At 42.4% G+C, this 127,466-nt stretch overlaps 2 protein-coding genes across 4 annotated transcripts; one reads left to right on the top strand and one right to left on the bottom strand.

Moving 5' to 3' along the window:
- Window positions 1-38,420: 38,420 nt before the first annotated feature.
- On the bottom strand, window positions 38,421-56,117 carry LOC139388574 (TBC1 domain family member 13-like). Of its 2 annotated transcripts, none has more exons than XM_071135317.1 (12): window positions 55,844-56,117; window positions 53,393-53,466; window positions 53,265-53,305; window positions 48,107-48,168; window positions 47,325-47,424; window positions 47,102-47,184; window positions 46,707-46,866; window positions 46,028-46,238; window positions 44,573-44,736; window positions 44,019-44,179; window positions 43,081-43,138; window positions 38,421-42,973 (listed from the first exon to the last, which is right to left on the bottom strand). In XM_071135317.1, exons 1-12 carry the CDS (start codon window positions 55,864-55,866, stop codon window positions 42,908-42,910), a joined length of 1,203 nt encoding a protein of 400 aa, XP_070991418.1. In that variant the 5' UTR covers window positions 55,867-56,117; the 3' UTR covers window positions 38,421-42,907. The 2 variants fall into 2 exon arrangements, with proteins under 2 accessions (XP_070991418.1, XP_070991419.1); XM_071135318.1 differs by having other exon boundaries at window positions 42,671-42,973; window positions 44,019-44,176; window positions 55,844-56,080.
- Window positions 56,118-62,321: 6,204 nt separating this feature from the next.
- Window positions 62,322-120,084, top strand: LOC139388571 (protein zer-1 homolog). 2 transcript variants are annotated; one of them, XM_071135313.1, is made up of 16 exons: window positions 62,322-62,439; window positions 63,562-63,906; window positions 64,225-64,375; window positions 90,714-91,159; window positions 91,530-91,697; window positions 94,301-94,415; window positions 96,813-96,959; window positions 97,280-97,453; window positions 103,276-103,491; window positions 103,620-103,661; window positions 103,963-104,082; window positions 104,282-104,397; window positions 104,719-104,907; window positions 117,636-117,733; window positions 117,957-118,059; window positions 118,298-120,084. In XM_071135313.1, exons 2-16 carry the CDS (start codon window positions 63,740-63,742, stop codon window positions 118,353-118,355), a joined length of 2,310 nt encoding a protein of 769 aa, XP_070991414.1. In that variant the 5' UTR covers window positions 62,322-62,439; window positions 63,562-63,739; the 3' UTR covers window positions 118,356-120,084. The 2 variants fall into 2 exon arrangements, with proteins under 2 accessions (XP_070991414.1, XP_070991416.1); XM_071135315.1 differs by having other exon boundaries at window positions 62,355-62,439; window positions 63,565-63,906; window positions 118,298-119,519.
- Window positions 120,085-127,466: the final 7,382 nt, after the last annotated feature.

The raw sequence follows: 127,466 nt of genomic DNA, 5'->3' as shown, positions 1-127,466 counted from the left end.
CACACACACATCCCATGACATGCGGAAGAGCATATGAAGTCGTTGCTAGAAAGTCATGTGATTTCTAGGATACTCAATGATGACTTAGTCATGTCATGATAGATCAGGTCACAGCACAGTGTGTGTGTGTGTGTGTGTGTGTGTGTGTGTGTGTGTGTGTGTGTGTGTGTGTGTGTGTGTGTGTGTGTGTGTGTGTGTGTGTGTGTGAAGGGGGTGGCAAACCATAATACGGTACGTTCTAGTACAGAAAGCCATACGGGGTCACACGCACACACACACAAAATAACAATGTTTTACCTACACATGAGGACAACTCGTACTTCTAATAAAAATGACAAAAATAAAAAATATAATAATGATAAATATATGAAAGTTTTCAGACCTCTTCACTTTTCCCACATTTTGTTACGTTATAGCATTATAATAAAATTGATGAAATAGTTTTCATATCCCATAATGACAAACAAGATTTTCTATTTTTGCAAATGTATAAAAAACAAACGGAAATATCACATTTACATAAGTATTCAGACCCTTTACTTAGTACTTTGTTGAAGCACCTTTGGCAGCGATTTCAGCCTCCAGTCTTCTTGGGTATAACGCTACAAGCTTGGCACACCTGTATTTGGGTAGTTTCTCCCATTTTTCTCTGCAGATCCTTTCAAGCTCTGTCATGTTGGATGGAGAGCATCGCTGCACAGCTATTTTCAGGTATCTCCAGAGATGTTCGATCGGGTTCAAGTCCGGACTCTGGCTGGGACACTCAAGGACATTCAGAGACTTGTCCCGCAGCCACTCCTGATTTGGCTTGGCTTCAACATTGTCCTGTTGGAAGGAGAACCTTCGTCCCAGTCTGAGGTCATGGGTAATCTGGAGTAGGTTTAAATCATGAATCTCTCTGTACTTTGCTCCGTTCATCTTTCCCTCGATCCTGACTAGTCTCCCAGTCTCTGCTGCTGAAAAACATCCCCACAGCATAATGCTGCCACCACCATGCTTCACCGTAGGGATGGTGCCAGGTTTCCTCCAGACATGACGCTTGGCATTCAGGCCAAAGAGTTCAATCTTGTTTTCATCAGACCAGAGAATTTTTGTTTCTCATGGTCTGAGAGTCCTTTAGAAGCCTTTTGGGAAACTCCAAGCGGGCTGTCATGTTCATTTTACTGAGGAATGGCTTCCGTCTGGCCCCTCTACCGTAAAGGCATGATTGGTGGAGTTCTGCAGAGATGGTTGTCCTTCTGAAAGTTTCTCTCTTCTCCACAGAGGAACTCTGGAGCTCTGTCAGAGTGACCATTAGGTTCTTGGTCACCTCCCCCGATTGCTCAGTTTGGCCGGGCGGCCAGATCTAGGAAGAGTCTTGGTGGTTCCAAACGTCTTCCATTTAAGAATGATAGAGGCCACTGTGTAATTGGGGACAGTCAATGCTGCAAACATATTTTGGTACCCTTCCCCAGATCTGTGCCTCGACACAATCCTGTCTCGGAACACTACAGATAATTCCTTCGACCTCATGGCTTGGTTTTTGCTCTGACATGCACTGTCAACTGTGGGACCTTATATAGACAGGTGTGTGCTTTATAAAATCATGTCCAATCATTTGAATTTACCGCAGGTCGACTCCAATCAAGTTGTAGAAACATCTCAAGGATGACCAATGGAAACCGGATGCATCAGAGATCAAATTTCGAGTCGCAGAGGAAAGGGTCTGAATACTTATGTAAATAAGTTATTTCTGTTTTTCTGTTTTAGAAAACCTGTTTTTGCTTCGTCTTGATCGGTTTCTGTGTGTAGATCGATGAATAAGGCTGTAACGTAACAAAATGTGGAAAAAGTCAAGGGGTCTGAATACTCTCCGAATGCACTGTACATGCCACACTATACCATATTCCCTATACACCAGCAGCCCCTCTTACCTGACTGTTGTGATACCAGTGCAAAAAAATGTAGAAGGCCTTGCACACGAGGCTGCTATTTCTAGGTTGTGTGTGTGTGCATGCTTGAAAGCCCTCACCAAATTGAACCCTCTCTCCAATTCATTTGAGTCCAATTTAATTTCCCATTACCCATCTCTTATGCAATGGTGGAGGAGGGAGGGAAAGCACCCCATCAGACTGTGTTATTTTCAGCAGTGCTGTCCTTCATCGTAACGGAGCTAAAATTGGGTTTTAGAAACCACTCTCATCAAATACAATTTAACAAATCAAAGGCAGCTGTATAAAAAAAAAGCACCCTCCTCCATCCAAATCCACTTCTTGTCCAAGGGTGATCAGATCTAAGGGGGAAACAAGATGTTACAGGGAACCAGCTGTCTCATGGAATCACTCTTGGTGTAATAAATAGAGAGGAAGCCAAGGAGCTTGAAACACCTGGAGTCTGGGCGAGACACTCCCAACTATAAGTCAGTCATTTACATAAGCCAGGTGTTTTTTAACTTCTCTGAAACCAAATATCTGCAGTGTGTTTGATACGATCTGGGTTTTGTCACACCCTGATCTGTTTCACCTGTATTTGGGATTGTCTCCACCCCCCTCCAGATGTCGCCCATCTTCCCCATTATCCACTGTGTATATATACTTGTGTTCTCTGTTTGTCTGTTGCCAGTTCGCTTTGTTTCATCAAGCCTACTAGCGTTTTACACTCTGTTCCTGTCTCTTTATTGTTGATTGATTATCTGGATTACCGGCCCCTGCCTGCATTGACCTGTCTTTAGCCTGCCCCTGTTGGATTAATAACCTGTTGTTAATTTGACGTTGTCTGCATCTGGGTCTTACCTCAAACGTGATAGTTTAATTGGTTTGCTTTCCTGTAGAAAGTCCTTCTAGGGCCACGGACATCTTTAAGATCAAGAAACACACGTGGACCAGCTGATGACGGCTGCCGCCGAAATGCGTCTGTTTGTTCTGACCTCTGCTGCTAAAAAAAATACATTAAAACTTAAAGAATATTTCAGTGAGTGCAGGTTTTTCCTTTCTTCCAGTTCCCAGAGGGTCAATAAATGGGCTGAACCATCTAAAGGTATCCCCCACACAGACCCCATGCCATTCTCAGATTATTGGGACAGTCCAGGTGGGGCTGGGTTAAATATGAACACAGGAGATCAGAGGACAACCAAGACCATTTTGTATTGCACCCCTATGAATTCAAAGGATGTTCTAAAATACACCAAAGATGATTTTGCTAAAGAGGTCACAGGGTACATCCATAGAGATTATAATGCGATAGGTCCACTTACACGGCATCACTTGAGTGGGTTGAGTCACTGATGTGATCTTCCTGTCCGGGTTGGTGCCCCCCTCGGGTTCGTGCCGTGGGGGAGATCTTGGTGGGCTATACTCGGCCTTGTCTCAGGGTAGTAGGTTGATGGTTGAAGATATCCCTCTAGTGGTGTGGGGGCTTTGCTTTGGCAAAGTGGGTGGGGTTATATCCTGCCTGTTTGGCCCTGTCCGGGCCACACCCGACCCCTCCTGTCTCAGCCTCCAGTATTTATTCTTAAATAGTTTATGTGTCGGGGGGCTAGGGTCAGTCTGTTATATCTGGAGTATTTCTCTTGTCTTTTCCGGTGTCTTGTGTGAATTTAAGTATGCTCTAATTCTCTCTCGAGCTTTTCTCTCTCTTTCTCTCACTCTTTCTCTCTGAGGACCTGAGCCATAGGACCATGCCTCAGGACTGCCTGGCCTGATGACTCCTTGATGTCCCTAGTCCACCTGGTCGTGCTGCTGCTCCAGTTTCAACTGTTCTGCCTGCGGCTATGGAACCCTGACCTGTTCACCGGATGTGCTACCTTGTCCCGGACCTGGTGTTTTAGACTCTCTCTCCACTACACCTGCTGTCTCTAACTCTGAATGCCCGGCTATGAAAGGCCAAACGACATTTACTCATGGGTGGACAGAAGAGAGATAGGGAAGGGGAGATGTACAGTACCAGTCATGGGTGGACAGAAGAGAGATAGGGAAGGGGAGATGTACAGTACCAGTCATGGGTGGACAGAAGAGAGATAGGGAAGGGGAGATGTACAGTACCAGTCATGGGTGGACAGAAGAGAGATAGGGAAGGGGAGATGTACAGTACCAGTCATGGGTGGACAGAAGAGAGATAGGGAAGAGGAGATGTACAGTACCAGTCATGGGTGGACAGAAGAGAGATAGGGAAGGGGAGATGCACAGTACCCGTCATGGGTGGACAGAAGAGAGATAGGGAAGGGGAGATGTACAGTACCAGTCATGGGTGGACAGAAGAGAGATAGGGAAGGGGAGATGTACAATACCAGTCAAAACTGTGAAAAGCTGTCCTCAAGGCAAAGGCTGGCTACTTTGAAGATTCTCAATATATTAAATATGTTTTTTGGATTACTACATGATTCCATTTCATAGTTTTGATATCTTCACTATTATTCTACAATGTACAAAAAAGTACAAGAATAACCCATATTAAGTTGCAGAAGCCAAACTCAGCCGATGCTGTGGAGCTGCTGTTGCTATGGAGACAACCAAGCACTCCTGCGCACTACCACTCCTGCCCGTATGAGTTTTGTCAGCTAGTCAAGACACCAAGGCACTCATCCAAGACAGACACGGTTAAAACGGTAAATGTCTAATTATGATTTAAAACATGTTGGTCAAAGTCCAAAACCTTTCAGGCAGGTAGCCTCCCCTCTTGTCTTGAACATTTTGAGCCTGACAAGGAGGGAACGCTCACTGGACCAAAAGCAAATGCTCCTGGAGAACAGTTTTTTAGCCTCTATAACCTGTAGCACAACTAACATTCTGGCATATAATGTAAGTCTACAGTAAAACATGAGTACCAAGGGCCAGAAAGACCAATGTGTTTGGGCTCCCATGTCATGCGACAGGAAGTGTGGAGGACCTCCTTTGTTTACATAGGGACAGTATGCCATGGCAACACAGTGACCAATTAGGTCTCCCCTCCGGATAAAAAAAGGAAGTGCCCTTTCACTTGGTCAAAAAAACTAGACGTGATGCTATACTGAACTCTTTACACTTTTGAATAGGCATATTTCTGGGCCCATACGACATGCATTCATGTTTTTTGTCTCAGGGAAGACAACTCAGCCATTCTCCCAGCCACCTAAGCACAAAATCTCACCCCCGTAGAGAGGCTTTCGACAATAACGAGCGGTACGTCAATAACGAGCGGCAGACTTGACTCTGACTCATCTTCAAAAGAGGCTTTTGATAATAACGAGCGGTACGTCAATAACGTGTGGCAAACAATGTATACGAAATGCTTCAGTCTGGTTTTAGACCCCACCATAGAACTGAGACTGCACTCGTGAAGGTGGTTAAGTACCTATTAATGGCGACAGACCAAGGCTCTGCATCTATCCTCGTGCTCCTAGACCTTAGTGCTGCTTTTGATACCATCGATCACCACATTCTTTTGGAGAGATTGGAAACCCAAATTGGTCTACATGGACAAGTTCTGGCCTGGTTTAGATCCTATCTGTCGGAAAGATATCAGTTTATCTCGGTGGATGGTTTGTCTTCTGACAAATCAACTGTACATTTCAGTGTTCCTCAAGGTTCCATTTTAGGACCACTACTGTTTTCACTATATATTTTACCTCTTGGTGATGTCATTTGGAAACATAATGTTAACTTTCACTGCTATGCGGATGACACACAGCTGTACATTTCGATGAAACATGGTGAAGCCCCAAAATTGCCCTCCCTGGAAGCCTGTGGTTCAGACATAAGGAAGTGGATGGTGCCAAATGTTTTACTTTTAAACTCAGACAAAACAGAGATGCTTGTTCTAGGTCCCAAGAAACAAAGAGATATTCTGTTGGATCTGACAATTGATCTTGACGGTTGTACAGTCATCTCAAATAAAACTGTGAAGGACCTCGGCGTTACTCTGAACCCTGATCTCTCTTTTGACAAACGTATCAAGAATATTTCAAGGACAGCTTTTGTCCATCTTCATAACATTGCAAAAATCAGAAACTTTTTGTCCAAAAATGATGCAGAAAAATTAATCCATGCTTTTTGTCACTAGATTAGACTACTGCAATGCTCTACTTTCCGGCTACCCGGATGAAGCCCTAAATCAACTTCAATTAGTGCTAAACACGGCTGCTAGAACCTTGACAAGAACCCAACAATTTGATCATTTTACTCCAGTGCTAGCCTCTCTACACTTGCTTCCTGTTAAGGCTAGGGCTGATTCAAGGTTTAACTGCTAACCTACAAAGCATTACATGGGCTTCCTCCTACCTATCTTTTCGATTTGGTCCTGCCGTACATACCTACACATACGCTACGGTCACAAGACGCAGACATCCTTACTGTCGCTACAATTTCTAAGCAAACAGCTGGAGGCAGGGCTTTCTCCTATAGAGCACCATTTTTATGGATTGGTCTGCCTATCCATGTGAGAGACGCAGACTCGGTCTTGACCTTTAAGTCTTTATTGAAGACTCATCTCTTCAGTAGGTCCTATGAGTGAGCGTAGTCTGGCCCAGTGGTGTGAAGATGAACGGAAAAGCACTGGAGCGACAAAACGCCCTCGCTGTCTCCGCCTGGCTGGTTCCCCTCTCTCCACTGGGATTCGTTGCCTCTAACCCTATTACGGGGGCTGAGTCACTGGCATACTGGTGCTCTTCCATGCCGTCCCTAGGAGGGGTGCATCACTTGAGTGGGTTGAGTCACTGATGTGATCTTCCTGTCCGGGTTGGTGCCCCCCTCGGGTTCGTGCCGTGGGGGAGATCTTGGGGGGCTATACTCGGCCTTGTCTCAGAGTAGGTGGTTGATGGTTGAAGATATCCCTCTAGTGGTGTGGGGTTATACCCTGCCTGTTTGGCCCTGTCCGGGCCACAGTGTCTCCTGACCCCTCCTGTCTCAGCCTCCAGTAATTATTCTGAAATAGTTTATGTGTCAGTATTAGTTAGTATTTCTCCTGTCTTTTCCGGTGTCTTGCGTGAATTTAAGTATGCTCTAATTCTCTCTCTCTTTCTCTCACTCTTTCTCTCTGAGGACCTGAGCCATAGGACCATGCCTCAGGACTACCTGGCCTGATGACTCCTTGATGTCCCTAGTCCACCTGGTCATGCTGCTGCTCCAGTTTCAACTGTTCTGCCTGCGGCTATGGAACCCTGACCTGTTCACCGGATGTGCTACCTTGTCCCGGACCTGGTGTTTTAGACTCTCTCTCCACTACACCTGCTGTCTCTAACTCTGAATGCCCGGCTATGAAAGGCCAAACGACATTTACTCCTGAGGTGCTGACCTGTTGCACCCTCTACAACCATCTGACCCTGCTGGTCACTTATGAACATCTTGGACATGTTCTGTTATAATCTCCACCCGGCACAGCCAGAAGAGGACTGGCCACCCCTCATAGCCTGGTTCCTCTCTAGGTTTCTTCCTAGGTTCTGGCCTTTCTAGGGGGGTTTTCCTAGCCATCGTGCTTTTACATCTGCAGTACTTGCTGTTTGGGGTTTTAGGCTGGGTTTCTGTACAGCACTTTGTGACATCGGCTGATGGAAAAAGGGCTTTATAAATACATTTGATTGATTCTTGACTCTGGTTCGTGCTCAAAGACTTGAGCCTTATTGCCAGGTCTGGCACAGTCTCACAGGTGCATTTTTTATGATATATCTATCAGGACGAATCTGCATGGCTGGACGTGTTTCAATGATCTTGATGTACATGTTCTTAGTCTCTGAAACATTATGTACTATAGTGAAACAGGGTGGCCTTTGGACAAGAACAGCAGATATCCTCCCTCTTTCACCTCAGCCTTCCCTTCCTTCTGCTAATCTTTTCTTAGCCAACCACTGACAGATCCATTGTCGGCTTTCACAGCAAACACAATGGGGGGGTCTTGGAGAGGTCTGGATAAATCCCAAATACCAATATTATATAATAGACCCAGTACAGTGATAGTGAATATCTTGGATAGTAATATTAAGTGGTAGTTGGTACATTATCTGCTCAGTAAACATGTTACCTTGACTGGCGTCTCTTTGCCTCTTCCATATATCTAATAATGTAACAGTTGGTGTCAGAAGTGGGCTCTACCACTGTAGGTATAGTTACCTCAAATGAAGTACTAACTACTAACTAAATAGGCCTTTGTTTAGGTAAGCTAAAGAACGACAAAGCCAGGTGAACCAAGGTTAGCGGCTTGAGAAAAGGATGTCAAATTAAACACTTAGTGGGATAAAGGTTTGGGTTATTGCCAGGAAGTAATAGTAAGAGATGTGAAGGGAAGAGGATTGAAATAAGTAAGCAAGAGAGAGAGAGCGAGAGAGAGAGAGAGAGAGAGAGAGAGAGAGAGAGAGAGAGAGAGAGAGAGAGAGAGCGTGTGTGCTTGATCTGTGATTGATATGAAGGTTAATCAGTGTGAGTGAGCGGTGGGTGCATAATAATGTCTGTTTGTGAGTGTATAGATATCAACAGTGACAGAACTATTCTGTACACCACGTTCAAGCCAAACAAAACCAATCAAACACACTCAGTGTATTTGTTTGCATTTGTTCATTAGCCCATTATGCCCATTATTGACTAGGCTAAAACTAGCCTTAATTCTATGGAGGGCTACAAAAGAAGAACCCATTTCAGCTTTAGGCCACTCTCGCTACTAGCCTATACGGTGATGACACAACACATTCTTCCCATCACACACCAGGCACAACACCCAGGCACAAACAAAGCCTAGTGTGCCCTCACATTATGACAGAGTGACCTTAGGCTGGTGACCAGAGGCCAGACCCAAACTGAGAGAGAGAAACTCCATTCAACCCCTCGTATTGTCCCCTTGCCAAAGGAAGTGGCATTTACCTGCCCTCGTGTTCTTTGTGAATACACTCCTTTGTCTGCCGATGAGTGTAATGGAGGTGGAAAAAATAACATGAGCAAAGGTCTCAACAAGTTGACCATGAGTGGCTACGAGAAACCACATTTACAGCCGAGTGTAACGGACGGAATGACAACATTGTGGGAGGCCATTGAACTGCAAGTGTTGCTCGTGGTTTGTGGTTGCTCATCAGCTACATTGGTGGTAATTAGATCATATTCACATTGTTGTTCATTATTATGAGAGAGAGATGAGGGGAATTATTGGAAGGTGGGTGACTGGCTCTTTGTGACATCATCCCCAATAATGGTTGGTTGGGGGAGTTGATGATCTGATTGTTGAGGGCAGTGTGTCATGTGATTTCCCATAAAGCACAGCTGATTGTCAGGCCCTATTCCTAGCGGAGCTGACGCTTTAGAATAACAATGAGTAAAGACTAGGATATTCCAATTCAAATCCATGTCATGTGATTTGTGGGCTGGTGGTTTGGCGGCCATATTGGCTGTTCACTTTGGACTGTTTGGTTAATTGATGCTTATCACAATTGGGTGCACATTGATAAATAAGCTGCTTTCTATGCGTTAGAATTGAAAATGTGGTGTGTTCTCTGTGACCATTGAGAGGGAATGCAGAAATGTACGCAATGTACAAATGATAATGAATCACAATAACATTGTTTTTACGAAATCACCATAATACAGGGAAAAGCACGGATGTTCATTAAACATATTCCTCATGATTAGCTTACAATTAGTCATGTATTTTCTGCTTTTATTTCACAAAGGTTTCATGTCCTGTGAACAGATGGCCGGCCTTGCACAAAAACAGGATTTCTTTTTTTTCAGCCTTTATGTACAGATGTGGGACCTTAATATGAGTCAGGTGCAGCAGGAAAATTATCCCGCAGCAAAAGGAAATGTGAAATATTACGTGGATTATAATTAATGGATATTTTTGTAGGGGTTGATACATTTTTCATAAATCATAATCAAGTCTGAAATTTCTAAATGGAAATGACAAACTTCAGAATTCCTTTTTAAACCTCAAATACACTACACGTTTTAAATGTCCTACATTGCACGAAAGTTCTCCTGCAACAGGGTGATCCAATTAAGATCATACATCTGTAACTTTCCTTTCCTGTTCGTTCAACAGAACTCCCTGAATACAAGGCCCAGCGCAGAGCAAAAACAGCTGGGCAGGCCAACGATTCACAGGAGTGACAGAGACACCTACTGGACACGTTCGGTAACACAGCTCTCTATCACAGCTGGTTCCAATGCATTGTCCAACTCACACCAAAACCTGAAGCATCTTCTTCCTCGTGTATACCAACACAATAGAAAATATGGGGATGGTTAACTTCTAGAAATTATGCTTAGGGCCTATCTATAACCTACAAAACTAAAAACGACATTTGTGAAACCCTAAGAATGCATAAGAATGCTATATAAAAGCATAATATGAAAAAATATAAACTCCACATGTAAAGTGTTGGTCCCATGTTTCATGAGCTGAAATAAAAGACCACAGAAATGTTCCATACGCACAAATGTGTTTACATCCCTTTTAGTGAGAATTTCTCCTTTGCCAAGATAATTCATCCACCTGACAGGTGTGGCATATCAAGAAGCTGATTAAACAGAATGATCATTACATAGGTGCAACTGGGGACAATAACAGGCCACTCTAAAATGTGCAGTTTTGTCATACAACACAATGCCACAGATGGCTCAAGTTGAGAGTGTGCAATTGGCATGCTGACTGCAGGAATGTCCACCAGAGCTGTTGCCAGATAATTTAATGTTAGTTTCTCTACCATAAGCCGCCTCCACCATTGTTTTAGAGAATTTGGCAGTACGCTCAACCCGGCCTCACAACCCCATACCACGTGTATGGTGTCGCGTGGGCGACCGGTTTGCTGATGTCAACGTTGTGAACAGAGTGCCCCATGGTGGTGGTGAGGTTATGGTATGGGCAGGCATAAGCTACGGACAACTAAAACAATTGTATTTTATCGATGGCATTTGAATGCACAGAGATAATGTGACGAGATCCTGAGGCCCATTGTCATGCCATTCATCCACTGCCATCACTTAATGTTTTAGCATGATAATACACAGCCCCATGTCACAAGGATCTGTACACAAATCCTGGAAGCTAAAAATATCCCAGTTCATCCATGGCCTGCATAGTCACCAGACATGCCACCCATTGAGCATGTTTTGGATCCACTGGATCATTGTGTACGACAGCGTGTTCCAGTTCCCGCCGATATCCAGCAACTCTGCACAGCCTTTGAGGCTACCTGCCACCCTACAGCAGTTGGGAACGGTTTTTGCTCTCAATTCAGGTCTTCTCCTATAAAGCACTAATATGGGCAGTGCAGCAGCAGGGAGTTGAGTTCTAGCTAAGGGAATTGGAGGACTACCCATTTTCCCACAGTGGTCCGAGCTGGGCTGTTTGCCAATGGAGGCTTAGGTCACAGGCTTGGCTGTCTCTAGCCTATTAGCATAGCAACGCTCTCACAAGGGGGCCAAAGAGGGCAGACGGATGAGTATGATCTGTTTCACTGTGGCTACTCTAAAGTTTATGGTCACACCATAGGGTATATAGGCTGCCATCCCGAATTTTTGCTGCACATTCTTTTAGTAACAGAACCACATATACATCATCAGAAAAGAAACTCCCAAATACAAACATACATACTGTATCTATTTGTGAGAACAATTCTCACGACCAAAAGTTTACAAAGGGTCACAAACATCAAGTTCATCTCCACTTCTTGTGTCAAATTACAAGAACATTATAAGTGGTGGTCCTACAGTGCTTCCCGTAACACACACACACACATTAACACGCACGCACACACATACACACACACACACACACACACACACACACAACAATACTTTGGCTGCACAGAGACTGATCTGTCCTCGGCAGATGGGCATGCTTGGTCGCACAATAAGACTGATCTCCAATCAGACAAGTCATATTAAAGGGGAGATAAACAGGAAGAGCTAAAGTCTGTAAGGTTTCCACTCATTTCAACTAATGAAATACACCCCTTGATTTGGAAAAATATGACTTCTAAATACCTTAATAATCTGATTAGTGTAGCTGTCTTATTGTATCAAATGTAAAAAACAAAAGACCTACAGTATTACTGCATTTATGTTTTTGTTGTCACAGGAGACTTGCAGAGTGTGGCTTTAAAGACCAAAAGAACAGTGAGAAACAGAGATTAGAAGTGTAGCTAATCGTGGACATAAAGTTTTAAAAAAATGTATAAAGTGTCTGTCTATCGGATCTTCCGGATACATTCCAAGCCTGCATCTGTCTCTCTACTCTCTTGTCTATTATTTATTGACCTGGCTCAAGCCCAGTAAAACTTTGCAAGTCCAACTCTCTCCAGCCCATTCACTCTGATTCAGACTGCCAGAGAAAGAGACCTAAAACTGAAATGGCTTCCCAGTTCCCACACTAGGTTAGCCTAGCATTAGCACCACAAGCTAAAGTTAAGGGTCTAGCTATGGAGACACATGCACTTGACCATACTGACTGAGGCCTCAGTATATACAATGTCACAGTGCTGCACCCGCTAATGTCTTGTGGCTATAAACTACAAGTCTTGCAGATTTAGGTGAACGGTAGCTCGGAGCAAAATGCCATTGAGGATCTCCAAAGTAATCGGATGAATGTTTAATGCATTAAGAATAGTAAATAAGACAAAGGAGGGATACACTGTAACTAGGCAAAACAGAGAGAGAGGGAGCGAGTGAGTGAGACCTGGGAGAGTTCAATTAGTCCAAAGTCTTCTACTGCCAGTAACAAACATTATTGAATGTGCTGACAATCTCACAGGAACAAAATGTCTTATGAATAGATGGATTTATGGATTTTACTTTATATTATGGACCAAAACCTTAGTAATTAAATAGGTTAGCAGTGCAACTACATTGCAGGTACATGTTGTTACAGTTGCATATCAGCAAACTGGTCAAACTGGTGCGGTAGTAGCGCTCCAGGACTGGAGTTGGAGAACTCTGCAGTAGAGGCAAGGCCCACGGGAACAGCACAACCAGCCACTCCTTCTGCCACCACCAGAGTCGAACAAACAAACCAACAAACAACGACTGTACCCCACGGCCCCCCAGTGCTCACCTCTCCGGTCCTCAAACACGTGCAACAAACGGAGGCTCCGAAGGCGAAATCTCAAAGGATTCTGGATGCCTTAGGGTAAACGGAACAGGACGGCTTTGTGGCCAAGAGGTCACATGACATGGATGGAGTAAGAGAGGATGAGGATGAGAATGGTCCCAATGCTCTTATGTGACTTCCTCTCCTCATCTCCTACATGAGTTGCCATTGGATTGATTCATTCTTGTAAATATATATATATATATATGTGTGTGTGTTAAAAAATACATATATACAGTTGAAGTTGGAAGTTTACACACACTTAGGTTGGAGTCATTAAAACTTGTTTTTCAACCATCCATCTAGTTTTGGCAAGTAAGTTAGGACATCTACTTTGTGCATGACACAAGTCATTTTTGCAACAATTGTTTACAGACAGATTATTTCACTTATAATTCACTGTATCACAATTCCAGTGGGTCAGAAGTTTACATACACTAAGTTGACTGTGCCTTTAAACAGCTTGGAAAATTCCAGAAAATTATGTCATGGCTTTAGAATCTGCTGATAGGCTAATTGACATCATTTGAGTCAATTGGAGGTGTACCTGTGGATGTATTTCAAGGCCTACCTTCAAACTCAGTGCCTCTTTGCTTGACATCATGGAAAATCAAAAGAAATCAGCCAAGACCTCAGGAAAAAAATTGTAGACCTCCAGAAGTCTGGTTCATCCTTGGGAGCAATTTCCAAATGCCTGAAGGAACCATGTTCATCTGTACAAACAATAGTACGCAAGTATAAACACCATGGGACCACGCAGCCGTCATACCGCTCAGGAAGGAGATGTGTTCTGTCTCTTAGAGATGAACGTACTTTGGTGTGAAAAGTGCAAATCAATCCCAGAACAACAGCAAAGTACCTTGTGAAGATGCTGGAGGAAACAGGTACAAAAGTATCTATATCCACAGTAAAACCAATCCTATATCTAAATAACCTGAAAGGCCGCTCAGAAAGGAAGAAGACACTGCTCCAAAACTGCCATAAAAAAAGCCAGACTACAGTTAGTAACTGCACATGGGGACAAAGATCGTACTTTTTGGAGAAATGTCCTCCGGTATGATGAAACAAAAATAGAACTGTTTGGTCATAATGACCATCGTTATGTTTGGAGGAAAAAGGGGGAGGCTTGCAAACCGAAGAACACCATCCCAACCGTGAAGCACGGGGGTGGTAGCATCATGTTGTGAGGGTGCTTTGCTGCAGGAGGGACTGGTGCACTTCACAAAATAGATGGCATCATGAGGGAGGACAATTATGTGGATATATTGAGCAACATCTCAAGACATCAGTCAGGAAGTTAAAGCTTGGTCGCAAATGGGTCTTCCAAATGGACAATGACCCCAAGCATACTTCAAAAGTTGTGGCAAAATGGCTTAAGGACAACAAAGGCAAGGTATTGGAGTGGCCATCACAAAACCCTGACCTCAATCCTATAGCAAATTTGTGGGCAGAACTGAAAAAGCTTGTGCGAGTAAGGAGGCCTACCAACCTGACTCAGTTACACCAGCTCTGTCAGGAGGAATGGGCCAAAATTCACCCAACTTATTGTGGGAAGCTTGTGGAAGGCTAACCGAAACGTTTGACTCAAGTTAAACAATTAAAAGGCAAGTCTACCAAATACTAATTGAGTGTATGTAAACTTCTGACCCACATGGAATGTGATGAAAGAAATAAAAGCTGAAATAAATCATTCTATTATTCTGACATTTCATATTCTTAAAATAAAGTGGTGGTCCTAACTGACCTAAGACAGATAATTTTTACTAGGATTAAATGTCAGGAATTGTGAAAAACTGAGTTTAAATGTATTTGGCTAAGGTGCATGTAAACTTCTGACTTCAACTATATATATATATATATATATATATATATATATATATATATATATATATATATATATATATATATATATATATATACACAAAGATTCTTTAAAGTGAACGGGGCTGCACAATAAAGTCGGGGGCTTTTTCCATTGTGGTCTATTTAAAGGAAGAGAAGCTTAGGCCTAACCCCAGAGAGACAGAGATATGCCAATGTCAGACGGCTATAAAGATGTAAACGTTCCTACATTTTCGATCCTGCATTGCAGAGGCGGTTCCTCCTGCAGGCAGAGGAGGGTCGTTAGTGATTGGAGCCACCTGGGCTCATGGTATTTAAACTGCTTCACTAACCACTCTTGTCTCTCTCTCTCTGCTCCTCCAGGTATGATCCTGTTTTGTTTGTTCCTTTGTAGTTTTATATAGTTTTCACTCAGTCATATTCACACACACAGATTCACGCATCCCTGCACTTTACATACACCTCACATTATGATACTTTCACACCTCATTCCTTTTTCTTTGTTTAAAGTTAATAGTTTGGTTTATAATAAAGAACCTTTTTGATTGGCCCATACCTGTTGTTTGTGTCCCCTCATAGTTTGGTTTATAATAAAGAACCTTTTTGATTGGCCGATACCTGTTGTTTGTGTCCCCTCATAGTTTGGTTTATAATAAAGAACCTTTTTGATTGGCCCATACCTGTTGTTTGTGTCCCCTCATAGTTTGGTTTATAATAAAGAACCTTTTTGATTGGCCGATACCTGTTGTTTGTGTCCCCTCATAGTTTGGTTTATAATAAAGAACCTTTTTGATTGGCCGATACCTGTTGTTTGTGTCCCCTCATAGTTTTGGTTTATAATAAAGAACCTTTTTGATTGGCCCATACCTGTTGTTTGTGTCCCCTCATAGTTTGGTTTATAATAAAGAACCTTTTTGATTGGCCCATACCTGTTGTTTGTGTCCCCTCATAGTTTGGTTTATAATAAAGAACCTTTTTGATTGGCCGATACCTGTTGTTTGTGTCCCCTCATAGTCTGGTTTATAATAAAGAACCTTTTTGATTGGCCCATACCTGTTGTTTGTGTCCCCTCATAGTTTGGTTTATAATAAAGAACCTTTTTGATTGGCCGATACCTGTTCGTGTACCCTCATTTTTGCCACAGGCTATGAGCCGGCCTGTGACAATATGTATAATGATACGCATTATATTGTTTGACTATAGGAGTAACTCTGGTAGGCCTGAAACAGTCTTCCTCACGTTAAGTTCAACTGTCAGAGTCCGTTGGAGCACACGGGTGCACTGCCTTCATATCATAGGCCTGCAGTACTTAAAGCTTAATAATAGCCACACCATACCAAACCTTCACAAACGTTTCATAACTTTATTGGGGTAATATAAAAAGTAAGTCAAGCCATTGTTTATAGGGAAAATATGATCAGAAGAGTGATATAAACCAGGGAAAAAAATGCAATTCCCTCCCCTGTGCCCTCCCCCCAAAAAACACACAACCCTCCCCACAGCACAAAGAAACGTTTGACAACTTTCCCCTATTTTGGACCACCCCTCCCCCCAGTAAATTTCAATCTGTCTTAGCTAGAGATGGAATGGATTCACTTTTCCAATGCTAGTTAAGGCTACTATAGGCATAGCAATCAGTTTCACATTGGATTTATTAACTACAAAAAGGTAAGAAGTGTTTTTAATTCTGGTGCCGGTCTGTACACACAAGCTTGTTAGCTAGCTAGCTCAAAGGACATTCAAAGTTCCTCCATAGTAGCCACTCCTCTTAGGTATAATTCTGTGGACCTAATTCAGATAATGCATGTCATTACAAGATGCCCAGCGATTCAAGCCTTCTCAAACCTCTCTTGCATCTCTCCCCACCTGCAAAATTTCAGTCGTATCTTGCGCCATAGGCTACACTCTTCTGTCAATCAGGCATGTAAACAACTAGCTTGCCTGCTCTATCCTCATCGGTGAAGTATTTTAATGAGCTAAATGTAAAAAAGAGTTGATTCCACAGGTTAAAAAAGGAACAGAAAGGAAAAATATACAGTGCATTCGGAAATTATTCAGAACCCTTGACTTTTCCACATTTTGTAACTTTACAGACTTATTCTAAAATAGATTAAATTGTTTACCCCCCCCCCCCCATCAATCTACACACAATACTCCATAATGACAAAGCAAAAACAGGTTTCTATACATTTTTGCAAAACGGAAATATCACATTTACATAATTATTCAGACCCTTTACTCAGTACTTTGTTGAAGCACCTTTGGCAGCGATTACAGCCTTGAGTCTTCTTGGGTATGATGCTACAAGCTTGGCACACCTGTATTTGGGGAGTTCTCTGCAGATCCTCTCAAGCTCTGTCAGGTTGAATGGGGAGCCACTCAAGGACATTCAAAGACATTCAGAGACTTGTCCCGAAGCCACTCCTGCGTTGTCTTGGCTGTGTGCTTCGGGTCGTTGTCTTTCTGGAAGGTTCTCCCATCTCCACAGACGAGCTCTGGAGCTCTGTCAGAATGACTATTGGGTTCTTGGTTATCTCCCTTACCAAGGCCTTTCTCCCCCGATTGCTCATTTTGGCCGGGCGACCAGCTCTAGGAAAATACTTGGTGGTTCCAAACATCTTCCATTTAAGAATGATGGATGCCACTGTGTTCTTGGGGACCGTCAATGCTTTTTTTGGTACCCTTCCCCAGATCTGTGCCTCAACGCAATCCTCAGACAATTCCTTTTGACCTCATGGCTTGGTTTTTGCTCTCCCATGCAGTGTCAACTGTGTGACCTTATATAGACAGGTGTGTGCCTTTCCAAATCATGTCCATTACTGTTATAATCTCCACCCGGCACAGCCAGAAGAGAACTGGCCACCCCGCATAGCCTAGTTCCTCTCTAGGTTTCTTCCTAGGTTCTGGCCTTTCTAGGGAGTTTTTCCTAGCCACCGTGCTTCTACACCTGCATTGCTTGCTGTTTGGGGTTTTGTACAGCAATTTGAGATGCCAGCTGATGTAAGAAGGGGTTTATAAATATATTGATTTGATTAATAAGACTGAACTAGATAAAGGGATTTAAATAATACATTTTGAGTTGCACCTTTAATCAATAGCCTAAGAAATGAACAACTCTTGGACAAATATAAGACTTTTGATTGTCTTTATTCAATTTCAGCCAGACCGACCAGCCAGCCCGAGCCGCCCAACACAATTTCCTTCCCAGTTCACACCTTTCATTTTTTTATTCCCAAGGGAAAGGTTTGGAAACAACAACAAGAAAGACATGCACCTCAAATATACATTAACACACAGAAACAGCAAATCCTCCATATAATTAATCTCATAGGCCTAATAGTACTGTGGAGCTCTTTTTCCTTGCACACAATATAGCTGGGTCGCCCTGTCCTGTCCCTAGGAGTCCACCACCCTGCAGAGCCCCAATCCAATACACCACACTCAGCTTTAGGATCTTAATGAATCATTCATTGGTTTTGAGTGTGTTAGGCCAAGGCCAGAGGGACAACCCACAGGACGTCAGATCCACCAGGGCCAGGACTGAGCAGCCCAGCAGCTAGAGACAGCCTAAATCTGTATCTCCACTGACATGGACATGTTTTCAATACAGACTCCTTTAGTCGTACTGTATTCCTTGTAAGGCATCCAGACTTTATGAAAGTCGACCAGTATACACTTAATCTTGTAATAAATCTAATCTAGTGATACATAACTTGACATTCTTGAAGGATAACCAATCTTCCAATTAATGGCAATGCATTTCTTAGCCGCTATACATGCTTGGTTACACAGTTTCTTCAGATAACATTTCCAAGCAAACAAAAACAGGGCGAAGGGAGAATCTGTAGACATACTCTTTACCAGAATTCAGCCAGTGTTCACAAGACAATAACATATTCAAATATGTCTCCTTTTGTGTTTTATGCCTCCTAATCCTCCTAAAATGAGGCATGACAAAGAATTACCTTGGTGTACATTAATACAGTGGGGCAAAAAAGTATTTAGTCAGCCACCAATTGTGCAAGTTCTCCCACTTAAAAAGATGAGAGAGGCCTGTAATTTTCATCATAGGTACACTTCAACTATGACAGACAAAATGAGAAAAAGAAGTCCAGAAATTACATTGTAGGATTTTTAATGAATTTATTTGCAAATTATGGTGGAAAATAAGTATTTGGTCACCTACAAACAAGCAAGATTTCTGGCTCTCACAGACCAGTAACTTCTTCTTTAAGAGGCTCCTCTGTCCTCCACTCATTACCTGTATTAATGGCACCTGTTTGAGCTTGTTATCAGTATAAAATACACCTGTCCACAACCTCAAACAGTCACACTCCAAACTCCACTATGGCCAAGACCAAAGAGCTGTCAAAGGACACCAGAAACAAAATTGTAGACCTGCACAAGGCTGGGAAGACTGAATCTGCAATAGGTAAGCAGCTTGGTTTGAAGAAATCAACTGTGGGAGCATTTATTAGGAAATGGAAGACATACAAGACCACTGATAATCTCCCTTGATCTGGGGCTCCACGCAAGATCTCACCCAGTAGGGTCAAAATGATCACAAGAACGGTGAATGTGAGTGACCTGCAGAAAGCTGGGACCAAAGTAACAAAGCCTACCATCAGTAACACACTACGCCGCCAGGGACTCAAATCCTGCAGTGCCAGACGTGTCCCCCTGCTTAAGCCAGTACATGTCCAGGCCCGTCTGAAGTTTGCTAGAGAGCATTTGGATGATTCAGAAGAAGATTTGGAGAATGTCATATGGTCAGATGAAACCAAAATAGAACTTCTTGGTAAAAACTCAGCACGTCGTGTTTGGAGGACAAAGAATACCGAGTTGCATCCAAAGAACACCATACCTACTGTGAAGCATGGGGGTGGAAACATCATGCTTTGGGGCTGTTTTTCTGCAAAGGGACCAGGACGACTGATCCGTGTAAAGGAAAGAATGAATGGGGCCATGTGGCGTGAGATTTTGAGTGAAAACCGCCTTCCATCAGCAAGGGCATTGAAGATGAAACGTGGCTGGGTCTTTCAGCATGACAATGATCCCAAACACACCGCTCGGGCAACGAAGGAGTGGCTTCGTAAGAAGCATTTCAAGGTCCTGGAGTGGCCTAGCCAGTCTCCAGATCTCAACCCCATAGAACATCTTTGGAGGGAGTTGAAAGTCCATGTTGCCCATCAACAGCCCCAAAACATCACTGCTCTAGAGGAGATCTGCATGGAGGAATGGGCCAAAATACCAGCAACAGTGTGTGAAAACCTTGTGAAGACTTACAGAAAACGTTTGACCTCTGTCATTGCCAACAAAGGGTATATAACAAAGTATTGAGATAAACTTTTGTTATTGACCAAATACTTTTTTTCCACCATAATTTGCAAATAAATTCATTAAAAATCCTACAATGTGATTTTCTGGATTTTTTTTCTCATTTTGTCTGTCATAGTTGAAGTGTACCTATGATGAAAATTACAAGCCTCTCTCATCTTTTTAAGTGGGAGAACTTGCACAATTGGTGGCTGACCAAATACTTTTATATATTATATTATCCAAAAATATAATCCGTGGTTGAATAATTGAAATTACCATTATTCCCAGATCCCAGACTGTAGCTTTAAGCTGCTGTCCTGTAGCTACTGTAGCTCTATCTATCTTCTGAAGATGGAACTTTGTATCATTCACTGGTAGTGTTAATATTCTGCAAAATTCCCCTGAGCTCAGTAGACTGGTCTTCCCTGGCTGTCTGACCCTGCTGGAACCCCTGTCACCATCTTATCTTGCTAACACATGATGAGCGTAGTGTTGTGTACTGACTGCACTAGAGGGCTGCATTCCTGCGGGTCCCGACAGAGATCATTGCGGATCATTTTTCATGCTGCGGATGGTCAGACAGACAACTTTGGGATTCTAATATTTTTGTTGTCCCACAGATTATTTGGAAACAGTCCTCTTTCTGCTTTGTATGCGTAAACCTACCTATTGTATTAAAAGCACATATTTTTTGCATTATTCACACACTCAGAATTTGCTGCATCAACTTCAGTAGCCTACCTCTCCTAGATGGGCATGAGAGTTCAGGCTTGCCTAGTATGTGTGGTCTCATTGAAATAGAGTAGGCTGCATACGTGGGTGGAGAATCAAGTGGCAGTTAACTTATAATACTTATATTAACTTACTAATACCAACATGTTTCAAGCAGACCACCATAGTCCCTGTGCCCAAGAACACTAAGGTAAATGACTACTGACCCATAGCACTCACGTCTGTAGCCATAAAGTGCTTTGAAAGACTGGTCATGGCTCACATCAACACCATTATCACAGAAACCCTAGACCCACTCCAATCTGCATACAGCCCCAACAGATCCACAGGTGATGCAATCTCTGTTGCACTCAACACTGCCCTTTCCCACCTGGACAAAAGGAACACCTACGTGAAAATGCTGTTTGTTGACGACAGCTCAGCGTTCAACACCATTGTCCCCTCAAAGCTAATTACTATGCTAAGGACCCTGGGACTAAACACCTCCTTCTGTACCTGGATCCTGGACCTCCTGACGGGCCGCCCCCAGATGGTAAGGGTAGGTAACAACACATCAGCCACACTGATCCTGTCACGCCCTGGTCTTAGTATTTTGTGTTTTCTTTATTTATTTATTTGGTCAGGCCAGGGTGTGACATGGGTTTTTTATGTGGTGTGTTTTGTCTTGGGGTTTGTCGTAGGTATTGGGATTGTGGCTTAGTGGGGTTTTCTAGCATAGTCTATGGCTGTCTGGAGTGGTTCTCAATCAGAGGCAGGTGTTTATCGTTGTCTCTGATTGGGAACCATATTTAGGCAGCCATATTCTTTGAGTGTTTCGGGGGTGATTGTTCCTGTCTCTGTGTTTGTTTTGCACCAGTATAGGCTGTTAGGGTTTCGTGTTTCGTTTATTGTTTTGTTAGTTTGTTCATGTGTAGAGTCTTTATTAGAGTACCATGAATAGAAACCACGCTGCATTTTGGTCCGCCTCTCCTTCACCGGAAAAAAACCCTAACAGATCCTCAAAACTGGGGCCCCTCAGGGGTGCGTGCTCAGTCTCCTCCTGTACTCCCTGTTCACTCATGACTCCGACACCATCAAGTTTGCTGATGACACAACAATGGTAGGCCTGATCACCGACAACGATGAGACAGCATATAGGGAGGAGGTCAGGGACCTGGCCGTGTGGTGCCAGGACAACAACCTCTCCCTCAACGTGATCAAGACAAAGGAGTTGATTGTGGACTACAGGAAAAGGAGAACTGAGCACGCCCCCATTTTTATCAACAGGGCTGTAGTGGCGCAGGTTGAGAGCTTCAAGTTCCTTGGTGTCCACATCACCAACAAACTAACATGGTCCAAACACACCAAGACAGTCGTGAAGAGGGCACGACAAAACCTATTCCCCCTCAGGAGACTGAAAAGATTTGGCATGGGTCCTCAGATCGTCAAAAGGTTCTACAGCTGCACCATCGAGAGCCTGGTTACATCAATGCCTGGTATGGCAACTGACCGGAAGGCGCTACAGAGGGTAGTGCGTACGGCCCAGTACATCACTGGGGCCAAGCTTCCTGCCATCCTGGACCTCTATACCAGGCGGTGTCAGAGGAAGGCCCTGAAAATTGTCAAAGACTCCAGCCACCCTAGTCATAGACTGTTCTCTCTGCTACCGCACGGTAAGCGGTACCGGAGCGCCAAGTCTAGGTCCAAAATACTTCATAACAGCTTCTACCCCCAAGCCATAAGACTCGTGAACAGCTAATCAAAGGCCTACCCAGACGCCTCTTTTAAGCTGCTGCTACTCTCTGTTTATTATCTATGCATAATCACTTTAACTCTACCTACATATACATATTACTTCAATTACCGCACATTGACTCTGTCATGACGTTGGCCTGTGGGTAAGGTTTATGACCCCCCCATAAATACCTTTCCCCCCCTCTCTCTCTTGACTCTACACAGTGACTCTTGAATAGCCCTTGTTAAACATAGAGAGTGGGAACATCAAACAAGTGGAGAGAAATGAAGCAACCAGTTGAAAATATGCTTTGGTACTTAATGAATATGATGTCAGTTCGGTTGTCATCTGAGACATTAGGACTGATGACAGGATGACATAAACTGTATCTGGGAGTCTACACATTATAGTCTACACATTATAGTTATCAGATTCACATGGAATTGTTGTGCAATTCAAATGTTTAAATATACATTATTTGTGAAAATATTTAATTTAATTTTAGCTTCCAAATGAGAGATTTGGGTTTTCATAAGGTTAGGGCTCTGCTCAATCAGTGGCCTGCCCCTGTGAAGAGACATGGGTTATAAACTATGAAACACACCCTTTTCTCCCTCCACTATATAAGCCCTTGACGAAAATGTAACCTCCTGTTCCGAGGACGATAGAACGACAGTCCATACATTTAAAAGGACTAACATGTCAACTACAGATCTAAGCCAACCTCAGCGTGAGCTTTAGTTGCGAATGGTATGAACTTTGAACTCTTATTCACAACAGAAGTGATACCTCCTAGCCGTTGAGTTAGCAGAGGCCCCTGTAAACGTGGGCTAGGAAAGGACGGCCCGAGTATCCCATCTACCACACAACGACGACACTACAATGTTTCCCGTTCACCACCAGAGACACTCTTCAAAGGACAAAGGACTCTGTTGGGCAACACAGCATTCCATCTACCACCAACCTATTGAAACGCAGCTCAGAGTAAATATTTATTGCATTTTCCTTTTCCAAATGGGTGGTATTTTATAATGCATAAGATTCTGTATTTTACGATAGAGTAGCTGCCTACGGCCCGATAGAGACATCGCTTCTCCCTTTGTTCTTCAGTCTTCCCGCTCTTTCACTCACACCCAGCCCCCTTTTCTTTGTGTAACCAGCTGTCATATCTGTTCCGTCCGCTAGGGACGTTTTCCTTTATGACATAATTTGTAATCAAGGTATGATTCATTCTGTGTATATGTAATTCTGTGTGATTAATTAGGTATGTAGTAAATAAATAATTAAACCCAATTTTGTATTGCTTATTCAACTTGTTAGCCAGGGTTCGTGAAGATAACCAAGAATTTACAACTTTCAGATGAGACTGAAATAAGGTGCCGATTAATATTGACTGCTATTGATGTAAAATATTACTAGGTCTTTAAGAGTTTATTCGGAAGATAACTGCTCTATAAATATTATTTTGTGGTGCCCCGACTTTCTAGTTAATTACATTTACATGATTAGCTCAATCAGATAATATTAGTTACAGAGAAAGGATTTTATAGAATAGCATGTCATATCACTTAATCCCCCTGTATATAGCCTCGCTATTGTTATTTTACTGCTGCTGTTGAATTATTTGTTACATTTATTTTTCACTTAACACTTCTTAAACCATTGTTGGTTAAGAGCTTGTAAGTAAGCATTTCACTGTAAGGTCTACACCCACTCTTTGTATCACATTGCAATGATAACATTTGTGAGGCGGGGGGCATGCGCCATGCGCCCCCGTCTCCAGTGAAAGTTGCTTTCCAGTGAAAATTATTATTTGGTTCCAACCCCTGGTCTTGTTGCACTACATGCAATGAGGACATGAACAAGTTGTCCATATTGTATAGCTGACCCTGATGAAGTTGACCAAATCTCTGGACACGTCTTTTAGGAATCATAGTTTTGTGACATCCACCACGCTGGCCATGACTAGCCATAATCTGCCTTGTCACAGGCCCTAATCTCTTTTGTAAAGTCCATACAAAGAGCATCCCCCTGCCTGGGGCGGTTATTTGAATAGTGAATTATTATGATAAATCTATTCCAAAACATTTTAGCAACTACATCCAGGTTGTTTATATTCGTTTGTACTCTGAATGCTGTTTTTGCATTCATCGTGATAAAGCAAATAAATAGTGATTAAATAGCAAATCAGACCATACATTGATGTGTTTTGGTGACAAATGATATTTTCTCTTTAATGTCTGTCCAGATAGCCTAGATCTACAGATGAAAACACAATCACCTTTGTCATCAATAACTTCATGCAAACTATAATGTTTTTGTTACCTGTGTATCCAGCATCATCATCACCTTCTCGGATTCATCTCCCTTTCTTGTTCTTCTTCTGTCGCGAGGCACTCCTACAATACAACTCTCCACATTTTGAGCGAAACAGACAAAAACTAGAACTTGCACTTGAATTGTGTCGAATTTCCAGTGGTAGTGCGCCTGGCTTGTACCGTGCAATATCCTCGGAGTACAACAACGGTGTCAAGATATGTGTCATCAATTCCACCTCTGTTAATGTCACAAAAAATCTGACTATAAGCATCAAAAAAGCTTATCGCACTTGACAGTAAGACTATTGTCTGCGTTTGAAAAACATGTTCAGCAATGGGAGAAAAAAAAACACTTGTTTCAAATCAAGTGGGCCACCTATGGTTTCCATTCGGGGTAATATATTTTGGATCCAGAAATTAGTGGAGGGTGTACAAATAACATTGGGAATAAAGACCATCATTCACTTGAGCATTGGGAGGCCATCTGTTCATATGACAGCTATAGACCTACTTATTTTCTGTGTGCCATGGGATGTTTCCTTGGATTGTAACATTAGTCTCAATTATATCGAGGTTGCTCCCTTTAATGTCAAATTCCAATGTCGATATTCATTTCATTTGACACTTGGAATGGATACGCCCCCAACAGACAATAATTCAACGTTTGCCTTGAAATAAATATGCAAAAGGAAGTTGTTACATTATGAAAGAGGCCTAGTCTATGATAAAATCCCATAGGCCTACAAATCGGCAATATTTATGTACAATTTAGTTGTTATTCTCCCGCAGCCACTCCACATTATAATATGAAGCTGAAGGCACTGGTGGATGACAGGGTCATCACGATTTCTGGGTCATCTTTTCCTATTGTATTTTTCCCAACAAGATGGAATCAAATGTAATGATGTTTTATTGGATATGATCCAGCCATTATCATATAGCCCTAGTCATTGTAATCATACAATTAATAGGCCCAACATGTATTTTCACAGCTGGGTGCTCCCATGTCGATTAATGTATATTCAGAGGCTCCTGTTTCTATAATTATGCCTATCCCAGTGTCCCCTTCCTCAAAATCTTCTCCAGACACAAAATGGATGGTCTCTCCAATGTCTTGCTTTTTCATATTCTTCTCTGAGCAGCCCCCTCCTTCGATGTGTGGAATCCGTGTCACATCTCTTTCATATGCCTCTGAGCTGTTGGTCTTTACGTGGAGAAGAAAATACAAATCGCATAAATAGCATGACGCGAAGCATGACGCGAATCCTGTCTCAGCCGAGACATTTAACTGCGCAACGAGAAGGGGGGAAATGTCAAAATAAACGACAAAAAAATAACTGATATCCTCAATGCACTATGGTAGAAAATGAAATTAGAATGGTTCGGTACCCACGAGCTGTTATTGACGAAGCTGGGATGCCAATTGTTTAAGCTTTAGCCTACATTAATTTCGCAGCCTACCCTGAACCCACAGCGCGCACCTCCGCGAGTGGATGGTCATTTCTGACCCCGAGGCCGGCATATAATCCATTCATTCTCAAAGATGTGTTGTTCCTTGGTGTATTCCCGGTCGGGGCAGAAATCATAGTCAGTCGTTCTCACCAGCGGGTTACGGAGGAGATGAAGAACAGAGGGAAACTGCCAGACCACACGACGCGCTCTAGTTGAATTCTGCGTGCGCAGCCAGCCAGGGCAGAGTTAAACTCAATCAGAAATTGCTACATTACAGACAGGAATATAATCTATATTGGGTGCCTGGTTTAGTCTACTGTAGCTGTCACCAAAAGCTCAAAGGCGGTATTAAAAACAAATGGGATCACATAGCCTAGTGATTATAAAGCCTTGATAGGCTAGACTGGTAATTGTATTGTCATTAAATGTAGTCTATTTAGTAAAATACCACACTGAGCCACACATTGAACCATAGTGAAAATAACTAATTCATTTGAGGGAAATTATACATTTTGGTATTCCTCTCTTTAGAGCTGTTAGCTCGTGAGACGGGTAGGCTCTAGAATGGGCACGCTGGGCAGTGTGGCAAAACTCGAAAGACTAGCCTAATTTCACTTTCAACTCACACGGCATTACTACCATTGACATCCTCAGAGGTACATCATTAGACGAGATCAGTGGCACCCGTCATTCAGGGCACCTGTTTTGAGCCCCGTAATTTTGGCCTTGCCTGTTTTGCATGTTATTTAGGCACTAATACCTGGCGCATATCAGTTTGCAAACAATGTACAAATATATATAATTGAGTTAATAAAGTTGCATACAAACATGGCCATATTGTGCACATTGGCCATTGTACATAAACATTACACAACAAGTTGAAAATCGTAAATTCAACAATGAGTGGTTTAGAAGGAATCAGTGACAGTGGCTGTGTTGTCCCAAATCTGGGATTAAGGGGCTATTTTCCAAATTGAAAATGATGAGCATTCAACATTGGCCATGCTGTTAATGGAGCATGATTTGTGCCTCGCACAAAACAACTGTTAACTCTGAATGGAGAAAACTTGACTTCAGTGAGTTCAAGACAACTGGGAAGTCGGGAATAAACGAGCACCTACTGGGAAAAGATGTTTTGAATGGTCATCCAACTCGGAATTGTAAATCCGGCGTCTTTATAGAGTTACAACCTGAAGATCAATGACGTCATCATGATTCAACCTTTTTTTTTTAAAGTTACCAGTTGTTTTGAAAGCACCATAAATCCAGAGAATGACAGACTTTGATGACAAAATTTGCCAACAAAGGACTGTTGCGCCAACTTCCTGTTCAAGTGAGCACAGCACAACAAGGTGAGTCCAAAAATGTATTGTATGCTGCTGCATAAATAATGTAATATGCCAGGCAGATATGTATACTGTAGCTAAGAAAGTAACACTATGTTGTGTAGTAAGCTGTTAGTAGCCCATGTGCCTCACCCTAATAATTTGGTCTATTTACCCCTCTTAATTTGACCTACTGTTCTGACTTGGTGGTGCACATGTAGCCTATTACCTTTTTTAGATACATATAATTAATTATCAAATATTGTAAGAGCTTTCATTGTTTGATTATATGCCCCCTTTATTTATCCTACGGTTCTGACTTGGTGTACAGGGACAACACTTTAAGACGGCACATGTTCTGAATTCTGTCGCTGTACATTTCAAAAGTGCGAAACAAAAAGTTATATTGACTACGTTCGTCGTAGCTCGCTCATTAATGTCTTAAAACAATTATGGATTGCCTCTTATCCACTTGTCAAATCAAATAAAATCAAATTTATTTATATACCCCTTCTTACATCAGCTGATATATCAAAGTGCTGTACAGAAACCCAGCCTAAAACCCCAAACAGCAAGCAATGCAGGTGTAGAAGCACGGTGGCTAGGAAAAACTCACTAGAAAGGCCAAAACCAAGGAAGAAACCTAGAGAGGAACCAGGCTATGAGGGGTGGCCAGTCCTCTTCTGGCTGTGCCGGGTGGAGATTATAACAGAATATGGCCAAGATGTTCAAATGTTCATAAATGACCAGCATGGTCAAATAATAGTAATCACAGTGAACAGGTCAGGGTTCCATAGCCGCAGGCAGAACAGTTGAAACTGGAGCAGCAGCACGGCCAGATGGACTGAGGACAACAAGGAGTCATCATGCCAGGTAGTCCTGACGCATGGTCCTATGGCTCAGGTCCCTCAATAGAGAGAGAGAAAGAAAGAAAGAGAGAATTAGAGAGAGCATAGTTAATAAATTCACACAGGACACAGGAGAAATACTCTAGATATAACAGACTGACCCTATCCCCCCGACACATAAACTACTGCAGCATAAATACTGGAGGTTGAGACAGGAGGGGTCAGGAGACACTGTGGCCCCGTCCGATGACACCCCCGGGGGTGTCATCGGACGGGGCCAGACAGGGCCAAACAGGCAGGATATAACCCCACCCACTTTGCCAAAGCACAGCCCCCACACCACTAGAGGGATATCTTCAACCACCAACTTACCATCCTGAGACAAGGCCGAGTATAGCCCACAAAGATCTCCGCCACGGCACAACCCAAGGGGGGGCGCCAACCCAGACAGGAAGACCACGTCAGTGACTCAACCCACTCAAGTGACGCTCCCCTCCTAGGGACGGCATGGAAGAAAACCAGTAAGCCAATGATTCAGCCCATGTAATAGGGTTAGAGGCAGAGAATCCCAGTGGAGAGAGGGGAACCTGCCAGGCAGAGACAGCAAGGGCGGTTCGTTGTGCCAGTGTCTTTCCGTGTGAACTCCTGGGCAAGACTACACTCAATCATAGGACCTACAGAAGAGATGAGTCTTCAATAAAGACTTAAAGGTTGAGACCGAATCTGCGTCTCTCACATGTGTAGGCAGACCATTCCATAAAAATGGAGCTCTATAGGAGAAAGCCCTGCCTCCAGCTGTTTACTTAGAAATTCTAGGGACAATTAGGAGGCCTGCGTCTTGTGACCGTAGCGTAAGTGTAGGTATGTACGGCAGGACCAAATTGGAAAAATAGGTAGGAGCAAGCCCATGTAATGCTTGGTAGGTTAGCAGTAAAACCTTGAAATCAGCCCTTGCCTTGACAGGAAGCCAGTGTAGGGAGGCTAGCACTGGAGTAATATGATCATATTTTTTGGTTCTAGTCAGGATTCTAGCAGCCGTATTTAGCACTAACTGAAGTTTATTTATTGCTTTATCCGGGTAGCCGGAAAGTAGAGCATTGCAATAGTCTAACCTAGAAGTGACAAAAGCATGGATTAATTTTTCTGCATCATTTTGGACAGAAAGTTTCTGATTTTTGCAATGTGACGTAGATGGAAAAAAGCTGTCCTTGAAACAGTCTCGATATGTTCTTCAAAAGAGAGATCAGGTTCCAGAGTAACGCCGAGGTCCTTCACAGTTTTATTTTAGACGAATGTACAACCATCAAGATTAATTGTCAGATTCAACAGAAGATCTCTTTGTTTCTTGGGACCTAGAACAAGCATCTCTGTTTTGTCTGAGTTTAAAAGTAGAAAGTTTGCAGCCATCCACTTCCTTATGTCTGAAACACAGGCTTCCAGCGAGGGCAATTTTGGGGCTTCACCATGTTTCCATCATGTCGTCCCCTTATGCCATAGTTGGTACATTTCAATTGTCACCGTTATAGTGCAATGAATGTATTGTTTAGTGTAGTGGCTTTGCTGGCATATATCCCACTTTGTTTTTTTTCCCTACCAAGATTTACATGCTAAAATCGCCATTGGGCTTGATGTAGGTTTGTAGGTCTGGCAGGATAGTTGGTACGCTTTATACCTATACACATGGCTGGAATTCAAGAGTCCCCTGCGCTTTGGGAAAGGTGACAGATGTGTCCATTGCGCACACAGCTCCCGTGACACCTGCTCTGGCAGATGCTTGGGCAGATGCCACGCGATTTCTCGTAACACTCTACAACTACTGCTTGCCCAAGTCAAAACATAAGATTGCCAATTTTACAAAAATATCAAAGTCAACATGGGCCTACTCCTGAGGTGCGCTCAGTTCACTTGAACGTTTGCTACATTGTGAAACAGTTTGTAGCCTACTGAACAACAGCTTTCCCCAAAACGTTCTTGAACACGCTTTTAGGTACGTTGGTTCCCATTTGGTGGGTATGGCGAGGTGTGGCTTGAAGCAACAAGTTACATATTTAATGGGCAGAGGCCATGCTTACATTGTTCCACAACCCAGCCCCTCCCTGTTTTTCAACTGGTCATTCAGAACAGCGTCGTTTCCGTTCAAATGAACGTACCAGGGCGTAAAAATGTACTGAACGCAGCCCTGGAGCAGCACTTATGGTGCTTTCACGATAATTGGGAACTCTGAAAAAAACTGTTCAAATCATGATGTCAGTGATTTGAGGAAAGTCTAATCTCTAGAAAGATACCAGAGTTTCAAACTTGGAATTATGAGTTGGATGACGGTTCTAAATGATTTGTCCCAGTCTGAACTCATTTTCTTCCGAGCTGCCAGTTGTCTCGAACACACTAAAGTCAGATATCAGAGATTTCTGAGTTCCCAGTTGTTTTGAACGCAGCATTAGGCACTACAAGGATGATGTGAAGGACAGTGGTGGAAAAAGTAACCCATTTTCACACTTGAATAAAGGTAAAGATACCTTAAAAGAAAATGCCTCAAGTAAAAGTAAATGTCACCTAGTCACCTATTACTTGAGTAAAAGTCTAAAAGTATTTGGTTTTAAATGTACTTACGTATCAAAAGTAAAAATATAAATAATTAAGCTCAATTTTCTTGTTTTTAAAATTTAAGGATAGCCAGGGACACAGTTCAACACGCAGACATAATTTACAAACAAAGCATTTGTGTTTAGTGAGTCTACCAGATCAGAGGCAGTAGGGATGACCAGGGATGTACTCTTGATAAGTGTGTGAATTAGCCAATTTTTCCTGTCCTGCTAAGCATTCAAAATGTAACGAGTACTTTTATGGGTGTCAGGAAAATGTAAGAAGTAAAAAGTATATTATTTTCTTTAGGAATGTAGTGGGGTAAAAGTAAAAGTTGTCAAAAATATAAATAGTAAAGTAAAGATACCCCAGAAAATGACTTAATAGTACTTTAAAGTATTTTTACACCACTGGTTAAAGATAATGACAACCATGACGATAATCTATCATCGACTACAGAGGAACAACAATCATGGGCACATCAAGACATCCTATTGCGCTTTCAAAACAACTGGGAGCTCGGAATTCACAATTTGTACATCTCCGACTTCTGACTTCAGTGCGTTCAAGAACAACTGGGAAATCGGATTGAGGCCTCTTTCTAGAGCTCAGACTTTCCGACCTGAAGATAATTGACATTTCCCAGTTGTTTTAAACACGGCATAAAGTAACAGATGATCCATTATATTGACCATATACTAGTGGCTTCAAAAATGGAAGTCACTGGCAGTCGGGACGAGGCAAGATCAGGTGGGACCATTCTAGCCATTGAGAGGGCTAGTTATCACAGCCACAAAGTCAACATTGGCTATACAGTAAAACAATTCGCGAAAACAAAAACGTTATGTTTTTGAAGGTTAGGGTTAATGTTGGGTTTTAAATCAAATTGTAATAAGATAAACTGTATAAATAGGCAGGGTTTGTGACTTTGTGGCTTGCTAGTGAAGACCAGGCACAACTCCGATATAAAGTATTTTTTCTCAAAGTTGCAGGGATGTCACATCATACCTATATTAGTACACTTGTAACAATCTAATAATTGCGAAACGTATATTTGATTAAATAAGCCACACGTAGAAAATAAGCCATTACATGATAACCAAATTCGACACTAATTGACCTCAATACAAAAACTCCTCACTTGATGAGCGAAAAAAACACCTGCTGGAGAAGACAGATTTTGGGCCCTTTTATCCTCTCGCTTCGTCTCTTCCTCTCTGCTATGGTGCAAGTGAGGGAGGGGTTCAGTCCCGGCGGCAGAACGAATCAATTGGACAGGCGGTTGATTTCCATAGAGAGGCACGTTTTTTTCACGGGACCTCCTGTGTGCATGTGCTAGCCCAGTTTGCAATATTTTTAATGTCTGTAATAATAGCCTAAAGACCATAGGCAGCTCATGAATTTAAGGAAGCTTACAATTTATCCTACCATTTCTACCATCTGCGTGCCAGTTATTGTTTTTATATGCGCATTTTCGTGGAAAAGTTTAATTTCAATAATAACGTTTTGTTTCTCAAAATCATTGTCACGTGGTTAATCATAAAATCTGAAGTAAAATTATAAAAATCTAAAAGTTCAGGGTTAAGGGTTTCGGTGACTTCATTGGCTGTGGTTGCTGATGCATATATGGTTGAATCATCAGCATACATGGATACACATTCTTTGTTTAATGCCGTGTTAGCAAGTTATTGATTTCATGAACCTTATTTCTAAGGCTACATATATTATAATGGGCTATTTTCAGCCCTTTCCTGGGTAGCTGATCAGGGATAGACATCATATTGAAAAGAGCAGACAAAGCAAGAGAAAAAAATATATACATTCAGCAGCAGTCCATTAATCAATTGGTGTGTGTGTGTGCTGCCGGGGGCTACGAACCCATAGGCTTGGCTCTCTCATCCCTTCCAGGCTTCTGGGAGGGAGGGTGGACAATGAGCCTGTCGTAGCGGATGTAAGCAATGTCCCCACGCGCTCTGGCAGCTTTAATGGCTAGATAGCTCTGAATCCACGATATGGCAGAGGTTGAAAAGACAAAGCACTTATGTTTTTTCAACAACAGGTTATGGTCAATAATATCAAAGGCTGCACTGAAATCTAACAGATGAAGTACATGATGAATGCCCTTCTCTATAAGCATGCTGAAAGTCTGTTATTCATTTGTTTACAGAGAAATAACATTGTATTTGGTCGAACACCATTTTTTCTAAGAGCTAAGAGCTGGCAGCAAGCGTATAGGTCTGCTGTTAGAACCAGTAAAGGCCACTTTACCACTCTTGGGTAATGGAATTACTTTGGCTTCCCTCCAGGCCTGAGGACAAAGACTTTCCTCTAGGCCCAAATTAAAAATATGACAGATAGGAGTGGCTATAGGGTCAGTTACCATTCTCAGTAGCTTTCCATCGAAGTTGTTAATGCCAGGAGGTTTGTTAAAATTGATCGTTAACAATAATTTTTCCACCTCTCCCACACTAACTTTACAAAATTCTAACTTTTCTCTCATTATTTGTTTTTTATACATTAATATGCTCACTGTTTGTCCTGTGCATTTCCTGCCTAAGTCTGCCCACTTTGCCAATGAAATAATCAATAAAATAATTGGCAACATCAAATGGTTTTGTGATGAATAAGCCATCTGATTCGATGAAAGATGGAGTTGAATGTCTTTCTACCAAGAATTTAATTTAAAAAACTACAACGTTTTTTTCCCATCATTCTTTATATCATTGATCTTGGCTTGATAATAATTTCTCAATTTGTAGTAAGTAAGCCAGTCAGATGTACAGACAGACTTATTAGCCACTCCTTTTGCCCAATCTCTTTCAACCATACAGTTTTTCAATTCCTCATCAATCCATGGAGCCTCAACAGTTCTAACAGTCAGTTTCTTAACAGGTGCATGTTTATCAATAATTGGAAGAAGCAATTTCATAAATTCATCAGATGCTCCTCATTAATCACATCAGACCAAAACTATTTGTAACATCATCCACATAAGAGTCACAGCAAAATCTTTTGTATGATCTGTTATACACTATTTTAGGCCCAGCTGTAGGAACTTTGGTCTTCCTGGATATAGCCACTATATTGTGATCTCTGCATCCAATGGGTACGGATACAGCTTCAGAACAAAGTTCTACAGTATTAGTAAAAATGTGATCAATACATGTGGATGATCTTGTTCCTGTAGTGTTTGTAAACACCCTGGTAGGTTGATTAATAACCTAACCAGATTACAGGCACTGGTTAAAGTAAGACAGCTTGATGAAAATCAGTCAATATTCAGGTCCCCAAGAAAGTAGACCTCTCGGTTTACATCACATACAGTATCAAGCATTTCACACATATTATTTAGATACTGACTGTTAGCACTTGGTGGCTTATAGAAACACCCAAAAAGAAAATACTTTAGATGTGCCAAGTGAACCTGCATCCACAACACTTAAATAACACTTGACATAAGATCTTCTCTAAGCATTACAGGGATTTGGCTCTGAATATATACAGCAACTCCTCCCCCATAAGCATTTCTGTCTCTATAAATGTTATATCCTTGTTTTGCTACTGATGTATCATCAAATGAATTATCTAAGGGAGTCTCAGAAATGGCTAATATATTAATGTTATCTGATGTTAGCAAGTTATTGATTTCATGAACCTTATTTCTAAGGCTACATATATTATAATGGGCTATTTTCAGCCCTTTCCTGGGTAGCTGATCAGGGATAGATATCATATTGAAAAGAGCAGACAAAGCAAGAGAAAAAAATATATACATTCAGCAGTCCATTAATCAATTGGTGTGTGTATGTGCTGCCGGGGGCTACGAACCCATAGGCTTGGCTCTCTCATCCCTTCCAGGCTTCTGGGAGGGAGGGTGGACAATGAGCCTGTCGTAGCGGATGTAAGCAATGTCCCCAGGCGCTCTGGCAGCTTTCATGGCTGGGAACAGTTCTTTCCTCTTCTGGCGCACAGCTTCAGAATAGTCCTCGTTGAGGAAGATATACGTTCCTCTCAAGTTCTTCAGTCTTTCCAGAACAGCTACCTTGCCCTTGAACCTCAGGAACTTTAGCACTATCGGCCTGGGCCGGCGGTGGGTTTTCCAGTCCTGTGGGCGCACTCCACTCCAATCTTCCTGTGGTCCATCTTAAATTTTTCGGAGATCATTTCCCTCACTTTGTCCTCAGACTCCATCCAGGTCTCATGTGGAGATTCTGCAATTCCGTCCACAACCATGTTGTTTCGACTTGATTGTCCCTCGAGATAGCAATGACAGATAAATCAGACTATCATGGATTCACACACAGAACTGATGTCCTCTCTCAGTGACTTACAGATTTCTGTCATCTTGTCGTTCTCCTGTTTCAACTCGTCGAGCGGACCCTGGGAGAACTGCAAACTGTTCTTCAGGTCCTGGACCTCTCTGGTCAGGTCGTCCATTCTTTTATTAGTAGAATCCACAAGCATTTGGACAAAACACTTGGAACTATTTTCTTGTTGTTGTAACAACTGCTTATCTCTTTTTGTTTGTTTAAAATATCCTTCACGTGTGACAGACACCACTGGCACTGTCCTCAATGATACTCCCGTCGGCTTTGGTCTTTGTCATGGTAGCTAGCAACGTATGTTAGGCTGTTACTCCTCGCAGTTCCAGACAGGGCAGGTCACGGGGGAAATTGAAAACAACAAACAGCAGGGATCTAGAAAGCCACAAACCCGGAACAATCCGCGGTCCCAGCCACAACAGCTAACCCCGTTGCGGACTGCGTTCAAGAACACCTCACTAGCTTGATGTCCAACTAGCTAGCAGCTAGGCTAACTGCGATGCTAAATAGCTCCTCAGGATCACTGGAAAGATACAAGCAGTCCCAGCAACTGATGCCAACTGCGTCGCGGGATCCAACATAAGAAGCTAGGTCATTGTATGGGCAGGCATAAGCTACGGACAACGAACACAATTTAATTTTAGCGATGGCAATTTGAAATGCACAGAGAAACCGTGATGAGATCCTGAGGCCCATTGTGAGGTCCATTCTTTTTTGAGGTATCTGTGACCAACAGATGCATATCTGTATTCCCAGTCATGTGAAATCCATAGATTAGGGCCTAGTGAATTTATTTCAATTGACTGATTTCCTTATATGAACTGTAACTCAGTCAAATCTTTGAAATTGTTGCATGTTGTGTTTATATTTTTATTCAGTGTGTGTGTGTGTGTGTGTGTATGTGTGTATATACAGTTGAAGTCAGAAGTTTACATACACTTAGGTTGGAGTCATTAAAAATAGTTTTCAACCACCTCACACATTTCTTGTTAACAAACTATAGTTTTGGCAAGTAGGTTAGGACATCTACTTCGTGCATGACACAAGTAATTTTTCAATTGGAGGTACACCTCCAATTGACTCAAATTATGTCAATTAGCCTACCAGAAGCTTCTAAAGCCATGACATCATTTTCTGGAATTTTCCAAACGGTTTAAAGGCACAGTCAATTTAGTGTATGGTAACTTCTGACGCACTGGAATTGTGATACAGTGAATTATAAGTGAAATAATCTGCCTGTAAACAATTGTTGGGAAAAATACTTGTGTCATGCACAAAGTAGATGTCCTAACCGACTTGTCAAAACTATAGTTTGTTAACAAGATTTAATGACTCCAACTTAAGTGTATGTAAACCTTCGACTTCAACTTTATGCATGCATTTATGCATGTATGTGTCACAGTGAAAATGTCAGGTACACCTCACAAATATTTTATTTAAACCGTAAATTAAACATTTATTGTGCATTTGCAAAAACAGTAAAAACATAGAATTTCCACACCCATACAAAAATGTATAATCATGCAATATTTTTTGGGAGCACACACACACACACACACACACACACACACGCACACGCGCACGCGCACACGCACACACGCACGCACGCACGCACGCACGCACGCACGCACGCACGCACGCACGCACGCACGCACGCACGCACGCACGCACGCACGCACGCACGCACGCACGCACGCACGCACACACACACACGAAAAAGAACGCTTCTGATCCCTGCTTGAAAAAGCTACTTCAGTTTACGACATCCCTTCATCCAATGATGTCCAAGGCTCATATTTAATAACATGTCAGCAATAAAAAAATAATTATTGGAAAGAGACAGAGTAAAGCTTGGCTTTAAGTAACCAGAGACGCTGGTGTTTTCCACCACACAAATACAAACCAGGTTAGACAATCAAGAAGAACATGTATTTATGTGCTAGAACATTCCTTCCGACTCACTTTCTCACTCATCCCACCCGCCTCCCTAAAGAAAAATAAGAAAAGACGAAAATCATTCTCTGGCACTTTTTGTCCAGGCACATGTGAGATGAGCACCCCAAAAAAAAAGCTACAAAAAAAGTACTGCTACAAGTTCACAAGAGCCTGCATGCGTTTTTGAATTGAGTGAATTGAAATTCATGGTTTTGTCCTTTCAGCTCTGTGAACACAGACGAGGTAGGAGATAAGGACAAGGAAAATGAATAATGCTGAACCAAACATAATGGGTGTTGACTTGCTTTGCCCTTCAATAAATTCCTCTACAACAATTTGAGGGTCTTAAACCACTTCCTTTGTTCAGTTGCTTCCTTTAATCTCATTTCCTTCATGTACACTGATCTGAGGACTTCTTAGAAGAAACAATATTGTGGAAACCTATCCGGTCTGTTCACCGATCAGCATAAGGAAAGAAGACATTACATGGCAAGGAAGGGATTCAACTCAGCCAATCCCTCCAGTTCGCCAGGGAAGATGTAGCTGGGATTAAGTCTCCCTTAGCTAAGAGCACTTCAAGCACAAATTATCAATCTAAACATGACTTCCCTCTCTTCTCCAGTCTCTCCAATTTCACGAGCTATTAAACGGAAGGGGTGGGAGGAAGGAGTTTGTTTCAGAAACACTGGTTGTGCCAGGCAAGTACACATGCCACAATGCCATGCTGCTATCCACCATGGACACCAAATCTTGTTGTTGGGTGAGAGAAGTGGCCATTTTGTCTGCATCACCCAGTTAGTCAACCAATCAGAATGATCATGACTGTAAACAAAAATAAAAGGTTGCTACGGTTTTTCACTGGACACCCTTTCGACTGGTAGCGCTTCTCTTAAGTAAAGGATTTTAAAGTTAGCAGGAGAGCAGCTGAACTTTCTGATTGGTCAGTTGTCTGAAAATGGGCCATAATGTCATGATGCCCATCACCAAGAACCAGATGGACAAAGTTCACATGGCTTTTTAAAAGTCATTTTTATTGTGAAAGCAAATTACTCCCAAAAACCAAAACCAACTTTGAAAATGGTTGAACTACTAGTGTTCTACTTTTCCTAACCCACTTGTCTGCTATTCTTATACTTTGTATCGACTATGCATACTCTCCCTCTCTAGCCCTGTTATTCCACAATTATAGGAGCTTTTTGCCACATATAGGCTATACTGGCTCGCATCAAATGGTTGGCAGAGATGAGAGACCAGAGGCCGCGAGCTGCCTTCTGAAACAGTCTCCATATTGCTGTAAAACAGATTTTGTTTGAAGTCCAGAAAGGCGAGAGCCATGGGAATGATGAAAGAAGGGGGGAAACAGAAAAAAATAAATCACAATGGAGCAAGATAAGAATGAGAAAAAGATGGAGAACAATAAATCATTAAATCGTTGACAACAGACGTTTGTGAATTACAGGAAGATGAGACTATCCTTCTTTGTCATTCGTGAATCTCCAAGGGGGAATGTGTCACTGTTTATATACACAACGCCTTCAGAAAGTGTGCACAGCCCTTTACTTTTTCAACCTCGTCTTGCTTGACAGCCTGATTTGAAAACAGATTCAATGTAGATTTTGTGTCACTGATCAACACACAACACCCCATCATTTCCAAGTGGATTTGTGTTAATAGAACACTCAATGAAAAGCTGAAATGTCTTGAGTCAATAAGTATTCAACCCCTTTGTTACAGCAAGCCTAAATAAGTCAGGAGTAAATGTGTGCTTAACAAATCACATAATAAGTGGCATGGACTCACTTTGTGCAATAATAGTGGTTAACATCATTTTTGAGTGACTACCTCATTTCTGTACCCCACACATACAATTAATTGTAAGGCCCCTCAAATCGAGTAGTTAATTTCAAGCACACACTCATCCACAAAGACCGGGGAGGTTTTTCAATGCCTCGCAAAAATGGTCTCCAATTGATAAAAAAAATAATCTAAATAAATAACCAGATGCTGAATTTCCCTTTAAGCATGGTGAAGTTATTAAGCTTTGGATGGTGTATCAATACACCCAGTCAATACAAAGATATAGGCGTCCTTCCTAGCTCAGTTGCCGGAGAGGAAGGAAACGGCTCAGGGATTTCACCATGAGGCCAATGGGGATTTTAAAACAGTTACAGAATGTAATAGCTGTGATAGGAGTAAACGGAGGATGGATCAACAACATTGTAGTTACTCCACAATACTAACCAAAATGACAGAGTGAAAAGAAAGAAGCCTGTACAGAATAAAAATATCCCAAAACATGCATCTTGTTTGCAACAAGGCACTTAAGTAATGCGGCAATAAATATGGTAAAGAAATTAACTTTATGTTCTGAATACAAAGAGTAATGTTTGGGAAAAATCCAACACAACACTGAAAGCCACTCTCAGCAAAGGGGAAGCCAACTCCATATTAATACCCATGATTTTGGAATGAGATGACCAGGAGTCCACATACTTTTGGTCATGTAGTGTTGTATCCCTTAACAACTCACTTTAGTACAATAATGCTACATTGAATTATAGTTAGTCACAGACTGTTCATTTGTACCAATTCCCGCCTAGGGGATTTGTCAGTTGGAGGATACCATCTTGCCAATGAAATAGTGTTAGAATGTATAGTGCCTTCGGAAAGTATTCAGATCCCTTGACTTTTTCCACATCTTGTTACGTTACAGCCTTATTCTAAAAATGGATTAAATAAAAAGAAATCCTCAGCAATCTACACACAATACCCTATAATGACAAAGTCGAAAACAGTTTTTTAGATTTTTTTGCAAATGTATTAAAAATAAAAAAACAAATACATTATTTACTTAAATATTCTGCCACTTTGCTATGAGACTTGAAGTCCTGTTTCTATTGATCATCCTTGAGATGTTTCTACAACTTGATTGGAGTCCACCCGTTGGAAATTCAATTGATTGGATATGATTTGAAAACACACACACCTGTCTATATAAGGTCCCACAGTTGACAATGCACGTCAGAGCGAAGACCAAGCCATGAGGTCGAAGGAATTGTCCACAGAGCTCTGAGACAGGATTGATCTAGGGAAGGGTACCAAAAAAAATGTATGCAGCATTGAAGGTCCCCAAGAACACAGTGTGGCCTCCATCATTCTGAAAACAGAAGAAATTTGACCACAGAGACTCTTCTTAAAGCCGTCCGCGCGGCCAAACTGAGCAATCGGGGGAGAAGGGATTTGGACAGGCAGATAACCAAGATACCGATGGTCACTCTGACAGAGCTCTAGAGTTCTCTCTGGAGATGGGAGAACCTTCCAAAAGGACAACCATCTCTGCAGCACTCCACCAATCAGGCCTTTATAGTAGAGAAACAAGACTCTTTGGTCTGATGAAACCAAGATTGAACTCTTTGGCCTAAATGCCAAGCGTAACGTCTGGAGGAAACCTGGTACCATCCCTACGGTGAAGCATGATGGTGGCAGCATCATGCTGTGGGGATGTTTTTCAGCAGCAGGGACTGACTAGTCAGGATCGAGGCAAAGATGAACAGAGCAAAGTACAGAGAGATCCTTGATGAAAACATGCTCCAGAGTGCTCAGGACCACAGACTGGGCCGAACGTTCACCTTCCAACAGGACAACGACCCTAATCACACAGCCAAGACAACGCAGGACTGGCTTTGGGACAAGTCTCTGAATGTCCTTGAGTGGCCCAGCCAGAGTCCGGACTTGACCAAGATCGAACATCTCTGGAGAGACCTGAAAATAGCTGTGAAGCAACGCTCCCCATCCAACCTGACAGAGCTTGAGAGGATCTGCAGAGAAGAATGGGAGAAACTCCCCAAATACAAGTGTGCCAAGCTTGTAGCGTCATACCCAAGAAGACTCAAGGCTGTAATCGCTGCCAAAGGTGCTTCAACAAAGTACTGAGAAAAGGGTCTGAATAGTAATGTAAATATGATTAAACAAATGTATTTGCAAACATTTCTAAAAACCTGTTTTTGCTTTGTCATTATGGGGTATTGTGTGTAGATTGAGGGGGAAAAACCTTTTAATACATTTTAGAATAAGGCTGGAACGTAACAAAATGTGGAAAAGGTTAAGGGGTCTGAATACTTTCCAAATGTGCTGTAGACCGAAATGGATGGCGATACTAGGGAGTGCCAAGAAATCTGAAACGCAAACAGTAAAAAGGTAACTGTTTGGTGAGCTGTAAATTATCATTACAAAGCAAGACATTCTCTGTGTACTTAACAAAGTATCACATTATTATGTAGGTCCTACAGTTTGAAAAGGTACATTTCAATGGTGTATTAACTTTGTGGTAACTGGTAACTGAGACCAAAAAAACAATAACACATTAAATGTTAGTGATTTTCAGTTGTCAGCTCTGTTATCTGTCAATTCCATTATCTGAGTACAGAAATGTTATCATAGCATTTTAATGTCATTAATTATACATATTTAGTTATTATCATCAATAATTTGTTCTCTCTAATTATCCAACAGTATGCAGAGCAAAATGTGTTATTCTTCACTTAACATGCCATTAATGTTCATTTTATTATGCTTTACATGTGAACCACTTTTTTAATGCGACCAGAAATTACTCACAATATATTAAGAAATTACTCAAAATATATTAAAAACTTGAATGCCCAATTTAATCTGACTGTTTTGTTTGCAAAGTAATGCCCTTACAATAAAATAGACCATCATCATCATCACTGTATCAATTTCCCCCTAAGACTAGATTTAAGACAATCAAGGGTTAATTTGTTTTTTTCATTAGCTTTTGGGCTAACGTATAAGCATGCACTTTGGGTTAGTGAGTAAGGTACAGGTTTCACACCCCATTCATTTGATACCAACATTTTGCAAACATACATTAATATTGGAGATTCAAGTGGCTGGCTTTAAACTGGCCAGACTGAGTTTAACCGAAAACAAACAGAGGACCTTCACGTTTCAATTGCCCATTACCAAAGGCATATGATCCTAGTTACAATCTATACTCATTTTTTTGTTGTGGTTAGACTTTACACGATAGTATTACATTTTGTCTCCACAATAAAAAATAACCATGTTCACATGTAAAAAATAAACAAACTGAAAGAAAAAAAACATACTATTAAAATAACCTAGGAGTGTTATAATAGCACTGACAAACGTTATAATGACGCTGTTGTATGGGTAACTGGTTTCTCTGCTCCATATATGTAGATTATCATTTTTTTCAAGTGTTCAGTGCAAAAATAAATAGCTTGAGCCCACACACCCTCTCTGAGAGAGTGGAAATACTGGTCGGGCCGTGAGAGTGAGACAAGAAGACTAAGTATTAAGTTTGGTTGCTTTGAGGAAACCGTGCACCACCCCGGCACCAGGTGGCTTCCTCTCCCTCCCAGGGTGCAATGGGGCCTTGTTGTCACCTAGGGTTACCAGTTTCAATGGTGCATCCCCCAAATCCAGGAAAGGGAGATAGGGGGAGGGGTGGCTATGAGCCACCCTGAAGCTCCTTGGCCTTGGCCAGGATGGTGTGGACATCTGAGATGGGGTAGTCCTGAAAAAAAGGACAATCAGTCAAATGTCAAATAAAACCTCCTTAGTTGCCCAAGCATGACCTATATTGGCCCCACTACTTGGATAGAGCCTTTTAGATGGTCTTACCTGCAGCAGTCTCATGTTGACCGTGAAGTCTCCTGCCAGCAACTGATCTCGAATCAGTCTGAAACCACACAGGACAAGCATGCCAATCAGGACAGAAATAACAAACATAACACATTATATGGTAAGATCAAATTCCTATCCAAATCCATCCAAATTCAAGTCAATTCAGGAAATGTATTGCATTCCTAAATAAAATCAACAGACTTAGGGGATTGGGTATGGGGTCCATCTGGAGTTATGGACACGGGTTTGTCCAGGGGGTAGTGGTTCATTGCTGGGCAGGACAGAAGGGGGAACTGTTAGGAAATTTACGAATAATGACTAAACAATGTGTACATTTAAATAGAACTATAACTAATTCAACCCTGTTTTACAATATCTGATTAATAATGTTAGTTCCTAAGAAAGAGGTTATGTAGCATGAACAAGGGGTAATTGGAAATGATAACCATTGTGGAAGAAGGAATGTATGTGTGTGTGTCTAAAGTAAGCAAAGAGGAACATTAACCTATGTTTGAACCGACTCAGCTATAACTCTGTGGCGATAAAATAAGACAGCGAGAGCCCCTCCAGGTTTTCCGTATCTGGAACTGTCTGCTAAGGGGTAATAAACTATGGTGAGACTTCAGGAGTTAATCTAGGTATAGTGTGTCAGGTATGTGCGCTAGTGAGTTGGAATAAACTTTTGAACCTGCTTTGTCCTGGTCGAGAGGAGGAGAGACATTTTATAACCTATGACGTCATATGTGGTATATAAGCTGTTGTACATGGTTCTATGAGCAGCGCTCCGAGAATAAATATTGGCTAATTTTGATAGACTCTGTCCATTTTATGCAAATAAGGATCTTACAAATTCTTAGAAACAGACAGAGTGATTTCAATTGAATTGGTTAATGAACACATTTGGGAATTGTTAAATTCCTTTAACAGGAACTCACACGAGCATGGCGCAGCAGACCAGGATGAGGAAGTCGAAGCGGTCCTGGTCGGAGAAGAGTGTGTCCCAGATGCGGATGACGTCGGGCAGGAGGAACTCCTGGGACAGCAGCAGGGTCAACCAGCGGAAGGTGAAGTACTGTGGCTTGATGTTCTGCTCCTGCTGTTAGAGAGAAGGGAGGAAGGGGAGAGAGAGAGAGAGGTTGAAAAATTTAACTAGCCTCCATCATTATTACAAACAAAACATTATCCCACTAAATGAAGTCATTTAACTAAATCAGCGGAAGGTGAAGTACTGTGGCTTGATGTTCTGCTCCTGCTGTTAGAGAGAAGGGAGGAAGGGAGAGAGAGAGAGAGGTTGAAAAATTTAACTAGCCTCCATCATTATTACAAACAAAACATTATCCCACTAACTGAAGTAATTTAACTAAATCCAACACACTTTTTGTAATTACATGAGAAAAATAAATAAATGTGCACCTTATACAAAATCTACCCCCCTAGGGAAAGGGCCTAGGGATGGTTTTGGGACTGGGCCCAAGAGGCCTTTGCTCACCAGTTTCATATAGAGGTCCATGTCCTTCTCTTTGAGCATGGAGTAGACGCTCTCCATCTTGTAGGTGATGCCGCACTGCGAGTCGTCCAGGCTCTTGATGAACATGTCCCGGTTCTCCGACATCAGGTTGGTGAAACAAAAGAAGGTGTCTGCCTCGGCGTGCTCTGATTGGTTGGACAGGCAAATCAGTCAGTCGATCAATCATGACCTACCTAGTGTCAATTGTGTCTGTCTGTTCAACGCAGTCATTCAAATATACTATAGACAGTAACCATGTTTCCATCAACAGTTTTTTTGCAAGTAAAGTAATACCATATAAAAACAAATCAAGACAGCTGTGATGGAAATAGGAAGTGTCGGTACAATTTAAAAAATGTCAGTGGAGGACGCATGGCTCTCGACCTTCACCTCTCCCGAGTCCGTATGGGAGTTGTAACGATGGGACAATTGGATACCACGAAATTGGGGAGAAAAAGGAGTAAAAAAGGACAGAAAATTTGTTCGTTTGACATTTGTGGGATCGTTTTGTGTCTGTAAAATTAATTATGCGACAAATTGGGGTGAAAACAATTTCTTGTGCAATTGTTGATAGAATAGTTGAGGTAGATTTGCAGTCACGTGATGCTATGTTGTGTAGTGGTCCGACTACGACTTGAAAAAGCATACCGTTTATTAGGCTACAGATGAAATAAGTTATGATGTACTTCATAGGATGGTGAATGTACACAGTGATGAGCTTGATGCTCAATTCCAATAAATATCCCGGGTCTTAATTTGTATGTTAGTGACATGATGGTCGGTGATTAGCATCCAATTAACAAATAAGAATGATCTTGATCTTATCCATCTCATCATACACCCTAACCTGTCCACTTTATCAGTGAACTGTTGTCTAGAGAGAAGACTCGGCAAGTTTGCCGTTTAATTGCCAACAATTTGTAATAAAACCATAGATAGAGTGGAAAATGCCATGGAAACATACTGAACTTGTTTTTTATTCGTTGAGAACTTTAGAGCAAGTGGTTTTTATGTGCATTACGTCGTCACACATAGCCTTTTTAATAATATTTGCATGAAAATCTGATTGGACTGAAATCTAGCTAGTAATCTAGCTAGTGTTTCACCTCAAAAAAAAAAACTTCTTTAGAGGTGGCACAATAAATATCTGTAGATGAGATGGGAAGCATATGAAATGTTGGCCATCCCTCATTTGTCCTGTAGGTGGCAGTGCTGACTCAGCTTGATCCATTGCATCACAGAACATTAGAATTCTGTTGCAGAAACCAGGGGAATGGGACTAAAATAGGGAAGTAGATGCAGGCAGTAGCAGATTGGGCTGATGTTTGTGTTTAATATAATAGGAATTTATTTGTTCATCTGCACTAGAGATGAAAATGTGCCTTCTGCTATGCTCCCAAAATACACACGCACGAACACATCCCCTCCCGCACCCACCTTTCCACTCGTTGTTGGGGTCGGTGGCAAAGGTGTAGTAGATAGGGCCCACCACCTCGTTCATGCCCTGCACGTAGGCGATGCCCGGGTTGAGCTTGGCGTAGATGAACAGGATTCGCTCCACCACCTCCCAGTGTGCCTCGCAGCCGCTGGGCAGCACCTCGTACTCGTTGGACGGGTACAGGTTAAGGGCCTTGCCCGGGGAGCTCACCTGGAGATGGGGAGCGGAAAACAGAGGAAAGAATTAGGACCGGATGAGAGACCAGTCCTAGTTCTGAAAGCAGTTGAAGCACTACAGCTCTCGGCCATAGAAGACCATTGGAGGGGCATCCAGTCAATTGTTATGGGATGGAAGTGGACACAAACTTAAAACACCCATAAGTAAAATAAAAGGTTATCGACCCATCATCGTCAAGCCAATACACTCACCTGGACCTTGCAGTACACACGCGCCACTGCATGCACATCATGACTGCATTGCTTAAAGCAGGAGAGGGGCATTGAACATAACACAGGGTGGTAGAGTCAGCCCATCTGAATAGTGTTTCCCCCTGGCATTACCGAAACAAGGTCACCCTGCTGCCTCCTGGAAGTGGAGGCATTAACATTGACAGACCAATATGTCTGTTCATACACATAAAAACCAAAAACGCACACGACTCTCCCGCCTCTCACTCACATTGGTGACCCCGCTGCGGTTGCGGTCCACAGTTTGGGCCTTGAGGGTAGTCTGTTCCACACGGCGCCTGAGTGTCTCGTAGTCGTTCTGGGGGTCCAGGATCAGCTGGCAGGGGTAGTCTGTTGGCCGCTGGAAGAACGCCATGTCGGGGTACAAGCGCCTGCCGTCATGAAATACACTGGTTAGTGTATTCCTATGTTGAACATAAGGCTTCCACGAGAGAGCCACTGCTTCCAATCTTCTGCCTTTTTGGAGATGGTATTACATGACTGGGTACTGGAATACATGAATAGACTATAATCATCAGTTAAGATGCTCTAAAGGATGAGTGACTTAAAATACATGGAGATGCACCAAAGAAGTACCTAGCTGGTTGCCCAGGCAGTCAGACCTACCGAACATCTTTATCAATCTGTAGCAGCACCTCGTTGTCTCTGAAGTAGTTGTTCCACTTGCTGTCTGGGTTGGGGTTGAGAGGCTGAGAGAGCGGGACAGATAGAAAGAGGGCATGTTTAATGAATGTATGGGAGACTGATCTGTGAAAAATCATATATCCATTGGCTCAGACAGTCCAGTAGTGTGTATCAGGGTAGGAAATGTTAATATGTTGAAACTCACGTGGTCCTCCATAGTCACGTCCTCTCTGGAGAGGCCCAGGTTGGCCTTAGCGATGCCTGGTTGGATGATCATCTCCTTTAGGAACTGGGAGTACACCTCCCTGTGGGTCACAAATACATACAATCATCTCTATGCCTGTGGGTAACCGCAAGAGACTGAAACGCCTAGTAGTTTCCTTTAAGGAGTTCAATTTGACTTGATTTTGACTTTGGGGTGAAAAGTCCTCAAAGATACAGCCATGATATCATGGAGACACCAACATATTTCTTATACTGACCCAATTCGCTCTGGTTTACATGAATTGACTAGGGGCTAGGCATTGTTTCTTGACAGGGCCAGTAAAGGCACTTCAGGCAGGATCAACCAAACACTTGAAGTATTTTAAGTATTTGAATAATGTCAGGGATGAGCCAATAGAAGCAGCAGACAAGCATGACTCATCATCACCATCACTGTTTCCCGGGCCGAGCAGACCTGATATAGCTGACCGGTGCTGGGTGTTGTGTTTTAGAGTGAGATTTTAAATCGGTCAGGTTCCATTATGACTCAGCTGTTTGTCTAGAAATACTCAAATCTGAGGGATTCAAAAGTAAACTCCAGTGGGACAGGAGGGATATACTTGACTAAGAACTGGTTAGCTACCAAGGTATAATTCAGGCAAAGATGTAAGTCTTGAGCAGTAGATGTTTTCATGCACTTTATACACAGAGTACAAAACATGTCCATTAATCTCCTCCTGTTGATAAAGAGGAGTCCACCAGCACTGTTGGAGACATTTGTACCTCTGCTTTTTGAGGAAGGACTCCCATATCATCTGGTCCAAAGGCAGGTAATTGAGCAGGACCTGGAAACATTGAAGCAAGTCATTAGAAATGTGAATCCCAACCCTTCACAGAAACGGTTAGAACAACAGGCTTAAACTAATACTAAATCTAAGGCTAATGCTACATACTGTAGATCAGGTGTCAAACAAAAGGTCTGCGGGCTGAATCCTGCCCGTGACACATTTCCATCCAGCCCGCGCAATTACTTGGGTTGTCAATTCATTTTGGCCCGCCTCCATACCACCCCGATGCACTGCATTGCAAACGTGCTGCACGCCAAAAGGCGTTGGCCACAGACACACTCCTCCTCCCAGATCCACACACAAGCCAGTGCGCTGCATCATATCGTCACTAATGGCACTGACCAAAAAAAGTGATAAAATAAAGCATTCACACGTGGGTACACCTTACTACTAAAGGACAATGAGTCAACAGTTGAGTCAACTACTTCAGGAAATTACAGCCTGATGCACTCGCATCCGTGAATTCAATGTTAATAGAGCTACTTTTGTGTGTCCCGTTTACAGCGGGCAGCGGAGGGAAAGTGTACATAAACTGTACAGACACATGCCATGGTCCTAGGCTACTAAAATGTTGCAGTCTGGCTTCGGTTTTTAAAGCTTGACAATGAATTCCAGAAAACTAAACTTGCAACACAACACCATGCAATGAGAAACATTACAGCAACATTTGAACAGTAGCCTAGACTCAATTACAAGAAGTCAATGTGCGGGGGTAAAGGTTAGTCAAGGTAATTTGTACATGTAGGTAGGGGTGAAGTGACTATGCATAGATAATAAACAGTGAGTAGCAGCAAGGTAAAAACAAATGGAGGGGGAGGGTGTCAATGTAAATAGTCTGGGTGGCCATCTGATTAATTGTTCAGCAGCCGTATGGCTTGGGGGTTGAAGCTGTTAAGGAGCCTTTTGGTCCTAGACTTGGCGCGCTGGTATTGCTTGCCGTGCGGTAGCAGAGAGAACAGTCTATGACTTGGTTGACTGGAGCCTTTGACAATTTTTTGGGCCTTTCTCAGACACCACCTAGTATAGTCCCTGGATGGCAGGAAGCTCGGCCCCAGTGATGTACTGGGCTGTAGACACAACCCTCTGTAACGCCTTCCGGTCAGGATGCTTTCGATGGAGCAGCTGTGGGACTTTGAGGATCTGGGGACCATTGCCAAATCTTTTCAGTCTCCTGAGGGGGAAAAGGTGTTGTTGTGCCCTCTTCACAACTGTCTTGGTGTGTTTGGACCAGGATAGTTTGTTGGTGATGTGGAATCCAAAGAACTTGAAACTCTCGACCCGTTCCACTTGAGTCCTGTCGATGTTAATGGCGGCATGTAGGGCCCTACTTTTCTTATAGTCCACAATCAGTCGGTGATCTGGCCTATGACTGTTGTGTCGTCAGCAAACTTAATGATTCGAATTTGGCCACGCAGTCGTGGGTGAACAGGGAGCACAGGTGGGGACTAAGCACGCACCCGAGGGGCCCCAGTGTTGAGGATCAGCGTGGCAGATGTGTTGTTGCCTACCCTTACCACCTGGGGGCGACCCGTCAGCAAGTCCAGGAACCAGTTGCAGAGGGAGGTGTTTAGTCCCAGGGTCCTTAGCATAGTGATGAGCCTTTTGGGCACTATGGTGTTGAACGCTGAGCTGTAGTCAACAAACAGCTTTCTCACATAGGTGTTCCTTTTGTCCAGGTGGGAAAGGGCTGTGTGGAGTGGAATTGAGACATCTGTGGATCTGTTGGGGCGGTATGCGAATTGGAGTGGGTCTAGGGTTTCTGGCATGATGGTGTTGATATGGGCCATGACAAGCCTTTCAAACCACTTCATGGCTACCGAAGTGAGTGCTACGGGGCGGTAATCATTTAGGCAGGTTACAGTCGCAATTTTGGGCACCTGGGACTATGGTGGTCTGTTTGAAAAGTAGGTATTGCAGACTCGGTCAGGGAGAGGTTGAAAATGTCAATGAAGACACTTGCCAGTTGGTCTGCGCATGCTTTGAGTACACATGGCTTGTTACGAACTGTGTGAAGACCATTTCTTCCTAACAAAGACCGTAATTAATTTGCCAGAATTTTACAAAATTATGACATAACATTGAAGGTTGTGCAATGTAACAGCAATATTTAGATTTAGGCTTGCCGCCCGGAACGGTTCCGTATTTCACTGAAAGAATACCATTTGACCATATTAATGACCTAAGGCTCGTATTTCTGTGTTTATTCTAATTAAGTCTATGATTTGATAAAGCAGTCTGACTGAGCGGAGGTAGGCAGCAGCAGGCTCGTAAGTATTCATTCAAACAGCACTTCAATGCTTGAAGCACAGCACTGTTTATGACTTCAAGCCTATCAACTCCAGAGATTAGGCTGTCAATACTATAATGCCTATAAGAACATCTAATAGTCAAAGGTATATGAAATACAAATGGTATTGAGATAAATAGTCCTATAATTCCTATAATAACTACAACCCAAAACTTCTTACCTGGGAAAATTGAAGACTCATGTTAAAAGGAACCACCAGCTTTCATATGTTCTCATGTTCTGAGCAACAAACTTAAATGTTTGCTTTTTTACATGGCACATATTGCACTTTTACTTTCTTCTCCAACACTTTGTTTTTGCATTATTTAAACCATATTGAACATGTTTCATTATTTATTTGAGACTAAATAGATTTTGATGTATTATATTAAGTGTTCATTCAGTATTGTTGTAATTGTCATTATTACATATATAAAATCGGTATCGGCTTTTTTTGGTCCTCCAATAATCGGTATCGGCGTTGAAAAATCATAATCGGTCGACCTCTAATCTGCGTCATCTGACCACTTCTGTATTGAGCGAGTCACTGGTACTTCCTTCTTTAGTTTTTGCTTGCAAGCAGGAATCAGGAGGTTAGAATTCAGGTCAGATTTGCCAAATGGAGGGCGAGGGAGAGCTTTGTATGCGTCTCTTGTGTGTGGAGTAAAGGTGGTCTAGAGTTGTATTTCTCCTCTGGTTACACATGACATGCTGGTAGAAATGAGGTCAAACGGATTTAAGTTTGACTGCATTAAAGTCCACGTACACTAGGAGCGTCGCTTCTGAAATTATATTTTTCTTGTTCGCTTATGGCCTTATACAGCTCGTTGAGTGGGGTCTTAGTGCCAGCATCGGTTTGTTGAGTGCCAGCATCGGTTTGTGGTGATAAATAGATGGCTACGAATAATATAGATATGAACTCTCTTGGTAGATAGTGTGGTCTAGAGCTTATCATGAGGTATTCTACCTCAGGCGAGCAATACCTCGAGACTTCTTTAATATTAGACATGGGGCACCACCAGCAGTTACTGACAAATAGACACACACCCCCACCCCTCGTCTTACCAGACATAGCTGCTCTGTCCTGCCGAGAAAAGGAGAAGCCAGCCAGCTCTGTATTGTCCATGTTATCATTCAGCCAAGTCTCGGTGAAACATAAGATACAGTTTATAATGTCCCGTTGGTAGGATAGTTTTAATCGTAGAGCGTCCAGTTTGTTTTCCAATGATTGCACGTTGGCCAATAATACGGAGGGTAGTGGTGGTTTACTCACTCGCCAATTAATTCTCACAAGGAACCCAGACCTCCGCACCCTGTATTTCCATATTTTCTTCACATGAATGATGGGGATTTGGGCCTTGTCTTGACAAAGCAGTATATCCTTCGAGTCAGACTCATTAAAGAAAAATTATTCGTCCAGTGTGAGGTGAGTAATCGCTGTTCTGATGTCCAGAAGCTCTTCTCGGTCACAAGAGACGGTAGCAGCAACATTATGTACAAAATAAGTTACAAAAAACTGGAAAAACAAACAAAATAGTAGTTTGTTAGGAGCCTGTAAAACAGCAGCCATCCCCTCCAGCGCCATTATCATCTACAAATTGAGCTCAGGTGCATCCTGTTTCCATTGATCATCCTTAAAATGTTTCTACAACTTGGAGTCCTGTGGTAAATCCAATTGTTTGGACATGACCTGGAAAGGCACACACCTGTCTATTTAAAGCTTCACAGTTTACAGTGCATGTCAGAGTAAAAACCAAGCCATGAGGTCGAAGGAATTGTTCGTAGAGCTCCGAGACAGGATTGTGTCGAGGCACAGATCTGGGGAAGGGTACCAACATTTTTCTGCAGCATTGAAGGTCCCCAAAAGACAGTAGCCTCCATCATTCTTAAATGGAAGAAGTTTGGAATCACCAAGACTCTTCCTAGAGCTGGCCACCCGGGCAAACTGAGGGGAGAAGGGCCTTGGTCAGGGAGGTGACCAAGAACCCAATTGTCACTAACAGAGCTCCAAAGTTCCTCTGTGGAGATGGGAGAACCTTCCAAAAGGACAACCATCTCTGCCGTACTCTATTCAGGCCTTTATGGTAGAGTGGCCAGACGGAAGCCACTCCTCAGTGAAAGGCACATGACAGCCCGCTTGGAGTTGGCCAAAAGGCACCTAAAGGACTCTCAGACCATGAGAAACAAGATTATTTGGTCTGATAAAACCAAGATTGAACGTTTTGGGCTGAATGCCAAGCGCCACATCGAAGAAACCTGGCACCATCCCTATGGTGAAGCATGGTGGTGGCAGCATCCTGCTGTGGGGATGTTTTTCAGCGGCAGGGACTGCAAAGTACAGAGAGAGAGAGATTCTTGATGAAAACTTGCTCCAGAACGCTCAGGATCTCAGATTGGGGCGAAGGTTCACCTTCCAACAGGACAACGACCGTAAGCACACAGCCAAGACAACAAACAAGTGGCTTCGGGACAAGTCTCTGAATGTCCTTGAGTGACCCAGCCAGAGCCAGGAGAAACTCCCCAAATTCAGGTGTGTCAAGCTTGTAGCATCTTACCCAAGTAGACTCAAGGCTGTAATCATTTCCAAAGGTGCTTCAATAAAATACAGAATAAAGGGTCTGAACACTTATGCAAATTTGATATCAGTTTTTTTGCTTTGTCATTATGGGGTATTGTGTGTAGATTGATGAAAAATTATTTCATCAATTTTAAAATAAGGCTGTAGAGTAACAAAATGTGAAAAAAGTCAAGGGGTCTGAATACTTTCCGAATGCACTCTGTCTATTAAAGAGCTGGAGTAACTCACTTTCCAGCAAAGTGCACGGATGCCTCCTTCAAACGGGATACCTGGAGAGAGATAGGAAACATGAAAATGTGTTAATAAAATATGGAAAATTACATTGTTTTTATGGTGAAAGCAACGTTCTTGCTTACCGCTGAAGCAAAGTTCCCGAAGCACCTTTAAGTCAAGCTTATCTTCACTCAAGGCCACCTTGAACTCCTGGATTCTTCATTTGCACAAGAAAGGGAAAAATAACATCTCAAAGTAGGTTGTGTTGAAAGAGGCATATTGTTTGTTGCATTCATGGTAGATCATAAAATAATGCCTCCCATCGAGAATGAGGAAGGTAACATTCCTATAATGCCTCGTTCAGATTATTACACATGCAGCAGACAGACATAAACAATATAGGACTGGGTGTTCTGATTGGGTAGACTAATATGTTTACTGTGACAACCACAAATAAAGGAGGAGGAAAGGTTTCAAAAGATTGCAAAACACATTATTTATCTACAAAGGGCTGCACGGTTCCATTTGTTTACCTTGTGCATTGACTGTGTGTGTGTGTGTGTGTGTGTGTGTGTGTGGGGGGGGGGTCAAATCATGTGCCCAGAAAAGGAGGGGGGGGGTGATCAAAATACCCTCCCCCTAACTTGGTACCTATATCCATAGACACCCATAGCAACATCGTTAAGTAGTTCAACTTCCACCCTAGACAACTGCTAAGTATACGGCCTTTGACTTTCTGATTTACCAACACAACCTGCTCCAACTGTTCTTATGGTACAACATAACATACTCAATGGAGGGACTTGGTCAAAGTACCCCCTTATTGTTTTGTAACAGTGCTGAATTACTCATTCAAACTGCAGTACTGCCACTAGCCTATTCACTGAAATATCCATCTTACAGCTGGACTGCATGGAGACAGTGACACCTATGTGCTCCCATGATCAATGTGGGCTGTCCTGCTGTTATGATCAGCTGACTATCCAGCCAAATAACAGGACCCATTGATGTGGTGGTTAGGCTACATTACCACTACCAGGAAAAGTATTGATTCTCCCAGAGGAACTCAAAATAGATCGGGCGGACTGATTGTGAATGATTTAGCCTTAAAAAACTCAAAGGCCTAGACTATACAGCAGACAGTAGGTTATAGGCTACAGCAGGTCTTATAGAAAGAAGTGTGTGTAGAACTTAAAGGATTGGCTATTCAGCGATTCAACATCAGAGAGTTGTGCCCATTCTTAAATACACCATATCTGTGATATTCAGATTTTGTTCTAAACTACAGAACCAAATAAAAAGTTACTTGATTTCAATCTAGTATGCCTTTCTCCTGTAATAGCAATTTCTCTTTCCTTGACTTCACCGGCAGCTACATCCTGTTTGTCATGGCTCTCTGGAAAACTGCAGATGATCAGCAAAGTTACTCAGCTTGGAGCTATTCAAAGGGAAAACAGTTCATCTGTTTTTTATCAAACACCAGTGCTCGCTCACGAGACACCAACCCTGACCTCAGATCATTAACGAACACCAGGCAAAAGTGCTTTGCTGTCACAGTTAAACCATAACTTTGATTGCCCTTCATAACATTGGATCCAGTCTTTTCCTGGAACAAGAAAGTCCAGAAGCATGAGTGAATAGTAGCCTAAACGCCAGGGAAGCTTTATAATGAGTAACCTTCAGCTTCTTGCAACTAAGCCTTGCAGCAAAATGTCAGCCATCAAAGAAAACAGGTTACTGTAGTAGGCATTTGAACCGTTTTATTTACAAAGATTCTGCATTTTCTTGGCTACTGTTTGATACTGCCAAATAGCGGAAGTGTAAATATATTTAATACAAGTGAATTAGTGCGTCCTGCTTTGAACTGCCCTTGTCTCTCAAGAATTTCAAAGGATGTCCTGTTAGTATGTCCATTGCATAGGCCAAATGTTATGCAATAGGCTATCTAGCAACACTGCATCTTGAGTAGACTAGTTTGTACTTCTCCCTGTATTTGGGGCTTATAATTAACATGAAGTACAATACAACGCACAGGTTTGACTGTCTCCAGTTTGTTTTGATCATTTGATCAGTGGAGAATGTGTGCATGATGTTAGCAACATTGCTTAGTTGCATAATTGTATATGATGAATTAGGTAGCTAGCAGCAGTTCTGCATTATCTCTTAGTCCTTCATAATGTTTGCCACTACATCGTTCATTAACACCTCGAATTAAATGCTCCTTTAGGGAGTGGACTGCTTGAGCCTATGAATGAGCCAGCTAGCTTGAGCAGATAGCTAGGAAACATGTTTTCCATTCAAGCGGATTGGAATTTAAAAACATTGTCTGCAGTGTAGTACAGGTCAATGAAGCTGACATTTTCCTCGATGTTGCTAGCAGATGATTTCCCATTTCCTCGAAACAACGCAATGGGCAGAGGTGGCTAGTTAACGTCAGCCCACAGGGCTTTCAGAGTCCACCACCTCATAATCCACGACCAATTACAGTGAACGCATCGCATGACATTTACGGTAGACAAACATAGCTAGATCACATTTAATCGAATGTGTTATTATGGCCTACTTTCCACGTATAAATCAAATCTACAGCTCACCTGATTCTGTAAGAACTAGACATGTTGGATGAATCCAAAAGCAAGACCCGTGTGCCACAAGAAAAATACTCCGGTGGTGAAACATCCGCAACGAGACTTGGGAAAGATTACTTTGCTGTTTGCTTTCAGATCTCACCTGCCAATTTCATTTGAAAAAAAGCAGGTGTATTTCTCTTGCAATCAAACTTATAAAAGTTTGACTGAAAATATGAACATTAATATTTGAAAACCACTATTTCCGACGGTTCTCTCACTGTAAACTACATCAGCATTTGGCAGCGAGGGATGATCTTAGCGTTTAAGGACGCAAGGGGGCTGGCTCCATGTGAACTACAATCCCGACGCTCTGTTTTAACGTTTAAAAACGTTAATAATCCTCCTCCTTGCGATACGGTTTTGGAACCCTTTGGAACTTAACTTTCATACCAGCGAGAGAAAAAAGATTTAAAATACAAAAGATCCACTTACTGTACGCAGTTTAGCAAAGTTGCACCCAGGATGTATTTCAATTGGACCATTCCACATTTTCGGTCGGAAGTGTGAGTTACTCAAAACACAACCTGTTGCAACTTCGCTAAACTGCATATAGCGTGCAGAAAAGGGCTAGAGGGGCCCACATATATAAAAGATACATATATGTCTCTTATGCAGAGGCTGCAAGGCAGAATGGTGAACTATTAGGCAGAATGGTGGAGATAATAGGGTTACTCCTGGAATAAGTGGAATAATAGGGTTATTCCTGGAATAAGTGAAATAATAGGATTACTCCTGGAATAAGTGGAATAATAGGGTTACTCCTGGAATAAGTGGAACAATAGGGTTACTCCTGTAATACGTTGAATAATAGGGTTACTCCTGGAATAAGTGGAATAATAGGGTTACTCCTGTAATATGTGGAATAATAGGGTTACTCCTGGAATAAGTGGAATATTAGGGTTACTCCTGGAATAAATGGAATAATAGGATTACTCCTGGAATAAGTGGAATGATAGGGTTACTCCTGGAATAAGTGGAACAATAGGGTTACTCCTGGAATAAGTGGAATAAAGAGTTACTCCTGGAATAAGTGGAATAAAAGAGTTACTCCTGGAATAAGTGGAATAATAGGGTTACTCCTGTAATAAGTGGAATAATTGGGTTACTCCTGGAATAGGTGGAATAATAGGGTTACTCCTGGAATAAGTGGAATAATAGGGTTACTCCTGGAATAAGTGGAATAATAGGGTTACTCCTGGAATAAGTGGAATAATAGGGTTACTCTTGGAATAAGTGGAATAATAGGGTTACTCCTGGAATAAGTGGAATAATAGGGTTACTCATGGAATAAGTGGAATAATAGGGTTACTCCTGGAATAAGTGGAATAATAGGATTATTCCTGGAATAAGTGGAATAATAGGGTTACTCCTGGAATAAGTGGAATAATAGGGTTACTCCTGGAATAAGTGGAATAATAGGGTTACTCCTGGAATAAGTGGAATAATAGGGTTACTCCTGGAATAAGTGGAATATTAGGGTTACTCCTGGAATAAGTGGAATAATAGGGTTACTCCTGGAATAAGTGGAATAATAGGGTTACTCCTGGAATAAGTGGAATAATAGGGTTACTCCTGGAATACGTAGGAAATGTTGCTTATGTTGGTCCAGACACAGATACGCAGGTGTGAGATTTTAAATGCTCACGTGTAATGTGTATAAGAAAAGGGACACTGTTGACTCTTCTTTAGATGCTGTCTTTACCATACATGCGATGGGTTTAGCCTTAAAAGGCTGTGGATATACAGCCCCAGGTCATGATCGGTCGTGTAATGTTTAAGCATCTACCTGATGAGGTCATACATGTTCTCCTGGGATTATTTAATACGATTTGGAGTGAGGGGTTATACCTTCTGGTTGGAAACGTGTAGTAATATTACCTTTTGTAAAGCCTGGTAAGGACCTTTCATGTGTTGATAGTTATAGACCAATAGCACTGACCTCTAACTTGTGTAAAATTATAGAAAAGATGATAGTCAATAGATTGTAATATTTCCTGGAACATAGAGGTTTATTGATTCAATGTCAAAGGGTATTCCGTAAAGGTAGATCTACTTTGGATACATTAGTAAAGGTGAGTAATGATGTTGAAAAACTCTGATCATAAAATAAGTAATGGCTACTGTCTTTTTTGACATTGAAAATACTTCTGACAATATGTGGAGAGAAGGCCTACTGATTAAGATGGAAAGACGTGGTATTGGTGGGAGATTATTTAACTGGGTTTTGGCCTTATTTAATCACTCTTTTCGAGTTAAAATAGGATCCATTTTATCTGATGCCTATGGAGATGACAGTGGTATTCCTCAAGGCAGTGCTATCACTCCTATTTTGTTCAACATTATGATTAACGATGTGTATGTGCTGATGATGGAGCTATTTGGAAGAGGGGAAGGAATGTCTCTCATGATCAAATCTATTCAACAAGCTATAGTGCATGTTGAAAGATGGTTGATTGACTGGGGTTTTAAATTGTTAGTGGCAAATTCTTGTTGAATGTTCTTCTCCATTTGATGTTTGCGATAAAAGTTGCCCTCCAGTGGGTGGAGGACATACAATCTGTTAGAATTATAGTATGCTCAGATTCTCTGTCTGTATTAAATGTTTATAATATAGTAAATCTAATAGGAGTGACCTACTATTGGAGGTATTAATGTTATGGGTGTAGTAGTGAGATTCTGCAGGGTCTCAGCACATTCGGGTGTGGAAGGGAATGAAATTGTAGACCAGTTAACCAAAAGAGCTTTGAAATGAGATATAATTGGTAGTAATGTTTCACTGGGTAGAGGTGAGGCTAAATGTAAGATCAGAGCCATTTTGATAGATGTGTGACAGAAGAGATGGGACTCTGAGCCCAAGGGCTGTCATTTATATGCCCTCCAAATAAAGGTTGGTGGACCAAGATTCAAAAGTCAAATTATGGAGGAAGAGGTGGTGTTTGTTCGATTGCGCTTAGGACATTGTACATTGAACCTGTTATTACATCTGGTTGGCAAGTATGTGAATGGTTTGTGTCTGGATAATATGGTCGATGAAACGGTGGAGCATGTGTTGTTATATTGTTGTAAGTATGTTGAAGAGAGGTAAAGATTGAAGTGTAGGGTCATTGAAGTGGGACGGGGTTGGGGGCATTTGGAAGGGATTTGGGGGATGGGGAGGGCCTATTAGAAGTTAGTTGGGCTCTTTTTGTTGAGTTGGGTAGGAGGATTTAGAAATGTTGTAAACTGTGATTTACCACACACTCCACCACAGTAGGTGGCAGCATGCACCTTTAACGTTGGTTTGCGGACCGCCATTATATCATATAAAAAGAAGAAAATGCATAAAGTTAGTAAGTGTATATTTTTTTGTATTTTAAAAATGTATCCTTCAAATGAAAGTTATGATCCAAACCATTACAAAACTGTATACCGTGCAAGGCATATTTGCATTTAGACAGAGCATTTGGGCATTGTTGAAGTGTCGGGGCAAACCTATATCCATCCTACCCTGCCTTTCTAAAGTCTTCGAAAGCCAAGTGAACAAACAGATCACCGACCATCTCGAATCCCACCGTACCTTCTCCTCTATGCAATCCGGTTTCCGAGCTGGTCACGGGTGCACCTCAGCCACGCTCTTGGTCCTAAACGATATCATAACCATCATCGATAAAAAACAGTACTGTGCAGCTGTATTCATCGACCTGGCCAAGGCTTTTGACTCTGTCAATCACCGTATTCTTATCGGCATACTCAACAGCCTTGGTTTCTCTAATGACTGCCTCGCCTGGTTCACTAACTACTTCTCAGACAGAGTTCAGTGTTTCAAATCGGACAGCCTGTTGTCCACACCTCTGGCAGTCTCTATGGGGGTGCCACAGGGTTCAATTCTCGGGCTGACTCTTTTCTCTGTATATATCAATGATGTCGCTCTTGCAGCAGGTGATTCTTTGATCCACCTCTACGCAGACGACACCATTTTGTATACTTCTGGCACTTCTTTGGACACTGTGATAACAAACCTCCAAACGAGCATCAATGCCGGACAACACTCCTTCCGTGGCCTCTAACTGCTCTTAAACGCTAGTAAAACTAAATGCATGCTTTTCAACCAATTGCTGCCCGCACCCGCCCGCCCGCCTAGCATCACTACTCTGGACGGTTCTGACTTAGAATATGTGGATATCTATAAATACCTAGGTGTCTGGTTAGACTGTAAATTCTCCTTTCAGACTCAGATTATGAATCTCCAATCCAAAATTAAATCTAGAATCGGCTTCCTATTTCGCAACAAAGCCTCCTTCACTCATGCTGCCAAACATATCCTCGTAAAACTGACTATCCTGACGATCCTCGACTTCGGCGATGTCATTTACAAAATAGCCTTCAACACTCTACTCAGCAAATTGGATGCAGTCTATCACAGTGCCATCCGTTTTGTCACCAAAGCCCCATATACTACCTACCATTGTGACCTGTATGCTCTCGTTGGCTGGTCCTCGCTACATATTCGTCGCCAAACCCACTGGCTCCAGGTCATCTATAAGTCTTTGCTAGGTAAAGCTCCGCCTTATCTCAGCTCACTGGTCACCATAGCAACACCCACCCGTAGCACGCTTCAGCAGGCATATTTCACTGGTCATCCCCAAAGCCAACACCTGCTTTGACCGCCTTTCCTTCCAGTTCTCTGCTGCCAATGACTACAACGAATTGCAAAAATCACTGAAGTTGGAGACTTATATCTCCCTCACTAACTTCAAGCATCGGCTGTCAGAGCAGCTTACCGATCGCTGCAGCTGTACACAGCCCATCTATAAATAGCCCATCCAACCAACTTCCTACCTCATCCCCATATTTTTTTTTTTTTTTTTCTGCTCTTTTGCACAACGGTATTTCTACTTGCACATCTTCATCTGCACATCTATCACTCCAGTGTTAATTGCTAAATTGTAATTACTGTTGTAATCACTATGGCCTTACCTCCTTACTTAATTTGCACAAACTGTATACAGATTTTCTATTGTGTTATTGACTGTACGTTTGTTTATCCCATGTGTAACTCTATGTTGTTGTTTTTGTCGCACTGCTTTGCTATATCTTGGCCAGGTCACAGTTGTAAATGAGAACTTTTAACAACTAGCCTACCTGGTTAAATAAAGGTGAAATAAATAAAAAATATATTTTTAAAGTGTACCAATGGCCTAATGGAATTTGACTTATGAATTAGGGCTAGGGTTACCACTGCTATTTTTTTTTGTTATGCCATCTCACCATAATCAATCGTTATTCTTCTACTTTGCATTATTTAATGTAAATAATAATTAGAATAGCTTATTGCAGTAACTATGCACATATTTTGTGTAGTGTATGCTATGCCAGACCTGGCTACAAGTTCATTAAAACTCATCAGTTTGAGATAGCTAATAAAAAAACATTAAACAAATTGTATTACCACAAAATGCTTACTTAGGAGCCCTTAACCAACAATGCAGAGTTTTACAAAAAAGTAAGACAAATTTTCTAAATAAACTAAAGGCAAACTAGTAACACAATAAAAATACATTCACGTAGATATTCCCTCAATTAGCCCGACTACCAGTGCCCTCCGCACATTGGCTACCCGGACTATTTGCATTCTGTCCCCCCACCCGCCAACTCCCTCTTTTACGCTGCTGCTACTCTCTGTTTATCATCTATGCATAGTCATTTTAACTATATCTACATGTACATATTACCTCAATTAGTCCGACTAACCGGTGCCCCCGCACATTGACTCTGTACCGGTACCACCATGCTACTGTTATTTTCACTGTCATTTTACAGTTTTTATTTATTTATTTTATTTTATTTTGTATTTCTTTACTCATCTATTGTTTACCTAATACCTATTTTTTTACTTAAAAATTGCACTGTTGGTTAGAGCTTGTAAATAACAAATAAACTTTGATTTTAAGTAACAATAACGAGTCTATATAGAAGTGGTACCTGTACCAAGTCAATGTGCAGGAGTACAGGGTAGTCGAGGTAATTGTACATGTAGTTAGGGGTACATTGACTATGCATAGATAATAAACAGAGAGTGCGTGTGTCTGTGTTTCCGTGGAGGCTGCTGAGGGGAGGAATGGTATCAAACACATCAAAGATGTGGTTTCCATGTGGTTGATACCACTCCATTGACTCCATTCCAGCCATTACTATGAGCCGTCCTCCTCTCAGCAGCCTCCACTGGACAGTGTGTGTGCTTAGAGTCAAGTGACTGTACATGGAGTCAGTGTAAAAAAATAAGAATAGATAAGAATAAAATAAGTGTGTCAATGCAAATAGTCCGCTACCTTCTTTATCCAAAATGTGGAGAGAATTTAACTAACAGTGATTATGCAACAATATGCTTTCTTAAAATTAAATGGGAAATAATTAACATAATCTTCTCCTGAAGCAGGAAGCAAATCATAACAACACAGATGAACCGGAAGAGGATGTTGTTTTGTTGACATCAGACGAACACGAAAAACAGAGGAGAATATAAATGATTAAACAATAAATGAATTGAATCAACCAAAGAACTACCCGTGTGCAAAGCTAAGGTATGACAGTGTCCGATAAACTGGAAATGAGCAATGTTGACAAATTCTGTCTAAAGCTAGCTAGATCGCCAAACATTTATTCACTAGCTAGCTAATGAATCTAATTAATGCGAGTTACAGTAGCTGACCTAGCCAGCAATGGATTTGATGTAGCTAACTAACGTTATTTAACAAAATAGCTATATGTCATGGTTGAAATTCATACTTCTAATAAAATATGTTATCGAATACAAGCGCCGACTTTTTTCTAATTGGTTGAGACATAACGGCTTGAAAGTTACTATGTAAGCTGAGATTCAACAACACAAATGAGGATAAAGTCGGCGATTGTAGTATTCCATACATTTTTATTAAAAATCTGAATTTCAGGCCGCAGTTGTACAGGTAAGCGTTTACAAAATTGACGTTTTTACAAGTATCAACCGATGGCGACCCAATAATATCGCTAGTAAATCGCGCGGTCAGTTATCAACAAGGTTACTCAGCTCCGCCTCGACAGACGGGAATTGAGTTGAGCGTTCCTCAGTTAGCAAACATGTTTCACACCTTCCATGGCGTGGCTAGCCACTAGCTACTTGACATACTCATTTGTACTTGATCGATTTGTCGAGGTGTTTGTAGTTCGGTAACTTCGTTAACTACTGCCATCAAATGTAGCTAGCTAACGTTAATGATTCAGAAGTAGCTAAGCAGTTAGCTATCTAGCTAAATATTTAAGCTAGTTTCCGCAAACATTCTTGATTGAAAGAACCACATTAATGTTATGGAAGCGAAGCCTGTCATTACATGTTTTGCCATTTGGATTATCCTAAATCCATTTAGTTTGGCCATGTAGCAGACAAACTGGTACGAATTTCACCTGCCAAGTCCCACTTGTTTAGATGTTGCTCAAATGGAAACGCTTGCTTTATTTAGCCAATTAGCTAGCCAAATACTTTGTTTACAGTCTTAATCATACTTTTTTTCATGACGCGATTTACAGTGTTAACAATGAGTTTTGATAATAACTTGCATCATTAGACTGTAATTGTCGTTTCCTTAAACATGAAGTATATAGATGTGGATATTTCTATCAAAGCAATGTCAAGTATCCTAATGACAACAACTTGTCTTTGTCTCCAGCAGCTTCTTGTAGACCTAACCCCGGAGTTAGGGAGGTCTTGAGCACACTGCCTCTTCTGTGACCACCTCATCTATCCCGATGCCTACCCTTTGAGAGCTTCCCGGCACCTACCTCCTGAGGCCACCTGCTTTGCCCTGTTGTTGTCAAACAGAGTGGAAGTGAGAATCAGCAGCCGGCATGGAAGCCAAGGCAGGGGACAACCCCGACAGCCTCATGGCACTGACCACAGCCTTCTGCCTGAGGAACCTGAGGAGGACCATGTGCTACCTGGGAGAGAGGAACAAGCTCTGCCTGCGCTCAGACGTCTTCCTGCCCAGCGAGATCTGTGACAAGCTGGTCAACACGTACGTATAATTGGGATTTGTAATGGGTGCTAATCCTAATGTTCAATTAAGCACTGTCCGACATGTTTTTGCTTGTTGGTTTGTCTAATTTTTCACATTATATTGCAATGGTCTTATGAGGTGTCAAGGATGCTTTCATGATCAATCACTTTATTAGCAGCAGCTCATGAGCATTGATTTATGATTTGCTTCAAATCTCAATGTATAATGTATGTAAATGAATTGTCAAATGCCAACCATAGTTTGATACTGTATATCAATTTGATTTTATGTCTGGAATAATTATTTGTCTGCTGTTTTATGTATCCATCTTCACAGATACACGGAACTGGTCCATATGGACAGTAACTTTGAGCCGCAGGACGGCTTCTTCCAGCTGTTCTCGGACCCGCACAGCACCAGGCTCACCCGGGTACAGCTGAGGGAGGACTTTGTGCGTGACAGGGACCTGGAGGCCATTGGGAAACAGGTGGGACATTGTGGAGGCAGATTAGTCTGGTCCCAGTTCTGTTTGTGTTGTATAGCCCCTGTGGACCATAGGAGTTGGCTAGACAGTACAAACAGATCTGAGAGCAGGCTATAGGTAGACTCGAGTGCCCTAAAATGTCATACTTCTTCTGTATTTCCGGTAAAGGCAAGCAGGGGCACTCATGGGATTTCGAGTGATGGTGAACATAAAAAATACATTGAAATCCCACAAGTGCCCCTGCTGCGTTTTCATGCATGAAACGGGTAGGGTGGCAGTGTTTCCTTCTGGAGGGCGTCAAGGCCCACAAACAATGTGGAGGGCATTGGAATGGTTTCTCCAAGTACCTCTAAACAGATAAGCCATGACAATACCTTCTTTCTAATCAGGACCAAAACAACAGCAAGACGCACTAATGCAATAAAAGTATAATAATGTCCAATGGCAAAATTTTGCTAATTGAAAAATAGCACATACAATGAGTGAACAAAGCATTAGGAACACCTGCTCTTTCTATGACATAGACTCACCAGGTGAATCCAGGTGAAAGCTATGATCCCTTATTGATGTCGCCTGTTAAATCCACTTTCATCTGTGTAGATGAAGAGGAGGAGACAGGTTAAAGACATGGTTTGTGTATTCATCCATTCAGAGGGTGAATGGGCAAGACAAAATATTTAAGTGCCTTTTGAATGGGGTATGGTACAGTGGTTCCTCCTTTAAAAGCTGCGTCATACTGCGGCACACCTTGCGTGCTGCCGCAGAATTCTGTAGCACGTCATTAAATTGTCAGCCATTTTTTGTTACTGCAAGTTATTTCTAGTTTGACCACCAGAGGGCAGCTTTGAGAAGCATTTGATAGTATTCCGTATTGGCATTACCAAAGAATTTAAAACTTTTTTTTAATAACATAGTATATGGGATTGATTTGAAGACATGTTGCTCAATTAATATTATGATGTTTCTATTCAGAGAAAAAATGAAACCCTCAGTGTTTCCGTTAGGATGGAATGGAAAATATCCCGCTGTACAACGTGACGGTAGGGAGTAGGCTACAGGATTAGAGGATTCTAAATTGTTTACCTTCAAGAGACAACTTTTTTCCAATATTTCTGTAAATCAGTTATATTTATTCCCATAGTAATTCGTTATGCATCCATAACTAAATCAACCTCTGCGATTTGAAAGAGTATTATTTTACAAAATGTGTTTATTTGTTTATTAGGCTACTGTGTAGTCTACAATACATATTGTAGTAAACATGGGAAAGTGCCTAATTCCTTACATAAGGGAAAGCAGGTCTGTACTACAGAATGCAGGGCACGCGGGGACCGGTGTTATTTCGTAGTTGTGATGTCTTCACTATTATTTTACAATGTAGAAAATAGTAAAAATAACAATACTGGAATGAGTAGGCTTGTCCAAACTTCTGACTGGTACTTGCTTAATTAATTTGATTAATATTACGGTGATTCTATTCTATGAAAAATTAAAAACCCTCTGGGTTTCCGTTAGGATGGAACAGAAAATATGGCGCTGTACAACGCCCATAAATTCTGAGCATTGTCAGTTTGTAAATTCAGACTGTTGAGCTCTCGGTGCGTACACTGGACGTTCAGGCCGATGAGTAGTGTTGATTTGAGCATTCTGGCCTTACAACGGCAGTCAAGCACTCAAGGTAACGTTGGCTAGCTACTTCCAGACACAATTTTACTTGCTCAAGCAGAGCTAGTCAGGCAGTTTTCGTGTTACCCGGAGCATTGGTGACTGTGCTGCTGGAAACAATTGAATTACGCATTTTTGCCGACTTTACTGACACTGGCCATATTCAACCGGTGTTGAGTAAGTTCATTATTCTGTGCTCTGGTACACTCAGACGAGAGTGCTCTGAAATCGGTGTAGATGGCCAGAGCGAATTAATGAAAGCACCCGAATGTCCATTGAGAACGCACAATGACTATACCATTTAGCTAAGCTAAGAATGATGGGAATAATCAAGTCAATAAACGTTGGGTAGTCAAATAGCCTATAGTTAATATTCTGGCAAGTTTGATGTATAACTACTAACATTAGGTAGATAGCTAACATACCAGTACGTACTGCTGTAATGATGTGCTATGTGGTTCGTAAGGACAGCGTAGCTAACAAATTGTCAGCAAACATAACGTGTAAGGTAACTTATTTGAAAAGTCATTACTTTATTACATTGAGTAGCAAGCTATCCCTTGGTCATTAGGGCAAATCTGTTTTGTTTTTTCACACCTACCTCGGAAATTAGACTATTCTTTAGTAAAGGTTGCATAGTCTATTGTTCAGCTATTAGCCCCCCTCCCCAACTTGCAACAAATTGTTGTTGTTCCCATCTCGTTCCTTTCCCTCTTCCATGCGTCATCATTCTGCGCCTGAGTGGCTCACTTGTGGGGGTGCTGGCAGGATATGGCAGCATCTTCGGTCGAGTCAAGAATTCTGCATGTTTGTATGAAGGTGTGGTTATTCACAGGCAAATTGTTATATGCTATGGGGGTACATTTGTGTCTTTTTGTCGAGAGCAAAACATTATTTTAAATAAAAAAATCATTGTTCTGAAAGCAACTTTTTTCCGACACAAAGGAAGTCATAGCGGACACCTACGAAGAAAGACTATGTGATGATGGAATCTCAGGTAAGCAGCACTGGGCGTTCTTCCATCCAACTTTTACATAGCTAGTAGTTAGCTCCTACGATTCAGTGTATGTTCATAACATTCTACTATATTACATACATGCATACCGTAGAATGATAAATCATGCAATTATTATTCTCAAGCTAATCAAAAGCATTTAACTACGAATGTTGAATTAATCTAACTTTCTTTCATGGCAACTCATAAGCAGGCCATGTCATATTTGTTTCATAGTTGATATATAATCATATTTCATGACAGTGTAACGGTTAACTTTTTTTTTACAGGAGGATGAAAGAACACAATATGTCTGTCACGAAGAGTTTTTGCAGCGTGTAGATGGTGCAGGTATCATTGCATATTTCCCATCACCTAATGAACAACCACAACACCAGTCTGGTGTAAAGCATATTTCCCATCACCTAATGAACAACCACAACACCAGTCTGGTGTAAAGCATATGTCCCATCACCTAATGAACAACCACAACACCAGTCTGGTGTAAAGCATATTTCCCATCACCTAATGAACAACCACAACACCAGTCTGGTGTAAAGCATATTTCCCATCACCTAATGAACAACCACAACACCAGTCTGGTGTAAAGCATATTTCCCATCACCTAATGAACAACCACAACACCAGTCTGGTGTAAAGCATATTTCCCATCACCTAATGAACAACCACAACACCAGTCTGGTGTAAAGCATATTTCCCATCACCTAATGAACAACCACAACACCAGTCTGGTGTAAAGCATATTTCCCATCACCTAATGAACAACCACAACACCAGTCTGGTGTAAAGCATATTTCCCATCACCTAATGAACAACCACAACACCAGTCTGATGTAAAGCATATTTCCCATCACCTAATGAACAACCACAACACCAGTCTGGTGTAAAGCATATTTCCCATCACCTAATGAACAACCACAACACCAGTCTGGTGTAAAGCATATTTCCCATCACCTAATGAACAACCACAACACCAGTCTGGTGTAAAGCATATTTCCCATCACCTAATGAACAACCACAACACCAGTCTGGTGTAAAGCGTATTTCCCATCACCTAATGAACAACCACAATACCAGTCTGGTGTTAAGCATATGTCCCATCACCTAATGAACAACCACAACACCAGTCTGGTGTAAAGAATATGTCCCATCACCTAATGAACAACCACAACACCAGTCTGGTGTAAAGCATATTTCCCATCACCTAATGAACAACCACAACACCAGTCTGGTGTAAAGAATATGTCCCATCACCTAATGAACAACCACAACACCAGTCTGGTGTAAAGCATATTTCCCATCACCTAATGAACAACCACAACACCAGTCTGGTGTTAAGCATATTTCCCATCACCTAATGAACAACCACAACACCAGTCTGGTGTAAAGCATATTTCCCATCACCTAATGAACAACCACAACACCAGTCTGGTGTAAAGCATATTTCCCATCACCTAATGAACAACCACAACACCAGTCTGGTGTTAAGCATATGTCCCATCACCTAATGAACAACCACAACACCAGTCTGGTGTTAAGCATATGTCCCATCACCTAATGAACAACCACAACACCAGTCTGGTGTTAAGCATATGTCCCATCACCTAATGAACAACCACAACACCAGTCTGGTGTTAATCATATGTCCCATCACCTAATGAACAACCACAACACCAGTCTGGTGTTAAGCATATGTCCCATCACCTAATGAACAACCACAACACCAGTCTGGTGTTAAGCATATGTCCCATCACCTAATGAACAACCACAACACCAGTCTGGTGTTAAGCATATGTCCCATCACCTAATGAACAACCACAACACCAGTCTGGTGTTAAGCATATGTCCCATCACCTAATGAACAACCACAACACCAGTCTGGTGTTAAGCATATGTCCCATCACCTAATGAACAACCACAACACCAGTCTGGTGTTAATCATATGTCCCATCACCTAATGAACAACCACAACACCAGTCTGGTGTTAAGCATATGTCCCATCACCTAATGAACAACCACAACACCAGTCTGGTGTTAATCATATGTCCCATCACCTAATGAACAACCACAACACCAGTCTGGTGTTAAGCATATGTCCCATCACCTAATGAACAACCACAACACCAGTCTGGTGTTAAGCATATGTCCCATCACCTAATGAACAACCACAACACCAGTCTGGTGTTAAGCATATTTCCCATCACCTAATGAACAACCACAACACCAGTCTGGTGTTCAGCTTTCTGGGCTGTATTGACTTGTCCTGAAAATGACACCTGCTGCTTTATATCTCAGTTATTGTTTTCATATCTACAAAAAATAAGACATTTTCTTTACTTTCAGAGAGCGAGCTGATCAAGGGGTCGAAAATGTAGATATTTCCAGATGTTCACGGTTCGAGGAACAGGCCGTGGAAGCTTTACTGTGGCAAAAGTGTCCATAACCAGAGGTAATTGAAATGTTCTGTGTTCTTTTTCTCCATCTCTGCCTGTCTTGTTGTACATGGAACCTGTCTCACATGCATTTATTAAAAACCCTTAAGATGTCAACTGCTAATTTTCAGATTTACACCACATGAACACTGCCATTTTCACTGGACTATCTGTTGCTGCCAGGTCATGATTTCCCTAGGGGTTAACCTTGCAATAACCAAGTGGTGAGACACATAGCCCTCTATATTTAAATGTTTCAGGTACACTCCGATAGGTGTCTGCGTCACATACAGTATCTTCTATTGACATCATCTTCTATTGTTGTGTCTGTTTTTCAGCATAAAGTACTCTGTAGTCACTTAGTGTGGACACCAGGTGAGACAACACACGCACAATAAGTCTCTCTAATTTACTTCATCCCTCTCCCCCTTCTCCCTAAATCCTCTAGGTAATATCAGCTGTCTTGATGAACCCCTGCCGCATCTGAACTGGCTGACACAGAGGGCACAGCATGATCATAGGTGAGAGGTCACTTGGTCGGGTCAACAGGAAGTATTATTAAAAAGAGATGCTTTACATTGAAATACAGACAGAGATGTAGTAGTCCCAGAGTTAATGATCCCAGGTCAGTTTATATTATACAGGAAGTATTATTAAGGAGATGCTTTACATTGAAATACAGACAGAGATGTAGTAGTCCCAGAGTTAATGATCCCAGGTCAGTTTTGCATTTCACCTCCTGATGATTATGATGACTGGCCGTGTTAGAATAAAAACACAAGGCTTAATCATGCTCTCTCTCTATCCACCTGTCTCTCGTCTGCAGGGGTGATTTGATGTGAGAGAGGAAGCCAGTCCCGTCAATCGCCACCTCACCCGCTCTTAAGATAACCTTCGGGCTGACTGGGAGCCCAAGGCTGGTTATGAACTGAGAGAATATTAGGGTAGCACAGTAATTCATTAAACATATGCTGTCTGCCGTTGTTCTTATCTATTTCCCTTTCTGTCTTCTATACCTCTCTCTTCCTCGTTTTATAATGCATATGTGCATTGAAGTACAGATTGAATTTGTATTTATAATACAATATTACAATGATCATAATTATAATGCATTTGTAACACCTGGATAATGGACTTCTTTCAATAAAGCATTTCACATTCTCCACTGGTTGAAATTAAGTGTCTCATTGAAGTACTATCCTGTGTCCTCAGATCAATGAGGATGAAGGGAGTTAGATATGCATCGTTTTTTTTTCTGTATATATGAATTACAAATCAATCATGTTTCTAGTCTATTGCATAGTTACAATGTGTAATCATTGTTGTCCCAGGAGCAGGAGTGGTAAACACTGTTGAAGTGTATATCTGGTAATACATACATGCAGACACAGCATCATTCAAATGATGGAGTTTGATTTGACTGAAAAAGAATGTCTCAGAGATTCATACCTGAACCGCACCTTTATTTGACAAGGAAACGTACATGATCAGTGAATATATTCAATGTACAGGCTACAATGTGGGAATGTCATGCATGGTAATAACTGCAGTACATGTGTATATAGGACTTGCATCCTTGGCACAATAAAGTTATTATATTCTACTCTATCCATAGGCTTCATTAATGCCATTCAGACTTGAAGTTGATACAACGATATGATAGCTGAGGTTCATAGATAGGTTCTGAACTAATATTCATAGCAAAAGTTTGAGGGTCCATACACATACACTACTTACTTTAGCTATCTACACATCCATAGGCATACAGTTATTTGTATCCTCCACTACATAATAAGCAAGTAAATAGTTAGCTACATATGTTACTTCAGCTGCATTGCAAGGCGAGAAGCATTGGAGTCAACATGGGCCAGCATCCCTGTGGAACACAGAGGACAAAAGGGTGCAATTATTAGGAAGGCGTTCCTGATGTTTTGTACATTGTGCATAGTGAGCAAAATACTAATGCTAATAATTCAACTGTCATGTTAATAAGGATAATTCATTAGCAAAAATGCATTTCATAAAATGTAGTGCAAACGACTCACTGTATAATAACGCAAACCAACTGTCCAGTGTTGACACAGTTTATATAGTAATAAACCTTGACATGAAGACCTATACATTGTATATAATGGTTGGGGGAGACCTTGGTAAAGGACACCTGTCACCTTGTGTAGGATATCTGCTGCCACTGTGTCATCCACCCTCCCAATTGGAGGACAGGGACCAAGTGGTGTCCTGTTTTCACTAATCACCCTGTATTCAGAGTTTAGTTTGTCATGGTGTACAACATTGGCAGCTAAAAACTGAATTGCGGTGTACAGTCCATGCCCAAATAAATAAACAAATGATTAAATAAACAAATCAAATGCTAAATGTTCTTGGGAGAGAGCATCACGATCATAGCCAGGGGTAAGCCTCGGGAGCCTCAATCAGGGTCAGTCTGGTCTTGGAGCAATGATGACTGTGGTCCAGAGCCGTTAAACAGAGCAGTCTGGTCTCTGCTAGAAAGCTACTCCTTGACCACCACTGATCACGCAGCACCCACCTGGGTGATGCCCCAGCAGCCGTGGGGCCGCCGGAAGGCTCACCGCACCTCAGTGGTATTCTAAAGCAGCCTGTAGGCTTCCTGAGCATTAGTCCACATCTCTGCTGTCCTCTTGCTTAGGGCTCCTCCGCTAAAAAATCATATGCTAGCCAGTTAGCTAGCTTGCCAAACCAACCATCCTTCTGATCTTACTTGACAGTTTTATAATGAAATACACTGTTAATAATACTAATTTTAAAAAATGTTGAACAATCATCACGTCTTTGTCAAGTTTTCACTCTCAATTTCTTAAGTTGCTCTCTCAAGTCTGGGTATCTTTGGGTCTTTTTTCTCGATTGGATTTCAGGCTGGTGGGGGAGGGGCTTAGGGCTTAGAATGGTCACTTACGCTGGAGTGATGGACGAACTAACAAATGCTTGCCCTTGACCTGTCCAGTGGGTCATTTATAGTTACCACAGCCACAAATTCAGAAGGCCCGCCTACTCGACCAATCAGATGAGGGAGTGTCATGACACATTATCTGACCGGCTTGCAGGGGCAGACTAAAGACATGCATTTATTGTATCTATTACTCCATCAACGATTCGGTTATATATTAGATATGGTAAAACCAACTGTTATAAATACAATGTTTTAATCGGCCCTTAATCATGGTAACTTGTCTTAACCCATAATAGGTTTACTCCAATATCTGCATAGTTTTTAAAATGGCAGCATGTAGACAAATACATAGCTTCATTTTTTTATTTTCAAAATACACAAATAAAACGTACACAGTTTCACAGAAATGTTCACAGAAATGTACATTTTAGAAATTGGCAGATTTTTTTGGGGGGGGGGGCTGATTAAGATACACTGCATGGCAAAAAGTAAGTGGACACCTCCTTGTCAAATATCTCATTCCAAAATCATTGATATGGAGTTGGTCCCCCCCTTTGCTGCTATAACAGCCTCTGGGAAGGCTTTCCACAAGATGATGGAACATTGCTGCTGGGACTTGCTTCCATTCAGCCACAAGAGTATTGGTGAGGTCGGGCACTGATGTTGGGCGATTAGGCCTGGCTCACAGTCGGTATTCCAATTCTCCCCAAAGGTGTTCGATGGGGTTGAGGTCAGGGCTCTGTGCAGGCCAGTCAAGTTCATCCACACCGATCTCAACAAACCATTTCCGTATGGACTTCGCTTTTGTGCTTTTTGTGGACTTCGCTTTTTTTAGGAGGAGGCACAAAAAAAGGCAAGGAATCGAGGAAAGATAAAATGGCACAGAGCTGTTGCATGTTTGCCTCAATATGGAATGGCAGACGCCACTGTGTGTTAAGGCAGGTTGCTTATTTAAGAATGCACTGGGTGACGTAGGAGCTGATACAGGTTGCAGGAGAGAACAAGGATAGGGAGAGAGACTTTAGGTTCCCGTTTAGAGAGATTTAGCTCCCATTTATTTGATATTGGACACACAGATAAAGGGGGAAATGCTGGAGAGTTCTTCCAGGGCATGGCTTGTTTGACACGGAACTAAAAGACAAAGACCTTTGGTATTTATTAAGGGAATTGGCTGCAGGTGCGTTTAGAGCATGGAGATGTATAGAGGTCTCTAGTGCCCAAAAGCATATCTTAACATGGGCAGCGTTGATACCATGCGATCCCCACACATCTCTATGGCTCAGAGGTGCCTGCATTTTAAGGTAAAGTTAACCAAAAAGTCTAATTAAAGTGACAGTTCCCTAAAAAGTATAAGAAAAATTAGAGCCTTTTCTACAGCCACTTCCAAAAAAAACGGTCTTTGCTGGTTTTGCCCTCAAAGACTCAAAGCGGCCTGGTTTAATGCGCGTCATCCTTGACCTCAGGCAAGGGAATCAGACAGGCCTCTGGTCTGAGGTGAGTATGAAGTTTAAAAGGAAAACATTTGGCACCATCCAGTTCCTTATGTCTGAAACACAGGCTTCCAGGGAGGGCAATTTTGGGGCATCACCATGTTTCATTGAAATGTACAGCTGTGTGTCGTCCGTCATAGCAGTGAAAGTTGGCTTTGTGTTTCCGAATGACATCACCAAGAGGTAGAATATATAGTGAAAACAATAGAGGTCCTAAAACGGAACCTTGATGAATGCCGACATTTACAATTGATTTGTCAGAGGACAAACCATCCACAGAGACAAACTGATATCTTTCAGACAGATAAGATCTAAACCAGGCGAGAATTTGTCCATGTAGACCAATTAGGTTTTCCAACATCTCCAAAAGTATGTGGTGATTGATGGTTTCAAAAGCAGCACTAAGGTCTAGGAGCATGAGGACAGTTGCAGAGCCTTGGTCTGACTCCATTCAAATGTGATTTACCACCTTCGCGAGTGCAGTCTCAGTGCTATGATGGGTACTAAAACCAGACAAGCGTTTCATATACATTGTCTTCAGGAAGGCAGTGAGATGCTACGCAACAGCTTTTTAAAAAATGTTTTGAGAGGAATGGGAGATTCTAGTTGGAATAGGGTCCAGTATGCAGCTTGACGGTTTAGAGGCCATGACTATTTTGATGAATGTTTCAAGAGATACAGGATTTAAAAAAAAACTTGATTGTCTCCATTAATCCTTTGTCCTGGCAGTTCTCTTTTACTCGGGAAACCTGAGCTTTGGAGAAATATGCAGATTCAAAGTGGAGACTGTAATTTGCTTTCTAATGATCATGATCTTTTCATCAAAGAAGTTCATGAATTTAGCACTGCTGAATTGAAAGCCATCCTCTCTTTGTCACGACTTCTACCGGGGGTAACTCCTTTCCCTGTTCGGGCGGCGCTCGGCGCTCGGCGTCGCCGGTCTACTAGCCACTACCGATCCCTTTTTCTTTTTCTGGTTGTTTTGTCTGTGTTCCTTTTCACACCTGGTTTTCAATTGCTTTGATTTCTGTGGGTATATAGGGCAGCTGTTACCTGCCGTAATTCGTGCAGGATTAGACTTGTGTGTATTGCGTTCGATGGTATTTGATGTTTGTTGTTTTTTCGCATTTACGCACGTGTATATAAAGTGTCGGAACTGTGTTAGTTCCTCCGTGTGTTTGCACGATTATTCGAGAGCGTAGTTTTGGGATTTTTGTTCTGTGCTATTGGCATTGCTGGACTATTATTAAACACGCTCCTCAGACATCCCTGCTCTCCTGCGCCTGACTCCTACACCTCTCACCAAGACGCATGTTATCACAGAATCCTGCACCAATATAATTATGGAGTCAGCAGGAGCGGACGCACTTCCAGGGTCCGTGGAGGAGCGAGTTCAACACCACACGGCAGTGTTACACCGACTGGGGACCGCCATGGATCAGGTGATGGCGACGATGGAGAGATGGGAGAGAGGTGGCCTTCCCACACCGTTATCAGCTACACCCCAACCAGTACCACTACCATCTCCTTCATTGCCTGAGCACAGTGGAATTCGACTCGCCCTCCCGAGGGAGTATGATGGGACGGCGGCCGGGTGCCAGGGCTTCTTACTCCAGATGGACCTATACCTGGCGACCGTTCGTCCGGCTCCTTCGGGGGGTGAGAGCGTGAACGCCCTCGTCTCCTGCCTCGCAGGTAAAGCCCTGGAGTGGGCCAACGCGGTGTGGAACGATCCTGACTCGGCGAGGGACCACTACCCAGAGTTCACCCGCCGCTTTCGGGCCGTGTTTGATCACCCACCTGAGGGTCGAGCGGCAGGTGAACGGCTGTTCCATCTGAGGCAGGAGAGGAGGAGTGCTCAGGACTTTGCTCTAGAGTTCCGGACCTTGGCCGCTGGCGCGGGATGGAACGACAGGGCCTTGATCGATCACTATAGGTGTAGTTTGCGTGAGGACGTCCGTAGGGAGCTGGCCTGTAGAGACACCACCCTGTCCTTGGACCAATTGATCGACATGTCCATTCGGTTGGACAACTTGCTGGCGACCCGCGGACGTCCAGATCGGGCTCTGTCAGTTCCATCTCCCAGCTCCACCACTCCAACACCCATGGAGCTAGGAGGTGCTTCAGCGAGGGCGACCGGAGGAGGGGGCCTTTCCTGTGCCAGCTGTGGTCGCAGAGGGCACACTGCTGACCGGTGCTGGGGGGGCCCCCCCGGGAGTCGAGACGCCAGGCCGAGCACTGCCCGGACACCTCAGGTGAGTCGGCACCAGGCTCACCCAGAGCCCCCTGTTGGTCACGTGTATGTATGGATTGTTTTTCCTAAATTTTCCCCTCTTTCCCGGCATAAGGCGCTAGTAGATTCAGGCGCGGCGGGGAATTTTATTGACCGCGGTTTAGCGAACAGGTTAGGGATTCCCCTTGTTCAGCTGGATAAACCCTTCCCAGTGCACGCCTTAGATAGCCGACCATTAGGGTCAGGGTTAGTCAGGGAGTCCACGGCTCCACTGGATATGGTTACGCAGGAGGGTCATGAGGAGAGAATTAGTCTCTTCCTCATTGATTCTCCTGCGTTTCCGGTGGTGTTGGGGATCCCCTGGTTGGCCCGTCACAACCCCAGGATTTCGTGGCAACAGAGGGCTCTACAGGGGTGGTCGGAGGAGTGCTCAGGCAGGTGTGTAGGAGTTTCCATCGGTGCTACAACGGTGGAGAGTCCAGACCAAGTCTCCACCGTGCACATTCCCTCAGAATATGCCGATTTGGCTATCGCCTTCTGTAAAAAGAAGGCGACCCAATTACCACCTCATCGACGAGGGGATTGTGCGATAAATCTCCTGGTAGGCGCTGCACTTCCCAGGAGTCACGTGTATCCCCTGTCACAGGAGGAGACGGTGGCTATGGAGACATACATATCGGAATCTCTGGAGCAGGGGTTCATTCAGCCCTCCATCTCACCTGCCTCCTCGAGTTTCTTTTTTGTGAAGAAGAAGGAGGGTGGTCTGCGTCCGTGCATTGACTATAGAGGTCTAAATTCCATCACGGTGGGGTATAGTTACCCGCTACCTCTCATTGCCACGGCGATTGAGTCATTTCACGGAGCACGGTTTTTCACAAAACTGGATCTCAGGAGTGCATATAACTTGGTGCGTATCCGGAAGGGAGATGAGTGGAAGACGGCGTTTAGTACCACATCCGGCCATTATGAGTACCTCGTCATGCCGTACGGGTTGAAGAATGCTCCAGCAGTCTTCCAATCTTTTGTGGATGAGATTCTCAGGGATCTGCACGGTCAGGGTGTGGTGGTTTACATCGATGATATTCTGGTCTATTCCGCTACACGGGCCGCGCATGTGTCTCTGGTGCGCAGGGTACTTGGGAGACTGTTGGAGCATGACCTGTACGTCAAGGCTGAGAAATGCTCGTTCTTCCAACAGGCCGTCTCCTTCCTTGGATATCGCATTTCCACATCGGGGTTGGTGATGGAGGATGACCGCATTGCAGCCGTGAGTAATTGGCCGACTCCAACCACGGTAAAGGAGGTGCAGCGGTTCTTAGGGTTTGCCAACTACTACCGGAGGTTTATCCGGGGTTTTGGGCAGGTGGCTGCGCCCATTACGTCACTGCTGAAGGGGGGGCCGACGCGTCTGTGGTGGTCGGCTGAGGCGGACAGGGCTTTTGGTCGCCTGAAGGCTCTTTTTACCTCGGCTCCCGTGCTGGCGCATCCGGACCCCTCTTTGGCATTTATAGTGGAGGTGGACGCATCCGAGGCTGGGGTTGGAGCTGTGCTCTCCCAGCTCTCGGGTGCGCCACCGAAGCTCCGCCCCTGTGCTTTCTTTTCTCAGAAGCTCAGCCCGGCGGAGCGAAACTATGACGTGGGGGATCGGGAGCTGCTAGCTGTTGTCAGAGCCCTGAAGGTGTGGAGACATTGGCTTGAGGGGGCCCAGCACCCTTTCCTCATCTGGACTGACCACCGTAATCTAGAGTACATTCGGGCAGCGAGGAGACTGAACCCTCGTCAGGCAAGGTGGGCCATGTTTTTCACCCGATTTAGGTTTACCATCTCCTATAGACCAGGCTCCCAGAACACTAAGGCAGACGCACTGTCCCGACTATATGATACGGAGGAGCGGGCCATTGATCCTGCGCCCATCCTCCCGGCTTCTTGTCTAGTGGCACCTGTAAGGTGGGAGGTGGACGCAGACATTGAGCGAGCATCGCGTGTTGAGCCCACTCCACCACAATGTCCAGCGGGACGGGTGTATGTTCCGCTGGAGGTTAGAGACAGGTTAATTTGGTGGGCTCACACATCCCCCTCCTCTGGTCATCCGGGGATTGGGAGGACGGTGCGATGTCTTAGTGGGAAGTACTGGTGGACCACTTTAGCCAAGGACGTGAGGGTTTATGTGTCCTCCTGCTCAGTGTGCGCTCAGTGCAAGGCTCCTAGGCACCTGCCCAGAGGGAAGTTACAACCCCTTCCCGTTCCACAGCGGCCTTGGTCACACCTGTCGGTTGACTTCTTGACCGATCTGCCACCGTCACAGGGCAACACCACAATCCTGGTCGTTGTGGATCGGTTTTCTAAGTCCTGTCGTCTCCTCCCTTTGCCCGGTCTCCCTACGGCCCTACAGACGGCGGAGGCCCTGTTTACTCACGTCTTCCGGCACCACGGGGTGCCTGAGTATATTGTTTCTGATCGGGGTCCCCAGTTCACGTCCAGGGTGTGGAAGGCTTTCATGGAACGTTTGGGGGTCTCGGTCAGCCTGACCTCTGGGTTTCACCCCGAGAGTAATGGGCAGGTGGAAAGAGTGAACCAGGATGTGGGTAGGTTTCTGCGGTCGTATTGCCAGGACCGGCCAGGGGAGTGGGCGAAGTACATCCCCTGGGCGGAGATGGCCCAGAACTCACTCCCCCACTCCTCTACGAACCTGTCGCCCTTCCAATGTGTGTTGGGCTATCAGCCGGTCCTGGTACCATGGCATCAGAGCCAGACCGAGGCTCCTGCGGTGGACGATTGGGTGAAACGCTCAAGGGAAACCTGGGAGGCCGCCCATGGGTACCTTAAACGGGCCGAAGCACGGCAGAAGGCCAGTGCCGACCGCCATCGCAGCGAGGCCCCGGTGTACACACCGGGGGACCGGGTCTGGCTCTCGACCCGAAACCTGCCCCTCCACCTGCCCTGCCGGAAGCTGGGTCTGCGGTTTGTGGGGCCATTCAAAGTCCTGAGGAGAATAAACGAGGTGTGTTATAGGTTACAGCTCCCCCCGTATTACCGTATTAACCCCTCGTTTCATGTGTCTCTCCTCAGGCCGGTGGTGGCTGGTCCGCTTCAAGAAGATGAGGTGCGGGAGGTCCCTCCGCCTCCCCTGGACATCGGGGGGGGGCGCCGGCGTATGCAGTTCGGTCCATACTGGACTCGAGGCGTCGGGTGGGGGGTCTTCAGTACCTCGTGGACTGGGAGGGGTACGGTCCGGAGGAGAGATGCTGGGTGCCGGTGGAGGACGTACTGGATCCTCCTATGCTAAGGGAGTTTCACCGCCTCCATCCGGATCGCCTTGCGCCTCGTCCTCCGGGTCGTCCTCGAGGCCGGCGTCGTCGCGCTGCGGGAGCTGCGCGTCAGGGGGGGGGGGGGGTACTGTCACGACTTCTACCGGGGGTAACTCCTCTCCCTGTTCGGGCGGCGCTCGGCGTCGCCGGTCTACTAGCCACTACCGATCCCTTTTTCTTTTTCTGGTTGTTTTGTCTGTGTTCCTTTTCACACCTGGTTTTCAATTGCTTTGATTTCTGTGGGTATATAGGGCAGCTGTTACCTGCCGTAATTCGTGCAGGATTAGACTTGTGTGTATTGCGTTCGATGGTATTTGATGTTTGTTGTTTTTTCGCATTTACGCACGTGTATGTAAAGTGTCGGAACTGTGTTAGTTCCTCCGTGTGTTTGCACGATTATTCGAGAGCGTAGTTTTGGGATTTTTGTTCTGTGCCATTGGCATTGCTGGACTATTATTAAACACGCTCCTCAGACATCCCTGCTCTCCTGCGCCTGACTCCTACACCTCTCACCAAGACGCATGTTATCACACTCTTGTTGAATGCTGCTTTTAGTTAGCTTTGTGACAGTATCAAAAATAATTTTAGGATTGTTCTTATTCTCCTCAATTAGGTTGGAAAAATAGGATGATCGAGCAGCAGTGAGGGCTCTTTGATATTGTGTGGTACTGTCTTTCCAAGCTAGTCGGAAAACTTCCAGTTTGGTGTGGCGCCATTTCCGTTCCAATTTTCTGGAGGCTTGCTTCAGGGGTCTGGTATTTTCTGTATACCAAGGAACAAATTTCTTGTGACAAATGTTTTTTGTTTTTAGGGGTACGTCTGCATCTACTCTATTACGCAAGGTTACATTTAGATCCTCAGTTTGTGGTTAAACGATTTTCAGTGGGTGGAGGGAGTCTGGAAGGGCATCTAGAATTCTTTGGGTGGTCTGATAGCACGACTTTTAATGATCCTTGGTTGGGGTCTGAGCAGATTATTTGTTGCGATTGCAGATGTAGTAAAATGGTGGACCGATAGTCCAGGATTATGAGGAAAAACATTTAGATCCACAATATTTATTCCACGGGACAAAACTAGATGCAAGGTATGACTGTGGCAATGAGTAGGTCCAGAGACATGTTGGACAAAACCCACTAAGTCGATGATGGCTCCGAAAGCCTTTTGGAGTGGGTCTGTGGACTTTTCCATGTTAATATTAAAGTCACCAAAAATGTGAATATCGTTTGCCATGACTACAAGGTCCGATAGGAATTCAGGGAACTCAGTGAGGAACGCTGTATACGACCCAGGATGCCTGTAAACAGTAGCTATAAAAAGTGATTGAGTAGGCTGCATAGATTTCTTGACTAGAAGCTCGAAAGATGAAAACAGTCATTTCTTTTTTTTGGTGTACATTTTTATTTGCTGTCATAAATGTTAGCAATACCTCCACCTTTGCGGGATGCACGGGGATATGGTCACTAGTGTAACCAGGAGGAGAGGCCTCATTTAACACAGTAAATTCATCAGGCTTAAGCCATGTTTCAGTCAGGCCAATCACATCAAGATTATGATCAGTGATTAGTTAATTGACCATGACTGCCTTAGAAGTGAGGGATGTATCATTAAATAGCCCTATTTTGAGATATCACAATCTCTTCCAATAATGACAGGAATGGAGGAGGTCTTTATTCCAGTGAGATTTCTAAGGCGAACAACACCATGTTTTGTTTTGCTCAACCTAGATCGAGGCACAGTCACGGGTTCAACAGGGATAGCTGAGCTGACTACACTGACTGTGTTAGTGGCAGACTCCACTACGCTAACGCCCTGCTGTCTGCACCTTATCTCATTGTGGAGCTAGAGGAGTTAGAGTCCTGTCTATGTTCGTAGATAAGATGAGAGCATCCCTCCAGCTAGGATGGAATCTGTCACTCCTCAGCATGCAAGACTTGGTCCTGTTTGTAGGTGAGTCCCAGAAAGAGGACCAATTATATACAAATTCTATATTTTGGGAGGGGCAGAAAACAGTTTTCAACCAACGATTAAGTTGTGAAACTCTGCTGTAGAGCTCATCACTCCCCCTAACTGGGAGGGGGCTAGAGACAATTACTCGATGCCGACACCTTTCTAGCTGATTTACACGCTGAAGCTATGTTGCGCTTGGTGACCTCTGTCTTTTTCATCCTAACATCGTTGGTGCTAAAGTGGATAACAATATCCCTCTACTCTCGCCAGTTTTAGCCTTAGCCAGGACCATCTTCAGATTAGCCTTAACGTCAGTAGCCCTGCCCCCTGGTAAACAGTGTATGATCGCTGTATGATTCTTTTTAAGCAGCTCAGACCCCGTAACGGGTGGAGGAGAGACCTGAGAAAGCTAGGCCTCTGACTCCAATTCGTTGCTTAATGGGGAGAACCGGTTGAAAGTTTCTGTCGGCTGAATGAGCGACACCAGTTGAGCATGCTAAGCTTTCTTTCCAGAAGAGGCTGCGGGGACTGTGTGGGGGGATTTATACTACTATCTGTACTTACTGAGATGCAGTGCCTTATTTTATTTATGTTTTTATTTAACCTTTCAGATAAGAACAAATTCTTATTTACAATGACGGCCTACCCCGGCCAAACCCTAACCCGGATGACGCTGGGCCAATTGTGTGCCGCCCTATGGGACTCCCAATCATGGCCGGTTGTGATACAGCCTGGAATCGAAACAGGGTCTGTAGTGACGCCTCTAGCACTGAGATGCAGTGCCTTAGACCACTGCACCACTTGGGATAAAGTGTCCGGGGTGAGAAAGTTGAATGAAAAAAGTTTAGCGATGAAATAACGGAGATGTAGATGAATGTTTTAAAAGTAACAAACAAAAAGTTTGGCAGATAGCCAAGTAACAACAGACAGAACGAAGACAAGTCTGGAACTAGTGATTTAAATCAAATCCCAAATAAAATTTTATTGGTCACATACACATGGTTAGCAGATGTTATTGCGAGTGTAGCGAAATGCTTGTACTTCTAGTTCCGACAGTGCAGCAATATTTAACATGTAATCTAACAATACCACAACAACTACCTAATACACACAAATCTAAGTAAAGGAATGGAATAAGAATATATAAATATAAATATATGGATGAGCAATGACAGAGCAGCATAGGTAAGATGCAATAGATGGTATAAAATACGATATGTACATATGAGATGAGCAAATGCAAGATATGTAAACATTATTAAAGTGGCATTAAAGTGACTAGTGATCCATTTATTAAAGTGGCCATTGATTTCAAGTCTGTTTGTAGGCAGCAGCCTCTCTATGTTAGTGATGGCTGTTTAACAGTCTGATGGCCTTGAGATAGAAGCTTTTTTTCAGTCTCTCGGTCCCAGCTTTGATGCACCTGTACTGACCTCGCATTCTGGATGGTAGCGGGGTGAACAGGCAGTGGCTCGAGTGGTTGTTGTCCTTGATTATCTTTTTGGCCTTCCTGTGACATCGGGTGCTGTAGGTGTCCTGGAGGGCAGGTAGTTTGCCCCCGGTGATGCGTTGTGCAGACCTCACTACCCTCTGGAGAGCCTTGCGGTTGAGGGCGGTGCAGTTGCCGTACCAGGCAGTGATACAGCCCGACAGGATGCTCTCGATTGTGCATCTGTAAAAGGTTGTAAGTGTTTTATGTAGCAAGCCAAATTTCTTCAGCCTCCTGAGGTTGAAGAGGCACTGTGATAATCAGCTAGCTAGCTAGTTAGTTAGCTATGTTGGCGCGCTAGTCTCTTCCTCCCAATGAGTCTCTCGCGCCAGACGACTTACTTCTGCACGTGAGACTAGATCTGCTTTATCAGGTACAGATGGCCCTAAAACAAAAATATAATTGTAAGTAACTTGTAAATAAATAATCATAACAGTCATGAGAGCTTGGGACCTGATAAACGGATCAACTACATCCAACAAGAGTCCAAGGACAGAGGGATACACTAGCTAGAACCTTCTCATCGTGGATCTGGTAGAACAAAAAGTTGTCAATTAGCTCCTATCTAATATCTTAGCACCATGTTTATCTAGCCAGCTAGCTAGCTAACACAACAGATTAAAGGGTTAGTTATTGTAATCTTTACTAACAGGTCACATAGCTATCTGCTAAGCTAGCTTGCTTATTGTATGCATGTCCCGGGACGTCGACACGAGCCTTATTATTAGTGAAAAACTAAACTAATATTTTCAACAGGAGTTTGATTTAGGCCACTGTCAATTCATCCATTTCGCAATACTGCTCCTTTCTGTTGGAGAATGAGCTAGCTTGCCTCTGCTGATGAAGATCTTGTGCAGTGCTTGTGGCTCAGGGGTTGAGTGGCGGCTGTCATAGCAGCTTCTTCGCTATGTAGAGTGACTATCGGCTAAGCCGATAGAGAAGGGCCGATAGACTAGAAAAGGCCAATTTCGGGCCTGATATATTGGCTTGGCCAATTTATCGGTCGTTCTCTATTCCAAATGTCTCTAACGGTCCCCCCAGAGTGAGGATTCTAATGCGTGTGATGATAGAAGTAATTTACTGTATGCAGACATCTCCAGTCAGAACAGATCCTGCCTAAACGTTTTCCCCCTGGTGCCCGCTTTGCCTCATTGTTGTTTTCCTTACTAATAATTCCTGTGTGCCAAAGTGTCAAAGTAAGTGCATTATTACCTTGTCATCCAATTTCTGTATATCGTGTTATGTCATTTCTACTGTAGCACACCATATTTATGTGTGTTCCTTTATAACTGCGGCCACACAAGGTACTGATTTCATAACTTCTATGGTGTTATACTCATTTGCGCTTATATAGTTACGTTTTTCTATTAGTTCTGTAAAACAATGTTAATGCTAATGGCATCAAATAAGTATTAGCTTGTGTTGTATCCTGAAGCTGCCCAGGCTGACCTTATCATGACCATAGCATTGGCCTGTATTTGGCCTACATAGCTCTGCCCTGCCCCCTTGTGGAGCTCTTCAATTATTATGTTACTTATAATATTGTTTTATTGCTATATCCTGATATTGTATTCTAATTGCTAATAAGTCCTCTTTTATTCTGTACTTTCAGAAACCACACACACACAGTATTGAACATAACTTGCCAACATCATAAGTGGAACTGGACATATTTTGTGCCGAAGATTGAAGAAATCTTTTGTATGCTAGCAACATACTGTTTGGAGAGGGAGTAGGGAGTGGAGAGGATGATTAGGGAGTGGGGAAGTGGATAAGATATTGTCCATATAATTGCATAATGGAACTGTATTTAATTTATGTGAACTGTCTGTCCAATTACAAAAAAGGGGGCTTTGAACTCCAGACTGGGACTCATCAAAGCCAACAGCAGGGCCAGGAGGGATGAAATGGCTAGAGGTCTTCCAGCTACCGCCAACCTACTGTACTTCACCGACTGTTGATCTGCCTACATCACCACCAGCATCTTCAGAGGGACCTGGGACTTTGTCAGTGGGCTATGGGTCCTCAGATTCAGGATGCTCAATGGCCACAAACTTGGGGGGCAACTCCTCACTGTCAGAATCTCCCGAATTGCCGCATTTATGAGTTGTCTCCTTTTGAAAGACCTTGCTAATGCTACAGCTTAGCCAACTAGCTACATACATAAACAACAACACTGAATGGCTCCAAGTGAGTGACGGGTGACATGATTGGCAGTCGGTGTGGTGATTAGGGTTGTCCCCGACAAAAAAACAAAAATGGATTGATCAAAAAAAATATATATATATAGACACACCCTATGTTTTAATTAAATCAACTATATGTTGGCTACTGAGCTTGTCTGATTTTTGTATGTATTTAATTAAGACAAATTACTAAAGAGGGAGCCAGAGATCAATATAGCCTAACTAGAAGAAAAAAACCTGTTCCCGGTACCGGAGTGCCAAGTCTAGGTCCAAGACGCTTCTAAACAGCTTCTACCCCCAAGCCATAAGACTCCTGAACAGGTATTTGCATTGCCCCCCCCCCCCTCTACACTGCTGCTACTCTCTGTTATTATCTATGCATAGGCACTTTAATAGCTCTACCTACATGTACATATTACCTCAATTACTTCGACACCAGTGCTCCCGCACATTGACTCTGTACCGTTACCCCCTGTATATAGCCTCCACATTGACTCTGTACCGTTACCCCCTGTATATAGCCTCCACATTGACTCTGTACCGGTACCCCCTGTATATAGCCTCCACATGGACTCTGTACCGGTACCCCCTGTGCTCTTTAATTATTTGTTATTCTTATCTCTTACTTTTTTTTGTTGGTATTTCCTTAAAACTGCGTTGTTGGTTAAGGGCTTGTAAGTAAACATTTCACTGTAAGGTCTACTACACCTGTTGTATTTGACGCATGTGACAAATACAATTTGATTTGATTTACACTTCAGCTATTACAGCAACTGAAATGACTGCAACACTTAACAAAGAGCATTGTATTTTTGGACAAATCATTCCCCAAACCCCAACTACATTTTGTAATAAATTATGTGGAAATTGAGCAAGTTGAGGTGACTAAACTGCTTGGTATAACCCTGGATGTAAACTGTCATGGTCAAAACATATTGATACAACAGCAGCTAAGATGTGGAGAAGTCTGTCCATAATAAAGCGCTCCTCTGCCTTCTTAACAACACTATCAACAAGGCAGGTCCTACAGGCTCTAGTTTTGTCACACCTGGACTATCAGCCGTGTGGTCAGGTGCCAAAAAGAGAGACTTACAAAAATTGCAATTGGCTCAGAACAGTGCGGCACGGCTGTCGCTTGGATGAACACAGAGAGCTAACGTTAATAATATGCATGTCCATCTCTCCTGGCTCAAAGTGGAGGAGAGATTGACTTCATCACTACTTTTATTTGGGAGAGGTATTGACATGTTGAATGCACCGAGCTGTCTGTTTAAACGACTAGCACACAGCTCAGACACCCATACATACCCCACAAGACATGCCACCAGAAGTCTCTTCACAGTCCCCAAAGTCCAGAACAGACTATAGGAGGCGCACAGCACTACATAGAGCCATGACTACATGGAAATCTATTCCATATCAAGTAACTGTTGCAAGCAGTACAATTAGATTTAAAATCCAGATAAAAATACACCTTATGGAACAGCGGGGACTGTGAAGTAACACAAACATAGGCACAGACACATACATACATACACATACCATACGAACTATACACACACGTACACATGGATTTTGTGTTGTAGATATGTGGTACTGGAGTATGTGTCTGAGGGCACACATTTAGTGTGTTGTGAATTATGTCATGAAGGTATTGTAATGTTTTAAAATGTTTATATTTGCCTGGTCTATGCGCTCGTTGCACTCATCCTCTGCTTGCGGGACATATCCGCTGCGCTTTCTCAACAGTGTTTGCTTGCTCAATGATGCTTCATCTTGCTCGACAGCGCCATCTTGCTTCGGTGGACGTTCGAGGCTGATTTGATGCCATAAAATAAAATATACACATTAAACGACACATCCATATATGTATATACAGTGGGGCAAAAAAGTATTTAGTCAGCCACCAATTGTGCAAGTTCTCCCACTTAAAAAGATGAGAGAGGCCTGTAATGTTCATCATAGGTACACTTCAACTATGACAGACAAAATGAGAAAAAAAATCCAGAAAATCACATTGTAGGATTTTTTATGAATTTATTTGCAAATTATGGTGGAAAATAAGTATTTGGTCAATAACAAGTTTATCTCAATAAATCACCACCTTTGTGGAGAGGGAGGACATGGTCTGCCTTTCAAACCCTGGGGAAAGCACCCGAGATTATCGTCAGATAAAAAAATGTCAATGACTCTACAATCAGGGGAGCAGAAAGCTGCAGCATGAAAGGATCAAATAAAAAGTCTGCAGAGATAAAATGTTGACTAAAAGCATCACATTTTTCTCAGTAATGATGCGAGAGTCTGACACAACTTGCTTAGTCAGGAAAGGCATTTCCACGCCTCAGTGCGTTAACTGTTTTCCCAAATTTAGACGGATCATTTTCTTAAATGACAAAGTACATCTATTTCTCAGAAACACTGCCAATCAGCCAGTTTTTCTAGCCTTGGCCCAGGCCTGATTTTTTGCATCATAATGAGATCTGAAAGTTCTATCGAGAACCAATGAATTGTTCTATTTTTAAATTTGAGGGTGTTTAAAGGTGGTGTGTTTGTCTGCCAGAGATCAAAATAGATGAAGTTCTAGAGCCAATTCAGGGTCCGGCATGCAGCTGATAAAGGAAAGCTCAGAGTAAAAAAATAAATAAATAAACATTGTGCAAGGAACAATGTTTTTCTGTTTGGTATCTTGAAAACATACAATAGGACAGTGATCACTGATGTCTTTAGCAAAGACACCACTCAATAAGTACTTGTGGAGGCAAATAAGTACTTGTTTGTCAAAATTAGTGAGGAGTTTGATGGGTTTCTTACATTCATCTAAGTTAGGTTAAAGCCAAGACGAACAAATATTATTCAAATGATCAGAGGCTGGGGTAAAACAATCCAGGTTAAAATCTTCTAAAATAATGAATTCAGATGACAGAAATGTTTTAAATATTCAGAAATATTATCAACAGCATCTGTTAAAGCAGCAGGGGCTGGGAAATCCCTGCTACAAACACATGCGTATAACCTATAACCAAACACTCACACTTTTTGAGTAAAGAGACACTTATAGATCAGGATGCCACATCAAGCATCCAGACATCAAGAAGATCCATCTTTGACATCAAGCTTTGCACGTTTACGTTCAACAGCCTAAGCCCTCTACGTGATTTGAAAACCTATCTGGTCTCCATATTTGTGAAATTCACAATAGAACTAATAGCACTTGTTTAGAGAACCACTAGCTGCTGGATTGGCAAAGGTATTCTGGATTGACAAAGGTATTCTGGATTGACAAAGGTATTCTGGATTGACAAAGGTATTCTGGATTGACAAAGGTATTCTGGATTGACAAAGGTATTCTGGATTGGCAAAGGTATTCTGGATTGGCAAAGGTATTCTGGATTGGCAAAGGTATTCTGGATTGACAAAGGTATTCTGGATTGGCAAAGGTATTCTGGATTGACAAAGGTATTCGGGATTGACAAAGGTATTCTGGATTGACAAAGGTATTCGGGATTGACAAAGGTATTCTGGATTGACAGACATTCAGGGGAGTTACAGAAACATAAATGAGGGAACTTTGCTGCACCTCTGCGGGACATAACATGCTTTTCATATCTGCTGTTGCTAATTATAATAGGGAGGACTGGAGCACGAACAGACCCGGACCATCAGTGTCTAAAACAGTTTGCAATGTTGCTGGAACCCCTTCGGTTAGGTGAATCCTGTCTCTTTCTCCACTGTTGTCTTTATTTGGAAGTTCAGCTACAGGTGTTAACAGGCTAATGGAGTAGTGTTTCCACTGCTTAAATTGACAGTAGCACAACTGAGCAGGGTCAAGGCTGGAAGGTCTCGGTTCACAAACCCCTTAATGTCCGACAGCGTTAGTTCACCTGGTACTGTAAGGCTAGACTTGATAATTAATACCAAAGGGTTTTGTCTTGTACAGTACAGTTTTCTTGTACAGAAGGGAAATTCATAACGTGACGCAACTCAAAAAGGTCATATGCCCATTTTCAAATTGCCCCTATATAATTAAACCAATCAAATTGCGGCCTTATAATTCAACCATTCTGGGACTTTCAAATCTTCGTGAGGGATCAAGTGGGGTTATGATCCTGAAATGCCATATTTACATAAGTATTCAGACCCTTTACTCACTACTTTGTTGAAGCACCATTGGCAGCGATTTACAGCCTCTAGTCTTCTTGGGTATGACACTACAAGCTTGGCACACCTGTAATTGGGGAGTTCCTCTCATTCTTCTCTGCAGATCCTCTCAAGCTCTGTTAGTATAGATGGGGAGCGACACTGCACAGCTATTTTTTGGTCTCTCCAGAGATGTTCAATCGGGTTCAAGTCCGGGCTCTGACTGGGCTTCTCAAGGATATTCAGAGACTTGTCCCGAAGCCACTCCTGCATTGTCTTGGCTGTGTGGTTATGGTCGTTGTCCTGTTGGGAGGCGAACCTTCGCCCCAGTCTGAGGTCCTGAGCGCTCTGGAGCAGGTTTTCATCAAGGATCTCTCTGTACTTTTCTCCATTCATCTTTGCCTCGATCCTGACTAGTCTTTCAGTCCTTGCCGCTGAAAAACATATCCACAGCATGATGCTGCCACCATCATGCTTTACCGTAGGGATGGTGCCAGGTTTCCCCCAGACATGGCGCTTGGCATTCAGGCCAAAGACTTCATCTTGGTTTCATCAGACCTTTTGTTTCTCGTTGTCTGAGAGTCTTTAGGTGCCTTTTGGCAAACTCCAAGCGGGCTGTCATGTACAGTACCTTCTACTGAGGAGTGACTTCCACCTGGCCACTCTACCATAAATCCCTGATTGGTGGAGTGCTGCAGAGATGCTGCAGAGATGGTTGTCCTTCCGGTAGGTTTTCTCATCTCCACAGAGGAACTCTGGAGCTCTGTTAGTGACCATTGGGTTCTTGGTCACCTCCCTGACCAAGGTCCTTCTCCCCCGATTGCTCAGTTTCCAAACTTCTTCCATTTAAGAATGATGGAGGCCACTGTGTTCTTGGGCACCTTCAGTGCTGCATACATTTTTGGTACCATTCTTCAGATCTGTGCCTCTACACAATCCTGTCTCAGAGCTCTACGCGCAATTCCTTTGACCTCATGGCTTGGTTTTTGATGACATGCGCTGCCAACTGTGGGACCTGTGTGTGCCTTTCCAAATCTTGTCCAATCAATTGAATTTACAACAGGTGGACTCCAATCAAATTGTAGAAACATCTCAAGGATGATCAATGGAAACAGGATGCACCTAAATTTAGATTCTCATAGCAAAGGGTCTGAATACTTATCTAAATAAGGTATTTCTGTTTTTATTTTAATATATTTGCAAAAAATGTCTAAACCTGTTTTCGCTTGTCATTATGGGCTATTGTGTGTAGATTGATGACACGTTTTTTTAATTTAATCCATTTTAGAATAAAGCTGTAACGTAACAATGTGGAAAAAGTAAAGTGGTCTGAATGCTTTCCGAAGGCACTGTATAAATAATTATACCTGCAGCCTTTAGGTAAAGTGTTACCAAAACAGGTCAATGTTGCCTTTCTACATGACCAATTCAGGAAACATAGGCTAAGCAATGAAACAGTGACATTCAACGTTTGTTTTGAACTAACACAGCCACTCTTCGCCCCAACCAGGACTTGATAGAGCTCCACCTCACCTACTGCAACAACCTATCAGCTCACAGCCTCAGGACTTTAACCAGATTTCGCCAGACCCTGGTCTCCCTCAGCCTGTTCGGCTGCAGCCGCATCTTCTATCGCAAGGGTGGTGCCCCACTGGCATGCGACGAAGAAGAGGAGGAAGAGAGGCCGGCCTCCAGACAGGCACCGGACACAGACTTCAGCTTCCAGGGCTTCAACCGGCTGCGGCTGCTCAACCTCGGGGGTCTGCCTGAGGAGGTGGACGCTGAGGCTCTGCTCAAGCCCCTGCCGGCCCTCACCTCCCTAGACCTGTCCGGGGTGCCGCTGCCCAAGGCTGCCTTCCTGGCCCACTGGAAGGAGAGGCTGGCCTCGCTAGTGCTCTACAATGTGGACCTCTCCGAGGAGCTAATCAACACGGTGGTGGAGCTGGGACACCTCAGGTGAGCTGGGAAGGGTGAGGTAAAGGGTTTATTCTTGATAACGGCCTCAAAATGGTTTATTTTTCGGGCACCTTGGTTCTGGGATAACCATCAGAATTTGCTTGATTTAGAGAGTTCAAGTTGAGAGTTCAAGATATGCTGCAGGATACTGTGTGTGTCATTGTTTGTTTTAAGTCCTAGATCATGGCTAGGTGATGATTATAGATGTAGGGTTTTGGTCAATAATTAATCAACAAGAACTGTTCATCATGATGAATTTATTATCTTGAACTCTCAGCTTCTCAAATTGAATTATCTAAATCAAGCAAAGATCACTAGTTGTGCAGTAGACTTGTAAAACATTTTGTACCCTTCTTTCTATGTTCCCTAGGCACCTGGATATCTCTAGAGAGCGCAATTCCAAGTTCAAGATGACCCGTAAGATCCTGACGGCCATTGTGCAGGGCCTAGTCAACCTGGTGTCACTGGACATCTCAGGTCATATCATGCTGGACAACTGCACAGTCCCACACTTCGAGGAGGCCATGGGACGTCCAAGGTGAGTTGCTTCTATGACACTAGCTTATAAACTCAACAAAAAAAGGAACATCCTCTCACTGTCAACTGCGTTTATTTTCAGCAAACTTAACATGTGTAAATATTTGTATGAACATAACAAGATTCAATAACTGAGACATAAACTCAAAGTTCCACAGACATGTGACTAACAGAAATGGAATAATGTGTTCCTGAACAAAGGGGGGGTCAAAGTCAAAAGTAACAGTCAGTATCTGGTGTGGCCGCCTGCTGCATTAAGTACTGCAGTGCATCTCCTCCTCATGGACTGCACCAGATTTGCCAGTTCTTGTTGTGAGACGTTACCCCACTCTTCCACCAAGGCACCTGCAACTTCCCGGACATTTTTGGGGGGAATGGCTCTAGCCCTCACCCTCCGATCCAACAGGTTCCAGATGTGCTCAATGGGATTGAGATCTGTGCTCTTCACTGGCCATGGCAGAACACTGACATTCCTGTCTTGCAGGAAATCGCACACAGAACTAGCAGTATGGCTGGCGGCATTGTCATGCTGGAGGGTCATGTCAGGATGAGCCTGCAGGAAGGGTACCGCATGAGGGAGGAGGATGTCTTCCCTGTAACACACAGCGTTGAGATTGCCTGCAATGACAACAAGCTCAGTCCGATGATGCTGTGAATCACCACCCATACCATGACAGACCCTCGGTGTAATGCTCATTCCTTCAACGAAAAACTCGAAACCGACCTTCACCCCCGATGAGACAAAGCCGCGACTCATCAGTGAAGAGCACTTTTTGCCAGTCCTGTCTGTTCCAGTGACGGTGGGTTTGTGCCCATAGGCAATGTTGTTGCTGGTGACGACCTGCCTTATAACAGGTGCATGTTCATTATTTGTTTATGGTTCTTTGATAAGCATGGGAAACAGTGTTTAAACCCTTTACAATGAAGATCTGGGAAGTTATTTGGATTTTTACAAATTATCTTTGAAAGACAGGGTTCTGAAAAAGGGATCTTTCTTTTTTTGCTGAGTTTAGATGACTCGCAAAGCATCTAGATTTGAAGTCTGAAGTTGACATACACCTTAGCGAAATACATTTAAACTCTGTTTTTCACAATTCCTGACATTTAATCCGAGTAAAAATTCCCTGTCTTAGGTCAGTTAGCTTTATTTTATCACCACTTTATTTAAAGCATGTGAAATGTCAGAAGAATAGTAGAGAGAGTGATTTATTTAAGCTTTTATTTATTTCATCACATTCCCAGTGGGTCAGAAGTTTACATACACTCAATTAGTATTTGGTAGCATTGCCTTTAAATTGTTGAACTTGGGTCAAACTTTTTGGGAAGCCTTCCACAAGCTTCCAATAATAAGTTGGGTGAATCTTGGCCCATTCCTCCTGACAGAGCTGGTGTAACTGAGTCAGGTTTGTAGGCCTCCTTGCTCGCACATGCTTTTTCAGTTCTGCCCACAAATGTTCTATAGGATTGAGGTCAAGGCTTTGTGATGGCAACTCCAATACCTTGACTTTGTTGTCCTTAAGCCATTTTGCCACAACTTTGGAAGTATGCTTGGGGCATTGTCCATTTGGAAGACCCATTTGCGACCAAGCTTTAACTCCCTGACTGATGTCTTGAGATGTTGCTTCAATATATCTACATAATTTTCTTTCCTCATGATGCCATCTATTTTGTGAAGTACATCAGTCCCTCCTGCAGCAAATCACCCCCACAACATGACGCTGTCACCCCCGTGCTTCACCGTTGGGATGGTGTTCTTCTGCTTGCAAGCTGTGGATATAGATACTTTTGTACCTGTTTCCTCCAGCATCTTCACAAGGTCCTTTGCTGTTGTTCTGGGATTGATTTGCACTTTTTGCACAAAAGTACGTTCATCTCTAGGAGACAGAACGCATCTCCTTCCTGAGCGGTATGATGGCTGCGTGGTCCCATGGTGGTAATACTTGTATACTATTGTTTGTACAGATGAACGTGCTCCCAAGGATGAACCAGACTTGTGGAGGCCTACAATTTTTTTTCTGAAGTCTTGGCTGATTTATTTTGATTTCCCCATGTCAAGCAAAGAGGCACTGAGTTTGAAGGTAGGCCTTGAAATATATCCACAGGTACACCTCCAATTGACTCAAATTATGTCAATTAGCCTATCAGAAGCTTCTAAAGCCATGACATAATTTTCTGGAATTTTCCAAGCTGTTTAAAGGCACAGTCAACTTAGTGTATGTAAACTTCTGACACACTGGAATTGTGATACAGTGAATTATAAGTGAAATAATCTGTCTGTAAACAGTTGTCGGAAAAATGACTTGTGTCATGCACAAAGTAGATGCACTAACCGACTTCCCAAAACTATAGTTTGTTAGCAAGAAATTTGTGGAGTGGTTGAAAAAACTAGTTTTAATGATCCCAGCCTGAGTGTATGTAAACTTCCGACAGCGTGCGTGCGTGTATGTATGAGTTTATGTATGAAGAGTTTATGTTTGCTCTATGGTCATGTGGATTTCAGCATCATCATTTGTCATGTAAGTAGTAGGACTAGTTGATGTATTCTCTGTACGTTTTCCATGTTATGTAAGTGTGACGGACTCATGTCTTGTTTTTCTTTTTTAGTATCGAGCCCTGCAAGAGCAACATCTACCCTTTCCAGGAGCTAAAGAGGCCTCTGCAGTTTCTGGGGCTCTACAACACCACCCTTTGTAATGTGACACACATCCCTGCTTACAAGGTAAAGTTTGACCAACTCCGGTCCTGGAGAACTGCTGGGTGCGCAGGCTTTTGCTCCAGCTCATCACTAACACCCCTAATTCAAATATTTTCTTATCAAGGTCTTTGTTCAGGTCCACGATTAGCCAAATTAGCTGTGTTACTACAGAGCTGGAACAAATGCTAGAGCAGGGTTGAACCAAAAAACCTGCACATCCAGTCAGTCTCTAAGAGGCTACAACAGGGTATTCATTCAGCATCAAACAGAAGACAACTGACTGAAATAGGAAACAACTACCTGATATTGCCCAATAAGAAACATTTGTTTTCTCTTTCCATTGCAAAACGTTTTGCCATAGTGTGCGCTAATGAATACCACCCTGGTGTATATGTATGTTTGTATGATCAGAGGAGGCTGGTGAGGGGAGAACGGCTCATAATAATGGCTGAAATGGAATGGTAAAACATGGAAACCATGTATGTATGTACGTACGTACGTACACTTGCCTCCGTATGTATTTGAGCCTAAAGTCTACCACAGAATGAGTCATAATACCCATAAAACCTAGTGGTCAAAGAAATGGTTACAATTTGTTTTTCCACCATTCGTTTTTCCAATAGGGGATTGTAGATACACTTCAAATATGGTCTGTGTTTCGTGTAGGTGTGACGTTTTGGTAACTGTGTACATCCCTCTTGGACAAGGTGACTTTTAGCAATATATTTACCCCCCAAAAATGAAATGCTAATTAGCTGCTAATGTGGCTATCATAAAGAACTACAAATGCCATGATGATATGGACTAGACTGCTGAATCAAGACAAAGGTAATAATCTCTTGATTAACTATCTGTTAGCTAAATGTTGTAAATAATAAATTGGCTACATTTCTTAAAATGGACAATTCTGTGAACTGTCTTGTGCAAGTTTTATGTGTTTTATATGCCAGGGTATGTCATGCCAGGGTAAGACTTCACAAAACACAGCCCTTATTTTAAGTGTTTCTAAAATAGGTATAGTATATAGGTCTATGGAGCAGGCAGCTACACTGTCAAACTAAAAAGTCTCCGAACACCATGACTGTGTATGGAATATTTGAGGGTGTTTTCATGTACACTATATATACACAGAAGTATGTGGACATCCCTTCAAATTAGTGGATTCGGCAATTTCAAATAAAATCGAGCACACAGCCATGCAATCTCCATAGACAAACATTGGCGTAGAATGGCCCGTACTGAAGAGCTCAGTGATTTTCACCTGGCACCGTCATAGGATGCCACCTTTCCAAGAAGTCAGTTCGTCAAGTTTCTGCCCTACTAAAGCTGCCCTGGTCAACTGTAAGTGCTGTTGTTGTGAAGTGGAACATCTAGGAGCAACAACAGCTCATCCGCAAAGGCCACACAAGCACACAGAACGGAACCGGCGAGCGCTGAAACGCGTAGCACATAAAAATCGTCTGTCCTCGGTTGCAACACTCACTACCGAGTTCCAAACTGCCTCTGGAAGCAACGTCAGCACAATAATGGTATGTTAGGAGCTTCATGAAATGGGTTACCATGGCCGAGCAACCGCACACAAGCCTAAGATCACCATGAGCAATGCAAATGCAGGTCCATACAGAAATTGTTTGTCGAGATCGGTGTGGAAGAACTTGACTGACCTGTACCGGTCCCTGACCTCAAACCCATCAAACACCTTTGGGATGAATTAGAACGCCCACTAATCGCCCAGCATCAGTGCCTGACCTCACTAATGCTTTTGTGACTGAATGGAAGCAAGTCCCCGCAACAATGTTCCAACATCTAGTGGACAGCCTTCCCAGAAGTGTGGAGACTGTTATAGCAGCAAATGGAGGACCAATTCCATATCAACTTCATATTAACCCATGATTTTGGAATGAGATGTTTGACGAACAGATGTCCACATACATTTGGTCATGGGGTTTATTTAGCAGATGTTATTGCGGGTGTAGCAAAATCAACAGTAACTCTTGAACCATTCAAGCTAGAGACACCAAACCAACTTTCTCATGTTCAGGCTATCCTAACATCAAATTCTAGAACGTGTATCAACTATAACGATATACATTTTATATACATTTGCATTACATAACCCACCAACATTGTCTGGAACCGTTCAAGCTATGGCACCAAACAAAGTTTCACATGTTCAGGCAATCCTATCAATCAATAGATCCCTCACAAGCTTGCATGCGCACCAGATTTTATTCAGGAAATGTACTTCTAGTTTTAACCATGTTCATATTTTGGGTTCTGATGGGGTAGGACAGTTGAACAAGCTCATGAGGCATGCATAAGTTATATTCTTTAAGAATCAATGGGTATATATCATAAGCCAAAAAAATATACGTAGCAGTTGCTGATTGCCCCTTAAATACATAATCATGTCTGGTTCAGGTCACAGGCTCTAAGAATGAAGACCAGGTCCTGAATGCCATCGAGGTCTACACAGAGTTCCGCCCGGAGCTGGCCCACCGAGCCATCAACCAGCTGTTTGATATCGCCAGGATACAGCACTGCAGCCAGCTACTGCGGGCACTGCAGGTTAGGGACCTTTTTTGGTTTAAATTAAAGCAGAGTGTCTCAGCGTTTCTCTTCAAAGAAATGCTTCTTTAATGCTTTAGGTAGCGTGAGAGCCCGGACATTCGTTTACTTATCACACCTCTGTGGTTTTCTGCTTTATAAATGAAAGTCGCACACTCCTTTATCATTTTGCAGTGAACTTCAAAGAATAAGGGATTGTGCGGCTATATTTTTATCTTTCTCAGTTACCTGTATTCCTATTCAGCACCTCAAGGGTCTGCGTTCTTTATTCCTATACCCCCCTTGTGCTATAACCCTTCTGTCTTGTCGTGATCCACCAGCTGGTGATCGCTGCACTGAAGTGCCACAAGTATGACAAGAGCATCCAGGTGACGGGCAGCGCGGCCCTGTTCTACTTGACCAACACAGAGTACCGCAGTGACCAGAGTGTGCGGTTGCGCCGGCAGGTCATCCAGGTGGTGCTCAACGGCATGGAGCAGTACCAGGAGGTCACGGTAAGGTCACAGGGAAGGGTCCAGACCTGGGATCAGTTTGTTTTTTAATATAAATACACAGCTCAAAACAAGTACATTTATTTGAGTATTTGAATGGTTATTTGTAAAAACCAAATAATCTGCCAAATTGTATTTCACAAAACCTTTGTTATAACTCAAGCAGAGTTTGAAGAAAAAAAATAATTGGCAAAGAAACTACAGGCCATGAGTAACTTGGTCAAAAGAATGGCACTGATTGGCCTATAGGTGGCGCTGTTATAAGCGGCCTCACTTAAACCCTCCTCCATCACCTGTTTGACCTAGAGACTTGACACTTTGTATGTAGGCGTCTCATCATGCTGAACAAATTAAATGTACCTCTGGTGTATCTCTTAACTTATGAACCATAGGGCCAAAAGACACCAAATGTGGAATGTACAATTCAGACCCCTTCACTTTTTCCACATTTTGTTACGTTACAGCCTTATTCAAAAATGTATTTAAAAAAAAAAAAGGAACTCATCAATCGACACACAATACCCCATAATGACAAAGCAATTTTTGGGGGCAAAAATACAATTTAAAAAATTAAATATCACATTTACATAAGTATTCAGACCCTTTACTTAGTACTTTGTTTAAGCACCTTTGGCACCAATTACAGCGTCAAGTCTTCTTGGGTATGACGCTACAAGATTGGCACACCTTTATTTGGGGAGTTTTTCTATTCTCTGCAGATCCTCTCAAGCTCTTGTCAGGTTGGATGGGGTGTGTCGCTGCACAGCTAATTCCAGGTCTCTCCAGAGATGTTCGATCAGGTTCAAGTCCGGGCTAAGGATATTGTGACTTGTCGCGAAGCCACTCCTTCGTTGTCTTGGCTGTGTGCTTTGGGTTGTTGTCCTGTTGGAAGGTGAACTTTTGCCCCAGTCTGAGAACCATCTCCAGAGCGCTCAGGACTTCATTGAGGATCTCTCTGTATTTTGCTCCGTTCATCTTTGCCTCAATCCTGACTAGTCTCACGGTCCCTGCCACTGAAAAACATCCCCACCATGCTTCACCGTAGGGATGGTGCCTGGTTTCCTCCAGACGTGACGCTTGGCTTTAGGCCAAAGAGTTCAATGTTGGTTTCATCAGAATCTTGTTTCTCATTGTCTGAGAGTCTTTAGGCGCCTTTTGGCAAATTCCAAGCGGGCTGTCATATGCCTTTTACTGAGGAGTGGCTTCCATCTGGCCACTCTACCATAAAGGCCTGATTTGGTGGAGTGCTGGAGAGATGGTTATCCTTCTGGAAGGTTCTCCCATCTCCACAGAGGAACTCTGGAGCTCTGTCAGAGTGACCATCGGTTTCTTGGTCACCCTCCAGACCAAGGCCCTTCTCTCCCGACTGCTCAGTTTGGCTGGGCGGCCAGCTCTAGGAAGAGTCTTGGTGGATCCAAAAATAATGGAAGCCACTGTGTTCTTGGGGACCTTCAATGCTGCAGAAATGTTTTGGTACTCTTCCCCCTGATCTGTGCCTCGACACAATCCTGTCTCGGAGCTCTACAGACAATTCCTTCGACCTCATGGCTTTGTTTTTGCTCTGACATTCACTGTCAACTGTGGGACCTTATATAGACAGTTGTGTGCCTTTCCAAATTATGTCCAATCAATTGAATTTATCACAGGTAGACTCCAAACAAGTAGTAGAAACATCTCAAGGAAGATCAATGGAAACAGGACACACCTGAGCTCAATGTTTCGTGTCTCATAGCAAAGTGGCTGAATACTTATGTAAATAAGGTATGTCTGTTTATGTTAAATACATTTGCTAAAAATGTCTAAAAAATGTTTTTTGCTTTGTCATTATTTGGTATTGTTGATTAGGGGAAAAAACTATTTGAATCAAATTTAGAATAAGGCGTAATAAAAACGTGAGAAAAGTCCAGGGGTCTGAATACTTTCCGAAGGCACTGTATACATTCTACAGACCCTACTGAGTATTCCCTACAAGTATTTTATTTCTGCACCCAGAATAGTTCTTGCTCTAAGCCAATATGTATTCCATATACAATGATTTGCTTTGGGGCATTTATTTGGCATTGGAACGTGTTTTAAAACCCCAATTTAATTAAAATGTCACTTAAAATATGAACAAATATGAATCATTGTTAATTTTTTGACAATTATTTTTCAAATCATGAATGGTTGACACTTTTCTACTATTACTTGGGAAACTTTTATTTGGAAAATGTCCATAATTCCATGACCCGGAAGTTATTTTTTTGTGTTGCTGACGAGACATTGATCATGTGACGAGTTCGCAAATCAAATGACTCACTTGTGCTGCCACTGGACAGCGAAAAAACAAGTAAGTTAACTTTTATTTATTGCAATTTAAGTTAGTTTCTATTAGTTAGATTACATACTGTATCGTTATTTCAATATTTTTGGTGACTTTACAGCAATTGCTAGCTAGCTGAAATTGAGTTAGCTAGTAGGATCAGCTAAATACAAATCTCCCTACATACAGCCATGTCTCATTGTCACGTCATGAGATTTTAAATGAAAGAGGAATGGAATAATACGAATGGAATGCAGTTTCCCATATTCCCGTTTAGAGTTTCTGTCGCAGCATAGAAATGCCCTTATCTGGATGTTGTGACAAAGGCATTTCCTAACAGACCTGCTAACTTTCTTTGTTGTTACTTTTAAGGTTGGAACCAACATACAGTACCTTCAGCAGGAAGAGAGGCAAGAACCGTTTGTCCGCCAGCTCAGAGCTACACTATTCACAGCCCTGTCTAATGTTCAATGTAATTAATTGCATTGCTGGACTTTTTAAAACTTAATGTATTTGTGTTGTTTAAAAATTGTGCAAATTAAAGGAAATGTATGGTTAAACATGTATTTAATGTTTATTTGTTTTAGCTGTTAGTGATAATTCCCTAAATGTTAATGCATTTGTGTTTACAAAATTAAGCCTTTGTGTATGTGTTATGAACGACCAAAGGTGTCTGACCTTATAGTAAGTACAGCGTCATATGATACAAGGCATTTATGTATGTGTTATAAATGACCAAAGGGGTCTGACTTCAAATGAAGTACAGTGTCATGCCTTAGTCTTTGTGGATGTGTTATGAATGAATGAAGGTGTCTCACTTCAAACTAAGTATGACATGACACTACGTAGTGTCAATAAATAGGTTATTAACGTTCTGCTGATTTATGAAGGTCCTCTCATGATCCACAGGTGACTGTAGGATGTGAGAGGTTTTTAAATGGGGTGATGGACCTGCAAAGCGTGTGTGTGTGCGTGCCAAATCAAGATGATTTGGAGTAGTCCAACCTGAGATTACCGCACCAAGTATTCATTCCTCTTCTGTTCCTCTTCTGTTCCCATGCTGGCGACCAGGGCTTGATTTCAACCTGTTACAATGGTGCCAACATTTTGTGGCTGGTCTTTCAGTGGGGGAGTGGGTGATTGTGTCGAAGACCGCACATATAAGCCTGGGATATCAGAGTGACCTTACTGAGTAAATGATTTGTCATCGTCACTACTTAACACACTACTCAAAAAGTCATAATTATGGCTAGACCATGCCCATTTCCACAATTTATCTTCTTAAAATGTGATTTTAACCCTAACTAATGAAGACCAAGTTTGATGTGTTGGTCCACCAGACCTTCCACGCATTGGGGTGGAAGTGTCTGGGAAAGGGATTAGGTGTAATGTGACTAACATGACTTTACTTTAGAGCATTTTCCATCCTTTAGCACAACATGTCACCCTTTATAAAGCACATGTTGATATCATATTCAACCTAGTGGGTTATGTCACATTTGACATTGGAGATTCATTTGACATTGGACAGTTATGCCACATTTATGAAGCATGACATACGGTTGGTTATACAGTGGGGCAAAAAAAGTATTTAGTCAGCCACCAATTGTGCAAGTTCTCCCACTTGAGAGAGGCCTGTAATTTTCATCATAGGTACACTTCAACTATGACAGGCAAAATGAGAAAAAGAAGTCCAGAAAAATCACATTGTAGGATTTTTAATGAATTTATTTGCAAATTATGGTGGAAAATAAGTGTTTGGTCACCTACAAACAAGCAAGATTTCTGGCTCTCACAGACCTGTAACTTCTTCCTTAAGAGGCTCCTCTGTCCTCCACTCGTTACCTGTATTAATGGCACCTGTTTGAGCTTGTTATCAGTATAAAAGACACCTGTCCACAACCTCAAACAGTCACACTCCAAACTCCACTATGGCCAAGACCAAAGAGCTGTCAAAGGACACCAGAAACAACATTGTAGACCTGCACCAGGCTGGGAAGACTGAATCTGCAATAGGTAAGCAGCTTGGTTTGAAGAAATCAACTGTGGGAGCAATTATTAGGAAATGGAAGACATACAAGACCACTGATAATCTCCCTCGATCTGGGGCTCCACGCAAGATCTCACCCCGTGGGGTCAAAATGATCACAAGAACGGGGAGCAAAAATCCCAGAACCACACAGGGGGACCTAGTAAATGACCTGCAGAGAGCTGTAACAAAGCCTACCACAGTAACAAACACAAAGACAGGAACAATCACCTAGAGAGCATTTGGATGATCCAGAAGAAGATTGGGAGAATGTCATATGGTCAGATGAAACCAAAATATAACTTTTTGGTAAAAACTCAAGAGACAACTGAGTTGCATAAACACCTGCCTCTCATGCTTTGGGGATGATCCGTGTAAAGGAAAGAATGAATGATCTCAACCCCATAGAAAATCTTTGGAGGGAGTTGAAAGTCCGTGTTGCCCAGCAACAGCCATAAAACATCACTCTAGAGGATATCTGCATGGAGGAATGGGCCAAAATACCAGCAACAGTGTGTGAAAACCTTCTGAAGACTTACAGAAAACGTTTGTGTAACGGTTCTCTTCGGGTGAAGTAGAGGCGGACCAAAATGCAGCGTGGTTTCTATTCATGTTTTTTTAATGAAGAAAACTACACGAATAAACTAACAAAACAATAAACGTGAGAAAACCTAAACAGCCTAGACAACAAACACCACAATAGACTTACCTACAAAACCGCACTAAGCCACAATCCCGATACCTAACAAAACCCCAAGACAAAACACACCACATACAAAACCCATGTCACACCCTGGCCTGACCAAAATAATAAAGAAAACACAAAATACTAAGACCAGGGTGTGACAGTTTGACCTCTGTCATTGCCAACAAAGGGTATATAACAAAGTATTGAGATAAACTTTTGTTATTGACCAAATACTTATTTTCCACCATAATTTTCAAATTAATTAATTAAAAATCCTACAATGTGATTTTCTGGATTTTTTTTTCTCATTTTGTCTGTCATAGTTGAAGTGTACCTATGATGAAAATTACAGGCCTCTCATCTTTTTAAGTGGGAGAACTTGCACAATTGGTGGCTGACTAAATACTTTTTTGCCCCGCTGTATATGCTTTTTAACACATTTATGTAGTGCTTATGAAGGGATTGTAAAGGCGTTATGAAGCCTTTATAAGGTGAACGTCATTTAAAGCAGGACCAAACATTCAACTACTTGTCTTTTCAAATAAAAGATATCTGAATTACTTACTTCGAATGTACGTGAAATTGAGATATTTTAAAAAGTATCTGAACCCCGGTCTGGAGGGGTCAACTGACCCATCACGCCAACCAACATGTCACCCTAGTAGTCTCTTCCCTTCTCAAGTTAAAGCAAAGTTTATTCCCTTCACAAATTCTAAAGGGATGGATTGGTATAAACTAAGGCTGAAGGAGTTTCCACCATATCCCTCAACTCAGCTCCCCCTTTCCCCCCTCCTCACCAATCCCAGGTCCAGAGGAACTGCTGCCTGACGTTGTGTAACTTCAGCATCCCTGAGGAGCTGGAGTTCCAGTACGGCCGGGTCAACCTGCTGCTGCTGAAGATCCTGGAGCCGGCCCGGCAGGACGAGTCCATCCAGCGCATCGCCGTGCACCTCTGCAACGCCCTGGTCTGCCAGGTGGACAACCACCACAAGGAGGCTGTGGGCAAGATGGGATTCGTCAAGGTAGGGAAGACTGATGTATCCATATACTTATACACAGATTCATAGATTCTCTCTCTCAAACACAGTAGGTCATTGATGCTTCGTGAAGTTGTCACGTATGATTTTCATGCTCACTTTTTTTTTCTCAGACAATGTTGAATCTCATCCAGAAAAAGCTACAGGACAGGATGGTGAGTCTCATTTGGATTATTTATTGTGAATCAAAAATCCATATTTTGTACATCCCTACCATTCTACAAGTCTGAAATGACCTCGCAGAACCTGTAAAACTGGATTGAACCACATCACATTTGGATTGTGATGAGTCTTAGCTCATTCCAGACCTAATAGTATTTCTGCAATCCTTAAGGAAACATTGCGTGTTAAGCCAATTCATGTGTATTGTCTGGAATGGCATTGCCTGGCAGGCTACCTAGAGTTCACTTTGGATAAAAACAAATACCAACCACATTTTTGTTGCTCTTTCTACAGTGTGACCAGGTAATGGAGTTCTCCTGGAGTGCTCTGTGGAACATCACTGACGAGACGCCAGACAACTGTCAGATGTTCCTTAACTGCAAGGGCATGAGCCTCTTCCTGGACTGCCTGAAGGTTAGCACACCTCAGGGATTTGTTTAAATCTACAACAAACTCAATCTCTCATCTCTCTTTTTTTTTCACCTGAAGGGTTCTGTTCTGTCAGGGAATGCTAGGTTTTGCCCCTCAAACAGTCTTTTCCACTGAAGATTCTCAGTCTCATCATCCTGTGTGTTGCTTTTGTATGTCCTCTTTGTCCTCCCCTGGCTCTCAGGAGTTTCCAGACAAGCAGGAGCTCCACCGTAACATGCTGGGGCTGCTGGGTAATGTAGCAGAAGTGAGGGCTCTGCGACCACAACTCCTCACACCACAGTTCATCTCTGTCTTCAGGTAAGAGAAGGTCCTTTGTCTATATTAAATGGTTAAATGCAGTCTTGTCTGATCCTGCTGCTATCTTGGACCAGGGGCCGTATGTATCAAGCATCTCAGAGTAGGGGTGCTGATTTAGGATCAGTTTTGCCTTTTGGATCACAGTGAATAAGATTACATGGATAGGGGGGACCTGATCCTAGATCAGCACATCTACTATGAGTCGCTTGATGCATACGGACCCAGGTTCGTCTTGCAATAGAGATTGCAATACTATTGACACTAACCTGGATAAATAAAGTTGGATTCTGCTTTGCTACTGTGACTGTTCTCTGGTGACAGTAACCTGCTGGACAGCAAGGCGGATGGGATCGAGGTATCCTATAATGCGTGCGGGGTGCTGTCCCACATCGTGTTCGATGGGCCAGATGCGTGGGCCATGGAAGAGCCACTGAGGGACACGGTCATGGACAAGATGATGGACGCTATCCAGAGCTGGGACGTCACCTCCCGACGGAATATCAACTACAGGTAAACAGAGAGCTCAATCGAAATGGGTCCCTTGAGACACAGCGGTGGCCGCTGATTGGCTGAATACCCGAGGTGGTTGGAGTTGTCAACAAAGCAGCATGACAGAGATATGATGCCAAGTTTTCGAGCTACAGATTGTTTCTTTGAAAAGATATATAAAGCAATCTTTGCATTTGAATAACAGCATAAATACACCTATTTCACCGTTGCATGTTAAAAACCAAATGACCACTGCTGCACCTGCTGCCACTGTTTCGAACAGATTAGATTATGCTATTTAGAAAGAGCAGCCAGCTCACGAAAGAACGAATGCACCAGGATAGCTAGCTAACATAATGTCACAAAGCATAATGTGCTAGCCAGTTAACTTTCATTCTGAAATAACTTCTCATTTCCGAGTTAGTCAGATATTAGTTTTGAAAGACTTGAGTTTGACATGAGAGCTAACTAGCTAGGAGCTAGCTAGCTGCTTATAAAAAGTGGATAGCTAACTGGTTAATTTGACCAATAAATGAACCAAACTATTTCAAAAATGTTCTGTAGCTGGCTAATTAATTTGGTAATGCTTTGTGATACATCTGGTTTCTGCTGTTTTAGTCCACACAACATGTCGCCCTGTCACCTACAGTAAAACCTTATAAACAACATCAGGGGGAAACAATCAAATTGGCCATGCTTTTTGTTCTACCAGATCCACGATGAGAAGGTTCTAGCTAGTGTATCCCTCTGTATCCCGCTAGAGTCCTTGGACTCTTGTTGGATGTAGTTGATCCGTTTATCAGGTCCCAAGCTCTCATGGCTGTTATGATTATTTATTGACAAGTTACTTACAATTAATTATCTTTATGCTTTAGGGCCATCTGTACCTGATAAAGCAGATCTAGTCTCACGTGCAGAAGTAAGTCATCTGGCGCGAGAGACTCATTGGGAGGAAGAGACTAGCGCAGACCCAGAAGTTCTGACTGAACAGACGCACATTTGAGCACCCCCGGACGGTCCATTTACTTTGTGCTGTTATAATTTATCCTATGATATCCTGCGATTTCATTGGGGCAGTTCCCCCTCATAGCAAATAGCTGGCAAAACAATGGAAGCAATGTTCACATGACCTATGTGCCCACAGAGGCGGAGCTGGCTGTCACTGAGGGGCAGAGAGTAGTACAGTGTATTGGGAAAGTATTAAGACCCCTTCACTTTTTCTACCCGTTGCTTTGGGAATCGAAATTGAGCTCAGGTGCATCCTGTTTCCATTGATCTTCCTTGAGATGTTTCTACAACTTGGTTGGAGTCCACCTGTGGTAAATTCAATTGATTGGACATGATATGGAAAGGCACACACCTGTCTATACAGTACATTCAGTAAGGGAAGACCCCCATGAAATGGACAAAAATGAGTGGCATCTTATTGGCATTTGGCGATCCATATACATGTAACAGTACTCTTCTTGCGTTGTGTACAATCAGTCATCGACACGGAACTCCAACATGTACCACCAGTCATGTAGATTCATTCTGTTAGGAATGGCACAAAATTGCACGTCATGCAATGCACGTCTCACCATCCAACTCTGCACTCACGCACTGTACAAAATATATGAACCCCCCCCCCACCAGACACAGTAAGTTGCTAGCTAATACTGGCGGGAATTCTCTACAACAAAATGCACAACAAATATTCACCAAAAACCGCTGCATCTTATTAGATATATCAACGCATAGTTATATTATCACAGCAATGAAAATATCCAAATAGGAAACATATAATAATCGTAAGATAAAAGTGACACAGGCTCTAAATATAAATGCATGACAGTGCAAAGTTCGAATAACATTTACAAACAATTTGATATAAATTGTACATTTAAATCATCACTTGAGAGTATAAAAATCACTTTTGATGTACAGTGCTTTGCAACCAACAACTTACCGCTGCTTTGGTGCTTGTTCACTGGGACGATTCTAACTGGAACATCCCCCCTTGTAAGCAAGCTACGCAAACCAGCCAATAAGATGCCATGTTGAGTAGGTGAAGGCAAGACAAACTCAAACCAAAAACCCATTGGCTTAACAATAAAGTGGCAAGGGGAATCACCAAAAAACCCTGTTACATACATACTCGCAAATATCACTCAAATGGACGGCAGTTCATCAAAACCATATTGCAAGCGGACCATGGCAAATGCCAAGTGTCATACTCCAAAAATCCCAAAGATGGCGAGCGTGTTCCACCATAGATTTTCATATGGGAAATGGTCACAAAGTCAGGTCCCAAGGGTGAAATTTTCAAAATCTCTATTTTTTTCCAACATTTTTAAACCTCATAAAAAGTATTTTTGGAGGGCCTCCCGGGTGGCGCAGTGGTTAAGGGCGCTGTACTGCAGCGCCAGCTGTGCCAAATCGCGCCCAGGTGTCGTAACCGGCCGCGACCGGGAGGTCTGTGGGGCGACGCACAATTGGCCTAGCGTCGCCCGGGTTAGGGAAGGGTCGCGCACCAGCGACTCCTGTGGCGGGCTGGGCGCAGTTTAGCCAAGGTGGCCAGGTGCACGGTGTTTCTTCCGGCGCAGTGGTGCGGCTGGCTTCCGGGTTGGATAAAGAAGCAGCGGCTTGGTTGGTTGTGTATCGGAGGACGCATGATTTTTTTCCCGAGCCCGTACGGGAGTTGTAGCGATGAGACAAGATAGTAGCTACTACAACAATTGGATACTATGAAATTGGGGAGAAAAAAGGGGTAAAATCAAGAAAAAAAAAAAAGTGTTTTTGGACCATTTTTTTTACATTTTTATTTTTTATTTTTATGGATATACATTGGCAATGGACACTGTCAACTTGCAGAAGAGCATGTTCACATTGACAATATAGCGTCCATTTGGTGATGTTAAATCCCTCATTAAATACATTGGAAATGTACAATTTGCAATGTCTTACAATGGGCATTTACCATCACGAATTGGACATGCTCTAATTATACTGCAGAAATGCCCAATTGACTGGCTCGTTGAACTCGGGGTGGCCGAGCAGTGATAATGGTTCCTCTCCATCGCTCGTTGGTGTTGATTTCAGCCTGTGGAAAATCCATCATTAAATCCATTGGAAATGTACATTGTCCATTTGCAATATAAAATGTGCAATTCCAATATATTATATTGCCATCAAGTCAACCATCAATAAGATATCATACTGACACCAAACTCACTTTGTCCAACTCTTTTAGAAGCCAACTATCACATATTTCAGAGCCGGCCCACAATTCATAGCACCTTCTGTTAAAAAGTGTTGCGACTCTAGGGTCAGTATTTTCATTTTTGGAAAAAAAATGTTCCCGTTTTAAACTGGATATTTTGTCAGGACAAGATGCTAGAATATGCATATAATTGACAGCTTCGGATAGAAAACACTCTAATGTTTCCAAAACTGTAAAGATATTGTCTGTGAGTATAACAGAACTGATGTTGCAGGCGAAAGCCTGAGAAAAAGTGTAACACTTTGAAAATCCAACAGGAGGCGAGCGCGCTCCACCGTGGTTTTTCATATTGCAAATGCAACACAAGTCACATTTATTTTTTTACTTGCGCATAAGGCATATGTTTTGTCCATTTGCAATATGATTTCATAGGAAGTCAAAAGTCAAAAATAGCAGAAATTTTGAAAAAACTTCACACACCCTTAAAAAAGTGCTTTCTGGACCGTTTTTCAAAATTATTTAGATTTTTGTGTCAATTACACATGTATAAGAACTGTATCAACATACTTTTGTCAACTTTTATTATCATATTTATTTATTTTTCCTTGTGCATAAGGCATGTTTTGTCCATTTGCAATATGATTTCATAGGAAGTCAAAAGTCAAAGTCAAAAGTCACTTTTTTTGAGGCCAAATGCCATAAGAAATTTGACGTGCTCAAAAATCAAGCTGAAATGCAAAATTGACTGGCCTGATGAACACAGGATGGCCGGGCGGTGATAGTTGTTCCTTTCCATTGCTCGTTGTGTTGACTTCATCATGTCCATTTGGTGATGTTTTTTCACTGTTGAATCATATTGCAAGTGCACGTGCATTTGCAATATGTTTCAATGGGCATGTACCATCACGAATTTGTCATGCTCAAAAATCCTACAGGAATGCGAAATTGACTGGCCCGATGAACTTGGGATGGCTGGGCAGTGATTCTGGTTCCTCTCCATCACTCGTTAGGGATGATTTCAGAATGTCACTTTGGTGATGGTACCTCACTGTTTAAACATATTGCAAATGGACAATAGTCACTAGCAAGTCACTGTCCATCAGTCAATTAGATATCATTCTGACACCAAACTGATACAAACTGACACCAAACCCACTTTTTCCAACTCGTTTAGTAGCCAACTATCACATACTACAGACCATAATAAAAATGTAAAACACGTAGTTACGTTCTAGCTGCGGGTCCAGTTCTGATGTTATGTGTAGGCCTAGCTGACGCGACCCCGAATCCCAAGTTTCGGCTCGATAGGTCATTTGGTGCCCGAGCAAGACCCTAATTGGTGCTGAAAATCCACTTTTTTCCATGCCTTGCTATGGCGTCCTTGAATGAGCAATCGGACAGAAACGTTGGGGTCCGTCTATATGGGCCGAGGCAGTCGTAATGCACCTAGTCTTGCGACTCTGGGACATTTCTAAATGTCGTCATTTTCGTGATGCAAAAATGAATTGAAGTTATTGCAAATGTACGAGGCTGTTTCTCGGTCCGAGAACCTTCTAGAGTCAAGTAACTCACCACGCACGATCGACCTGAGGTCTAGAACAGGTTTCTAAAGTTTCGGAACTCTAGGTCTGACGGTTCTTTAAAAGTTCCAACAAGGTTAACTAATGCAGGCAGTGTATGTCTCTACGCACCCCAATGTGTCCCTCCTTCCAAGCTGTGTGTATGTGTGATTTCGTTTTTCTTTGAAATTATGGGAAAAATGACAGATTTACAGTTCATGGGGGTTGCCTACACATTTTAAGTTTTGGAAAGATCTGACTTTTTTAACCCTTCGAAACAGCCCCTGTGACACCAATTATGGCACTTCCGGTTGGCACAGGCAGATAAGTCAACACACATCCTCATTGGGGTATGCTTTTACAGAATCCTGAGTTTTAAGTCTTTACGTTAAGAACTGACTGATTTACACAGGGTTGAATGCACTATTTCTATCAAACTGCAGGTTGGGTATGGATAGACACTTTTAGGGTGATTTTAACCACTTCCAGGTGGTCCAGGAAGCTTAGAATCGACACAGGTAGACCTCATAGTGGCCTGATGGACTGTCATCGAAGACAGGTTCATAAGGCATTCATAACCCACATAGGCTTCAGGTTGAATTTAGGGGTGCAGGCAATGTATTCCTATGGTGAGAGATGTCATTGTAATCTGTGAGATCAAAAAACCCTGTTTTACTGTTAAGGGTTAATGCCACACGGTCAAGGTGAGACTTACACAGATCGGGAACCCCTCAGGATCGTGCTTCTCACCCTAACGGTTCTCTCACTGTCACCCGAAAGCAAATGACATTTAGGGCCAGGCTTCATTTTGGGCCTACTTTTTTTCACGGTCGCTGCACTCACAGCGAGCTACGGTCAAGCGGGGCGTTTCGTTGAACTCGGCACGGCCTAGAGAATATAGAAATGCCATTGCAGGCTCTGTGTGTCTTTAAGCACCGCACTTTGTCACTCCATCCTTGCTGTGTGTGTGTGTGTGAGAGAGCTTTTCTTTGACATCTGTTGGGAGAAATGACTGACTTACAGTTCATGGGGGTTGCCTAATCACACATATGAGGTTTTGAAAATATCTGACCTTTTTAACCCTTGGAAACAGCACATATGACACCATTTTAAGGCACTTCCGGTTTACACAGGAAGCTGAAAGTGAACACATATCCTCCTTGGGGTAGGCAATTATAGAATTTTGAGTTTTAAGTCTTTATGTTAAGAACTTACTTATTTACAGAGTGTTTAGTGAGTGTGTGTTATTTCAGAAAATCACAGAAATCTCGCAGAGCTCCGAAGCACACTTTAAAAGGATTCTTATGAACATGCTGCAACTGGATCTGTAACTGTTTAAAAAAAAAATTAGAATACATTTTTGAACATCACCAATTTGACATTGTACGATTTCTCTTAAATGACGATAGATAAATATCTGGTTCTTTTTTTATTGACACCGGAGGCTCCTTGACTTTGACGTGAAGCGGAAAATGTATTGCTCTATTCTCATTTTGGACCTTTAATCCCAGAAAAATGGCCATAACTCAAAAACCGTTGAGAACTAGACACCATCTTGTTCGGGGCCAACTGCCCATTATGCCAAACCTACGCTCACCAAATTTCGTCTTCAAAGTCTTTTCCGTTTTGGAGATAAGGCCACGTCGTGATTCGTGATGTTTTGTACATTTGCAATATGATTCCATTCGCCCTCTTGTGGGATTTATCGGGACAGCGGAAAAATGATCAAAATTTGATTATTTTATCAAACGGAAACCGAATGTCCGAGAGAGTTCGTTTGATGACTTCCCGGTAGATCCGGCCCTGCCGCACGGCCCGACACCGCGAATTTTACAATTGTTTTCGGACGTCTGGTAAGGGACCGTACATTTGCAATATGGACTTTCTCACTAACCATATGGCGAATGTCAAAATGTTCCCTTAACCTCTCTGATCTCCCCATCCCGGATCCTGTATCAGGAATACAGACTCAAGCTCATTACCATAACGCAACGTTAACTATTCATGAAAATCGCAAATGAAATGAAATAAATATGCCATCTCTCAAGCTTAGCCTTTTGTAAACAACACTGTCATCTCAGATTTTCAAAATATGCTTCTCAACCATAGGAAAACAATAATTTGTGTAAAAGTAGCTAGCTAGCGTAGCATTTAGCGTTAGCATTAGCGTTAGCATCCAGCACGCAACATTTCAACAAAAACATAAAAGCCTTCAAATAAAATAATTTACCTTTGAAGAACTTCTGATGTTTTCAATGAGGATACTCTCAGTTAGATAGCAGATGCTCAGTTTTTCCAAAAAGATTCTTTGTGTATTAGAAATAGCTCCGTTTTATACATCACATTTGGCTACCAAAAAAACCCGAAAATTCAGTCCTCAAAACGCAAACTTTTTTCCAAATTAACTCCATAATATCGACTGAAAACATGGCAAACGTTGTTTAGAATCAATCCTCACGGTGTTTTTCACATATCTCTTCATTGATATATCGTTCTTGGAAGCATGGTTTCTCCCCTCAATCAAATGGAAAAGTACAAGCAGCTGGCAATTGCGCACCGAATTCCACGCAGGACACCAGGCGGACACTTGGAAAATGTAGTCTCTTATGGTCAATCTTCCAATGATATGCCTACAAATACGTCACAATGCTGCTAACACATTGGGGGAACGACAGAAAGTGTAGGCTCATTCCTTGCGCAATCACAGCCATATAAGGAGACAATGGAAAACAGAGCTTCAGAAAATCTGCTCATTTCCTGGTTGACGCATCATCTTGGTTTCGCCTGTAGAATGAGTTCTGGGGCACTTACAGACAATATCTTTGCAGATTCTGAAACTTCAGAGTGTTTCTTTCAAAAACTGTCAAGAATATGCATAGTCAAGCATCTTTTCGTGACAAAATATCGCGCTTAAAACGAGAACGTTTTTTATCAAAAAATGAAATAGCGCCCCTAGAGATCAAAGAGGTTAAGGTATGAAAGCGCTGCGTGCCAATGAGTCCCCATTGAGCTGTGAATGTGCTATGATCCAGCTTACGCTTTCTACGTATTCCCCAAGGTGTCTACAGCATTGTGACGTAGTTTTACACATTTATGTTGAAGAATACCCGTAGGGGGCTACATTACGCAAGTGGTCACATGATGCTCCCGGAGAAAATCTTGTGCAAAGTACAGAGGTAGCCATTATTCCAATCGCTTCTACTGAGAAACCAATTGTCCTGGTGGATATATTATCGAATAGATATTTGAAAAACACCTTGAGGATTGATTCTAAACAACGTTTGCCATGTTTCTGTCGATATTATGGAGCTAATTTGGAATATTTTTCGGCATTGTCGTGACCGCAATTTCCGGTCCATTTCTCAGCCAAACGTGAAGAACAAACAAGGCTATTTCGCCTACAAAGATAATCTTTTGGGAAAAAATTAACTTTGGCTATCTACCTGGGAGTCTCGTGAGTGAAAACATCCGAAGTTCATCAAAGGTAAACGATTTAATTTGATTGCTTTTCTGATTTTCGTGACAAGGTTGCCTGCTGCTAGCAAGGCATAATTCTATGCTAGGCTATCGATAAACTTACACAAATGCTTGTCTAGCTTTGGATGTAAAGCATATTTAGAAAATCTGAGATGACAGGGTTATTAACAAAAGGCTAAGCTGTGTTCCAATATATTTCACTTGTGATTTTCATGAATAGGAATATTTTCTAGGAAGATTTATGTCCGTTGCGTTATGCTAATTAGTGTCAGATGATGACAACGGTCCCGTTCACGGGATGGGGTGTCACTAGAGGTTAAAACCATTAAAAAACCTTCAATAACATAGTTACATTCGAGCTGCGGGTCCAGTTCTGACATTATGTGTAGACCTAGCTGAGGCGACCCCGAATCCTGAGTCAATAGGTCATTCGGAGACCGAGCAGTGACCTTAATTAGTGCTGAAAATGTACTTTTTCCAGGCATTGCTACGGGGTCCCTGAAAGCACTATCAGACAGACACTTTAGGGACTGTTTCTATGGGCCGAGGCGGTTTCAATGCACCCAATCTTGTAGTTCTGGGACTTTTCTAAATGTTGTCATTTTTTCACGACGTTCAAAATTAATTGAAGTTATTTCAAATGGACGAGGCTGTTTCTCGGCCTGAGAACCTTCTAGAGCCACAAAACTCACCCTGTTAGAAGGAAAACCCTGTTTTCACTGTTAAGGGTTAATTCCACACGGCCAAGGTTAGGGTTGCACAGATCGGGAGGACCTTAGGAATGTTCCTGTGGTTGAATTGTGCTTCTAGCCTTAACAGTTCTGCCACTGTCGCCCAAAAGCACCTCAAATGTAGGTCAGGCTTAATTTTGGGCCTCCATGCTAAACCCTTTCTGGATGTCAATATCTTACCCCAAAAACATCAGAGACAGCTAGCTGCTCTTCACATATGCGGCTCTTTATATGCCCCCCAACCATAATGGAAATATATTAAATTCAGACTATACATGGATACATAGCACTACCTAGATGGAACTTGAAAGTATTCCAAAAAGGGAAACAAAAAGAACAGATAATAACCTGGCTTTCTAATATGTACCGGTTCATGAGGGTTGTCTAATCACACATATGACATTTTTTGAAAGATGTGACCTTTTTAACCCTTCGAAACAGCCCCTATGACACCAATTTAAGGCACTTCCGGTTGTCACAGGAAGCTGAAAGTAAACACATATCCTCATTGGGGCAGGCTTTTACAGAATAAGCATTTTCAATGTTTAAGTTAAGAACTGACTGATTTATAGAGGGTTGAATGCAGTGTTTCTCCACTAACTGCAGGTTGTGAAATCAAAACCACTGTTAGGGTCAATTACACCACTTCCGGTTGCTCCAGGAAGCTTAGAATCAACATAGGTAGTTCTCATAGTGGCCTGGTGGATTGTCATCAAAGACAGTGTGATATGGCAATCATAACCTACATAGGCATCAGGTTGTAGTTAGGACAGCAGGCAATGTATTACAATGGGGAGAGATGTCATTGTAAACTGTTAGAAGAAAACACCCTGTTTTCACTGTTAAGGGTTAATTCCACACGGTCAAGGTTAAACTTGCATAGATCGGGAGGACCTTAAGAATGTTCCTGTGTTTGAATTGTGTTTCTAGCCTCAACGGTTCTGCCGCTGTCACCGACATTATGTGTAGGCCTAGTTTAGGCGACCCCGAGTTTTGGCTCGATAGGTCATTCGGAGCCCGAGCAGCGACCTTAATTAGTGCTGAAAATGAACTTTTTCCGGACGTTGCTACGGAGTCCCTGAAAGAGCTAACGGACAAACATTAGGGTCCGTCTCTATGGGCAGAGGCGGTTTCAATGTACCTAGTCATGTGATTCTGGGACTTTTCTTATGTCGTTATTTTCGCGATGTTCAAAATGAAGTGAAGTTATTGCAAATGGACAAGGATTTTTCTCGGCCTGAGAACCTTCTAGAGCCACATAACTCACCGCTCACTACCGACCACATTGACTACGTGTGTGTGTGTGTGTGAGTACAGAAAATCACAGAAATAATGTAGAGCTCCGAAACCCGCCTTAACGGATTGGCCTTAACACGCCGCAACTGGATCTATAACTTTTTTGGGGGAAACACATTTGTTTAACCATCATCAAACGGACATTGTACGATTTCACGTAAATTACAATAGATACATGTCTGGTTCTATTTTTCCTTACACCGTAGGATTATGTACTTGACGTGAAGTGGTCAAATTAGCTCTGTATTACCATTTTTGACCTTTAATCCCAGAAAATGGGCATTAACTCAAAGAGCGTTGAGGCCTCGACGCCATCTTGTTTCTGGGCTAAAAGTACATTTGGCCAAACCTGTGCTCACCGAGTTTCGTCTTCGAAGTCTTTTCCATTTATAAGAAATGGCCATGTCCATTTGGTGATGTTTTGTCCATTTGCAATAAGCAGCCTGTCTCCATCTGGTGGAATTTTCCAGTACAGCTGAAAAATTGTGAACAACTGGGTTTAAATGTATTTGGCTAAGGTGTATGTAAACTTTCAACTTCAACTGTACATATGAAATGAGAAAAGCAGTATGTAAACATTGACCAGTGATACCATGTCTATGTATATAGGGCATCAGCCTCGACGGTGCAGGGTTGAGTAACCGGGTGGTAGCCGGGTAGTGATGGCTATTTAACAGTCTGATTGAAGCTGTTTTTCAGTCTCTGTCCCAGCTTTGATGCACCTGTACTGACATCTTCTGGATGGTAGCGGGGTGAACAGGCAGTGACTCGGGTGGTTGATGTCCTTGATGATCTTTTTGGCCTTCCTGTGACATCGGGTGCTGTAGGTGTCCTGGAGGGCAGGCAGTGTGCTCCTGGTGATGCGTTGGGCAGACCACACTAGCCTCTGAAGAGCCCTGCGGTTGCGGGCAGTGCAGTTGCCGTACCAGGCGGTGATACAGCCCAACAGGATGCTCTCAATTGTGCATCTGTAAAAGTTTGTGAGGCTCTTAGGGATCAAGCCAAATGTCTTTAGCCTTGGGTATGAAGCTACAAGCTTGTCACACCTTTATTTGTGGAGTTTCTCCCATTATTCTCTGAACATCCTCTCAAGCTCTGTTAGGTTGGGTAGGGAGCGTCTGTGCACAGCTATTTTCAGGTCATTCTTTTCGATCGGTTTCAGGTCTGGGCTAAGGCTGGGCCACTCAAGGACATTTAGAGACGTGTCCCGAAGCCTGTTGGAAGTTGAAACTTAGACCGACCCCATCTGAGGTCCTGGAGCAGCTTTCCATTAAGGATCTCGCTCTACTTTTCTCTGTTCATCTTTCCCTCGATCCTGACAAGTCTGCCAGTCCTTGCTGAAAAACATCCCCGCAGCATGATGATGCTGCCACCACCATGCTTCACCGTAGGGATGGTGCCAGGTTTCCTCCAGACATGTCGCTTGGCATTCAGGCCAAAGATTTCTATCTTGGTTTCATCATACCACAGAATCTTTAATCATTTTGAAAAAGGATAATGTACACATTTACCAAATGGGGTAGCCTAGTGGTTAGAGCGTTGGACTAGTAACCGGAAGGTTGCAAGTTCAAATCCCTGAACTGAAGGTACAAATCTGTCGTTCTGCCCCTGAACAAGACAGTTAACCCACTGTTCTTAGGCCGTCATTGAAAATAAGAATTTGTTCTTAACTGACTTGCCTAGTTAAATAAAGGTTAAAAAAAAATTATACAATCTATACAGTGCCTTCTGAAAGTTTTCACACCCATTTACTTTTTCCACATTTTGTTGTGTTACAACCTGATTTTAAATGGATTAAATATAGACTTGTTGTCACTGGCCTACATGCAATACCACATAATGTCAAAGTGGAATTATGAAAAGCTGAAATACTGCACCAAACATCTTAGTTAGATATAACATTGTGTGACTAAGATCTCCCCGGCAAAACGTAAAAACGTATGATTTATTGAGTTTGGACGAAGTGTATACTGGCTACGGCATTTCGAAATGGACAAACGGTACTATTGCCGCTTTTTCTATTTTAAGGAAGTATGCGAGCACACTCTTTCGACTAGGCGCCAGATGAACTGAAGCATGATGATGCCTTTAGACTTACCCAGAAAGACTTACAGCTGTAATCGCTGCCAAAGGTGCTTCTACAAAGTGTTGACTCAGGGGTGTGAATACTTATGTAAATAGATATTATATTTAATCAATTTTTCCATTATAGAAAATTATATTTAATCCATTTTGATTTTAGGATGTAACATGAAAATGAGGAATAAGTCAAGAGGTATGAACACTTTTTGAAGGCCCTATGTATTTTTAATACTTTCTTGATCACAATCTCTATAAAATGCCTGTATAGGCAAGCCGCCGCTGTTAAGGTTACAAATATCACCCTGATTCCAACTACAAGATGTGCGAGTGGATTTCACTTTTCTGAATAATTTTTCTGAATGAACACTTACCTGGCTTTCTCCCTCCCTTTTTTCTGTTCAGATCCTTTGAACCCATCTTGCGCCTGCTGCCCCAGAGCATCGCCCCAGTCAGTCAGCACTGGGCCACGTGGGCACTCTTCAACCTGGTGTCAGTCTACCGTGAGTATTGATACAAAGACTGATCCCACTTCTGACACCACTAAGCAAGTTGCTGGGTAAACTTTATATTGTTATATTATTAATAAAATAAGTGTGGATTGACTTTTGGAGTATTTATTTTAAGAGAATACAGCCCAGTGCCCACACTTTGTCACTCATCGGGGAAATATGTCTGCTTTCGAGAAATGTTTTTCTCACTCATTTTCTTCCTCTCTTCCCTCAGCGAGTAAGTACTGCCTTCTGCTGATAAAAGAAGGAGGGATTGTTCTCCTGGAGAAGGTGCTGGAGCTCCAGACATCACATGAAGAGACCAAGGACATGGCGCGGTATGAACTCACCTATTAACCCATCAAACTTTTAGAACCAATGCGATATTTAAGGAGGGGTTGTTGATCAATTTGGGGTCTATTACATTGCATTTACTTTCATTTCAAGCAATGAGTTGAAATTTTGTTCATAAATTGAGGACTGCCATAATGTATGTATTAACTTGAATTTTAATAGAATGGGCCCAACCCTGGTGAATGAAATGAAAATGCTGAAGCCTCCCTCTCTCTCTTTCAGGAAGGTGATGGAGCAGTGTGAGAACTTCAAAGAAGACCCCATGGAAACGACGAGGTAGACAACGGCCAACGGAGGGCAACGGCCAACAGAGGACAACGGCCAACGGAGGACAACGGCCAACGGAGGACAACGGCCAACGGAGGACAACGGCCAACGGAGGACAACGGCCAACGGAGGACAACGGCCAACGGAGGACGACGTCAGGGGAGCAATACCGCTAGACGAACAAAAAGGCAGAACTTCATAGGAACCCTTCACTATCTTCTCACCACAAGTGTCAACTGTCTGCATCAAGTTACTGGACAGAGCCTTGTTATGTGACGCTATTAGGAAGTTGAGATGTGGTGCACCGACTTGGTGTGTGTGTGTGCGCGCTCCCGCGTGTGTGTGTTATTTGTGTTGCACATGATAAGCAGAATTTGTATAATGTATTTGTGTTCATTTATTGATGGTGTGAGTGCTTGTCCTCGTTTGGGTGTGAGTGTGCTAGACTGTGTTTGCGTGTGTAATGAGTGTGTGTAATAAGAGTGTGTGTGTGTGTGTGTGTGTGTGGAAGGACGTATGCGTGTTATAATAAGGATCAAAACACCAGGGAGATCTTTGTCTCTGAAAAATAGGAAACAAAAATGGAGGTTGTTATGGTATTTTTCCCACCTAAGTCTGTTATATTGGGTCTCGTGAGAGGCCCTCCGTTACGCTTAATTTCCAACACAGCGCCGTCAACGTCCATCATGCTCCTTCTCAGAATCCTCAGTCCACAGCAATTTCTGATGCATAAATTTCAAATGGATGACGCCATGAGGTGTGGACGGTCAACTAGTTTTATCCCAGACAGCACTGATCTGTGGACAGTTGTTATTGAGCAGTGAAGTTGCCATGTCTGCGGATGCATCTCTATCCCACACTGATCGAGAGCGTAACCGTGGAAGTTTGTAGCCGTGACAATGACCCCAGTAGAAGTTTTCCTAGATCCTGTGGCATGGGGAAGGACTTTTTGTTTTTTGTTGTACTTATTTGGAGTTGCCATCTGTCCCATCATTGTTTGTCAGTTTTTTTATTTATATGATTATAAACATTCCTATGATTTCATCTGTAAATCTAGGCTTTGTTCCCCATTCCTTACATATATGCAAGTTCAAACCCCCGAGCTGACAAGGTACAAATCTGTCGTTCTGCCCCTGAACAGGCAGGTAACCCACTGTTCCTAGGCCGTCATTGAAAATAAGAATTTGTTCTTAACTGACTTGCCTAGTTAAATAAAGGTAATATATATATATATAACCCACAAAGAAGCTGAATGATGAGAAACAAATCAGGAAGGACTATACTGTTAGGGTTTTTGGAATCTCAACAAAAATATGCCCATGTTCTTAAATGTTAAGGAAAATCTGAAGGTGGATGATTTTAACTTTGTGTCTTTCATGTATATGGATACAACCATAAAGTCTTAGCATCATATATTTAGATTTGACACATTTAGGAAAGCCTGTATCTCATTTCTGAACATTTAGTTGCCATGTAAGAAATCTTTAGCCTAACATTTGCACATGATTTGGTAAGGTAGTCGAGTGATACAGTGGTATACTTGGTCAACAAAAGCTAAAATCAAATGTGAAGATTAGTTCATAAAATGCTGACCTCAGATTTTTACGCAACATTAATTCAAGAATTCATGCTGTATTGTAACAATCAGTGGGGTCGGAAATTATTGACACCCTTGATAAAGATGAGCATAAATGACTGTAAAATAAATAAAAAATGTTGAGCTATATTTTATTCAAAAAAAAGGGAAATTATATTTTATACCAACACAATTACTCAGAGAAATAGATATTGTTTAACAAGTAATACTTTTTTTCTCAAAGGTAGGGGTCAAGATTGACACCCCTGTTTTCAATACCTTGCGAGGATAACGGCGCAGAGACTTTTTCTAAAATGTTTTATGAGTTGGAGAACACAATGGGAGGGATCTTATCCCCATCCTAAATACAGAATCCTTCCAGATCCTTGATATCCTTCATCTGCGCTGATCAGGGCTGCCCTCTTCAATGCAAACCACAGGTTTGGCCCTCTGGGCCATTAGATATAGAATTAATTGATCTTTGCTTTTCCATGTACATTGTCTTAATTATTTTTCATGTGATTTTGTATGTTTGTATAGTGCATTAGGAAAGTATTCATACCCCTTGAATTCTTCCACATTTTGTTACGTTACAGCCTTATTCTAAAATTGATTAAATCATTTTTTCCCCTCATCAATTGACACACACTACCCCATAATGACAAAGCAAACACAGGTTTTTAGAAATTGTTGCAAATTTATTTAACATAAAAAAATTAAATACCTTATTTACATAAGTACATAAGTATTCAGCCCCTTTGCTATGAGACTCAAAATTGAGCTCAGGTGCATCCTGTTTCCATCGATCGTCCTTGAGATGTTTCTTCAACTTGATTGGAGTCCACCTGTGGTAAATTCAATTGACTGGACATGATTTGGAAAGGCACACACCTGTCTCTATAAGGTATTGTGTGTAGTTTGATGAGGTGGAACAAAACAATTGAATCCATTTTAGAATAAGGCTGTAAAGATTTTTTTTTTGGGGGGGGGGGGAGTCTTGGGGTCTGAATACTTTCCGAATGCACTGTATGCCTCATTCAACCATACTTATATTGTTATTTTACAATTATGGTGGGAGGTTATTTCCAAATGGGAGGCTGAATTGGAAAAGGCCTGTAGAAATGGAAAACATATTATTGTTGTTAGAACCTCACTTCATAAGAATTCTGCTGATGTTGGATTCTCTAATATTCAATAAATGGGTAGAGTTACATAGCACCAAAGGGAGGTTGGGTCTTGGTTGATTTGTGTAGGTCTTTCAGGCTGCACCATCAGCTCTTTAGCACTTAATGAACATATAACATACTGTACAGTAAGTTCATAAAAAGGAGATGATTCAGTTGTAAATGTGGGGCATCTGAGTAAAATGTAGGTAACCCTTACTTGACATCACTCTTCTAAGTCTTCATAAGAGCTATGTATTCAGAAAAATAGTGAAATTAGGGCTATATTATGTTCCGTGCTTTCAGAAAGTATTCACACCCTGTAAGGGATTTCTTCCATTGACGGAGAGGCGGACCAAAACGCAGCGTGGTGGTTATTCATGTTTTAATAAATCACTACACATGAACAAACTAACAAAACAAGAAATGTGAAAACGCAAAACAGTCCTATCCTGTGACAACAAACACAGTGACAGGAACAATCACCCACAAACACAGTGACACCCAGGCTACCTAAGTATGATTCTCAATCAGAGACAACTAATGACACCTGCCTCTGATTGAGAACCATACTAGGCCGAAACATAGAAATACCCAAATCATAGAAAAACAAACATAGACTGCCCACCCAACTCACGCCCTGACCATACTAAATAAATACAAAACAAAGGAAATAAAGGTCAGAACGTGACAAACCCCTTGACTTTTCCCACATTTTGTTGTTTCAAAGTGGGATTAAAATGGATTTAATTGAAATGTTTTTTGTCAACGATCTACACAAAATACGAATGTCCAAGCAAAGTGAAAAGAAATTCAATAAAATAAATAATTATGGAAAATGAAACACTATCTTGGTTAGGTAAGTGTTCAACCCCCTGAGTCAATAGATGTTAGAATCACCTTTGGCAGTGATTACAGCTGTGAGTCTTTCTGGGTAAAAGGCTCTGCATGGTCAAGCCAATGACTGCAATGCGGCCTCCACAGAAGTCATGGCATTCATACTTCTGGGAGCTGTCAAATGCATCCAGTAAATGGCTCTGCACCACACCACTCAGTGTTTCAGGGCTTGTTCCTCAACAATCTACACACAATTCCCCATAATGACAAAGCAAAAACAGGTTTCTAGAAATGTTTGCTAATTTATTAACATTTACATTTTTGTCATTTACCAGACGCTCTTATCCAGAGCGATTTACAGTAGTGACTGCATGCATTTTTGTCATTTTTCATACTAATATTAGGTAGGTGTTAATGTTTTGTACCCTCGTCTGATTAAATGACATATATTTAGCCTAGTCGTCAACCATGCACGTCTTTGCACTGATGATGACAGAGGAGTTGTTCAGTTGCTGATAAACAGGCAAGAGAAGGAAGAGGGGGAAGGTTTTATTAAACTAAATTGAATTTTTTTTTATTTTCTAAAAAATATTTTAAAATAGCATTTTGCTTAAAGTTTGTAAAGCTTACCACACTTTCTTTCCCCTCCATATGGATGGACATCCTTTGGTACTCCGGCAAGCATTTGATCTCTGTGTGCATGATAGGGTTGACTTCCACAACCTTATATGGGAAACCATAGTAGTCGAGGAATGCTCACCTTTTGCTGCAGTTTGAACAGGTCTGATGCATACAGTAAACTTCAAGTCATTGGCAAACGCCAGATCAGATCCCAAGTTTGAGGGGATGCCCTATTGGGGAGCTGTGCGTAAATATGAGAGTGCCCACAGTGGTTGTCCCCATGTATCTTTATTTCTAAACCGTTGCATTAAAACACGAGACATTGTTTAAAAAGTGTAGCAGCAAGTTGTTTTGTGCTCAGCCAGGGAAATGCTGATGACTGTTACAGAGAGGGACTGTAGCCATAAAAGAATGGATGTCCCACAATGAATGATGTGACATCAGTGGCGGTCGGTGCCCTTTAAGATGAGGGAGGGCGATTCATTTTTAATGAGCACGACCTTATTTCTATTACAGCATATTGGGATGGCTGTCATTCATGTTCCATTCACCCAGATCAATATAGCATCGATAGGTTTAGGCTACGACATGATACTAAAATGTTCCTTATACACATCACAAGGTTGCTACAACCTAACCTACGAATTAAAGTTACGATGTACACTACCGTTCAAAAGTTTTGGGGTCACTTAGATATGTCCTTGTTTTGAAAGAAGGGAAAAAAATGTTGTCTATTAAAATAACGTCAAATTGATCAGAAATACAATGTAAACATTATTAATGTTGTAAATTACTATTGTAGCTGGAAACGGCATGTTTGCCTTCTAGGCAGAGTTGCAAAGAAAAAGCCATATCTCAGACTGGCCAATAAAAAGAAAATATTAAAATGGGCAAAAGAACACAGACACTGGACAGAGGAACTCTGCCGAGAAGGCCAGCATCCCGGAGTCACCTCTTCACTGATGACGTTGAGGCTGGTGTTTTGCAGGGTACTATTTAATGAAGCTGCCAGTTGAGGACTTGTGAGGCATCTGTTTCTCAAACTAGATACTCTGATGTACTGATGTTCTCTTGCTCAGTTGTGCACTGTGGCCTCCCACTCCCCTTTCTATTCTGATTAGGGACAGTTTGTGCGTGTTCTGTGAAGGGAGTAGTACACAGCGTTGTATGAGATCTTCAGTTTCTTGGAAATTTCTCGCATGGAATAGCCTTCATTTCTCAGAACAAGAATAGACTGACGAGTTTGAGAAGAAACTCTTTGTTTCTGGCCATTTTGAGCCTGTAATCAAACCCACAAATGCTGATGCTCCAGATACTCAACCTGTCCAAAGAAGGCCAGTTGTATTGCTTCTTTAATCAGAGCAACAGTTTTCAGCTGTGCTAACATAATTGCAAAAGGGTTTTCTAATGATCAATTAGCCTTTTAAAATGATAAACTTGGATTACCTAACACAACGTGCCATTGGAACACAGGAGTGATGGTTGCTGATAATGGGCCTCTGTACACCTACTGTATGTAGATATATCATAAAAAAATCAGCTGTTTCCAGCTTCAATTGTCATTTACAACATTAACAATGTCTTCACTGTGTTTCTGATCAATTTTCTGTTATTTTAATGGACAAAAAAATGGCTTTTCTTTCAAAAACAAGGGCATTTCTAAGTGACCCCAAACTTTTGAACGGTAGTGTAGGTGCACAGGTCGAGAGATAATTTGAGTTATCAAGGTGACAGTAACACATTCAATACTGCCTTGCACACTCTTGAATACTAGCTGATCAGGTATGTTTATCCCTGTTTCATTCCGTTTGCTTCTATTTAAGAAAAGTTTTTCAACAGAATTTGGCGGAATGAGTACACACCTGACAACCCGCAAGAACAGTTCACTTTTAAAGCAGCCACATACAAACAGCATGATCACTTTGCTCATTGTATAATTCCTTCTTGCATCTTTGCTCTCTACAATCACCTTTTCCCTTCGCTGGTGGACTTTTTCCCCCTTTGTTTTAAACTATTTTATACATTATGCAATCATAGTGAAGGCATCAAAACTATGAAATAACACATATGGAATCATGTAGTAACCAAAAAAAGTGTTAACAAATTAACATTAACAAGTGTTAACGAATCAAAATGTATTTTATATTTCATAATCTTCAAAGTAGCCACCCTTTGCCTTGATGACAGCTTTGAACACTCTTGGCATTTTCTTAACCAGCTTAAAACCTCTTATGGCTGCGATCCCCGTACAGGGATCAACATCAGGGGAAATTTCAGAGTGGAAACTAAAAATACAACGTCGTAACATTAAACATTCTTGAAAATGCAAGAAAATAAATCCTTCAAAAGATTAGGATCTTGATAATCAAACTACGTTTTCCGATTTAAAATAGCTATTACAGAGAACAAATCCCATGCTTTTGTTTGAGAAGAGCATTCAACAACAAAAACATTTTCCGCCATGACATTTTTCAAATGAAGTGCGGTTTTCTTTGATAAAATACATTTTTATAGCCTAAATAAAAACATTTTGTAACCCGTTTGTGCCGTGAATTCCATCTCTATCAATTTTTTACAGAGCATTCGACGTAATTACACACGGTAAACCATCGTTTATCTAGTCATGGTTGGTTTCAGTGCATTCCCCTGGATGTTTGCAACACAGCCAAACGTCATTGTTTTTTTTGTGGGGAGTATTGACCGAAGTGAACTGTATTGACCGAAGTGAACTGATTTGAAGACAACGTGCAATGACTACCTTGCGCACCAATAATTTTAGCGAAGCAGATTATAGAGGAGATTGATCTGGAAAGTGAGACAGATTTTTGTTTGAGTAATCTGTGAGTGTTATGATTCAAACAGAAGCTGAGGAGCTGTTTCTGCAAGGACAGGACGTACTTCTGGACGGGTAAGTGCGAATGCCGTTTTATGAAATATATATATTTTTGGCAAAAAAATATATATATATTTTGCAATTTGCAATGAAATGTGTGGTGTGTGTGTGTGTGTGTGTGTGTGTGTGTGTGTATATATATATATATATATATATATATATATATATATATATATATATATATATTCCATGTCAGATATATATATTTTCCATTTTTTTATTCAAATGGAATGGAGTAGAACAGCAAACACACACATGGCCACTGCGCCTGCTACTCCTCTCCATTTCCATATGAAATAGCCATTGGGTGCTTTCCAGGGGAGGGCAGGCCCACAACAATGGCCGGAGTTGAATGGAACAGCACTTCACCTTAGTGACTGTTCCCTCTGCTCTATACAATACATATCTGTTTATTTTATGTGACGCGAAAAGGCTCATACAATACAAATATTTTTTTTTAATGTTTTCTTTCACAGTGATAGCGACTCCGACTGGGAGCCCCCGGTGCCAAGCTGCCCACTCTACCTCTGCCCCCTCTACTCCTGCCTCCAGTGGTGTTCATATGCCACAGTTCATTACTGCAGGCCTCAGGGCCAAAAGGGCACAGCATGGAGGCGTCGTTGTGTTCTGTGTCGCATGACCTGCACCACTTGTTCAGTTTGCCTCTGCTTTACATCAGAAAGAGACTGCTATGGGACATGGCACAGGCAGCAAAATATTGTGTAGAGGACTTCCAAAGGGTGCACTGTTTTTTAAATATTTATTTTCTAAAATTTAAAAAAATAAAAATAATTGTGTGTGTTAGAATTGCTTTTTGAGATGTTGTATATAGTTATTTGCACTGTTGCATATAGTTATAGGTCATTTAAAAAACAGAAAACGTATGCTCTTTCTTTCTCTTTTCTTCCACCAGATCTACTGTGTTATATTCTCCTACATTCAATTAACATTTCCACAAACTTCAGAATGTTTCCATTCAAATGATACCAAGAATATGCATATCCTTGCCTCTGGGGCTGAGCTACAGGCAGTTAGATTAGGGTATGTCTTCAGGCGGAAATTGAGAACAAGGGATGCAGCCATAAGAGGTTATTAATGAGGAATGCTTTTCCAACTGTCTTGAAGGAGTTCCCTCATATGCTGAGCACTTGTTGGCTGCTTTTCCTTCACTCTGCGGTCCAACTCGACCCAAACTATCTCAATTCAGTTGAGCTCGGTTGATTGAGGAGGCTAGGTCATCTGATACAGCACTCCATCACTCTCCTTGGTCAAATAGCCCTTACAGCCAGGTCATTGTCCTGTAGAAAAACAAATAATAGCCCCACTAAGCGCAAACCAGGTGGGATCGTGTATCGCTGCAGAATGTTGAGGTAGCCATGCTGGTTAAGTGTGCCTTGAATTCTAAATAAATCACTGACAGTGTCACCAGCATAGCACCATCACACCTCCTCCTCCATGCTTCACGGTGGGAACCACACATGCAGAGATCATCCGTTCACCTACTCTGCGTCTAATAAAGACACGGTGGTTGGAATCAAAATCTCAAATTTGGACTCATCAGAATAAAGGACAGATTTCCACTGGTCTAATGTCCATTGTTCGTGTTTCTTGGCTCAAGCAAGCCTCTTCTTCTTATTGGTCCTTTAGTAGTGGTTTCTTTGCAGCAATTTGACCATGAAGGCCTGATTCACGCAGTCTCCTCTGAACAGTTGATTTGAGATGTGTCTGTTACTTAACTCTGTGAAGCATTTATTTGTGCTGCAATCTGAGGCTGGTAACTCTAATGAACTTATCACATAGGTAACTCTGGGTCTTATCATCATTGCACTTGATGGTTTTTGTGGCGGTCATCATGACTGGCCTTCATGTCTTAAAGTAATGATGGACTGTCGTTTCTTCTTATTTGATTGCACTTGATGGTTTTTGTGACTGCACAAATTGAAAGAAACTTAACAAGACACACCATTTCCAGGTGACTACCTCATTTTGCCAAGAGTGTGCAAAGCTGTCATCAAGGCAAAGGGTGGCTAAAAA

The sequence above is a fragment of the Oncorhynchus clarkii genome, chromosome 29 (assembly GCF_045791955.1).
Source record: "Oncorhynchus clarkii lewisi isolate Uvic-CL-2024 chromosome 29, UVic_Ocla_1.0, whole genome shotgun sequence".
Taxonomy (NCBI): Eukaryota; Metazoa; Chordata; class Actinopteri; order Salmoniformes; family Salmonidae; genus Oncorhynchus; species Oncorhynchus clarkii.
This window is presented reverse-complemented; position numbering and strand designations above follow the sequence as displayed.

What these genes read in the sequence shown, in the direction of transcription:
- LOC139388571 (XM_071135313.1), top strand. Translation starts at nt 63,740, where the DNA reads ATGGAAGCCAAGGCAGGGGACAACCCCGACAGCCTCATGGCACTGACC. An exon ending in AGCTACTGCGGGCACTGCAG is followed by an intron (nt 96,960 to 97,279) that starts GTTAGGGACCTT and finishes GTGATCCACCAG; the next exon opens with CTGGTGATCGCTGCACTGAA. An exon ending in GAGACCAAGGACATGGCGCG is followed by an intron (nt 118,060 to 118,297) that starts GTATGAACTCAC and finishes TCTCTCTTTCAG; the next exon opens with GAAGGTGATGGAGCAGTGTG.
- LOC139388574 (XM_071135317.1), bottom strand. Translation starts at nt 55,866, where the DNA reads ATGTCTAGTTCTTACAGAATCAG. An exon ending in TGGACCTCTATATGAAACTG is followed by an intron (nt 44,180 to 44,572) that starts GTGAGCAAAGGC and finishes TCTCTCTAACAG; the next exon opens with CAGGAGCAGAACATCAAGCC. An exon ending in GTCTGCTGCGCCATGCTCGT is followed by an intron (nt 43,139 to 44,018) that starts GTGAGTTCCTGT and finishes GTGTGGTTTCAG; the next exon opens with ACTGATTCGAGATCAGTTGC.